The 137805-nt window shown below is 32.4% G+C and overlaps 24 protein-coding genes and 1 long non-coding RNA gene across 38 annotated transcripts in view; 16 read left to right on the top strand and 9 right to left on the bottom strand.

Annotated features, from left to right (window-relative positions):
* The window catches only part of LOC108564167 (lysoplasmalogenase-like protein TMEM86A), a 9007-nt gene extending 145 nt beyond the window's left edge, over positions 1 to 8862 (top strand). Inside the window, exons 1-6 of one of the 2 annotated variants that reach the window (XM_017923119.1) lie at positions 1 to 106; positions 294 to 451; positions 7802 to 7998; positions 8184 to 8296; positions 8430 to 8540; positions 8604 to 8862. The exon at positions 1 to 106 is cut by the window's left edge and continues 145 nt beyond it. In XM_017923119.1, the coding sequence (XP_017778608.1) occupies positions 95 to 106; positions 294 to 451; positions 7802 to 7998; positions 8184 to 8296; positions 8430 to 8540; positions 8604 to 8690 (678 nt within the window). In that variant the 5' untranslated portion in view covers positions 1 to 94 and the 3' untranslated portion in view covers positions 8691 to 8862. Of the gene's footprint in view, positions 107 to 293; positions 452 to 7801; positions 7999 to 8183; positions 8541 to 8603 lie in introns of both variants that reach the window. The other variant, XM_017923118.1, reaches the window with a different exon arrangement.
* Positions 8863 to 9060: 198 nt separating this feature from the next.
* On the bottom strand, positions 9061 to 19708 carry LOC108564166 (zinc/cadmium resistance protein). Of its 3 annotated transcripts, XM_017923117.1 has the most exons (7): positions 19549 to 19708; positions 19384 to 19464; positions 11571 to 11752; positions 11271 to 11493; positions 10656 to 11181; positions 9815 to 10037; positions 9061 to 9469 (listed from the first exon to the last, which is right to left on the bottom strand). In XM_017923117.1, exons 3-7 carry the CDS (start codon positions 11745 to 11747, stop codon positions 9269 to 9271), a joined length of 1350 nt encoding a protein of 449 aa, XP_017778606.1. In that variant the 5' UTR covers positions 11748 to 11752; positions 19384 to 19464; positions 19549 to 19708; the 3' UTR covers positions 9061 to 9268. The 3 variants fall into 3 exon arrangements, with proteins under 3 accessions (XP_017778606.1, XP_017778604.1, XP_017778605.1); XM_017923115.1 differs by having other exon boundaries at positions 19384 to 19708; XM_017923116.1 differs by lacking the exons at positions 19384 to 19464; positions 19549 to 19708 and adding an exon at positions 18436 to 18529.
* Positions 19709 to 20263: 555 nt separating this feature from the next.
* On the top strand, positions 20264 to 21336 carry LOC108564154 (mitochondrial inner membrane protease subunit 1). Its single transcript, XM_017923091.1, has 3 exons — positions 20264 to 20364; positions 20426 to 20682; positions 20913 to 21336. The coding sequence occupies exons 2-3, from the start codon at positions 20581 to 20583 to the stop codon at positions 21261 to 21263; spliced, it is 453 nt and encodes a 150-aa protein (XP_017778580.1). The 5' UTR covers positions 20264 to 20364; positions 20426 to 20580; the 3' UTR covers positions 21264 to 21336.
* A 670-nt stretch (positions 21337 to 22006) lies between these two features.
* LOC108564171 (beta-1,4-mannosyltransferase egh) lies at positions 22007 to 37260 on the top strand. The gene is made up of 2 exons (XM_017923123.1): positions 22007 to 23175; positions 35979 to 37260. Exons 1-2 carry the CDS (start codon positions 22372 to 22374, stop codon positions 36552 to 36554), a joined length of 1380 nt encoding a protein of 459 aa, XP_017778612.1. The 5' UTR covers positions 22007 to 22371; the 3' UTR covers positions 36555 to 37260.
* Positions 37261 to 44529: 7269 nt separating this feature from the next.
* LOC108564174 lies at positions 44530 to 51044 on the top strand. The gene is made up of 5 exons (XM_017923128.1): positions 44530 to 44902; positions 47108 to 47274; positions 47352 to 47455; positions 47508 to 47860; positions 47927 to 51044. The coding sequence occupies exons 2-5, from the start codon at positions 47118 to 47120 to the stop codon at positions 50817 to 50819; spliced, it is 3507 nt and encodes a 1168-aa protein (XP_017778617.1). The 5' UTR covers positions 44530 to 44902; positions 47108 to 47117; the 3' UTR covers positions 50820 to 51044.
* Positions 51045 to 51830: 786 nt separating this feature from the next.
* On the bottom strand, positions 51831 to 57161 carry LOC108564160 (DNA topoisomerase 3-beta-1). Of its 3 annotated transcripts, XM_017923099.1 has the most exons (12): positions 57095 to 57161; positions 56109 to 56177; positions 55647 to 56048; positions 55234 to 55582; positions 54977 to 55177; positions 54595 to 54919; positions 54267 to 54539; positions 53990 to 54207; positions 53878 to 53898; positions 53476 to 53700; positions 52989 to 53144; positions 51831 to 52912 (listed from the first exon to the last, which is right to left on the bottom strand). In XM_017923099.1, the coding sequence occupies exons 3-12, from the start codon at positions 55978 to 55980 to the stop codon at positions 52591 to 52593; spliced, it is 2424 nt and encodes an 807-aa protein (XP_017778588.1). In that variant the 5' UTR covers positions 55981 to 56048; positions 56109 to 56177; positions 57095 to 57161; the 3' UTR covers positions 51831 to 52590. The 3 variants fall into 3 exon arrangements, with proteins under 3 accessions (XP_017778588.1, XP_017778585.1, XP_017778586.1); XM_017923096.1 differs by lacking the exon at positions 57095 to 57161 and having other exon boundaries at positions 56109 to 56335; XM_017923097.1 differs by lacking the exons at positions 53878 to 53898; positions 57095 to 57161 and having other exon boundaries at positions 56109 to 56335.
* Positions 57162 to 57231: 70 nt separating this feature from the next.
* On the top strand, positions 57232 to 62034 carry LOC108564157 (probable cation-transporting ATPase 13A3). Its single transcript, XM_017923093.1, has 13 exons — positions 57232 to 57366; positions 57419 to 57875; positions 57937 to 58141; positions 58194 to 58407; positions 58464 to 58777; positions 58830 to 59018; positions 59083 to 59292; positions 59358 to 59477; positions 59528 to 60097; positions 60163 to 60357; positions 60928 to 61134; positions 61187 to 61747; positions 61805 to 62034. The coding sequence occupies exons 1-13, from the start codon at positions 57318 to 57320 to the stop codon at positions 61973 to 61975; spliced, it is 3462 nt and encodes a 1153-aa protein (XP_017778582.1). The 5' UTR covers positions 57232 to 57317; the 3' UTR covers positions 61976 to 62034.
* A 392-nt stretch (positions 62035 to 62426) lies between these two features.
* LOC108564143 lies at positions 62427 to 66415 on the top strand. Its single transcript, XM_017923080.1, has 17 exons — positions 62427 to 62515; positions 62573 to 62649; positions 62702 to 62769; positions 62827 to 63013; positions 63070 to 63315; positions 63368 to 63517; positions 63575 to 63712; positions 63765 to 63862; positions 63915 to 64149; positions 64215 to 64335; positions 64403 to 64711; positions 64780 to 64894; positions 64954 to 65498; positions 65549 to 65835; positions 65893 to 65990; positions 66045 to 66175; positions 66234 to 66415. Exons 2-17 carry the CDS (start codon positions 62575 to 62577, stop codon positions 66413 to 66415), a joined length of 2985 nt encoding a protein of 994 aa, XP_017778569.1. The 5' UTR covers positions 62427 to 62515; positions 62573 to 62574.
* LOC108564161 (serine/threonine-protein phosphatase PP1-gamma catalytic subunit B-like) lies at positions 66240 to 67637 on the bottom strand. The gene is made up of 5 exons (XM_017923100.1): positions 67548 to 67637; positions 67366 to 67491; positions 67079 to 67309; positions 66560 to 67023; positions 66240 to 66495 (listed from the first exon to the last, which is right to left on the bottom strand). Exons 1-5 carry the CDS (start codon positions 67588 to 67590, stop codon positions 66454 to 66456), a joined length of 906 nt encoding a protein of 301 aa, XP_017778589.1. The 5' UTR covers positions 67591 to 67637; the 3' UTR covers positions 66240 to 66453.
* Positions 67638 to 69536: 1899 nt separating this feature from the next.
* On the top strand, positions 69537 to 74265 carry LOC108564159 (protein transport protein Sec24A). 2 transcript variants are annotated; one of them, XM_017923094.1, is made up of 2 exons: positions 69537 to 69677; positions 70703 to 74265. In XM_017923094.1, the coding sequence occupies exon 2, from the start codon at positions 70713 to 70715 to the stop codon at positions 74067 to 74069; it is 3357 nt and encodes a 1118-aa protein (XP_017778583.1). In that variant the 5' UTR covers positions 69537 to 69677; positions 70703 to 70712; the 3' UTR covers positions 74070 to 74265. The 2 variants fall into 2 exon arrangements, with proteins under 2 accessions (XP_017778583.1, XP_017778584.1); XM_017923095.1 differs by having other exon boundaries at positions 69542 to 69583.
* Positions 74266 to 74806: 541 nt separating this feature from the next.
* Positions 74807 to 77627, bottom strand: LOC108564142. The gene is made up of 7 exons (XM_017923079.1): positions 77439 to 77627; positions 77105 to 77379; positions 76101 to 77050; positions 75724 to 76036; positions 75415 to 75621; positions 75206 to 75345; positions 74807 to 74834 (listed from the first exon to the last, which is right to left on the bottom strand). Exons 1-7 carry the CDS (start codon positions 77548 to 77550, stop codon positions 74807 to 74809), a joined length of 2025 nt encoding a protein of 674 aa, XP_017778568.1. The 5' UTR covers positions 77551 to 77627.
* A 1450-nt stretch (positions 77628 to 79077) lies between these two features.
* LOC108564151 (phosphoglycolate phosphatase 2-like) lies at positions 79078 to 80283 on the top strand. The gene is made up of 4 exons (XM_017923088.1): positions 79078 to 79268; positions 79331 to 79632; positions 79696 to 80045; positions 80100 to 80283. The coding sequence occupies exons 1-4, from the start codon at positions 79184 to 79186 to the stop codon at positions 80257 to 80259; spliced, it is 897 nt and encodes a 298-aa protein (XP_017778577.1). The 5' UTR covers positions 79078 to 79183; the 3' UTR covers positions 80260 to 80283.
* Positions 80284 to 84041: 3758 nt separating this feature from the next.
* Positions 84042 to 85348, top strand: LOC108564149 (4-nitrophenylphosphatase-like). Its single transcript, XM_017923085.1, has 4 exons — positions 84042 to 84214; positions 84277 to 84578; positions 84633 to 84982; positions 85042 to 85348. Exons 1-4 carry the CDS (start codon positions 84127 to 84129, stop codon positions 85199 to 85201), a joined length of 900 nt encoding a protein of 299 aa, XP_017778574.1. The 5' UTR covers positions 84042 to 84126; the 3' UTR covers positions 85202 to 85348.
* A 332-nt stretch (positions 85349 to 85680) lies between these two features.
* Positions 85681 to 87667, top strand: LOC108564156 (phosphoglycolate phosphatase 2-like). The gene is made up of 6 exons (XM_017923092.1): positions 85681 to 85737; positions 86457 to 86582; positions 86639 to 86940; positions 87001 to 87202; positions 87260 to 87401; positions 87459 to 87667. Exons 2-6 carry the CDS (start codon positions 86486 to 86488, stop codon positions 87625 to 87627), a joined length of 912 nt encoding a protein of 303 aa, XP_017778581.1. The 5' UTR covers positions 85681 to 85737; positions 86457 to 86485; the 3' UTR covers positions 87628 to 87667.
* Positions 87668 to 89771: 2104 nt separating this feature from the next.
* Positions 89772 to 90981, top strand: LOC108564170 (4-nitrophenylphosphatase-like). Its single transcript, XM_017923122.1, has 4 exons — positions 89772 to 89899; positions 89956 to 90257; positions 90315 to 90667; positions 90732 to 90981. Exons 1-4 carry the CDS (start codon positions 89809 to 89811, stop codon positions 90898 to 90900), a joined length of 915 nt encoding a protein of 304 aa, XP_017778611.1. The 5' UTR covers positions 89772 to 89808; the 3' UTR covers positions 90901 to 90981.
* Positions 90953 to 95935, bottom strand: LOC108564168 (glycine receptor subunit alpha-2). 2 transcript variants are annotated; one of them, XM_017923120.1, is made up of 9 exons: positions 95816 to 95935; positions 95635 to 95734; positions 93741 to 93885; positions 93453 to 93679; positions 93252 to 93334; positions 92064 to 92198; positions 91910 to 92010; positions 91675 to 91835; positions 90953 to 91615 (listed from the first exon to the last, which is right to left on the bottom strand). In XM_017923120.1, exons 1-9 carry the CDS (start codon positions 95832 to 95834, stop codon positions 91330 to 91332), a joined length of 1257 nt encoding a protein of 418 aa, XP_017778609.1. In that variant the 5' UTR covers positions 95835 to 95935; the 3' UTR covers positions 90953 to 91329. The 2 variants fall into 2 exon arrangements, with proteins under 2 accessions (XP_017778609.1, XP_017778610.1); XM_017923121.1 differs by lacking the exons at positions 95635 to 95734; positions 95816 to 95935 and adding an exon at positions 95441 to 95618.
* Positions 95936 to 97567: 1632 nt separating this feature from the next.
* On the bottom strand, positions 97568 to 101622 carry LOC108564172 (heparanase-like). 2 transcript variants are annotated; one of them, XM_017923124.1, is made up of 10 exons: positions 101284 to 101622; positions 101112 to 101208; positions 100546 to 100765; positions 100279 to 100475; positions 99760 to 99933; positions 99484 to 99706; positions 98265 to 98580; positions 98066 to 98204; positions 97835 to 97958; positions 97568 to 97784 (listed from the first exon to the last, which is right to left on the bottom strand). In XM_017923124.1, exons 2-10 carry the CDS (start codon positions 101200 to 101202, stop codon positions 97625 to 97627), a joined length of 1644 nt encoding a protein of 547 aa, XP_017778613.1. In that variant the 5' UTR covers positions 101203 to 101208; positions 101284 to 101622; the 3' UTR covers positions 97568 to 97624. The 2 variants fall into 2 exon arrangements, with proteins under 2 accessions (XP_017778613.1, XP_017778615.1); XM_017923126.1 differs by having other exon boundaries at positions 100546 to 100759.
* Positions 101623 to 101837: 215 nt separating this feature from the next.
* On the top strand, positions 101838 to 103311 carry LOC108564173 (pre-mRNA-splicing factor RBM22). Its single transcript, XM_017923127.1, has 3 exons — positions 101838 to 101953; positions 102012 to 102242; positions 102300 to 103311. The coding sequence occupies exons 1-3, from the start codon at positions 101900 to 101902 to the stop codon at positions 103293 to 103295; spliced, it is 1281 nt and encodes a 426-aa protein (XP_017778616.1). The 5' UTR covers positions 101838 to 101899; the 3' UTR covers positions 103296 to 103311.
* Positions 103312 to 103487: 176 nt separating this feature from the next.
* On the top strand, positions 103488 to 104465 carry LOC108564152 (programmed cell death protein 6-like). The gene is made up of 4 exons (XM_017923089.1): positions 103488 to 103632; positions 103698 to 103804; positions 103928 to 104196; positions 104254 to 104465. The coding sequence occupies exons 1-4, from the start codon at positions 103577 to 103579 to the stop codon at positions 104353 to 104355; spliced, it is 534 nt and encodes a 177-aa protein (XP_017778578.1). The 5' UTR covers positions 103488 to 103576; the 3' UTR covers positions 104356 to 104465.
* Positions 104466 to 105409: 944 nt separating this feature from the next.
* Positions 105410 to 107188, bottom strand: LOC108564165 (programmed cell death protein 6-like). 2 transcript variants are annotated; one of them, XM_017923113.1, is made up of 4 exons: positions 106979 to 107188; positions 105956 to 106062; positions 105619 to 105887; positions 105410 to 105566 (listed from the first exon to the last, which is right to left on the bottom strand). In XM_017923113.1, the coding sequence occupies exons 1-4, from the start codon at positions 107029 to 107031 to the stop codon at positions 105465 to 105467; spliced, it is 531 nt and encodes a 176-aa protein (XP_017778602.1). In that variant the 5' UTR covers positions 107032 to 107188; the 3' UTR covers positions 105410 to 105464. The 2 variants fall into 2 exon arrangements, with proteins under 2 accessions (XP_017778602.1, XP_017778603.1); XM_017923114.1 differs by lacking the exon at positions 106979 to 107188 and adding an exon at positions 106131 to 106208.
* Positions 106412 to 118294, top strand: LOC108564163 (anoctamin-1). Of its 5 annotated transcripts, none has more exons than XM_017923110.1 (10): positions 106412 to 106500; positions 112620 to 112868; positions 113130 to 113348; positions 113410 to 113555; positions 114933 to 115092; positions 115164 to 115784; positions 115850 to 116212; positions 116833 to 117067; positions 117128 to 117745; positions 117817 to 118294. In XM_017923110.1, the coding sequence occupies exons 2-10, from the start codon at positions 112635 to 112637 to the stop codon at positions 118026 to 118028; spliced, it is 2808 nt and encodes a 935-aa protein (XP_017778599.1). In that variant the 5' UTR covers positions 106412 to 106500; positions 112620 to 112634; the 3' UTR covers positions 118029 to 118294. The 5 variants fall into 5 exon arrangements, with proteins under 5 accessions (XP_017778599.1, XP_017778598.1, XP_017778597.1 ...); XM_017923109.1 differs by lacking the exon at positions 106412 to 106500 and adding an exon at positions 109741 to 109876; XM_017923108.1 differs by lacking the exon at positions 106412 to 106500 and adding an exon at positions 109741 to 109885.
* Positions 118295 to 118395: 101 nt separating this feature from the next.
* LOC108564153 (mediator of RNA polymerase II transcription subunit 15-like) lies at positions 118396 to 120279 on the bottom strand. Its single transcript, XM_017923090.1, has 3 exons — positions 119895 to 120279; positions 119626 to 119765; positions 118396 to 119565 (listed from the first exon to the last, which is right to left on the bottom strand). The coding sequence occupies exons 1-3, from the start codon at positions 119948 to 119950 to the stop codon at positions 119507 to 119509; spliced, it is 255 nt and encodes an 84-aa protein (XP_017778579.1). The 5' UTR covers positions 119951 to 120279; the 3' UTR covers positions 118396 to 119506.
* Positions 120280 to 124379: 4100 nt separating this feature from the next.
* Positions 124380 to 126542, top strand: LOC108564145 (mediator of RNA polymerase II transcription subunit 15). The gene is made up of 5 exons (XM_017923082.1): positions 124380 to 124625; positions 124710 to 124849; positions 124910 to 125686; positions 125746 to 126037; positions 126092 to 126542. Exons 1-5 carry the CDS (start codon positions 124570 to 124572, stop codon positions 126519 to 126521), a joined length of 1695 nt encoding a protein of 564 aa, XP_017778571.1. The 5' UTR covers positions 124380 to 124569; the 3' UTR covers positions 126522 to 126542.
* Positions 126543 to 129083: 2541 nt separating this feature from the next.
* On the top strand, positions 129084 to 129574 carry LOC108564155. Its single transcript, XR_001891125.1, has 2 exons — positions 129084 to 129126; positions 129180 to 129574. It is a non-coding gene; the product is annotated as an uncharacterized LOC108564155 (long non-coding RNA).
* Positions 129575 to 133716: 4142 nt separating this feature from the next.
* Positions 133717 to 134853, bottom strand: LOC108564141 (RNA-directed DNA polymerase from mobile element jockey-like). The gene has a single exon (XM_017923078.1). The coding sequence runs from the start codon at positions 134851 to 134853 to the stop codon at positions 133717 to 133719; it is 1137 nt and encodes a 378-aa protein (XP_017778567.1).
* Between the last annotated feature and the right edge of the window lie 2952 nt (positions 134854 to 137805).

The raw sequence follows: 137805 nt of genomic DNA, 5'->3' as shown, positions 1-137805 counted from the left end.
TCCTTTTTTAACATTTTTTTTATTTCTTTGTTTGATAAGTGCTTATTTTGAAATAAATTTATCCTGCCGATAGACGTGCATTTATTCTGCTACAATGATTACTGTGGTAAGTCCGAATTAACAGCAAATCACTATCTGCATCCGTTCGTTTATCGCGTTCACTTATTTTTTTGTTTGTTCCTTCTCGAGGTGAAATCGATCGCGAGAATCCCTGCGATTGAACTTCATTCTCTTTCATCGTTTTTTATTTCGTTGCTTTTAAGTGCAATAAAATATTGGATTAATTTTTGCAGATACTGAAACTGGTACCATTCTTCGCTGCCATCATCCTCTACTTCAGCGTGTTCATTCCTCACACAGAACCGACTTACTTGGCCGCACTTATCAAATGCCTTCCCATAATCACATTGATGATCTTCGTCGTCTGGTACTCAAAGTTTTCCAATGTTAGGTGAGTTTGCGAACGCTTTTCAGCCAGAAAAAAAGTGTCTGATAAACTTGAAATACGAGATTATTGCTTTTAACCACGGTCAACTTATAAATAGGACTACGATAAACTTTTTTTTCCAGCTACATGTGATTCATGTTAAAAAGAAAATAAGAGAAAGCCTGCGATTTATCCATCTTATGAACAACGCCTGTTTTATTATATTCAGAAAACTCAATTAGTTATTAAATTACAATTATTACGATTAACAAAGATCAATGATCAAGGTTTTTCAATGTAATTGATGTAAAATTTAGTTTTAATATGCCCATTAATATTTATCAAAACGACGAGGTAAAATTCTACACAATACGTATTCTCATTTCAACATCTAATTTTTAAATAATACACAGAACACGCTTCACAATTATATAACTAAACCCATGCGACTATTTATTTTTTCAATTTTAAACCGGTTTTCTAAATTTAATATTGCTATTTATAAATTCGTATTTATGAGATTGTAAGATTTTGGTGATTTGCACGTTTTTTTTTTCTTACAACCATCAGTTTCGTCTCTGAATATTTTAGTATACGTTGTTAAACAGAAACTATTAATTAAAAAGTTTTATTTATACAATTATGTGTTGCATAAATGCGATGATTTTGATCTACGTCGATGTGTTGATGTAAAAAAACAGATTTATGTATTTATAAATGTGTTTAGTATGTACAATATACATGCAAATTGAGTAGCAAAAAATGCATGTACATGAAAATAAGCGCACGGCATTGTGCTATGCCTAACAGGATAATTATGCCCTAGAAAAAAAAAACATGCATGAAGTATGTTTGCCACGTGCCATTAATTATCCCATTTCAAGCTGCACTTTTCATTCAATTAGTACTACTATTTATTAGATAAAAATATATTTGGAGATTCTTGAAGTTGGTAGATAAATTCATAATTTTATTCATCGCTAAATGCATTTAACTAATATTACCAACAGTTAATTAAGCGTTAGAAAGTGCTAAAAGATGTATTATTTTTCAACAAAATAATATATATTTTAAAAAAATGTGAATAATCCATAATAATAAAGGCAATAATGGGTTGTTAGATTTTTGTATAAGAATTATAATGAAAATTTAATCAAGATTCATAATTTTACATAGGAATTGCATTATAAGAGAAACTTTTATTTAGTTGAAATATTTAGAGCCAATCTCGATTCGACCGCTATTTAAAAATACTCTTTAAATTTAAATAAATTAATTTATTACACCTTTGTACATTTCCTTTTGACTTAGAGCTAAAATTGAAACTATAATATTATCTAATAAAACTAAAGTGCAAATGTACTTGTTTAAATTATGCAATAAAGATTTTTTGTATATATTCATAATATAATGTTATGTACCTTGTATAGTTGATGTAAGATTGTATAGTTTTGATGATTATTTTCAGATATATTTTTCATATGTTTCATTATACTCTCAAATATTAATATATACATGGTGGCTCAATTGAACTGCAACTTTTCAGAACGCTGTATTTTTTTTATTTCAAATTGGATTTTATTGAACCATAAGCAAAACATGTTGGAAAACATTTAAATTTTTCGAATTCATATAAAATTTTCGATATGGCCACCTTTAGCGCGAACTATGGCTCTGAGTTGGTCGACAAGGGAGTCGCACGCTACACGAAAGTGAACCTGCGGAATCTTCCTCCATTCACGGTATTTTTTAGTTATGACATTGACCTGTAAAATGCCTCATACCAAGAAGTCGAGTGGGTTTGCACTGTGTAATCGAAATGAAGTTTGGAGCGTTATCTCTCAGCCAATGTTGGTTTTCGCGTGCTTCGTGTGATGGTGCAGAATAGTGTGATGGTTTTGAAACGTCAATTATTTCTGATTGAAGTATTTGGTTACCCACGGCTACAGAGCACCTTCCAAAACTTTATCGTGATAGACATTCGCACGGTCCAAAAACAACAACGGAGAGCGACTATCGACCGTCACAGCCTCCAAAACTACCACAAACGGTGGTGCTTGACTACTTGTGGTCTTTTGAGTTCATTTTTGAGTATTCGATGCATGATTATTTTATCGTATGTTCAGCTGAGTAGCCATTTGTATTCCACTACGTCGCGGATTTAATCAATTTGAACCTTAACTTTCCGAACAACTTCTGCCACAGATGTAGTTATTTTCCGACCACCAAAATAGGATTTTGTAATACTACTAGCTTCGTTATAATGTGTTATGGTTCGAGACACAAACGATTTATTCATATTGAGGTGTTCAAGTGCTCTAACAATAGCCACTTTTGGTTTTCCGCTCCAATAAAGGTCTATCAAACTATTGCATTTGAATTCCATCACAAATATTTTTTTTCCCAATAAACTGAGATGCAAATGCTTCCGCCAGCTTGTAAATAATAAAATCAGATTTCATTAGGCGAAATATGGGCACAGCATTTTCAAAAGTTATAGCAGTTTTAATGCAGTTCAATTGCAGAATATTCGGATTATTAACCTATAGATAACATAAATGAACAAGGACATAGATTATATTTAATCGTTGAATATCACAATGTCGAAGATAAGTGATCGCTCTATCGAATTACAATACATTACTAAACTAAAAATATTTAGGCAATAAGTAGAATATGTTTTGGCCATAAGACAAAAACAGAAAAACAAAATACAGTAGATGGTGAGCGGAACGATTTCCCATCGGGATGTCGGCAGGTCGGATGTAAATATGTTGTACAACACCGGTCCCAAGATGCTTCCCTGTGGTACAGCTGTACCCAATCGAATCGGGCAATTTCAATTATTGTATTTACTATTTATCTCGTTTATGTATATATTTATTTTAGTAATTGCATATAATACTACGATAAATTCATTAATTAATAATCTATATTGATTGAATGATTTATTTAGATCTATATCGCAAACATTTTTGTTATGTAGATATCATTATTTATCAAAAGCTTTACGATTTGGTCATAATTGTAATAATGAATACAATTTTAAACGCATTCAGTGATTTATTTATTCTGGTTTGCAATAAAAAATGATTAAAAATGTATTTTTTCATTTTAAATATTATTCAAAAAAATATCTTAAATTCCAACAATACTACATCAATTATAACATTTTAATGTAAAATATTATTTTCCAAAATATCAAACAGTATTATTTTAGTACTGACATTATGTATTAGATTAACACCTCGATTTACAACACCAGTGTATTTTATGAATTACATTAATTGTTTTTATTTATTTACTATACAAAATAGATTTGAAAATAGAGTAGTAATGTTAATATAATATAACAGAAAAGAATAAACTAAATTATTTTATACAATCCTACGTAATGTCGATGCATATAAAACGTTTCTTTCAATTCTAGTTCTGTCTAAGTTTTTAAACAAATTTCTCAATTATATTATATTAAAGAAAATAATATCTATTTCATATTTATCATGATTTATAACTCTTCTACTATTACAAAAATCTGTATCAAAAACATTTGTGTATTGTAACAAATACTCCATATAATCGATAATTGTATAATGAACAAAACTAAATAATTACACGAAGAACAATGTAACAATTAGACAATCTGTATGATCGATGATGGCGGGGAGGTATTAGATTCGTAATCATTTTAACAGAATTAATGGCTTTTCATTTCCGTGCACTTCCTACATAACACATTTCGTGTTTTTTTTTCTATTCTTAGAACATAATCACATATTCATTGGACGTGCCGGATAAATAATTAATGCGGATAGTAAATCAATATGGCAAATGATCCATACTTTCGGGGTTACTACCGTGGATGGATTTGTGTATTTCTGGAATGGAATTTAGTGCGTTTTATATGTAACAACAAAATGAAATTAGTACAAAGACTTGTCATGTTACTGCATCTATAGATTCATTCTAAGTTTGGCTTTTTTCTAACCCTTTTTATATGCCTTGGCACTCTTGAACATATAGTACAACTTCTTCGGCACACTTAAATTATGATGATGTTTGAATTTGATTTGTACTTCTTTGGAAAATCATTTAATTAATATTCGATTTTTTTATATTTTCTTCGAACAACGCATTTTTGTCATAATAAATTCATCCAAATGGTCCCTTTCGTCCAAATGGATCATTGAAAATAATTAATATAATTATATTTGTAACAACAATTACATCAATGTAATACAAATATAATACTCAACAATAAGAATATGCATATTTGTTCTATTATATAGTTTTACATACAAATTAGTCTTTCTCAATGTAAACATATTATTTATAATATAACGAAACAAGAAGTAATTTTTAGTATTTTTGTGTAAAATTACTATTACATTTAATCGCACCGTTTCAATCTAAAATTGCACAAATCTTAATTCCGTGCATTAAAATAGTAGAAATAGTACATTCTTGGCTATCTTGATCTGAATACAATAGTGATTGATATTTAATGATCTGCCACGACAAAAAGTATTTTACTTTTTGCAATTGTACACTTTTAATCAATATTTTCTGTTTTATGGAATTTGAATTTAAATACATCAGATTCCAATTATAAAATTTTAGATTAGTTAGTTAATCAAAACTAGATAATTAACTTTATCTATAAATTATTTATATTATATTGTAAAGCAACATTCTAGATAAAAATATACAAATACATGTACAAAGAGCTAAATTCAAGTAAACAATATATTTTGAGGATATCTTTATCGCCACTTTATAATAATGCTTAGTCGATTTTAAGCAAACACTTCAGATCTAAATGAGCACTGAAGTGCTTTTTACACATAAAAAAATCTCAAATATTTCTATTTACATCATTTGTCGAAGTGTATATTCTATGTACGATCATCTACATTCAGGGCATAAAGTTCGCTAAGATGAATCTTAAATAAACACACAAGTAGTAACGAATGGAGTGGTCATTCGTTATCAGACTAGAAGGCCAGTTTAATAACAACAGTAATAACGCGTCGCATTTATTCTGCTCTGTAACCCAGCCAGCTCAGAAATAAATAAACTCGTTTTTTTCTTTTAATTCTACTCATTCATTTACTTTTTTTCGTGCACTGATAATAATATAAAACGTTACGTGTGTTTCACATTGAAACAAACAACAAATAAGTCCAAAATTATTACATGATTTATATGGAACATTAACAACATTTTTTTTGTATTTACTTGTGTACGGTACACTGGTTTATGTAATAAATAATATATATCGATGTTACAAAATTAATAATTAACTCTTTTTGGACAGGAGTTTCACCTGGTTATCGCTTGCAATTTTTTGTTTATACTGAGAAATTCCAACATTCTTTATATGAGAGATCATGTTGTATAGCTGTGATTGCAAGGATGTAACATTAAAATTGTATTGATTTCATTTTAGCAGTCTGTCATTTAATTGAAATATTACAATATTTCCTGTTATATAAGAATGTGTGTGGTATTAAAACTAACCATCCAAGAACTATAAATGTTCCTAAACTTTATAAACATGTAATATAATTTTAATGTAAATACAGCAATACCTCGCATCGATCAGTGCGGAATCACTATAATACGGCTGGAAAATTTCAAAACAAGCATGTGGTGCTCACTCCAGCCCGCTTATATGACGTCACCTACAAGCCCGTTACGGTTCGCCCCACTCCAACCCGCAGCTGGTATTCCGGGAAGGTCTGATAAGGGTACTACCTAGTTAGGGTATATAAGCTGCAACATATCTGTACCCGGTTTATTCTCTTATTTCCTGTCTTCTCTTCCGCTCCGCCTGTGTCTTAATAACTTGTAGGTTCCCTGTATTATCTTGTGAGTATTCTCTCGAGCATCGGACTCATTATACTGTAAGACCCCTTTGTATCACATCACAAATTCTATTTGTTTGTAGATAATTGATCTTTTTCCTTCTATACTTGTGCTTTCCAACCTATACTTAATCGGGACCTTTCTTTTTAGATTTTTTTGAAAATATTCACTGAATCAATTACCCGCACTATACGAGGTATTGCTGTATCATTTTTATTTATTTTTTTTTTATAAAAAGTTGAAGTTTTCTATATTGAGTCTGTGCATTAAGACAGAGCATTTGCTTTAATATCTCGACTAGAAAGTGTACATTATCTAGGTACTTGTGGTTAATGTAGTTTTTACTATTCGCAAGTGTAATGCAAATGTTTCTTAAGAACTTGAAGAAATTACCAAATTATGTACTAATATATAATTTAATTTGTAGTAACTCTGTTGTCTGACGGTACTTCATATTTATGTCACTATTTAAATTATAAACAGACGTGAAACAGACCTAAATACTTTAATGTAATCTTTATATTGTATACAAAATGATTTGTTTTGAAATGTAGGTACGTACATTCAAGTAATACTTGTCAATTCTGTACAGGTTATTTTTTTAAGTTATAAAATAATTCACTTATTAACGTTCTAAATTTAAAATATCACTTTTTTACATTTAAAATTTTGCTGAAATTTAATAAAAATTTATAGGAAACTTAATTTTAATCCAAAGAAACATTTTAGTTTCTTCATTTTAAATATGGTCGGGTAACAACGGGTTAAAAACTGATGCTTATTCATTCCATCAAACAGTTGATTTATATTTTCATGTTTTCAACATAATAAATTGTAATCGTTCCAATTATCAATCTAATGAATATAAAAATGTTTTAAAGAAAATTAATTGTAATTTCTTGATCTTATTCCTATACTTTTGTAGTCGAAAACTGTAGTATTTTAGTTCGTTTATGTCCGAAATACATCAGAATTATTCGTAAATTATTAATAATATACAAAAATTTATTGTACAAAAAAATACAAAGGGCTATTGACAAAGACTGCTGTCCACCCTGTTCGTAAATCACTTAACACAAAAATCTATTCTGGAAGATAAGTTTTTTACATTCGAGATCATTTAACTAATATCTAGGTAGACTATCAGTTTAATTTTTTTTAATTTTAAATTATTTCTTCTTTGGGAAGAAAGTTAGAGATTCTTTATGCTTTCCCAGAGTTCATAATTTGTGTTTATTTGCATTTATGTTCCTTCTTGTCCGGCCAATAAATTAATATTATTTCTTCTTAAAACATATTCTATACAAGAAATATGTATATTTCCATTAAATTAAAGGAAATACATGTACGTATCGATAGTATATGCCACCCCTACTTATTGTTTTAATTTCTTTCAACTGACTAAACATTAGATATGCTTTGGTTAAATTTGTAATATTCTTCTTGATAACTAATTTTTATAATTACTCCCGTTGAATTCGATCTAATTATTCACTTTTGTTTCAGAGTGCAAGCATACGGTAGACGGATATTCTTCGGTCTTTTATTCTCGTGTATCGGAGATTACTGCTTAATATGGCCAGACTATTTTCCACTCGGAATGCTGTCATTCGCAATCGGTCATATCAACTACATCACGGCGTTCGGATTTTCCACAAGAAATCTTCCAGTAGCTGTAGTCACATACACTATCACGGCATTGGGTAATATGAATAAAACAAAGTGTACACTCTGGCAGCATATTTAAGACGTTTGTAATACACCTTAAATATACGCTGGCATAGTGAACAAGAGGAATAATATTTAAATATCGTTTAATATTTAGGTGTTCATAAAATTTACAATTTATTAATTCTTACAATATAATAATAATCTTTGCTTTTTTTAGGTTGTTTATATTTAATGCCTGGCCTGACTGGTATTCTAATACCAGGTGTCCCAATATATTCGATCATCTTGAATACAATGATGTGGAGAGCTGTTTCTAGGATGAATAACGGGGTAATGATGATTGATTTAAAATATTTTACAAAACGGCAGAAACTAGCAAAGTCTAATCTTAAATCACACATATTAAAAACAATAGTTTTGTTAAATATAATAATAAACATGGGGCCTTCTTCTTCAATTTCAGAAACCGATCACTTCTACGAAAATATTGACTGCAATCGGGGCAGTGTGCTTCGTGGTATCCGATTTGATAATAGGATTGGATAGGTTCAAGTTCAAAATACCCTACGATCAGGTGAGTGGTTGTCGATTGGAATTCTAAATCTATTGTTAATGGAAAAATTGGTGTATTTTTTAGGAACTCATTATGAGCACGTATTACGTGGCACAATTCGGAATAGCCTTAAGTATACTGGACGAGGGTGCCAATGATAGGAACGACTGAACGCGCAAATATCTCCACATCAATTGTTATAAACAAAAAAAAAAAAACAATGCAAAACAAATAAAGAAAATAATATGTCTTCCTTGAAATCCATTTTACATTTACAACTTAAAATTCATACATATTAAAAATTATCGATTGCTATCATAATCACACACAATCCATAGATTGCGTAAATAGAAATACAAAAGAAAATTATAATTCTCGATTTATAATACTAAATTATTTTTCTTTGATTGTTCATCATAATCCTATATATTTAAAAATACATTTTGTACCTTAATCTGAAAAGTCACATAAACTTATAAATATATATATATATAAAAAAACATTCGGTAATGTTAAATATTTAAAAAAGACTAGATTTAAATATTTATGTTATTAATAATAAATAGACTTTTTTTAAATACAAAAACATAGTTTTGCATTTTGTTCCGCATGAAAACTGTTTGAGAACCGATGAAAGCAGCGGCCAAAAAGGCAGCACTGAAATTGGTAGCCTTTCCTATTATGTAGTCCGTTCGCTTCGTTTAACTTTAGGTTAATAATTTATAGTCATTCGCACGTTTCTGTCACAATCAATCACAGTCGTGTTCGAGATTGACGCTCATACATTTCGGGTTGCAGGTAGATTCGCTCTTGTGCGAAGAAGCACCTCCGATATTCAGTAGAGAGCCCTTCTCTACGTCGCTCGTCTCCAGGTTTCGGGAGCTTAAACTCGCACTACTCCGCTGTCTACACAAGTACATCGAATCTTCGTGTGTCGGCGATTCTTTCCCCTTCAAACGGCAAACAAAAAACACACAATTTTGTAATACACAACAAATAATCTTGTACTTTAATAAATACATTAAAAAAAATATTTATATAATAAAATAATAGTAAATAAAATATTTTAAAAGTATTAACACAAACAAAACACCTCACATATTTTTAATACACAAAAGAAGGGGTTGTCTTTTATTAAAAATGATTTCACACAATTAATAATTTCGTCGGTGGTTTTAGGTGACATACACAGGATCTACTAATATCGGTAGGGTGACGGGAGGTTGGAGATTGATTGAGGAAACATAAAATGGGTTAGTATTTTTTAGTGTCGATCAACAAATCTGTATGTGTACCTGTTTCGATGGGCCGCAGCATGTGTTCAAGACGCACGTATCGCTGCTGGTCTTCGGGCAATCAAGAACGCAATTCTCGCTCTGCTCGTTCTCCTCCGGATTCTCACGGCAATCGGTGAAATCTATGAATTCGGGTTGGATCGTTGTGGAGTGGATTCCCTCATTGTGGAAGAATTCCTTCACCTTCTCGGCTATTTTCATATATTCCGATAGGTTCCTACATCTAGAAACAAAAAGCAGATCATTTTAATTTTCTCTGTACTAAATCATTAGTTTTGAGGACGGAGATATTTCAGATAATGTTTTAACTTTCCTAAAGAAAAATGATAATAAAAATGTTTAAATAAATAATAGGTTACATATTGTTTCATTATTCTCAAGCCATTGCGAAACACAATAATGCGAATCAAAATGATGCTAAAGTCTTTCATATAGTATAAATCATACTATATTTGAGATATAATGCATACAATAGGATGGTCGATAACCTTGGGATGCATGTGATATATCACAAAGTAAATATTTTGATGTACAAGTGGAAATGCGTTATTTTGATCATAATAATAATTGATGACAATGATCAAGATTTATATGGGTTGTATATATCGTACTAAAAGCTTAAGTGAAATGAAAGATAATTTATATCTAAATATAATATGGTATAATTAAATTGATAGGTGATGATGCTGTCCTAATTGCATGAATTAATTTATAAATTGTAATCAGTAGTTGAAAGAAAATTAAAAAAAAACAATGCTTTTAGCAAATGTTTATAGGACAATTAAGCATGTTAATAATGTGATGCACTAGGTAAGCTAGAAGAGAAGATGAATTAAAGTACCTAATGTGCGCAGATGCGATGATCCTGTTTCCAGCCAGTTGCCAAATATGGAACTCGTGAATTGCCAAAACCCCATCAACTTTGGAGAGGAGACGCCTCTGGATGGCGTCGACCTGGATGTGAGTTGGCACCGTCTGCAGTAATATCAAAGCGGAGTCCCGCAACAAAGGCCACACCGAATTTAGAATAAGGATCACAAGGAGGATGCTCAGGGCTGGGTCAATGTAAAATTTATATTCCCAATCGGTCAGCCAAAAGACGACAGCCGAAATGATAACGATGACCGATCCCAAAGCGTCTGAAAGCACGTGCAGGAACACGCCACGCATATTCATTTCGCCAGCTGCGCTGCTCCCTCCGTGACTATGACCGTGTCCATGGCTGGATTTGGCTGTGGAAGGTTGCGGTGGCGGACTTGGAAATGTTTCGTCGTTCTCGTTATCGTCGGTCACTGCCAGCTGTGTCAGGCGATTTCTGCTCCTCGACAGACCATGTGAGTGAGAATGTCCATGGGCAGAACCATGATCTAAAAATAAATATGGATGATACTCGATAAATATAATAGTTTATATATTAGTGGATGTATAGTGGATACTTTATAAAAGATATATTTACCGTGAAACAGAAACAATCCAATAACGTTCACTAGCAAGCCTATCACCCCCACAACGACGAGTAACTGCGGATCGTGGATTTCCTCAAACTCTATGAACCTTTTAAAAGCTTCCACTGTTATCGAGAAGCATAGGGCCACTAAAAATACGGCATTCACCAATGCACCTAACACCTCCGCTCGAGCCCAGCCGAATGTATTTTTTGACCATTTCTTTGGAGACATCTACAGAAAAGAAAGAAGAAATAAAGTACAAATAAAATATTCAATATAAACTAGAGAAAACTTCCTGTGAGACTTACCTTAACCGATAAAAAGGCTACGACTAAAGCAGCAACATCGCTGAGCATGTGGAAACTGTCAGCAACCAAAGCCATGGAATTAGTCAAATACCCTACGATGATCTCGACGAAGAAAAACAACGTCGTCAGCCATAACATCGACAGCAGTCGGCACTTTTTTCCTGTTAATTTCCCCATGATCCCTGCAAACAACAAAATTAATTCGTGAACTCGCAAATAGTAACTAATAAAGAAAAATGATTGTACTAAAGATTGAAGTGGTTTTGAAGAGTACGGATGTTTACCGTCGTCTATCGCCAATGTTGATAATTATTTTCCTTTTATCTTTTCTGTTATTGTTGAAAAAAATATTGTTTTGTCGTTTACACAATTCATATGAAAAGTCGAAAAACATATCACAATCATCCAATTATCACAGTCGATGACTTATAATCATTAAAAGTAACTATAGAAAATTACGAAAATTTAACAAAATTTAGATACGGCTTTATTATTATTATTATCAAAGTCATTACTCAATCCAAGTTTTGATTCATTAATGCATAAAATAAACCAGTTCTTGTATAAATATAAAATTGTATCCATATAAGGAAATTATTTTATGTAATGTAAAAGTGCGAAAATAAATATACATGATACAGAACAAATTTGGTAATAAAAAAATCGATGGTTATGAAATATTCTCGTTCTTGAGTATTTAATATAATTTTTAATCGTAAAATTTAAAATGTATCATCGGCAGTTTACTAGTGATAACTACATACATACAATATAATCATTTCACTGTTATTATTTATTTATCTTCACTGTATTTCGATACTTTGCAATGGCAATCTAGATCTTCAAATATTTATTTAATGTATTGACCGCGTTTTTCGGTCCTATTTTTATTTATTTACTTTGTTTTCTCGAATCTATACAAATGAAGCGTATACATGTGTGTACATGAAATATTGGTCGAACACTAACAAATTATACACAGTTGCACTGTTTTATTGCTGCTTAAAATGTCTTTGCAAATGTACTTAACTAATAAAAAAAAACTAAATACCAATTATATAACATATAAAACTACTAGATTGTATAGTTGAAGTTTAAATTTAAATATATAGAATTGGCGCCATCTTACAGAAAAGAGGTGCAGTGAAAGTATGGAGTCAAAACAAACTAATCTCTATTATGTAAACAACATAATTTAATCTTTTTCTGTTTTATAATTATTTCCACTCAAAAATGTTTTTAACTTGACTGTTGCAATAAAATTGTTATTATTAAAAACAAATACAAATCAAAGAAAATTATTCTAAAAACTAATTTAATCTACACTGTATAGTTATGGGAAAAATCAACGATACAATCAATATTTAAAGTCTAGGTAAAAACATAAGCAAATATATCAAACAAAAAATAATTCTATCAAACAAAGCACAATAAAATTTTGTAAACAACGAAGTCTACCTTTAACCAAACTTAATTGTAAATGATAATTTACTGAAAGCTGAAATTTGTCGGCTTAACACTAATGATCAAAATATAATTGTTATTTTTTAATATCAGATGTGACTAGTATGTAACTATAATATATGCAAATTATCATTAGCATCTGTATGTCTCGATCGGATTGTGTATACAAATATAACATACAAAATAAAGACTCAATTAGCATAGGTTTAATCAATTCAATTTTGTTTAATATTTATGCTCGAATAGAAAAGTTTGATCACAAAGTTTAATTTGCAATAAATTATGCTAAAACTTTTAATTTAACTAAGAGATACATTTATTTTGAAACAAAGATTTTTTAGATATATGGAAAATTAATCTATTTTCTATTCTAAAATTCACAACGCATCTGCGCACTCCCCACGCATTCATTTGAAATGTAACGGCTTCTAAGTTGTTGAGACATCCGTCTATTATTTGAAAGTCATTTAAATGTTTTGTCTGTTGAATATTTATATAAAAGAAGAAAAAAACAAAACAATTTTCAACATTAAATTTGTAAACAGTATTAAGGAATATATACAGATGATGATGATAAAGCAAAAAGATAGTAGTCAGTATATTCGTGTATAGTGACTTAATTGTTATGTTATTATACACCAATTCATTAATAAAATCAATTAAAAACTTTCACTTAGTAGGAAACAAAATTTTGTATCACCCTGCTTCCAGCAATATTATATAATTTCATTATCTTTCACAATAAGTTCGGCCGAAAGAATGTCTAATTTCCGATGAGTAATTTAGTGATGTAATTTATTTGCTTTCAATTCACTCGTTCCGTTTTAATGCCCAGAGGCGGAAGCAGACAAAGAACAAGGACAATCGAAACGAGACGTTAAAGAACTCCTGACAACTGTTATCATAATTTCTCTTGCGTTTTTTTTTTCATTTTTAGATTCCTGAGCCGCATCAAATGCGATATCAATGAATTATAAAATTTCTAGACACAATGCAACGCAACATAGTTGCATTCTGAAGTGGATCAGATAAGAATCAACATAGGAATGCAATTTAATCCTTGGAGAAAACTAGAGAGTAATTCAATATCGATTAAATATAATGCAATAATTACAGAGGACACGCGACTTCTTATAATTGAAGATGCAATTTGACTTTCATTTGTATAATTCAACATTGTTATTATTACATTAATTGCAGCACCATTTCTCGTTATAAATAATTTCGATTGAGTCGCAATTTTATCAGTTGTTCTTAAACTCTCCTATTTGTAAAATTCAACTCAATAAAGTGATTATTGCTAGTATTCAATTGTGATACTAACAATAATTACTTTTTAGAGTTAAGGTTAAGCTGCAGGTTATGCTGTGAATTTGTGTAACAACCTCGGGCTTAATGTTAACCAGACCGAAAAACAGAACAACTCGAACAATGTGTAACAATATAAACCAAAAGAAGCTACATGTAAGAACATTTCAAAATTTCAGAAACTATAAATCTGAAAATAATCGTAGATATTTAAAAATTCAACGATATATATATTTTATTTTTAATTGTTGCAATTACTTATTAGGAAACAAGAAATATCTATTTTAAATCATAAAAAATAATTTAAATCTGATTCTTCAACAGAATTAGAAATTGATATTTGTTTAATAATTACAAAATGTGTAAAACACCAATATCCTTTGTTTTGTATATTATTTTCAATGACAATTATTATTCTTAGCCAATAAACATTAACTTTTTTAGTAATTAAACAAACTAAATATTACTATGTATATAATAGAACATTTATATACGTTTAGGAATTAAGCAAAAATATTTTTTGTGGCAAATACAACCATCTCAACAATTATTTAATATTCGATAGTAATAACAATACATTGTATCGAATTACACATTACTATCGAATATTAAACAATTGTTGAGATTGTTGTATTTGTCACAAACATAATAGTGACAATATAATAGTGAGTAAAAAATTATTAATATTGCATTATAATTTAATATAAAATAGTACTAATAAATAAAATACTATAAAATATTTCACAAGTTTTGTTTTATAAATTAAAAATGAGTAATATTAATAATAAAAAATGGTGCATCACAAATTTACAAACTTTCTAAAGTAGGAAATTGTTTATAAAATAATTAATCCACCGACATGTTAATCAACAAAAGCTTCGTATTGAGTCATATTATTTATAATCATCACACTTTAAATAATTTTCTATATAAATATAACGTCTAATCTGCATAAAATAGTTTGTTATTGTTATTGATTTTTGTACCATTTGTTTCTAATCTTCCATTATTTACCGTGTCACAGGTGCTCATACTAGTATAGATACAAGTCTTCCTACTATCCAATATTTAAACCAGAGAGTCGAAATTAACCGGAATTTTTAACTGAACCGTAACTGTAACCGGAACGAAAAATTGCTCAATTTCAAAACCGAAACCGGAACGAAATTTAAATTACGGTTAATTTCGGTATTAATAGAGTATATAAACAAACAATGTATCAGAGACATCCATGAAGTCTATTTGAATACTCCGAATTCTTTTTTAAAATAAACAAATACATTATAAACAAAACCATCAAGGCCGTATTTCACGGGAACGCTTAATCATCAATAAAAAATAGAGCCTCAATCACCACCAATCAACCACCGACTAAAAAGAGAAAATTTTAAGAAGAAAGGGCAAGCACAAGTCTTGCGCAACTAACATTAGAACAAACTCAAATTAAAGTGATTAAAAAGAATATTGCTGAAAACATGACTCAAGAAACATTACAAAGTGCATGTATTGAACTAGTCACAAATTAATTTTTATTTCTTTTATATTTTCAATTTTATAATTGAAAACAATACTAAACGAATTTTGTAAATAAAATTAAAATTGGACTCGATTTTAAATTTTAACTAACCAATTTAAATTGCTATTTTAAATTTAAATTTCAACCGGAACTGAACCGACATTTTTAGACGAACCGAAATCGTATCTGGAACGATAAACATTTACTTGGAACGTAACCGTAAGCCGGAACGAAATTAATTTCGGTTCGACTCTCTGATTTAAACTACAATTTAAAGTTATCTAGGCTAGTTTGATTATAGAATTAATTTATAAAATAATCAAGTTTATAAGTTAGTAACATATATCTGAAGCGTTTTTCGCATTTGATTTTAGGCCAGATATCATTTTTAATATCGCATCGAGTTAAAACTCATCTGAACTCGACTATAAATCATTTTTTTGTCGTATGTTATCACAAATAAAGTTTCCGATCAATCAGAGAGAGAGAAACTAAATAGGGTCAACTAATCGAAATGTACAAAACGAGTAAAACTAAACTTATGAACTGGTGAGAATGTAATAAAAATAAATATATTGAATGCAATAGATGAGAATACTTTTAGAATTTAACATCACAAAAGCTCGATGCGAACCTCGAACCGATACTACATAATTATTTCGTGGAAAAAAGAATTAATCACATAATAAAGAGCGCATAATCATACTAACAAATTTGTTCATTTATAGGGTATTAGTAATACGTATGGTATTTGTATTCAAAATAAAAACAATAATTAACAAACGAGCAAATTGGACGAATCATTAACATTTCTTTAATCATCAGTTAAATATACCGAACTATGTGAATTAAACGAAATGCACAGTAAATTATTAATTACCAGTCCTTATTTTTTCCGCATAGCTAAACGATAAGATAGAATGATGCGACACAAGCCATGATTTTATCTCAAATAAATGATTATAAAATTCAAATCAAGTATTACCCAGTTAAATATCTTGTTTCATGTGTGATATTATAAATATCCTTATATTTTCCATATACTAATATATATTACCAGTAAATAAAGAAACAGCATATTGGAGTGATGAATATAACTTTAAAGTTCTTTTATTATTCAATTCTATAATGAATACATTTTAAAACTTAACATTCGTAAGCTTTAAAATAGCTTACAAATGTTAACCAGCGTTTGTTGCGAATAGTACCCGGTGTCGGCAACCTTTGTCAATTTGGAATTAATATAATCATAGAACGGAGACGTTTCTCTATAGCAGAGGAAGTTTACTCGTCGATCGAGAGATTTTTGGACGATTGCGAATAGAAAAAAACTGATTATTTGGAACAAGACTGAATTTCAGTATATATTATATATATATATATAAAAAAGAAACAAAAATTGTAGGTAACATTTTATAATTAACATTGGGAATTTCGTTATCTCTTCAATTCATTTGGAATTATTATAAGAAATGGAAAAACCTAGGTTTATATGTGTGGATATAATTATGGTGATTCACTAAATTTCCAAGATAAAATTCTTCATATAAGTTCCCAGTAACACGGAAACAGATGATTGAAGTTTTATAAATATTCTGTGAGTTAAAAAAAAGAAGTAAGATTAACTTTCCTATTTTAATATGATATTTTATTGTATAATTTTTGTAATATAATGTAATTTTTCCAAATGTGGATAATTTTAACTCTTGAATTTCCCTTTCAAGCACAAGGACACTCGGTTAAGAACCCCAGGCCTAGATGGCCGTATATTCTTGTGTGATAAAATAGTAATTATTAAACTGAGTTGTATATAATTTCAGATTTGTAAATACAGTAATTAGTCGAGGACGCTTTTCTACGTAGAAATATATTAAATAGCAAATATATAAACATATAATATATTCACACAAAACCAATAAAGATTAGATACAATACATACAATATGAACATTAAAGTACAGTAATGTAGAAATGTTTTAACTTAGTTTCGCTTAATTTTTTTTTTCAATTCTACTTATAACAACAATATTAGTTACAAAGATTGATTAAAATAAGTACGTAGAAGAATAAATAAAATGAAAAACATAAATGCGAAATTCTCCGTGTTCACCTGAGCTTGAAACAACACAAAATCGTCGACAAGCAAACTGAATTAAGCAAGATTACCGTGAATAATAAAAGGAAAGCAATTTCTTCCACTCACGTAGAATAATGTGGAAAGAAAATTTAAACGGATACAACCAATTCTTTGCCACGGCCTTGAAATCTGTATACATCAGGTAATATTCAAACGGAACAGGTATTGTAAATATGCACCCGTAAACATACCCACTAGCAGCTTTTATCTTCCACGTTCGTCTATTTGAATGAAGTATTGTGCGTTTGAAATTATTTAACAAACAAATAAAATTTTAGAATAATACGCTTTAAATACAGCTTCATCGAAACAGATATCACAGGAAGCGAGTATACAATCATACATTATGTTGATACATTGGTTTAATGGAAACGAGAAGTTGAGATGAAGTTTTTGGAAATGCGAAAAGTTGATAATATAATAACATCTAGTAATGCTTACTGGTAAATTTAAATGCTTCAGGAATGCGCACAGAGGGAAGATTCAAAGCGGTCAACTCCACACTACCTCCTCGAATGATGATAGAACAATGCACCTATGTAATATGTTCGAAAGAATGAACAGAAATGCACGTTCGCGGCTGACGTAAGTAGTACGTTTGACTTATTTCACTAGGAAGGTCAAAACAAACAAATTCACAATTCCTTCTACATGGGCCCGACACAAACGCAAATATAATTCCATTCATGGGGGCCGTGTGCAAGATGTTCATGCAATAGTGGTGCCGTGCGCGTTCGTCGTCTTTCCTCCTTCTCGCTTACATAAAAATTTCAAGAATACGAAGTATACGTGTGATTAAACGCCGAAGGAGACCTTCGAAATACCTTTAGTATGTTTTCCCCGATGTGGTCAGAATGCGTGCATGTCAACTCGAAACAATTCAACAGTCGAAATGCGAACGGAATTATCAAGCAGATCCCGCTTTTGCAATATCACTTAAAAGTTGTAAAGAGACTTATTGTCCATATCTATCGAGCTTACGATGCAGCAAATGTATTGTTTCGTTAGAATTATATAAGTACATGCTATTGGTAATTTCTCTATAAACCGCACATTGTTGCGATATATACAAAAAAAAAATGATAAGATAAAGGAGCAGAAATCTAAATCTCATGTGAAGTGTGAGTTCTAATCCCATCAAATGAATTACTTGTTAAGGTTTCATTGAACTACATTTGAATCGATATATAAAAGGGGCACGAACCTATTCATGTTCTTTCATTTTGAAATATGCTTAAAATATAATGAAACAAAGTGGGGCTAAAGTAGCCGCAGCAACGACGCTGTCTCATGCATTTACTGCTACCCTTTTATGAATCAGCTGAGCTGACATTGGCTTTGTTAGTCTATAAATAGTTACCACTCTGAATAAAAGGAAAATAAACTCACCTCGCTCACAACTTCAACCGAAGTTTCCAATAAACAAGAATAATTCCTAGAAGCGCCGATGAGACAAAGTTTTCCTAGATACTACTTGATGTGTTATATGAAATGTATATTAAATAAAAATATATAAAACGAGAACCGAAGGAAATTTCTTTTGATCTACTGTACGTTTGCTAGCTATTCCCATACATCTTCTTTGTTGGTTCTATTCAAGTCTCGCTCTGCACCAATTTTGCACTAACTAATCACTTCTTGACCTTACGTCCCCAAAGAAATGCAAGGCTCAACTGGACGGGCGACTCAAACGTTGTAGCATCACAAAGAACTCAATGACAATTCACTGACAGCCGCAAGCGCACTGCGTTGCCGTATTTCCTATTAAGAACATGTCTCTAAATATCAGTACTTAGGGCGACTGTAGCTGACCGTAGCCGTGTGGCTATAGTCGTCTGTATCACGAAAATCCGATACGAACAGTCTTTTGTTCGATCCTCATAAATCAACAACAATTCGTGGGGGTCGATAAACCCTAAAAGTGCCAAAGATATTTATATCAATAATAAATTGATATAAATCTCTTTATATTAAAAAAAAATTATATTATTACTTATCTTGAAAAGTGCGTATTCAGTATTTGTTAATGTTAATAATTATACCATTATTATTATAATATATAAGTATAAATACTTAAAATAAATGAATTGAACAAAATGAATACAATTAAATATATTTGAACAAAATACATACTACTTAATAGAATACATACATACTACTTAATAAAATATGTTCAATTAAACTTGAAAAGAAGTTTAATTGAACATATTTTATTATATTGGAAAGAATATAATGTTTTCAAAGAAATATTATTGTATATTTGGCAACACTGTCTTTGTAAAATTGTCTGGGATCATATCATGTTGGTTATAGTCTTACTCGACATTTAGCGGTTTGGTGAATCCAGTAACTGTTAGTTTACATTAGCAAGTAAACATAATTTATTATCATTTTAGATCTAAATGAGGGCTATAAAATATATTTGTTGTAGAAAGTGATTAAATAACGTGCAGAGCAGTGTAGCCAACAGTGAGATGAAGTGAACCGTTGTGCGCATGGTGTCGAATTCAGTAACAATTATCGATTTAAATTGTCGATGAAAGTCGCTGCTCCTTTACGATCGGTCTGTTTCCAAAGATTACCATAATGAACAGGGTGTTTTCAAAATTGATGAGCACCCTCGGCTACACGGTCCAATACTATTGCATTGCGCATTGTACATTCCAGTACGTTGCAAACATTGTAGTGGTATGTCTGGCTAATATTCCCGCCACCTATAAAACAGAAGCAGCTACTGGCCATAAAACTTAATGTTAATATAGGCCACACACTGTGCAATAAATATTTACTCCTTTTATCTGTACAAATAACTAATGTGCTTGTATTATTGACATTATTATAAAGCAATCACTAACAATGGATTTTATATTGATGTATCGAATGTATTTATTAGTTTATCTTATTTATTTCCGTTTTAGTGCACCGGACCTTCGATGGAACCCACAATATATACGGACGATATTTTAATTACCGAACGTCTCACGTTAAATTATCGAAATTTGCAGCGAGGTGATATTATTATTGCGAGATGTCCCAGCAGTCCTAGGGATCAGATTTGCAAGAGAATCACAGGGTTACCTGGTGATCGTATGATCACGGAACTCGGTCGATCATCGATCGTTCCCAGAGGACACGTTTGGATCGAGGGTGATAATAGATCGAATTCTTCTGATTCCAGGAGCTATGGACCTATTCCTCAGGGTTTAATTAAAAGCCGAGCGGTGTGCAAAGTGTGGCCACCACAAGAAATATGTTCATTTACTGAATAGTTCTGCATTAGTAATATTTGTAAAATGTATATGCGTAAATAATAATAATCATAATAAAAGGAAAGTATATTTATCTACCTTTCTAAAGTTTTCTTAAATATATAAATCGTTAATATTGGATAATTTATTATTATAAATATGATTTAGTTTTTTTATTTATTACATAATACCTTATTACAATACTAACAAGTTATACTAATTACTTGAATTAAAGTATTAAGCTAAACTAATTTAATCTAAGAAATATTACTGAAGATGAATAGATTAAGAGTCCACAAATTATATAATACAAAAGTATATAATACACTAATATTTATTAGTACACATGCAAACAAATGACATATTGACCGCTTTGATGTATCGTTTTTTTGTGTTTATACTAGGAACAAATATCTGTACTTGAATCTATAAAATATAATGTAGGTTTTGTAAGTAAACACATTAACCCAAATAGAAAAAAAAACATATTTGTTATTTGTAAAGCTACTGCGTTTTCTTTTTGTTAGAAATGTCAACAAAGCATTCTACAATAGTAGACTACTATGTGTCTATGTTTACTTAGGCGAAAGCCGGATAGATGGAGGTGAATTGTAGTGGTCAGTCCATGCCGCAGCAATACTGGAGTATGTGGTTAAATGATAATACATAAAGATATCGTTTATCCAGTATTATATAAGCTGCTGAAGATTGTCTTGTATATATATACTTTGAAGGATTCAATAAAATGGCAAATATATTATTTGAATGTGTCTCTCGGAATTTGCTGACCAATGCGCTGGCGTAGATCGTGAAAGCAGTTCGTTTTCTGCGGACGCAGCTTGAGAGTCGAGACTACCGAAAAGCAGCGCCGGTAGTTGTGTAGAAGAAGGTGAGGTGGATGCAGCGGCGCACAGTGCAATGGATCTGTCGTGAAAGCCGGCTAAGAATTAGCATCAAATGAATTGAATGAGCGAAAATGTGCTTGTGATAAGGACGTACAGAATTATAATTAAGTAGAAGAGGAATGTGCAAGTGATTGGAGAAGAACAAGGGCCTTTGGGAACGTTTAATTTGATTTTCGGGGCGAGGTTTCAGGGGGTTTCGAGCCAACCGACAACAAGTAACAAACATGTTGAGCAGCAAAACGAAGCATTATTTGCATGTGGGCTTGCTGATTACTGTGATCGCGGTCTTCGAACTCTTCTCCGGCGGAGTAAAGGTGTGGAACGACGAGACACTAGAGATCAACCCCTGGGTTCGCTATGGCTACACATGGACAGTTGTTTTGTACTTGCTGAGGCTCGTTACTTTTCTGCCATTGCCCCAAGTTCTCTTCAATTTCGCCGGACTGATCTTCTACAATGCGTTCCCCGATAAAGTCGTTCTGAAAGGAAGCCCTATATTGGCGCCCTTTATATGCATTAGGGTCGTCACCAGGGGTGACTATCCCCAACTGGTGAAGATGAACGTTCAACGAAACATGAACAAGTGCATAGACTCTGGTTTAGAAAACTTCTTAATCGAAGTGGTCACGGATAAAGCCATCGGGTTGGAGCAACATCGGAGGATCAGGGAAATTGTTGTCCCGCCTTCCTACAGGACAAAATCAGGCGCACTGTTCAAGGCGCGCGCCCTGCAATATTGTTTGGAGGAAAACGTAAACATTTTAGCCGACTCTGATTGGATCGTCCACCTGGACGAGGAGACACTGTTGACCGAAAACTCGGTTCGTGGTATCCTCAATTTCGTCATGGATGGTAAACATCAGTTTGGTCAGGGCCTCATCACCTACGCTAACGAGGAGGTCGTCAACTGGGTTACAACTCTAGCTGACAGTTTCCGCGTCGCCGACGACATGGGCAAAATGCGTCTGCAATTCTATATGTTCCACAAACCATTATTTAGTTGGAAAGGATCGTACGTTGTTACACAGGTATACATACTTAAGTATATTCCTCCACCTTACACTATTGTCTTTTTCACAAATATTTACTTAGAGTAGATTGCGGTGTTATGTATATTTATATTGTGATAAGGGCACACTATTCAAGAACCGTGCTCTGCTCTCATTAAAGTTTTGTGATGTTAAACAATACGGGTATTCACATTATTTAAATATTGCATAATTTAGAGATTGGAAGAAAAAGTATGTTGAATTTGTACATTTTCTGTTATTCGAATTAAAAGCAATTGATTTTTAGGAAGTCAACCTTGGGATCTTTGTCATCATTTAAATAAAAATAGATTCGCACAACGACGAAACGTGTTTTGATATAAATGTTCCAAAAATAAGCATGTACGCTTAATGCCCGTGTCATTAACCACTTGACATTGAAATGTCTCCTTTATTAATATTGTAAAAATAATAATAATAATATGCAGATGAAACACGTTTTACGGAAATGCAAATGCATTGAGGATGCATCGTGAAACTTTCTAAGCGTCCAGCCGATGGCGAAAACATATGCAATTCTGAGAAACTTTAGTTGCTCCATTTTGTTAAAAAATATTCCCAAGGTCGACTAGAAGAGTATTCGAAGAGACGAGCAATTTGCGATGGGCAACTAGTGCACTTACTCACTAACCGCTCACTAACTCGGCTTGCATCCGCTGTTACATATTTTGCAATCAACAGAATTTTAAAGGAAAAACAACAACACCTTCGACCTTAATATATAATATATTTATCCTCTGCGCGCGTAATCGCATGTTTTGTGAGGATGGCATTATTCGAGCGCGATAATTATAATTAACTGCTGTGTAATAATTGAATGACGATCGGTGGGCAGCTTTTCAAAATGAATTAACGTCGAAGTCACGTGGAAAAGTCCAGAATTGAAACACGATACATTTACAGTGTTTGTATTAGGCGATCAATTCAACCAATTGACTGTGTATATTATATAAGCATATATGTAATATGTACATACACATATACGCAATTCTAGTTACAAATAAAACCATGAATTGTAGAAAATCAAGTTCATATATAACTATATTTTTTTTTAGTTTCAAGGTGAAAGCAATTCAGTATCCCTTTGCTTTATATTATTTAATTTCTTGATTTATAATAATGTCACGTAAAATGGAGCATTATTTTAATAACGAACCTTTTTAATAATACATAGTTTACAATATAATTATTATTGTATCTTTTAATATAGAGAATACTTAATTTAATAATTAATTAATAAATTGCATTAATCTTGTTCAGTATTTTATATTTGATTTGTTTTAAACGAGAGACATGGGTCAAATTACTCTTATAAGGTGACCTGTGTGTGACACAAACATAAATGTTATGTCAATATTTAAGAGATTGATGTTATATATAGTAATAATTTTCTTTTTCGATTAGCCATTCAATTATGAGTGATTAGGATATATTTACGTAGCTCTATACCGATTAGTAAACATATTTTAGTATAATTGACCCAACTCAATATTCTTATAGGTTTATTTTTTACGTTTTAATTTCACTAAATTACTAATTTACTTTATAGTGTTATTATTTTAGCAAAACAATCACAAATACTTGCTTGAAGCAGATTGTGAAAAAATCATTATATTATAAATATCTGAATGATGATCATCAGTTACTTAAAAGTTTACGAATAAAATTAAGCAAACTCTTGTGGGTGTCCAATTACAAATTTGAGACAAATGAAATAGCTCTCTAGTAGAACGTAGATGAATTGATAGAGTAACAAGTCTTAACACTTCCCACATGTATAATTCCCAAAGAAACCCCACAGCTAATGCAGATACAATGACTATTTTAAATAAGTCAATTTAACTAATTCTATAGATTTGTTAATAAGGTTTCTGAAAGCTGCTTATCTGTTTTGCCATTAGAATATGCATTAATATTTCATACTAACGGAAAAAACATGATAGGAGATAACCCTAAAAAAGAAATTGTGTGTTCTAATAATACTATCAAAATTAAAAATTCGCAGTTAATTTGTGTGATAGTATTTCAGGTTTATAACAAATCATTTTTTTCTCCGTTTTATTAAATTGTGATTAAACCATTTGGTTTTTCAAGTACTGCAATACCTCGCATAAACCGGCTTCAGTAGAGTCCTATTTGAAAATTTGAAAACATAATAAATTTGAATAGAAAAAACAAATTAAAATATGAGTTATATTATTATTTTATACATAAATAATCTTTTTTTTTTTCTTTAAAGTCATTTTATTCCTGTTTCAAACAGTCTGGGATATTGGTTAAACCGAATATCCGGACTATGCAAGGTATTGCAGTATTAATCTTATCTATGTATCTTGCATAATGCGCCGAGTAAAAGGTTTCATAGCGTAGTCTATATAATACAACCCCTCACGACACCAGCAACTGCAGATGTTAAAATGACGTCATGCAGACTAACCCCTGCTACACTGCTTTTCACCATTGTTATTTTAACCTTTAAAGTATCGAATTTCCCTCGGAGATTATATGTTTTTATGAATATAGTTCAAATGAATACTGTATTTGTAAAATCTTTCTAGATATGTGCTTCACGGAAATAAGAAAATTGAAAAAGGAATTGTAATGAATTTCATATGGGCCTCTTACTATTAATGGAATAATCAAATGGAATTACACGTAATCGTACGTTAAATGAAAATAATCAATACATTCACATTGAATAATTATATGGTTTCTTAAAATAGACGTATATCCTAATATTTATATATTTTTTATTAAAATGTTAATTCAAAACAATTACTAAAACTTACTAAACTAGCGAAGTTAAAAAACTATTAATTATAAAATTATATTTTTTTTTGTTATTAAATTATATACGTTGGTTGACTGGTACATTTTGATTTAATGTTTTTGATTACATGATTATATAGTTTCAATATTGAAATACAGATATATTGGATCCATTAAGAATTTAATCGGCATCAATTATTTGTGTGCTTCAATCAATATGTTGTTAGATTGAATGTTTTTTCATAATACCGCAATAATTAAGCAGCGTGCATTTCTTATCATTTGCTTGTTTAGTCTTTCTGAGATATGTATTTCTCAATTTGTGATTTCAATATGTGATCAAAAATTTAGTTAACTTTCAGATGTTAGAAAAATATTAATATTTTAATATTTGAAGTTTTCACATTTTCAAAAAGTATCTAAAAAAATGGAGTAAACATAAAAATAGTAACAAAGTAAAACTTTATGTTAAGAATGAATTTCATTTTATGAATCTCTATAATAAATACAGCTAGATCCAGTCTGTATACATTCATGATCCTATTTATTAGGTTTTTATGTTTCAATTTTTTTATAAAGTAATAGAGAGTTAATAATTGGTAGGAAGGATACAAAATTCCTATATCTATTTAAAAATCGTTATTTTTTTCTTTTCTTATGATTATAATTATTTTCATCGCTATGTATTGTATTCAAATGGTATATTCATTATTAAATACGTAATTTGTACCTGACACATTGAATCAATTAGAATTGTACGTCATAAACTATTAAATAATTTATCTCATTGATTTAATTTAAAAAATATTATAATACGTAAGAACATAACTTCCTTATTTTCGTGCCTGAGTTTCGATTAATTCGGATTCACTATAGTCCGGTTTGAAAGTTCCAAAACAATCAAAATTAAATTCGAAAAAAAAAATAGTACACAACATTTTTTTTTAAACATAAACGATCTTTTATCCCTCTATTCATTAAAAGCTCTTTTTGTGTTAATTATTTTTATACGGTTTAAAGTCTTGGATTAGTTGGGTTTCAAGCAGTGCGGCGCCCTTAATACATCATTTTTCGCGGCGCCCCAAGTCAAAACATTGATCTATCTAAGGGTGAACTTTATGTTAATAGTAGTTTTTCTTCGATATTGCACAGTCATGGCACCTCGGGGCGCCGCGGCACTCAGTTTGGCATTATGCGAGGTATTGCACTATTTCATTCTAAAATAAATTGAAGATTATAATAAAAGCATAACACGTATTTACACTTTACATATTTGCAAAACGTACTTTCTTTTCTTGGCGAATGCAGAAATAAATAGGATATTCAAGTTCATTTTGAACACATGACACATACTACGTAGCAATAGTGATAAATTCTTTTTTTAATTGACGAGCATATTTCAATAAATTAGAACTGCAATGGATAGGCAATTGCGTGAAAGAGAAACAACAATTATATTAGAAGTAAAGTTATTCGAAAGTTAATAGAGTTTTCTCTGTACGAAATCAAAGCATGTGTTTTATTAATTGCAAAATGTCCTTTCGGTACAAGTGAGATGTTTAAACAAATATAGATCTTTGGTCGAAATATGTTTTTTTTTTATATAAATCTTTTTTTTATTTGAATAATAACAGTCACTTGGCTCCAAGTTTAAAGTAAAGTTATAACGAAAACAAACCAAGCATGCATCACAAAATAGAGTTAATTGCCGACGTGTCCAATAATTGTGGCTAATTATGGAATTATTTTTTTTTTCTGTTTAATCGTTGCACCGTGAACGCGTATGCAAAGTCATTGCGTTTTCTTTGTTCCTGTTTTCCGTTTCAATATTACTTTTAAATCGAATGATATAACATAAAAAATAGAGAAGCAATACGGACTAATTTTAAAAGAAGTATTTCGTTTTGCGAAGGAAATTGATTCGTTTTGCGGGGCATTGTTGGCGCATTGCGGCATGCACGAGTTATCCCACCACCTGCTAGATAGAAAATGCTATAAATAAGCCCCAAGGCCCGAAGTGTTTATTTAAAGGCTACCGTTGTAGATTCCTTGACAAAGAAAACGATGGACGATGGATAAATAGGTAGAGATGGTGTGACGGATGACCAAAGTCTCTCGGCAATTAGCTCGGGTGCAATCGCAATATAGATTGGTTTATTTTTAAGCAAACCGGAAGGAAACGCGCCGGATGCGAATTCTTGCTGTCAGTTAACGCGTGACGTACATAATTAGTGCTTCCTGTTTTAATTTTCAAAAGGCCAACGCACGCACCTTTTTACAACAATATCAATGATTTTATTTGTTTATTATTAATTGCACTTTCCTGCGTCATATTTTATAAAATTATTGTCGTGCAATATTCCAATATTCGAATGAATTCATTTCCAGTAGATTTTAAGATTGCAAATATTTCTATTTATGTTGTGCAGATCACCATAGTTCTCGGAAGTATTGCCGTATACAATCATAGTTCTGTTTCATACTTATTTAAACTATGTTTTTTAAAGTTATTTTGTTGACATTTATAGGGTTATTGTAATATCAATTTTTCAATTATAATCACTTTTTTTCAAACAATTACAATCAGTTTTCTATCAATTAACTATTTTCTTTTAACTCTTATTGTCTTGGTCATGATCAGAATTTTTTCGAACAGTTCCAATCAGATTTATATTCTATAATTATTTTAATTATGTTTTTTACTAAGACGTTTGATAATAATTATTCTAATAGTAATACATCTGTTTTCTGTGGGCTCACATAATTCTTCAATCAAAATCACTACTTTCTTTCGATCTTTTATCATCTGTTTTGCAATGATTTTAACTTTGTCGTTTGAACAATAAATTTTCTAATATTTTCAAATTATAATCACTATTTTTTTGGAACATTGACAAACAGATTTTGTTTTATATTGATTTTAAGTAACATTTATTTTCTTGACATTTATAAGGTCACTATATTATATATTTTCAAAATAGAATCAATATTTTCTTTTTCGAACTCTGAGTTTAAAAAAAATGATATGTTAAAATAAAATACAGTGGAATCTCGCTTAACGAGCGTAATCCGTTCAATACTCTCACTCGATAAGCGAAACAATTTTCCCATACAAATTAATGTAAAATAAGATAATGCCTAAAAAAACTCAAGAAAAAATATGTATAACGTTTATTCAAAGAAAATTAAATATACATTAGTAAAGGAGCATGAATTATCTTCTCTTTTCTTTATCCCGGAATGAACCATCTTGGAATACGAATACGATTTGCAGAAACAAAAAAAAAATCTAAATAGTTAATTTACTATTTATAATACATACATAATTCTGTTTAATTCTCGGTCTGCAAGGTTTTTTAAACTTTGCACTCAAAAAAGACACATAAGTTTACAAAATGATGTTGCAGGTGCATAATCCGGGACTTTTCTTCTCCTCGTCACTCGTTATGAGAAAAGTAGCTCGTTAAGCGCCCAGTTGACCGTCGCCGAGTTGTCGCGTACCCATAATAATACTTACTTTTTTATTTTCATCTAAATTTCTATAAAATATTTTACCCACATTTTGACAATCACTACATTACACAATAGTTGCAACATTTACATATATATCACGAAACTAAATTTAATTTTAATTAACTTTCAGAAAGTGTTTCGAAAATTTATGATTATTGATTCCTACAAGAGTGGTTATGAAAATATTATTATTAGCAATAACTAAACAATTTTCTTATCATTTAATTAGACAAATAGATCCAACGTTGTATTTACTTACTTAGAGCACTTAATATACAATTATTGGTTCACTTCATTAAACTATAGCAATATCAGATCGAAGATAACATAATGAATTTTATTAACTTCATTTATTGATTGGTGACGGATACTAATATTACAAATTAATTAATATTAGCAATTTTAATTAACAAATGACTCGATTAACTGTTTTCAAATTGAAACAAATTGCGATATTTTAAAAGCAATATTTGAAACATCGAGTGATGTTATGATAAAAAATTACACTAAGTTTAATTTGACTAATGGATCTAATGTTTTAATTACTTACGTTTAGTACACTTAATATATAATTATTTGATTACATTTATTAAATTACAGCATTATCAGCCTTCAAAGATGAATTATTGAATATTTCTTAATTAATTTCTGTATTTTTACTCGTATAGTGAAATACGTTTTTCCATATAAACCACTGTACATTCCGTTAATCCGTTCCATGCCAGAGAAAAAAATATAACTTGGTCTTGATTTTTCATGATTTTGCTTTTCATATCTATGGTTATTTTTATTCTTTAGCTTTTTATTTGGAGACATGTTATTTAATTTTGCACAAAAAAATCAAAAATAACATGTCTGAACACAAGTTTCAAAATTCTGTGATCACAAACAACACTGTTTTCCAATTTACACACATATTCTCACAATCCGCACAATCCGGGACTTCTCTTCTCATCGTCACTCGTTATGCGAAACGTTGCTCGTTAAGCGAGTCATTTTTCATACAATTAATTTTGCTCGTTAAGCGAAATGCTCGTTATGCGAGGTGCTCGTTAAGCGAGGTTCCACTGTACAACGTTTTGTTCTAAAACTTTGATTTAGATATATACTAGAATGTTTTCTAAAACTATGAAAACATTTAAAGGAAAACTAAGAACAATGCTAGGTTCTGTCCAAGTAATAAACAATTCCCACGATAATTTCCAGAAATAAGATTAAAATGAAAAACATCGTTGCGCAAGTGTTGTTATGCAGTTCGCAGAATTTTGAATACGAAAGCAAGTAAATTTATTAGTAACCTGATACATAACTGCTATTAATAATAAAAAAATATTAACTTATTTTAGACTTTATTAAATTAGTAATTTTTATGCTTTTTAAAACCTATAAGTTGGATTTAAAACACAGTATTTTATCGCATTTTGTACTTTGATGACCTCGGAACTTTTAAAATACAAAATAACTTGGCTTGGCTTATTTATAGGAGGAATATGCTTACAAATTCCATGCAGATAAAGAAAAAGTAGTGAGTCTTATCAGCATAACATTGACATTGCTTTCGCATATTTCATACTTGATAATAGTGAAATAATGAGAAGAATGAATCACTTGTTGTTTCATATTGTCATAAAATTCCAATTGAAAACTATTTTACAACAAATGACAAACATATTTGTAATGCGTAAATATATATTTTTTTATATATTACATAACAGCAAGAATATTAAAATATTAACAATAATCATAAGTGTAGGTAGCCTATGTATGTAACAAATGTATTGCAAATAAGTTACTTTAATAAGATAAGATACAATAAGTAAACTTATAATAAAGCAAGAAAAGAAGAAACATTAATTGGGAGAAAAATATATATAGCATCATTCATAGTCCGGTTTGAAAATTTTGAAATAAACTAAATTTTAATTGAGAGCAACATTAAAATAAATTCTCAAAATTCCCACAGAAAGAGGTGTTCCGTGAAAACCTAGAATGAAATAATTAATAAATACATATTGAATTCTCATTTTTTTTAATTTTATTGATTGTATGACGTATTATCACCTACCCTACAAAATAAACAAGGTTCCCTGAATTTCAGGATTTACTCCTTTGGGGCAGATTATTTATGCCGGTTTAAAGTCAGTTAAAGCAGTATTTTTAAATCGATATGCTGCGAAAATTTCTTTAATAAAAAAAATCCGTAAATGTTATTACTCGCTTTTTATTTCATTTTAAGTGGATGGTAGACAATAATCCTATGCATGATAAAAGTTATATGTTTAAATTGTTGTTTACTTATGAGCTGTTTTTTGTATATTGAGCTAATTTTGCGTTTATTTTCGATGTATAATTGCTTGTTGATAATATTATATAATAACTCTTCAAATAACATGTATTCAATAATTCCGATACGAGTTGTTATAACCTTTGTTTCGTGAGCGAAATTAAAATCACATTAGAAATGAAATTGAACGTGTAAACTATACGTTAACTGGTAAAACTACACATTTTGTTATAATTAGCTTGATAACCTACATATTTTTTTTTACTTCTACAGCCGTGGAAAAAAGAACGGTGACTTCCCATTGCCTATAGTTTTCACTATTCGTTAACATTCCTGGCATGCTGATAAGGGTGCCATTATCTGCACGGTGCTCTGTTCAGAAGCCCAACCTAAAAACAGCCACTGCTTTAATATGATATTTAAAGTAATACGCTCATAAGGTGGAAAGCATTTTATTAATGGCTGGTAAATATTCGTTACATTTTCTCGTTCGGGGTTAAAAATCAATAACCTATTTATCCCTTCAACATGCAAAAGACGCATAACAGCTTCTCGACTGCAGCTACATCTATTGGTCAAAGAAGAAATTAGAATTTGAAATGTTATCAATTTGTATTATTTTCAATTAAAAAATTAGTTGTTTTATAGTAATTACAATTTGTGATACTTATGAATAAATAAATGAGACAATAAAAACATTATAGTTTGTCCTTTAAAATATATTCTATAAGTTTAGAAACAACTTTATTATCCCAAATATATCGGCAATAAAAATGATTACGTCTCTGCTGTCACATGTTTAAAATATGATTTAATAATTTTTAAAGATTATATGTATAAAATTTCACTAATTAATCTACTTAGTAATATTAATAATAAACGTAATTTATATATACATACATTCATAAGAACTATGGATCGTAATCTTTCCGCCCTTAATTATACAATTATCTCGGAAGACATATCTAGCAACATATTATTCTCATGTGAATAATTTATTAAAATTCAATTTTTATTTAAAAATGTGTTGGAAATTGTGTTTATGGGTAATATTTTGCAAAGTTTATCCTTTGCATACTTTTATTAAACTCATTTTACATTTTGTTTTTCATTTCTAGCAAAATCTATTACAGTCATACCTCGATTAGCAAAGATAAATAAACAGTCATACAACTTACATAAAGAGTGAAATCACAGAACAATTGCTTAAACTGATTTATTGCATCAGTGTTCAATGTAATAAATCCACATAACAATTATTTGTAAAACATCAACCGTTTCACTAAAAACATAAAAGGTTTACAATATCATTTAAGCATTTTTAAACTTTGGTTATATACTTTTTTTTGGTAAAAACTTGCATATTTTTTTGCGTTTCTAACAAGGTTTTCTAAATCTTCCACTGAAAAGCCATCGTCGTCTACATTCAATAAATATCTAACATTTCCTCTTAATCGACATTTTTGATCGGGTGATTGTCGCTTTGTTATCAGAGGTAATTTTAAGGTAATAGGTATCATTGTGTATTCTTATTTAAATATTGTTTTGAATGATATAATATTTATGCAGTTAATACCGTTTTGTATGTCTACTATGTTTATTATTATTATTTATGCATTTTGTTTTATGAAAAAAGTGTTTGCAATTAGTTATAATATAAAATAATGTTATTATTCCAGTTGGCGATGAGTCAAATAACATAATAATATGGTTAATGCATGTCTATGTATTAACCACATCCTTCTAATTTAATACAATATAATTGTTTGTTTAAATGTTGATTTTAATAACAAATTTGCAGTTGTTCTTGTTTAACATTTAGCAATATTTTTCTTATCTTTGAGATTGTTTTGCAAAGCTCTAACACTACAATCTAAATTATACTTGGCTATCTGTAACTTACTTCCTACATTATGTTGTCAAGCAGTTTTCGATATACTGTTTTCATTCAAGTTCGTATAATAACTATTTATATTTATTACACATATAACAAACATAGCAACTTATTACAATTATTTGTTCACCTGAATGTAGTCTATAGTAATGATGAATAGTATCATTTTGCTACATAAAAAGTGTTGTATCATAGCGAACGTGAAGTTCATCGATTCGGATTCTTTCATTCTGATACGCCATTATTTTTAGCCATTCCTAAATTAAGTTTGTGTTGTCCTGGTGCATAAACGAGAGTACATTTTCATAGGTCGTTTCATCGATGAATGCAACGGCCATTGTTTTCTCAACTAATGAAATCCTTAATATTATAACTTTTCTAATTTAATTTTCGCCGCAATGTAAAAATTAATTAAACTGTCAGATATACTGTTGAAAGATATTCAATTAAATCTTTTTAAAATATTGTTAATAAAAATTGAATGTAACGTAGTTGGAATAAATAGCATTAGAACGTATAGCATTTAAGTGCATTTCTTTACAAACACACAAATTGGTGTGTCATTCGATTAGTATAGTTTATACGTCAAAAGTTAGTATCCACTTCAAATGCATAAATATTTATTTAGCTTAATACAAACTTGCAAATCTTTAACACTAATTACTATGACCTCATTCGTGCATGCAAATATTAGTATTTTTAAAGTGTATACTGTTCATCAAAAAAAGATTTATTTTTAGTTGCTGTTTGTCTTCAAATTAAATTGTTATTTATTGTTTGTAAGTATAAATATAGTAGAAATTAAAATCGGAAGAAATATATTTTTTTTATTTTATTAGGTCATTATAAATTAGGTCACTTGTTATGCAAAACGTTGCTCGTTATGCGAATCATTTTTCTTATAATTGTATTCTAAATACAGTGGGATCTCGCTTAACGAGCACCTCCATAACTAGCATTTCGCTTAACAATCAAAATGAATTGTAAGAAAAATGACTCGCTTAACAAGCGACTTTTCGCATAACGAGTGACGATGAGAAGAGAAGTCCCGGATTGCGCACCTACACCTCATTTTTAAATCTTGTGTATTATGTGTATTTTTGAATCTGTTTTACTACTGTACGAGTAAAAATCCGGACATTTTGCGAGATTCTGCTGTATGTATATTAAATGGATGTAATTAAATTGTTACCTTAAATGCAAACTTCTTTAGTTCTAAAAATAATAATAATACAGTAACCACAATTGTTTATTATTATTATTTAAATTATAATATAGTATTGAAATTATTATCCTTCAATATTTCAAATGGACATACAAATAATGTGTTTGTTTATTGTATATTTTATTGAAATGACGTCATTTTTAATATACATCGAAATTTATGGTTTGTATCTTATTAGTAAATACTTGCGATTTAACGCTGACATCTAGAACTTAATACGTGACGATTCGGTTTATTTTTATGTATGATTTTTCTTCAGATGATTTCTAAAAAAAAATATTTTAATTCCTTTTCTTTTGAAGCTCTACTCCCTTCACTTATTCGTAAGTCTTATTTTTTAATTAAGTCTTCGATGACAGATTTGATTATCTTAGTGTAAATACAGTTGAAATTTCAGAGTAGTAATATACGTTTATATATAATATCAACTGATCATTTTTTACTGAAAACTGATTATTTAATAAGACTGTTTTTATAATACGTAAACATCAGCAGCGGAACTTTTTTTTTTGTAAAAAGCCAAGTAATATCCGTGATACGGATTACTCGATTTTAATGTGAGTTGTTACTAGAGGGTAAAATTTTCAATAATTCAAAAAATAACAAAAGCTAAGAGCTCAAATTTCAGACCCTGTTCGTGTACATTTGTATGGAGATTACTTGATTTTTTTTTTTCAATGACCAAAGTATTGTCAAAAAAAAACGTATATTAATCACCTCAAGTTAATAAAAAATACATTTTAAATTTGCATTTGTACAACATAAATACATATATCACATTTCAGTTTGTTTTTGGCCTTAAATGTTATTTAGTTTATCTTAACGAAAAATATAATATTAGCAATACGAGAAAATTGCGAAAATGAAGTGTTTTTGGTTTTTGGTCCCTTTTGTTTCTATTGTCACAAGACGCCACTGATATATTGAATCCAATACTTTTTTGTACTAATAATTTTTTAATTCATTACATTTTTGGCACTGAATCTGTATCTTTCAAAAAATTAGTGAAATATATGTAAATTAATAGAGTTAAGACTGCTGTCAAAATTCCTTTATATATTAAATAATATTTAAATATTTGTTTATTAATTTTTCAGTTAGCGGCCGAAAAGGCGGTGTCCTTTGATAACGGTTTGGATGGATCAGTGGCGGAGGACTGTTATTTCGCGATGCGAGCTCACAAGGAGGGCTACAGTTTCAATTTCATCGAGGGCGAGATGTGGGAGAAGTCGCCGTTCACGCTGTTCGATTTCATACAGCAGCGAAAACGCTGGCTGCAGGGAATTCTTCTGGTCGTCCATTCGAAATCCCTGCCCGCAAGAAAAAAGATTCTACTGGCCATTTCGTGCTACTCGTGGGTGACCCTGCCGTTGTGCACGTCGAATCTCATCCTGGCCGCCCTCTGTCCAATACCTTGTCCACCTTTGATCGACTTCATTTGCGCGTTCATCTGCTCGGTCAACATCTACATGTACATTTTCGGTGTGGTCAAATCGTTCACCGTCTACAGGTTCGGGCTGTTCAGGTTCATGCTGTGCATCTGCGGCGCTCTTCTCACCATGCCCTTCAACATCATCATCGAGAATATCGCCGTAATTTGGGGAGTCGTCGGCAAGAAGCACAAATTTTACATAGTCAATAAGAACATTGCTCGGCAAACCATCCAAGTGTAAAAATCCAATTTAATCAAATGATGCACTATCTGAATTTCCAAAGAATTAAATAACAACAACAACAACAAAAAAACGTGTTGATTGTTTCCCCCTCCCCCCTTTCGTTAGAGATCCTTGCACTGAGATTTGCGCTAATTCACACGGAATCTTCGACATTTCATTTAAATGTTCGTTTCGATTATTATTATTTTTTCTTACACTACTATCATTATGTAACTTATTTTATTTAAACTTACTTTCGTAAATTTCCTTAATCGTTTTCACCTGGAGATACGACGACTATCTTGAGAATGACGCAAGGCACTTACAACAGTTACTACTTCGAGGGCACATATAGTTTTTAAGCAAAAAACAATTGATGAATAAATTTTGTATCCGTTTTTTTGCTAAGCGTATTATACACAACAAGAAAAACTAAAACAAAACCTTCCAGTTTATATTCAACATTATGGCCCCCCTCCACCCACAAATAAAAGAACATTACACTTTTTTTTTCACAGACGAAAAATATCTGAATCAATAATACATGAACAATGGTTATTGCTCCATTAGTTTTATTTGTTTTTCTTTATATATAATTTTTTGTTTGTTTGTGAATAAACTATAAAACCCGCTTACATTTCTATTAATATTCATTATTATCATTATGTTAGATGTGTATATGCTTCATATTGAGGCTGGAGGCTTCGTGTTCAATTTAGCTATTAAATAAAAAAATATAAATATATTATATGAAAAAAAAAAGACATATTGGTTTAGATTAAACTACTATATGAATTTGTTTGAAACAATACTATGTAATAGACCTTTATTAATTTATTATTATGCGATTGCAAAGAGAATGTACAAATTACTATATCAAAAAGAAAGGTATTACGTTACATTTTATCGGAAGATTTAATGAAGATGAACAAATCTATATACTATATAAGAAAATATTGAAATAAAGAAGACGGCAATTGTGATAACTTTGTTTTTGTTTTACCCTTTTACCCAAAAACAAATGAAGCATGTACATTCGAGCTACAAAGCAGGAGGCAACGATTTATTTTTCGATTTTATGATAAATTATTAAGTCTGGAGTACTAAAGGTTAAGTATGCTAATAAAAGGAAATTATTTAGTTAACATATACTCTGTTTTAGGTGCAGCGAAGGAATTGAATATTACCCAATGATGTCAAATATCTATTTTTGTAATGTATTTTACAGTTAAAAAACATTAATTAAAATTAGAAAAATATAAAATTTTTGTTTTTGTTTTGGGAAATTGTATAACTCGTGGAGCCCACTATAATCGTTGGAATATTTCCATCGCAGATATTATATTCGGTGATAAAGGAACAGGTAGAAAATGCTGCTAATATTTCCGGTAACCTTAGCCAAAGAAATACTATAAAGTGATACCGTAGATATATTTTATTCATGCGATCTTCCATCATTAGAAGGATATTATAGTATGTTTACAATTCGTAACTTTCTTAGAACTTCCGACGCTCCTTACAACACACCTTCAACATCACTGTCATCAGCAGTATGACTAGCCTGGGACATCATATCCTCGACATCTGAATAACATCCTACATCCACAATACTTGTGTCTGCATCTCTTCTGGACATCCCAACAATAAAGATCTTTAAGGCGCTGATCGTTCCTGCAACGTTCATCAGGAACCATCCACGATGCGCATCTCCAATGAACCTCAACACCTACGAAACTCTTTAAACTTAATAAGAATAATATTTTACATACTTTGGAAATCCTGTTATAAATAATATCTTTTAATCAGTTACGTCACGTTGATTTGCCAAATATTATTAAATTCCAAAGATTAGATTTGGTGTTATTCGAAATTGTCCGAAAACATTGATAGTTCTTTGAAAGAAGTTAGTAAGAAATGCTTAAATAGAGTTTGTCTCAAAGTATGGTCAGAAATGAATATATTCAAATGGCTTAATTAATATGAAACTCTAATTTAGAAACTCTAGTTAGCAACGAAAACAAAGAAAATGACGAAATTAAATGATATTGAAAACATTATTTTTAAGTGAAAACAATCAACTAACTTTAGACTCATATTTTAAAATCTGATATCACTTTATTTGTAAGTTGATTATTGATTTAATAAAAATATGTTAAAAAAAGCTTTTTATTGCCTTTACGAAGGAATGCATCTACATTCTGGCCATAGTAATTTTATCTGCGAAAAGGAAGTTTCGATTAGCGAACTAATTTCGTGGAACGCATCCCATTCGTTAAACCAGGTATAGATGAAACTATATTAGTATCGCAACACTTGATCAGGTCCAAAAATACCTGAGTTTTCAAGAATGTAATCTTTAGAAATAAGACTTTGTCGGAAACACACTTTCGGTAATCAACAAGTACTCGATCAATTTACCGATTACTACCGAGGTACCAGTGTATTAAAAAACATAACAGTTATTACTTTTTGTAGTTTTAGTTAGTGTTCATAAAAGTTCCCAATAATACTATAAGTTCTTAAGATTCTTAATTATATAGATTATTAAGACAATTAAATATAAATCATAAATAAATATAATTAGTTGTTAAGTAATATACTTGAGGAAAATGTTCGTCTAATAAAAGATCTTAGTTACAACTGCCCACATAATCTATATTGGATGGAATTCAATTAATTACTAAACTAATTTAAAACCCCCTTTGGGTTTAACAGCAACCACAAATTTTTGTTGGTTTTTTGGGAATCGAACTAACAACCATAGCCACATGGCTACGGCTGCCATAACTTAAAATCGATTTGAACCTATTGTATTAAAATGCATATCGCACATCTAAACAAATAATTGTAGTTTAAATGCCTGGAATTGAACATGTTAAATAGAAGTGTGAACAAGCTAATCATTATTTACTCCAAGAAATATATCGATAAGAATTATTTAATTTGATATTAGTACATTATAATATGCTGAATGTTTAAATTGGATACATTTAACTTAAATGGACTATGGAACTAAGTGCATTAAAATTTGATATAAAAGATATTGAAGCACGAAAATACTCCTTACTTATTTATTAATTATAAGAACTAAACATTTTATAATAATCTATGCACCGGATGGCAATATATCCATATTTTAAAAGTTAAATTACTAATTAATTGTAACAAATACAAAATTCAAAATTAAATACAGTCTTATCCTTACATATTTTTCTACTTAAAATATAAACTACCTAGGTGGTTCCCTTTATTGTTCATCTCTGTGATTTTTATGAAAATAGACTTATCGTGATCGAGATTTAGTACTAACAATCCTAGATATCATCTTTATTTCATTCACGTGAATACTTAGAATTAGTACCTGTTTTAATGAAGTTTACAATGAAAATGACAATATTTTTAATTATGTAAACGAGATAAAAATACTTGCAACATTTTATTCCATTTGCAAGATTTCCAGCAACTTGTTATTACTATTGGAAAAAAAATCCACCAATAAAATTGTTAATCGATGCAGGATCCATGTCACGCTTTATAAAAACATTATTAATTCAATATTCTTGTCCCCATTTCATATTTTATAACCCAGTAAAAGTACAGAGCTGTACAGCGGAATCCGAAATAATAGAAACATTGCGCGTATTCGAGCATTTAAAGAATTCAAATTTAAAAATAAACTAATTACTTATAATATTTCATTTCACGGATTCAAATATAGGAAGATAGATATATTAAAACAATAACATAAAATTGAGTGTTTAGAATTTTTCCGCATTAATCGATAGATGTTAATATTGTTATTTTTTTTTGTATATTTTATTTACAATCAAACTCTAAAAAGTAGGTTTCTAAAAGTAGTCATTAAATTCAAAGAAGCGACGTTAAAATACAAGAAACCGAGTGGAACAGTGTTTTCCAAACTTTCGACATCTGTGTACCCCTCGTCAAAAAAATCCATATACTTTAATTACCATCAAAATATATTTATTTTTTCCATTTTTAGTACATAAACTAAATAATAATAAACAAAAAATTTATTCATAATAAAATATAAATAAAAAGTAAATTATAAATAATATTCATTATAATCAATGAGAATTTCATTTGTTTATGTTGAAACGACAGATCATCATAATTTGGTTCCCTAGTTGGTAATTTTAATTTGAGATGAGGTTTCACATCCAAGAGCTTGTTTCTTGTTTTTTACTTAATGTCTACAAATACTGAAAAAGCAACTTCAGATATGAATTTGTAAAAAGCAAAATGTATTTCAGGACTTTCACTGTTATAACTGGATACACATGTTGCAGTTCCAACCAGAATGACATTAAAATATACTCCTTTAGTTTATTTTTTAAGAATTCGTCTGAAGCTAATTCCAACAATTGCTCTTCTTCCACATTCAATAAACCTTCTGGAATGTATGTAATATTAATGTTGAATGGTTATCTTATCCATTCAGAATTTTTGTATAAATCAGGAAAACAGTTTTGCTCACATGCTGTGTTATAGATTTCAAAGTATAGGAAAACGAGTCCACTTCTCCACTAGCAACTCTCTTTTGCCACAAATTTAATTTTGCTATGATAGCGTTGTCTTTATCTTGAACGTGAAACAATAAAATTTATTTGCCTTGCAACGATAAGTTGAGACAATTTCAAACAGAGAATATATCTGCTAAGTGTGCCAATTTACAGAACTATTTTCAGTCACGTAAACAATTTCTCAGATCAAATTAAGAAAAACTGGAAGTTCATGTTTAAGTTCAAATAATCGATTTAGAATTTTTCGTCGTGATAGCCAACGAACAAGAAGTTGAGTATGACTACTTCCCATTTCTTCACATATTAGTGCATTCGAAGGATGGCCTTTAATGTAGTTTCACGCTTTTATCCAGAACTTTTTGTAGATCAGCGGCCATCTTACGTCTTACCAAAGCCTCTTTGTGTATGCAACAATGTGTGGATATGACATTCCAGTGGACTCATCGACTTATAATTTTCTAGATTTCGGGCGTGTAAAAAAAATCCGTACCACGTACCCTCATCAAACTCTTCCCGTACTCCCGTGGAACGCGTACCACACTTTCTGAATCACTGGAGTAAAGCAATACCTCGCATAGTGCGGCTTCGATCAATATGCACTATAGTAAGGTTTGAAACTAAATTCTAATTGAGTAAATTAATGAAAATAGTACACAAAAAATATATTTTTCTAGATAAATGACCATTTTTTTCCCTCTATACATTCAAGTATTTTTATGTGCTGTTTGTTTTTATACGTTTTTAAAGTTCTCAATTAATGCGGTTTCAAATAGTGACGAAACCAATTGTGTAAAAGATTACACAATGCCGTATCAATTCATCTGCATTTAAATGAAACATAGTGAGTCATAAATTTTCATTAATTGTGCGGAAATCAATTGATGAGTAGACATTTTAAATATTCTTATATTTATAATAATTTGTAGGATTATTTGATTTATAATTAAGAATTGTTTTGATATGTGCAAGTATGTAGTATGTTCGGAATTCATGAGTTGAACAATAAACAGCGGCCAGATAATTCGCAGTATGGCATGCATGATATTTGGCCATGAATTTAGGACACGTTACATTGCAGTTATGACTCCATTCAGTGTGGGTGTTCAAATACCTAACTAATAATGGGTATGTCATTTAATTTTTTTTTATGTCATGTAATTTTCTTCACAATCTGTTCATCAATGTGAACCTTGAGTAAATTTAAGATCGCGGTTGACATTAGGTAGGTAATCTTTCCCGGTGGATAGTTACCATTATGATGATTTTTTTAAATTTTGATTTATAGGTTGGCTGTCGTCTTGTAGGCTAACTTCAGTAGTATATTGATGCTCTGCGATTCCACTATTTCCTTTCACTGTGAATCTGCTGCTATTCTTAACACTGTCATTGTCCATCGACTTGGTTGAGGGTCCATATGCTGAACCTCACTCATTTCACTGTCCATCTGTGATGAACAATGACCCTATTGATGCAAGCACCGAGAGGCCTCACAAAGGACCTGACTTGACCAGGATTTGAACCTGCGCCCACTGGCTCGTGGGTAGGGCGACTTAACCATTCGGTTATTAGTTGCCCCCTTTAATAAATAAAACAATATTGATTATGCACGAAGAAACTCATCAAAAAGACCAATAAAGGTTTTGTTATTGTGAATATTTAATAAAAAATAATTCTAAAAAAAAATTAGTACAACATATTATTTTTATACAAAAATATTTTTTCCCTTGTACAGTCAAGTCTCTTTTTATGCTCTACATCGCATAATGGAGACTGAAAAATTAAGTCTCTATTATGCGATGTATTTATGTATATATACATATACAGTGGAAAATCGCTTAACGAGTTCGAAAATGTCCGGATTTTTACCCGTATAATGAAATACTCGTATAGTGAAACATATTCAAAAATACACATAATATGTGTATACAAGTTTTAAAAATGATGTAACAGGCGCGCAATCCGGTACTTATCTTCTCATCGTCACTCGTTAAGCGAGTCATTTTTCTTATAATTCATTTTGCTTGTTAAGCGAAATACTCGTTAAGCGAGGTTCTACTGTATATTAATAATTTAGTTTCTAATTTCGAGAGTTTGATCATAACTTAAAACTGGACAATTGCAAATCCAAATCCAAACAAAAAGTCGTCGTCTGCTTAAATTTAAATAAAATGCATTTGTTATGAATGTATGTATCCTAAAATCCGATAAGAAGGTGTCTAAGTACTAAACACCGAAAGGGTGGCAGTAATAAAATACGTTAGACACTTTTCTCTCCAAATCAAATGGTCATAATGTTAATGGATCATATCAACTATTGGATTTCATATGAGGGCAATTCACCTACCAGTGAATAGTAATATCCCTTCTATATTTATTATTGATTTATTGTTATAAAATATTCCTTATGTATGTATGATTATATTTAAAATATTCAATTATTGAAATTAGATACAGTGAACAATTGTATTGCGAGTAACTTTGTGGTTTATTTTTGTTATTGTGTTTATATAATGTTTGTTGCAATAAATAATCCTACAAGTAATCACGGACCTATTAGTTCATATGACTCCACTCATATTGGGTTTGAGATTCGAACTCATTCGATCTTTGTGAGCATGTAATTTAAATGTGTAAGATTATAGTTATGAATGAATTCATAATTCGCAAGGTAGTTGAAGAATGCTCTCGATTGCTTATTAGTTAAAAATATGACGATCCTCGTTGAGTCGATACTTTTGTAGAAAAATACCCGTTGGTCCTCAACCCTGAATACGGGGGTGGCGGCTATTTCGGCGATAGTTTCGGTATAAATAGATGCCCGGAGTGGTTGGTAAAGTGGGAATTTATTGTTATCAGACTGGAGCAGTGCGCGGTTTGTTTTTACATAAAGTAATGATCCAATTTCTATTTTCGACCGCTATAAATAAAAGGCTTCGTCTTCGGCGGCGACGGTGGTTGCATCAAAATTCAACGCACCCCTACCACACGACACCCACCCGAAAACGTCGGTTGCCCAGACAACCCATTCACGTCCCCGTCTGACGTCATGCGTCCATTCGCTGAAAATCACTGCAATTTCTCGGAAAAACAACTTGATGACGCTTGCGTTCTATCTGCCCTCTTATTGGCCTCGTTGTACATGACGACAAACACCCACATTTTCGTATAATCGATACCCATCTTCAATGATAAATTATTCCGTACATCGAAATAAACGTACGCGCCGCATCAACGGATAATACACACATCTACGTACGCATTCGGAGAAGGAAATCGTAAATTTGAAGAGCACAACACTATTAGAAATTCATTATGAAAAAAAAATCCCTAAAGGATAGTCGAAATTGAATGTAAGGGTTTCAGCAAATCATATTAAAATCATTAAAGATGTTTCTTTTGTTTGGGTCAAATGCAAGAGAGGAATGAGAGTAGTCATAATAATAATAAAAAAAGATAATTGTGAAAAGGAAAAAAAAGAAAAGGTAATTAGGTGGTTGGATAGTGCGCGTCGCGACGCCGCTGTTTAGGGGCGCATGCTTATGACGTCAAACGTTTTCCACCATCAGTCTGACGAGGTACAAGACTCAGAACGGTTTCCCGATACCGAAATTCGCGTAAAAACCGAAGAAGAAACTACATTCGCATTCAGTCACACACACACACTACACACACATATACACACACGTATATATATATGTACACACATTCATCAGTACAGACGGTTCCCGGATAATTTTCGAATATCTTCGAACATCATTAATAATGCCTGTGATAAAAGTAGACTTCGCCGAAAATCGGAATAACAAACAAACGAATCGCTAGGTAAGAAAGTATGAACAATTTCCAATATTGCTTAGATATTGAGCAGTGTGTGCCTGCAGCTACAATTATAACCACTTAGAAATAATTATGCTTAGTGTGATGCATTAAATAGATAGGTAGGATTCTATTTTTTATTAATAATTGTTGGTCGGGGATGGTCGAATGTGGGTAAGTTGGTTTCCATGATATTCGAATGTGGGTGTCGGAAATGCCACCCTCCCGCTGGATGCGTGCTTGAATCGAGCCTCGATTTTGTGAATGAACGTATGGCCTGAAAACGACGACCGGATCTGTGCAAAATGTGGGTGAAAGAAGAGACAATATAAGAGATGGAGAAATTGTACAGATCAATACGTATGCTGCTGGAGAAACGGGTACAGCATTCGAGGGCAATCACTAACTGCTAACAAAAATCTATTAAATTTTAAAATATCACAACCACCATATCTATTTCATATCATCCGCGCATACTGATTATACTAATACACAACGAATAATTAAAATGCAATTACTGCATAGCCTTAGAGATGGATGACATACGCATACAGCGTTTTCATCTAATACGTTTTCTATTTCGGTTTGTTTAATATTATTTAATGTAGTACACTAGACTTCTGTGCGTATTATTATGTGAATGTCGTTCGCCCTGCCGCTCGATGTAAATTTTATCTGAAATTAATTGATTACAGCACAATTGATTTATTCAACTATCGCAGCTTCTAAATTGTGCCATTCCAGGGCAATGATCCCACACAAAATGCTATAGGTCAGGTACAAGTACAACCCCAAATTCAATTGCATTAAATATATTGAATTCCGAAATTATATCATATTTACTTATTAAAAAATAATTATTTCTATTTTTTTTCCTTTATTATGAAAGTCACTACTAAGATGACTAATAAACAAGAAAAAAATGCCTTTCTTGCGTGTTTTACATACTCACCAGCCACCATATTAGAAATCTTAATAATAATAATGTTTAATGCATCAGTAGTACAAAAAACATACACAGAAATAAAAAATAAAATAAATATATATAATTTCAAAAATAGAGAACTGATACAAAGGTACAAATCTTATTATATATTTATTGTGTATTTTTCATAAATTATTCTTCTAATTTTTATAAATTATAAAAAAAATAGTTTAAATTTAGACCCGGGGTCGGTACTCTTTTTTGAGTATTTTACAAATAAAATCTGTTAAAAAAAAAGGGAGCCGCATGAAGTACTGACCGATAGAAGAATCAATAGAATTTTTAATAACGAAAAGTACATAAAATTATATTAATTATAGTTTTCTTTGTCGTTTTTTTTTTCTCTGTACAAAAAAGTCTCTTTTTGTGCTATTTATTTTTATGCGGTTTTAAATCATTCGATTAGTATATTGCTGTATACACTTATAATAAATTATACGAAATTTATCATTTCAGACAAATGTTTAAGATTGTGAAATTTTATAATCGTTTTGAGCGTATCTCCTCTTTTATGGCTTTAGTTATATTTCTCAAAATTGAATATGCTAGTTAAAACTTACTTTTCGAATTCCTGGTATATACCAAGTTTATTTTCATTCAGAATTTGATAGTTTGTTGATGGTATTTTTAGATCGTTGAGAGTGTATAGATTTCATTCTGAATATCATCAGTCGAACGTGCCATTGCTATACTTTCACTAATTATTTTAATGAACTTTAATTAACAATTATTAGATTAATATTAAAATTATATAAATTTAATGTATATTAGTTATATTCGGATAAATGAACTTCCTAATAAAGTATAATATCTACAATTATTATAAAATATCCCGATCTAGTGAAATGATATTGCTCCAGATAATTTTAGTATATTGTAAACATAAACTAAATTATGTAATCAAGTCCATTTCTGAATTTCAATTTATTAAAAATTCTCTGAAATTATGAATTACTTTAATTTATTATTAAATATCAGAATTATATTCAGTCTTATTAATATGATATTATTTCTTTAATTTCTAATCAATTTGGATAAAAAGTGTTACAATAGAAGTAGAAAGATTTCCTAAGAAACTTACGACTTTGCGTTTTATGATAAAGCACGGCGCACAAATAAATTCTCCGGTCGAATCAGGCAATAAGCAGCATCTGTTCCTTGCAGCATCTTTTTTTCTCTCACGGCTCCCTACATATACATGATATGAGTATATTTTCTTATTATAGGAAAAGAACAATGTCAAATGAAAAGCTGGCTAGGAGCGTAGCTTTGGAACAGGCCTACGTACACGACGTTTACGAACAATTCTACGATAACCCCAGAAGCAGACCATGGCCGAGAGTGCAAGAGTTCATAGATGGCCTAGAACCCGGTTCCATCGTATGCGATGTCGGTAAGAAAGAACAAGTACTATGAACTTGTGCTATTTGATGGTAACGACTAGATGGTAATTGATTGAATGCATTGCAGGGTGCGGAAACGGAAAATACTTAAGTTCTAATACGTCTCTATACAGTATGGGCGGTGATAAATGTAAAAAATTAACAGAAGTAGCTAGAGAAAAAGACAATGAAGTAAGTTGCCCATAACTTCAATGTAAATGAAAACTAAATAGAAGTGTTGCAGGTGATGGTTTTAGATAATTTAGCTTTGCCGTTTCGCGATGAGAGTATGGACGCAGTACTTTCTATAGCAGTAGTTCATCATTTTTCAACGACCGAGAGAAGGGTGTGCGCTTTGAGGGAGTTGGCGCGCGTCTTAAGAATTGGCGGTAGATTAATCATTTCTGTTTGGGCCATGGAACAGAATCACCGGAAGTTCGAATCGCAAGACGTGTTAGTTCCTTGGCATCGACACCATAAGCTCAGCTCTCCGTCGCTTGAATTGACATCAACCACCAACACCTCAGAGGACGACTGCCACTTACCCTACCATGCTTACTCACAAATTTCCGATAGCGATTCAAACAAATCTAACAGGTAAACACATTATTTACTCTAAATTATGAATATTACTGACACAATGTATTTATTAATTTTCCGAAGAACAAAAAAACGCGGAAAGACGAGAAGCAGAGGACGTTCCATAGATCCAAGAGTCAGCAATTCTCCAAGTAGTTCCAGCCTATCAAGCCCTAACGAGACTTGTTACAGTTTTGTGCGACGAGCAATCCAAAAACTTGCCGGCGGCAGAAGAGCCGTTCACAAACCTTGGTTTTTGGATACCTGGACTAACTGTACAAAAGACCCACCATTGCCAAAACAATATGATGCTGACGGATGCGAATGTTGCGATTGTGAAAGTGCCCACGATTTGCCGATAGAGTTACGACGCGTGGACGATAATGAATTACCGCAAAGACGAAAAACACTTCCTTCGTCAACGTTAACGAACGACTTATACAATTTGAAATCGAAAAGCATGACAAACATGTCTGCCGTGGAGAACAATAATATTATTAGATCAAACTCGAGCATTCCCAGCATTCAAGAATCACTGGAATCGAACCAAAGCAGCAGAACACAATCAACTAAAAACTTAAGCAAACCTAAACTCGTGAAACAGAAAAAATCGATTTGCGAGGATGATGCTGATCCCATCCTAGCTGAACAGAAAGACTTACCGCCCGTACTTCCCGACGTTAGGATAGAAACAAACAGATATGCCCGAGGAAGTGTATTGAAGCAACGCTCACTGAATGAAGAACTTATGTCCACGGAGCGGTTGCAGGAAAAAGAAAAGCTGCGTCGCAATATACATAAGCAAGCATCGCTTAATGAAGATTTAATATTTCAAAGGAATTATTCATTTGAAAACTTGCGGGACAGCTTGTTTTCAACATCCACCGCCAAGAGGTTACAATTAATTAAAACGGGATTCACGAACAAAATAAGGAATACTAACATCGACAGGGTTACAGGTGCATCATTGAAAAACGGATTCGTAAGAATGTTTCAAAATTGGAAGAGCTCGGATATGATTTCACCTACAATACCGGAAGACGAAAGCATAGTGACAACGACGAAACCCCCCGAAACTGAGAGACGACATTCCAAGGAAGACGGCTCGGACTCTTCAAAAGACAGCAGCTTGCAAAGCGACACCAGCGTTGACTCGGAAGACAGTTTCGCTTCAGTTATTTTCGTTCCTAAATCAAATCCCATGTCTCCTACATTATCTCCAGGCCCCACATCACCTAGAGTCAACTCATCCGTCCCGAATTCGCCGAGAATTAAGCAATCATCCTGCCCAACGAGTCCCAGAATCAAGCAAATGCCCCTCAGTATATACCCACTGACAAAGCAGTTGAGCTCTCCGAAACCGAGCAACGTGTCTAAGTTCGAAACACTATCGCCAACCGAATACAAGTTGGGAAATCAGAAGAAACATACAGTACAAAAAATACAATCGTTAGCCCAAAAGTATGCTGTGGTACCTATCCCAAAATTCAAACCAACAATCCAACCTGCGCAAACCGTAATCCCAGAAGTAACAACTACCGTAACAACAAATAACAACAACAACATTATCATTGCGAGTAACAGAAAAAGTGATGACGAGAAGAAACTGAATAAAATCAAGGAATTGCTGAAGTCAAAGCCCGGCTTCGGAATGCGCGTTAGCAGCAAACATAATTATCCAATTGTACGTCACTCCTCAATTAATAACGGTATCGCAAAACCATTGCCCAAATTACTTTCTTTGGAGCTTTTCAACCCGGAAACGGATGATAAGGATAGCGATTCAAGCGCAGTTTCGTCCCCTGATTCAGCTGATAGCGTAATTAGCGTGAACTCTGAGACAAAACGAAAGTTTACGTTCCCAGATATTGGCGAGAAAGATGATAAATCCATGACCCTTCTTCAAGCTGCTGCAGATGTCGCCAAATCACTGGATAATGCCGTGGACAGGGTGATTAAATCGAGCCCGAGAGCGAAACGACAGGATATTAAAGTGTTCGAAGTACAGTCGGTCATGGAGAGGCAGTACACGACCGAAACGATGCCGTTGCTGCTGAACGAAGAAGAAGAAACCAACTGGAACGACGAGTGTCACAAACATTTAACGGATTTCGCGGACAAGCTGAGCGAGAAATTGTTGCGTGAAATCGACCAGTATCAAGAGAAGGTAAAGCGGAAGGAGGCCGGCATATCATCATCTTTGGAACATATCGATGACCCTTACATACATCGCCTAAGCGAAGAGCTGCAAGACCTGTCCAAGCTAAGCGCAGAAATCCAGAAACAAAACGAGTATTTGGCACAACTCAGCGCATGTGATAAACAGTACGGCAATTGTGCGAAGTGTAATCAAGTAAACTGTTCGTGTAGTAAACAAAAATCGCGTAAAAACAATAACAATAATATTAAAGTGCCACTTATCGATGTGAACGAAAGTACCGACGAGGCGGAGAGTAACAACTTAGCGGACAAACTGAGCAAAAACGGTGCGTCCGTGGATTCCGGTGATTCAGAGAGAGGAAGTACCCCCAATTCGACGTCCCTCCACTTCGGACATTCCATTGAATCGAACGAGGGCTTCTCTGATAAGGGCAGCACCGACAAGGACACAAATTCGGTCAGCAGGTACAGCGATGGAGGCAGCACCGCCTCATTGGCATCCTGTCCGGAGTGGAAGACAATTAAGACCAAGCTAAGTGTCGATCAGCCTCACTCTTTTGACGAGAAGTCCGAGCTGCTGGGCGACAAGGATAAGAGCAACCTGATTCCTTCGCTTAGTGACACCTCGCAAGAGTCTCTGCCATCCGACAATGTAGGCGGAGAGATTACCTATCACAGATATTATCATGTATTTAGGGAAGGTGAATTGGACCAACTCATAGAGAAATACGTAGAGAATTTACATATTATTTCATCATACTATGACCACACCAGTTGGTGTGTTGTAGCAGAAAAAGTGCAGGTATGGACCATCTGACCTGTTTTTCGTAGAAAAAACGAACCCTGTCTGAATAGCACAACTCAGATTGTACATAGTGTTATTTATATACATACTGATACAACATGCAAAAAATAATACCTATTCATACCATCCAGATAAGAGCATAGACGCAATTCTCAATAATAATAATTAATAAATTCGCAAATAGTTCGTAAAATGCAAGCAATTTGCTTTTACTTTACTAAATTTAAATATAGTAGCCTGCAGTATTAACAAACAAGAAATAATCATAATTTCTTTTCAATAAATAAAATGATGAAACGTATATTTGATATTGTTGTTTATGAAAAAAATCAAGAGAAATTTTCAAAAACTTCTAACTTCGAGTAAATTGGAAAGAAAATTAAAATAAAAACAACAGCTTGCGTGAAATATGCATAAACATTTCTTTTTCTTCATATAAAAAGACAAACTAATAAGATATTGATGACTAGATTAGCTTTAAGCCCTCTAATAAAATAATGGCAGAAAAAATAATTTTCTTATATGTTCAATTGCCTAATAATAACGAATTCAAGCTTAATTTTTTAATCAGTATAATTTTTAGAAAACCAATAATAGTACTGATCTATTTTTACTACTTCTAATTTGAACCATTTACAGATTTGCAATTTTTCGCATATAAATAAAAAAAACTTATGAATGAATACTCTTTGTTATTTTCGAAAAATTGTAAATCTTGTACGGGACAGTCCGAAATGTCAAAGGTTATTTATATATTCTAAAATGATTCTGATCTTTCATTTTTTGGATTGTGCCGTGCATTGTAGATACTTGAGCTGACAAATAATAAACATTTAAAGTAAATATATCTTGTACATAGTATAAAGTAAAAACTTGGAATAGTAACGAAAAAGAAAATAATTGAGCGGACATAAATTATATTTAATAAAAATGACACTAATTATATTAAATAAAAGAATGATTTTCTACTGAATTTATGATTTTGTTACAGTTTCGGATGCTAATTTCCCTTTATTAACATAAAATATCGCTAAAAAAAAATCACGGTGAACCATATTAAGTATACAAAATTATAGCAAGACATTAAATCGAATCATTATGAGTTTTCATCATAATATTGATTTACTTATATATATATTTTTTGTACATATGTTTAAGGTTAAACTGTAATTTATGAATTAACCAAATGTGTCGAGTTAATGTCTTGCTATTTTTGTAGCGGTGGTTCAGAAAAATGAGCGGCCTATAATGATTACTTTGCAAAGGCACTGAAATTTGTTCTTGCAAAATTAATTACTTATATATTGAAAATTTTATTTAACGAGTGAATGTGGTTCACGTAGTCATCATTTCAGAAAATTTTAATCGATTTCTAATGAATTACCAAATCGAAACGTCGATTAGATAATTGGGAGGCGTGGCATGGTTGAGACGGAGGAAAAAATAGTATATATATTATAGTATAAAGAAAAAACCGAACTTTGTGCCTGTCTTGATTGTTAAAATTCAAGATCTTTTTGATACTAATCTAGCGTTCAACGAAGTTCTGCGTGTTTCAAACTATCAATAAAAACAAAATATGTTATGTATATTTAAAGCAAGATATTTTTGGGATGGAAGAAATATATGGTCGATACGGTGTGACGAGCAAAGAAAAAAACCAAATGCATTTACATTCAAAACTTGTTGTGTTCATATGAAATGAAAATATATATACTCGAAACTCACTCGTGTGCTTGTTTTCTTTTTGTAAATCTCTTTATTATCCATTTGTGTATCTGTTTTAAACAAAGTATGCAGCGAGTTGGGCCATTTTGTCCTTTGGCTGTCTACCTCTGCCCCGTCCGCCACGTCCTCTGCCGCCTGCTTTTCCGCCCCTAAAGATTCGACCTTTCGGCCGACTGGCAATAGCTTTGTGCTTGTCCACAAGCTTATTAAACTCAGGTAAGCAGAAGATGCAACCGGACATCTCCATGGCTTGATTCGGAAACTTGGACTTCTCTGCAACATACTTCACAGTAACCAGCTGTGTTCCGCACTCGCAAACTTCATCATCGATCATAATCTTCTGGGCGTCCTCGAATAAATGTATTATAATGTCGCATCTGAAATGGAAGAAGCGCGTTACAAAAAGGAACAAAAAAAATGTAAACTGGCAAAAGTGGAAACACGAGACTATACTTATTGCAACCCAGTTTCCACTTGGGAGAGCTCGAAGGATCTAAAACAAGAACTCCGAATTCGCACTCAATGCAACTGCAAATTCCATTAGCGTTCAAACCGTGTGGACAAGTTGGATGTGTGCACGCGTTACAACCGCTTCCTTTCTTCATATCCCTGAAACAAAATATCTTTTATGTCTTTTTCACTCTGAAACTTTGAAAGCTTCAATAAAACAATTACAAAGAAAAAATCAATGGAGCGAAAATAAAAAAATATTTTTATACAAAAATAATCGTTTTCGCTTATGGTATCATTTCTTTTTATTTTATTCAGTTCCTTGATTAGTCCTGTTTCAAATAGTACGGAATATTGGAGTAACCGATAAACCGTATTATACTGTACTATTTCAATGAATCCCAGTTTGAAAATGATATACAATCAACGTTCTATCCACTCCACACATAAACCAAAATAATATTGTAAGTATTGTAAATATCTCATATACCTAAATGGCGAATTGTTATAACAGTAAGGGCAGAACGGAAAACTCTTCCCTTTGTTCCCCATACTCCAAGATAGTAATTCGAAATCATCCAACGGGCATTTCAATTCCTTGTACAAATTGACCTTGCCATTTTGTGGCAGAGAATACGTTTCGTCGCACTGCGGACAATGCAACCTCTGCGGCTTCGCCTGAATGAACTTCAGATATCTTCTACACTTTCCGCACCTGCAAAGTAAAAATTAAAACGCATTTAAAATCTGGCAAGTGGCGAGGAATACTAGTAAATTGAAATGCAAGCATTAATAATTCAGTTAATGATGCAAAAATTAAAAATAAATAGAAAAATAAATGATAGATAATAGAAGTTTGGGTTTGGGTTACACAATTAACATTTAATTTTACCTGCTGAAAAGGTAATCAGGCCTAGAAAAAGATCAACAAACAAAATTTCAAAATTCGAAATGAAAGTCATTATTGATTATTGTTATGCGCGGATTTTTTTTAGAATAATTACCGTGAAAATGCTCTGCCCGAAGCGCTCAACGGTGAAAAGGAAACTTCGAACAGCTGATCCATGCCATCTATGTTCTTGACGAAATATTGAAATTTCAATTTAAATATATCCACGGTATGCTTTAGAACTGCCTGGAAATCCGCCCTGCCTAAAGCGATGAGATTCAACTGTTCTTCAACCGCTGATCGCATAGTTGGTAGAACCAATTGGGCGTCAATCTAAATGAACAAATGAAAATATGTAATTTAATTGCTTTTATTATCAATATGGTGCTCACCTTTTGATAGCCGTGGACCAAAACAATGCCAAGCGTTGTAGGAACAAGTTTCCTACCACCAGTAACATTCACATAATTCCTTTGACAAATGTTATTTATGTGAACTGGGATTGATGCATCAGTGCCGATTCCGTGCTTCTCCATTAAAGTAATCAATTCAGACTCCGTTAAATAATCCGGTGGACAAGTTTGATGCTCAGTGAGTTTACAATCGGTAATCGCCACATTTTCATTAGTTTTGAAATTAGGAACGATTTCATTTTTACCGAAAGCCTAAAAACAACGATTTTGAGCTGATAAGCAAGGCTTAAAAATGCAATTATAAAACCTGCCAAGTCATGATTTTCGTGTATCCTGGATCTATAAGGCTTTTACCAGTAACCGAGAAGGTTTCTCCATTCACATCGAAAGTGGAAGTTGTACTCATGTATTTGCAATCCTTAGATACAGTACCAATGAAATGTCGAGCGATGTAGTCATATAATTTCCAGGAATCAGCATCCAATTCGTGCCTGCTTGCTAATTTCATTGGTGTAATTGGAGGATGGTCACCAGCGTCGTGTCCGCTTTTAGGCCGATTCATACCGTTCGCTAGAATTTCGGACACCTCCGTTCCCCATTCAGAACTGTTCTGTTGTTGCTTCAATACACTCCTACAAATTAATATAAATAAATAATTATAGATTAATAATAATTTTCAAATTAATTACATGAGATCGAAGTTTTCTGGATATTTAGTAGTTTCTGTACGCGGATAACTTATGTAGCCTTGAATATAGAGCTTTTCTGCAATTTGCATAGCATGGTGAGGACTCATCCCTAATCCCGAACTTGCAACGCGCATTAATTCAACAGTGTTCAAAGCAACTGGACGCACTTTACTCTTCTCCTTACTGATCACGCTTAATACTCTACAATGAATTATAAATAAATATTATCATTCACATTACAATCAATTAGAATATACTTTGCTGTTTTCTCAGATTTGCAAATGTTCAAAAACAAGTTCGCAACTTCCTTATCAAAACTCCTAACTCTTTGCCAATCTAAATTTATATCTTGTCCGTCGGACGTTTTTACGTTCACTTGAACAATCCAGTATGGTTCCGATTTGAACGTTTGTATTTGATCATGTCTTTGCACACAGAAACCCAAAGTTGGAGTTTGACAGGGTCCATATGATATCAAAGATGCATCCAAGTCACCATACTTTCCCTGAAAATACTTGGTTTGATAGCGAGTAAAAGCGCAGCCAATTCGCAAATCCAATTCCTGTCTAGCATCAACGCTTTTTGCCTCATTTTCATTTGGAACTCCTATTGACAAAATAATAAGATTATTTCAATTATGCTTCCAGTTAAATATAATCAAAAAAGGTACCTAAATTATTGAATGCTGCTTTAATATCTTTCTCAGTGATAGCTGAAAACTTAGCCCTATATGTCACATTATTGGAATAGACATTTATAGAATTGGCGACTGCATTCATAACTTCAAAGCAGATGTTTTCTCCTTCCTTGTCACAATCCAACCACAGAACTAAGGTATCACATCCCTTGGCTTCTTGACTCAAAAAGTATGGCATTTTTAGTTTAGGTGTAGCCTCTTTCTTCTCAGTTGGACACATGAAAAGCTCAACCGGATCCACTCTATCCCAATTGTTATACTTTGAATTAAAATCTAAAGACATAACATGTCCACACACTGATGTCATCTTAAACTTTGCTTGGCTACTCTTAAATGTACCAATCCACTCATGCACTGAACAAGATCCATTTAATCCTGAAAGACGATTAACATATTTCATCTCCTTTAGTTATTAGTTACAACAACTTTACTTACCTTTTCTAGATGTATTCTTGTTATTACTTAGAATTTGAGCTAAGGAAGAAGCCAAAGAAGGCTTCTCTGCTACCATAAGAATAGTTCTCATTTTATTTGATTAATTTTTAACCTCAAATTAATGCATACAACCCACGGATTTATTATAAGTTAAGAATGAAATATCGTTAAGAAGCATTAGAACACAATTATAAATAGATTTTTCCGTAATTGGTAAATATACTTTTGAATATATTTGGGTAAGTGTAAAACAAATCACCAGAGATGTTTTTGGTTAAACTTGGTTTAATTCAATCAATCAATAAAATATTAGTAAAATAATTATTTAATCGTTTACTTTAATTGAAACGAATTTATAACACTATTTCACTATACTAATATATTTTATACTTAGTAGTTTTTGTAAGAAATTACATATTATTAGTTGCCTATATTTGACAAACAAGTTTATAAAGAAGTATTTGGAACTACCGTAATATATGTGAATATATGAACTATTTATATTATTGTTAAGATACTACTAATTGTTCGAATTTCGTGTTTTTCTGTCATTAAATATGCATTATCAATGAAATATCGTATAGTCAAATGATTATTAATCTTGAAAATACAATAAAACATATGAACTACATTTTAAATATATGAACTATTGGTATCAATTGGTATGTCAAATATTAACACTGCTTATGCTTACAACTGCTTATCACATGCTGCTTATTTCTGAGTGGTTCTGAGTAAAGCGAGATAATTTTTTTTAATTGATTTTGATAAATCGTAATCGTATTTATTCAAATTGGATTAAGTCGTGTGCATGTTCATGTTTTCTTGTATAATGCGTTCATCAATGACAAGTGTCAATGCAGTCAATGTATTCATTTAGCACTAATAATAATGTTAATTATCATAAATCGTCATAAAAATTATATTAACATTTAGATTGGACCCGTCCTAAATAATAATCGTAATATTTATACGATCTTTCTTACCAGTCTATTTGCATTTCACTGCCATAAAACATTTCTACTCTTTTTTTTTATCAAGTTACTCCCACCATTGATAAAACTACTAATAACATCCTCTCTTTGTCTCCACAATGTGCTTAACAGCCTTCAATTAGTTTGTTTTTGATGAAGTTCTAAATATTTTGATAGATAATTTTCTTTTGCTGTGCATAAGGAATAATTTCATTACACAATCAATGTATCTCATATGCTTATGACACAAATTTTAAATATGTCCAGTTATAATAGGAACTCAGGTAAGCAAAACTAATTCTTTAAACTATTTACTTAACAATGGAAACTTTTTAGAATATGAACCAATTGGGGAGTCGACATACCAATATTTGCGAAATCCTGCTCAGGATAATGCATCTTTCATTATAGTCGGCTTTAAAAAAGACCAACAATGTGCATTGCTATACTATGTTCTTAATGTCTTTCTGGTAGGAATTCCATATGCAATGCTCACATGGTTTCCAGCATACAAGAAGATTGTATACAAAAAAAGCCCACTGATATATGCAGACATTATATTAATTAATGACAATTTTGGCAATTATAAATGGGTTGATGTTATTGTTGAGAGTACAGATTTACCAGATAAGGGTGTTGCAGATTTGAAAATTTTTAATTATCAGTTCAGCAAATACATTTGGCACCTAGAGAAAGGTTGTTTTGTAATTCTAGAAGAATTTATGCCCAAAATGACTTTAGAAGAGATTTTGGAATACTCCCATGGACTTTTAGAAAATGAACAGGCTAAACTGTAAGTTGTATATTTAAATTTAAACAGAATTTTCAGAAATCATAATTTGTTATTACTGTAGATTAAAATTGTATGGATTTAATACAATTGAAGTACAAGTTAAATCCTATTATAGACTATTCATCGAAGAAGTCTTCCATCCATTTTATATATTTCAAGCATTTTCTGTGATCCTATGGTTTTTTGATGATTATATGATATATGCTGGATGTGTTCTTGTTCTTACAATATTTTCAATTGTCACTGCCCTTCTGCAAAATCGCAAGGTATTCATTTAAAATTAACATATCATTTAATTGTATTAATATTTTTTTTTAGCAAAGTTTGGCTCTTCATAATTTGGTTCAAACATCAAACAGCAGCCAAGTGGAAATATTACGGCGCCAATTGATTTCAAATACGCCAACTTCAATTGACAGTAAGAACTTGGTACCTGGTGAACTTTTGGTAATTCCAAGATCGGGCTGCATCATGCCTTGCGACGCTGTTCTATTAACGGGGAATTGCATTGTCAATGAAAGCGTGCTTACTGGTGAGCATATCTTTTAGTAATCCATTGATTACATTAAATATTTGAATATTTTGCAGGGGAATGTGTCCCGGTATTGAAAACACCGCCAAATGCAAGCAGTGATGTTTATAACATTAATACTCATAAAGCGCATACACTATATTCAGGAACTTGTGTTGTGCAAGGCAGATTTTATGGAGAAGAGCATATACTAGCAAGAGTTGTCAAAACCGGATTTGATACTACGAAAGGCTCTTTAGTGAAAAGCATAATGTTTCCAAGTCCCGTGGATTTTAAATTTTACAAGGACAGTCTGAAATTCGTTTTCTGTCTATTCTTCATCGCTTCGTTTGGAATGGTTTACTGCCTGTATGTCTACATACAAAGAAATGTAAAGTATTTTATTAAGATAACTATACATAATGATGATCAGAAAATTTTAGGCCGATTTAAGGGAAGCAATTATAAGAGCTTTAGATATAATCACCATTGTTGTTCCTCCGGCTTTACCTGCTGCCATGACGGTCGGTATTGTTTACAGCCAACATAGGCTTAAGAAGTTAGGCATTTTTTGCATAAGTCCATCAAGAATTAATATTTCTGGTAAATTAAAATTAGCTTGTTTTGATAAGGTAAGTTATTAACGACAAATGGAATAGACTTATACTTAATTGCTTTTAAATCAACATATTTCAGACCGGTACATTAACACACGATGGCTTAGAACTATACTCGATACTTGCGTGTTACAATAAAAGGTTCGACGATGCGACCACCGATGTTCTAATGTTAGACAATAATAGTCCCTTTATACAAGCTATGGCTACTTGCCATTCCTTAACGAGAATCGATGGTAGACTGAACGGAGATCCTTTGGATCTAAACATGTTTGAGAACACAAAATGGGTAATAAATACGTTTTGAAAAATTTTGTAACAATACTTATAATTAACACGATTCTCATATCTTAGGAACTAGAAGAGCCAGGAAACGAGGAAACTAATTATGACATGCTGGCTCCAACAATAGTTAAACCTATTCAAAAGTATATTAGTCATTCGAAGTTGAACAACCTTGGTGGAGACATGGAAGTAAGTTTATTTAAAATTTACTCATATCACTTTATAACATTTCGTTTTAGATACCTTACGAAATTGGTATTATCCGACAATTTCAATTTTCGTCGACATTGCAGAGAATGTCTGTAATTTGTCGTGTACTGGGCTCGCCGAACATGTTGATATTTACTAAAGGCGCTCCCGAGAAAGTAAAAACCATGTGTAAAGAAGAAACCGTACCCCCAGATTTTAACTGCCAATTGGCTCAATTCACCGCACAAGGATTCCGTGTCATAGCAGTGGCGTACAAACAGTTACCGAACAAATTCAAGTGGAAGCAGGCTCAGAAAGTCAACAGGGAAACGATAGAATGCGATCTGAACTTTCTTGGTTTCATCGTCATGCAGAACACTCTGAAACCAGAAACCACACCTGTTATTCAAACACTCCAAGCAGCCAACGTGCGAACCGTGATGATAACTGGGGACAATGTGATGACGGCGATATGCGTTGCTCGGGAATGCGGTATGGTTAAAATTAATGATAATGTGATCCTGCTGCAAGTTCAACAAGGAGAAGGCATTCCCATTATATCGCTAGAACGCATTGGTAATACAAATAGTTCGAATCATGTTATTAGTTTCGATGAAGACGTATGTACGCTTTCACTGTTAGAACTACTTTTGTCAAGACACATAATTTCTGTTTTACATTATAGCATTACCACTTTGCACTGGATGGAGAAGTTTGGAGCACACTGAGAACTCATTATCCTGATATATTGCCTAAACTTCTTTTGCGAACTACAGTCTTTGCAAGATTTCAACCGGACCAGAAAACACAATTGATAAGTGCACTTCAGAGTTTGGATTATATTGTTTCAATGGTCGGCGACGGTGCAAATGATTGTGGAGTAATTATATTATGATATATTGGTTGAAGTAAAAAGTTCTGAGCGTTTTGTCCCATATATCGAGCTTATTCGTGAGACCAGCTGAGTAATCTTCAGTTCCTGGGCAATGGAATAAGTGCCGGTCCAACTCCACGATTTCCATTATTATATCAACATTTTTGATGATTGGCCTGCCATAAATGTCTATATTACCAGAACGTTGGAACAACGCTTTGTTGTTGCATTTTGTATTGGGTCCATAAATAACACTTTTTATTTTTTTGGCCGCCTGCTCCGATTTTTCCCTTGGTCGTAGTGGTACAGAAGAGTGTATCGAATTTTCTCTTTTTTTGTCTCCATTTTGGAATGCTCTAACATACAACTGGATTCACTAAACACAAAACTATCAAATAACTTTTTTTAAAGTTATGTCTCCTTTAAGTCGCAGTTTAGAATGATAAGATGCAACGTATGCATCGTGAGATATGGCTCACTAAAACAATGTAACGTAAAACGCTCAGAACTTTTTACTTCACGTATTATATGTATACATTATTCTAGATGATTATATTAATATGTTTTTTTTTTCAGGCACTAAAAGCAGCGCATATTGGTATTTCCCTGTCTCAAGCTGAAGCCAGTGTTGCAGCTCCATTCACATCTTCTATCGATAATATTTCTTGTTTGATTCATTTGATACTCGAAGGTCGATGTGCTTTAGTTACAAGTTTTGCTGTCTTCAAATATATGGCACTTTATAGTTTAATTCAATTCTTTACTATCATTATTTTATATAAGGTACTAAACAAGTTTACTTTCAGGCAATAATAATAAATATATATTTTTTTAGAACAATTCTATTTTGGGGGATCAACAATTTCTGTTTATAGATTTGATTATAACAACCAGTTTAGCTGTGACAATTGGAAGGCAGGGCCCATCGAATCGCCTTGTTGCCAAAAGGCCAATGGGTTCTCTGATTGCCGGTTCAAATTTGATCCCGTTAGTTTTTCAGATTGTAGCCTGCGCACTGACACAATATCTAGCATTTTATTATTTAACAGTACAAGAATGGTACAAACCCAACCAACAAGAAAAAGACGAGATCGTACTTTGTTGGGAGAACACAGTGCTTTTCACGGTGTCCTGCTACCAATATGTAGTTCTAGCATTGATGTACTCCAAAGGCAAACCATATAGGGAAGTGTTGATTAACAACTTTTGGCTTTTGTTTTGTTCGTTGACGTTAATATCTTTTACGACATACCTGGGGATTTATCCAGCCAAATTTGTGGCAAATTTCTTCGAAATAATTTATCTGCCTTTAAACCAGTCAAGTTTACAGAGAACCTTTAAAGATACGTTAATGTTGTTTCCTTTAGCGCATTTGTGCATTGCTATGTTCATAGAGGTAAGATATTCAATTAGTATTGTTATTATTTACTATTATCTCTTGTTACATTTTTAGTTCGGTATAGCCGAAAGTAAATGGCTAAAGAAAGTCGTCCATTGCATCCAAAGAAAGACCCAACCAAAGAATCATTATAAAAAGTTGGCACAGGAAGCCGATTTCAGCAGTTGGTTCCGTTTTGAAAATGAAACTAGTTACATAAATATCACGATGAACGACGAAAGATGACACGAATTTTATTGTATAATTAATCAAGTCAATATTGTAACCAGTATTTTTATAAATAAATTTACTCAATTTAGCAATTTATGTTTTTCATTTTCAATACTTGTTTTTTTTTCATGACATCACTGATATAAAATGGAAAATCGAAATATAAGTAATTATGTATGTTCAAACGTATTTAACAAAATAGGGTGACCTTTTTTTTGTTGTCACTTTACAATATGCCAAATGGGAATATAAATCCGGAACGTTGAGCAACGCTATTTGCAATTCCAATTATTCTCAATTTCAATGCAATCATTACATTCATATATTTTGTAATATATCTCTATGTAATATGAAATTGTCAGGATTAGTTGGTAATAATGGAATGAAAACAGGAAATGTAAATATGTTTAAATGCATATACATTCATTTCATTCGAATTATTTCAAAATTTATTGTGTACAGCCATTGTCGATATAGCAACAGAAATAGTTACAAACAGACGTTGCATACATATTACATTAATGATTATTTTTTTGTCGAGGACAGGGTGACTATGTAAGTAGAACATTCTGTTCTGTTTATAATAAAATACTGAATGTTTTTTTGCTACAGAAATGGGGTCGTTTCATCTGCTCACCAATTTTAGTCTCAATTATTTTTTTATAATTCAAATGTATATTCTTGGACAGGTAATTATTACAATTTTTCTCAAATACATGAGCAAATTTGATTTTCTCGTAGGATATTTGTACAAACATGACGACTGAAAGCACGCCCAAACTTATAAATACAAGTACTACAACTTTAAGGTTTCGGACTACAACTATAAAATTAAATCAATTTAAATATATCGATATCCATTACAGATTGATTAATTCTGACTCGCAAAACTACAATTTTATTTGGTACGTGAAGCCTAAACGCAAAGTGCAATGCAAGAATGTGCAAAGATGCAACATTATGGCGTGGGAGGGTGCACGGAAATTGCAAAAGTTCCTTAGCAATTATAAAGTGGACACCGCAAATCCTCACATAGTAATAGATAATGAAATGGTAATATTCGTGTTACTATTTATAATATTAAAAACATACGCTTATTATTATTGCAGATGATGTCCGGTGTGGAATATACTTTAAATTTAACTATATATAATGGGTCGTATCTAAGTAATAAAGAATTTATTTTACCAATGAATGAAACCGAGACTGAAAATACGAATGTAGAACAATCTATACAATCCAAAATATTCGGTATTATAAGACTGGTAGGCTTAAACGAAACGTTTGCAGATGCAGAATATTCGATAAGGGCAGAAGTAGTACTATGCGCAACTGAAGATTTAATAGAATATTCCGTAATAAGACCTCAACTATACCAAACACGTGTATTATTTTATACGATTGTAGATTCAATGGGAATTGCTGGATAAGTCTGGAAATTCGTTAAAAAAAATATTATTCACTGGGAATACTTTAAGGCTCGAAGCATACACGTTTCAAGCACCTGGAGAGTACATAATAAATTGTACTTTAGTGTCAAATAATAATTTATTAAATGTAAGCATTCCAGTTAAAGGATTGATACTAATATAAAAAAAAAAACATGAATTCCAGGCTAACCACATTGTTCGTGTATTGAGTCAAGGGTTAATGCTCAAGTTGAACACAAAAAGTTTACTAATTGGCACTGACGAGTCCATAAAACTCATTGCATTTGTAAACGACCTGGATCACAAAAAGCCTACATTTAACGTAATTCAAGTTATGATTACAATTCATTTTAAAACGTTTCTTTTCATTCCAGTTAGAATGGTTTTGCAATTATAACGACGAGCCATGCAATTATTTCGAAGTAAACACTGCAGTTATGGAACTTGACGATGGTTTTTTAGAACCCGGAAGGTATATTTCAAATAATTCTAATATAGAAGAACCTTTTAATTACTTATCGTAGATACGATTTAACTATTCATGTTTCTAATGAAAATTCGGAGAAAAATGAGACTTGTCGAGTTATAATTTCTGACGATGTAAATAGAACGTTGGAGCTTAACGAAATTAAGGATATAATAAATCCTACAGAAGTCCTTGAAATTGTTGCGAAAATTTCTAAGTTAATAACTGGTTGCTTAGTAAGCTGGGAATCTCTAACAGAAGATACATATGAATCACTAGATTTGGAGGCAATGGTCAGTATTTGATTGTGGCGAAAAGAAAATTAAAACAAATAATTGAATTGTATTATTTTTATAAGCCCGACTTCGAAGGTGTGATAAATGTGACAGTCAAAGATGACGCATTTCTTGATGAATTGGTTGAATTTAGCAACGATACAATCGATAAAGAATATTCATTAATTATTCCTCCAAAAACAGGTTTGCAACGTTCTTTTTTCGATCTTTCATTCTTGTATATAATCATAATATTTCTTTAAATGTTCAGACAGTTGGGAGGGTTTGAAAGAAAACGCAAGCTATTTGTTTAGATTAAATGTTAGTTGTCCTACTTCGATCGCCAATGAGTTTGATTTGGTTCAAGCTGAATTCGAGATAACCACTGATTGGCTTCCTAAGGTGAAATCTTTTACTGTTCAACCAGATACCGGTGAAGCCTTGAAAACAATGTTCAAGTTTTCAGCTAAAACCGAACAACCTAATTTATTTTTGTCATTCGGATACCATCTAAACAATTTCAGTTATTATTTCCATACTGTTGGAGGCGTCGATGCTGAAACGTTTTTACCATTTTCAGGTAAATATTGACGCACAAATATATATTTTTAATAATCAACATGAAATATATATTGCATTAATTTGTAGAAACTGGAATACATAGTATTTTAAAAGCATGCAATTCTCGTAAAACTTGTTCCGTGATAGATGGACCTATAATTCAAGTAAGGAAACCGGATATCATTGCGGAAGCAGACCTGACGTAATAAAACATTATTAATATAATAATTTTAATCATTAACATATTCATGTAATTTAAAGCAAATTTAAATCAGGTTTCTCACAATCTTTATCTGACGGCGATTACAAAGATGCTTTCATATCGGCTACAAATTACTTGACAACAATTAAATCTTTTGACAATGACTTATTGGTTAAGGATATAGAGTCATTTACCACGGATTCGATAGATGCGGAAATTAATTTGCTCATTGAGAAAGAAAATCTGGAGAAGTCGATTGGAAATACGCTAATTAAAGAAGTAAAAGATTTCTCCAGAATCGTCAAATTACCTGAAAACGTATTGCTTAGCCTTGTTAAGTTGCGTGGTAAACTGGCCGACGAAATGCACGCTAAAATCGTGACTGACTATGAATCGTACAACCTGAGATTATCAAGCAATTCGATCACGAAAGACATAGACTTTGAAAATTTTAAAGAATACTTGGAAGTGTCCGAGTTAGTTATAACAAATTCCAAAGATAATTCGATTATATCCAATGAGAAAAATAATCTATTGAATAATATTGAAAAGTTTTCGGCTCAACTTTGTGCCTTTGTATATAAAGGACAAAAGATCAATATTGGTGAGACTGAATGCAAATTATTATTTAATTATAAAAAAAATATATTTTAGAATTAAAAACATTTACTTTTATAATGGAAAAGCTGACCAGGAATTACTTTAAAAACTACGTAGCCGTTCCGAAAGAGAACAATGTTTCCAAAAACTTCATGAGGATAACTTTCAACCAGAACTGGTTCTCAGAAGTATACGGTCAGAAGTTTTGTGTAGGAAAAGGTATATTTAATGATTATTTAAATAAAAAAGGAATCGTGTATCTGGTTAACATTTACAATTACATTGGAAACGTCCCTCTACAGAATGCAGTTATTATGTTGAGCTCGCAACCGAAACAAATTGTATGTTGTTAATCAAATTGTTTTAATAATCGAAAATTTAATATAATAATTTTCCAGTGTTCCGTTTATACAAATCACATGTGGGAAAACTGTAGTCATATCCACTTTAATGGAAAAGAGCATTTTTGCGATTGCCGCAATCTTGGTTATTACAGGCAAGGAAAAAGTAATTGCATCTCTTTTATAATATAAATGTTTATTTGTATCAGATTAAAAACAATAGAGGATAAAAATGATGAAATTGTTGAAGCGAGATCAACCTTGAGACACGAATTTGACATCCGGACGACGGCAAAATCGCCAGAGCTAATACTTAAAGCTGTTTCTGCTTTAGATAATGGTGAGATAACTGAAAATGGCTTTGATTTATTATTTAAGACTATTAATGTTATTCATAGGCGACAAAATATCGTTGGCCGTGATTGCGACATCCGTTTTCGGAATGGTAATCCTGGCGATCTTCGGTGTCATTTACAACAGGGTTAAAAGGAAGCGAACCGTGGAAACCGTAGATGTCTTGCAGTTTCCCAGATATGCGGATGTATATCGTGAGGATATTTTAGATTCAAATTTTAATTGATCTGTTTTAATTATTAAATGTGAAACGTTAATATACAATTATTTCAATATATTTCCCACTCCACTCCTGGGCGTTAGAATCTGTAATTTTGTTTTTTTTTTCTTAAGCATACGCTTTCGAAGTATTTACTTTAAATTGGTTTACCTTAAAGGAGCAGCAGAGATTCTCGTCAATTGTCATTAAGGCTGCAGCGTTATCAAATTCGCCGCAATAATTCGGAGCCGAGAATATTGTTATGAGTTTGCGATTGCCGAAAAACTCGTAGCCATCTTCTACGACTTGATGGCCTCTGCACATGAGATCAAAATCGTGCTTCTTTAAGAAATTCTCGAGTACGTCGATTCCGAACAGGTAAGAGACACCACGATCGTTCTCAGCCCACCCATTCACCGATTTCGTAGGATCGGACCAGAGAAGATCGCAAGCCAAGCCGTTCAAAGGATCCGGTAAAGGTCTTTTGATCTGATTTATTTGTGCCAAGTGTTTTAGATCTGGACTTAAACCACCGTGACAACAGAAAACTTTGTCATCGATTACGGCGGCGAATGGTAAACAATCAAAAACGTCTGTGAATGTTTTGAAGAGCTTTGTGCCGTATCTTCTTTTACCTTCAAAATAAACTTCATTATATAAAGTCTCTTCTAACAAAATCAGTGCGTGTACATTCGTCGTAGAAACCGTAGATTTTGCATATGGCTCCGCACTCATGGTTGCCTCGCAGAAGGAAAAAGTTCTCTGGATACTTGACTTTGTAGGCAAACAGCAGAGAAATAGTTTCCAGCGAGTTTTTACCTCTGTCCACGTAATCGCCTAAGAACAGATAGTTAACGTGTGGGGGATAGCCGCCGCCCTCGAATATTTTTAACAGGTCGTGAAATTGGCCGTGGATATCGCCTGAAATCTCCTACATATTATTAAAACAGTTTGATGATTTACCAAGCACTACTGACCGGCTATTACGATCGGTGTCTCCAATTCAAGCAAATTAGGCTGGGACATAAGGATTTCCCGCACTTTCAGACACAATAATCTCATATCATTTTCATCCAGTTTCACTTTCTTGTTTGTTCCTTTCACTAAAAAAAATATTTAAAAAATATCATAAATGAACTACGTTCCTATACAAACCCACCTTGCAACAGTTGATTTATCAAATTATCTACATTTAATGACATTTTCGCATCAAAAAAGGATTTTTAACTATCACTAAATATACACACTCGAAGTAAATTCGTAAATGATTCTAGGCCATCAAACAATATTAAAATACGTAGTAATCTTATCGCCTTTGTATGATTGAAACGATAAGTTATCGAACGATTTTATTTAATTTTTCTTTTGATAATAGTTATACCAATTGCGCCTGCTTACAACTGCTTAAATGTTGCAAAAGTATGTAAAATACAATATATACAAATAAATATATATTAAAAACATTTTCGATATTGTCGGGATGTTGATACAGTCAGGATTATGGTTGTCGGGATTTCGATACAGTCGGGATTTCGAACGTCGGGATTTCGATACAGTCGGGATTTCAAACGTCGGGAATTTGATTGACGTTATTTCGGTTGTTGGGCTTGCGATTGCCTCCGCGGTTAACCCGAACCACGGAAAATTCAGTCCCGAATAATCCCAAGGTGTTTCCCAAGGGAATGCGATTCGTTTCGATGAGATTTGTCCACTCAGCATCTGATGATGATAACCTGTATTTATTCATATATAAAAAGGTATTATAATTAAGTAGGTGATTGATTTGATTTTTAGATTTTTCTTTATTGTATAAAAATTTGGTGCCTCCGGCTATTTACAGTGTATGTCATCCTGTCGTGTCCCAGGGATGGAATTCTGGACACAGCGGAATATCGTTTGGTGTAGTCGTTGTGGAGTCTCAGTTGTTGGGAATTAAATAATTCAATTGGTTTAAAGCAAGTTTATTACAATTGGTACTCTTCGGGTCCTTTCCAAGACAATGTAGTTTAATCGACAGATTGACTAAGATTAATTCGAAATACTTATTCTACTTACAAAGCTAATTCTTATTAATTGGGAGTTGTGATCGGGAGTAGGGCTTGATTATATTGATGACTAAGCGTTCCCACGGGAATCGGCCTTGGTGGTTTTGTTTATATGAATAAGATGATCGATTACGATTGTACATGTAACGATCTTTATGTGTTTGTAATAAGGACTTGAATTCGGTATAAATGTATAGGAGTATCGATGGTTATGTTTACGCTTGGTCCCCTTTGTTTATATTAAAGTGTATCGAACTGGAATCACGGTATAGATTCCTTTATACTTATGTTTATATAATAATGCGACTAAGAGACGCCTTGGATGTCTCTAGTTCGTTAATACACTATACTAATAATAACAATTACAATAATAATGGTTGGACACAACAATCCATTCTTGGCCAAGGCCGTACAAGATCGTTTCCTTTTTCAAAATAAAAAAATATATATCAAGGTTTTGTTGTATGTTAGTTGAATTAGTAAGTTTTGGGGAAAATTTGGTAAAATTCAGTATTGAAAAAAACCCTCTTCGATTAAGTAGGTCATTGCTCCCGTCGGTATGTATTTCTAATGGTTGTACACAACAACCTCGCATAGTACGGTTTCCGCCAATATCTTAGACTATTTGAAACTAATCGAGGAAAAAAATAAACCGCACAAAAATAGACTTGATTGTATAAAGGGAAAAGATCATTTATGTATAAACAAAATGTGTGTTAATTCTTCATTTTATTTTGCCAATTATCAATTTAATTTGTTTTGAAATTTTCTTTTGTAAGATTTTATTTCACTAAATATAAATAAATATAAATTTAAATGTGTATCAAGCGATAGAATTTTAATTTCCAAAGAAATTGCTTTATTTTAGTACATTTTCTCTCTATTATGTATTTGCATTTTCAGTGCAAGTACTTCTTCTTCTTCTTCGAAAAATGTATTTCTAAAGCAAGAACTTTGCCTCCTTTATCAGCATTCTGACGCCGCTAAGCATCGCTTTTATTGCAAAATCAAGTATTTGATGAGAATAAACGTAAATCAATGTGAATTATTTTCTTTAACGAAGAAATATTTTTTGTAGGATTGGCTAACCTGATTCGCACAGGTGGCGCTGCTTTAGTAGCCACGTAAGATTGACAGCTCACAGTGACAAGTAATTAATGCCTTTTATTTAGAAAATATAATTTTCAATAGTTCTTTAATATGTACTAACGTTTAATCAAGGGATATAATTTATTAACGTCGAGGTAAGCATTGTTTGAAATTATCACACTTCAATATTATTATGTTGTAGAGAAAATATGTATTTATTCTTAATATTATTTATTTTAACAAAGTTCAAAGGTTTCCTTTTTAATTTGTATTTAATAATTGACTGGTTTAATTGCATATGAAACATTTAATTACATTTTTACTAGTTGAGAATACTGGTCTTGTGTTAAGCTATTTTTTGGATGTGTAAATAAATGCAGTAGTCTTGGCTGAATATAGGGGTGGTTTATCAATAATTGATGATACATATTTGAGGGTTTTATTAAGTGATTAACCTTGACATCATTATACTGCACATGTCTGTGTATTAAGTATTAATAAAATAACAATATTCAATACGTACAAGTAGCATAATTTGAATCAGTTTCGAAGATTGAGTGCTTAAAGAAGGAGCCAACATGATAACACATCTAGTTTACTAGTATGTATTGAAATTTAGATCATTCATTGTTAAGCTTATTTCTAATAAGATAAGATAATATTTTTTATTTAGAAATACATCATAGTATGATTCCTACTAAAATGTAGTCCATTAAAATTAAAGTTTTATCAATTTTTATAATTTGTTTTTATTAAATATCACCATATGGTATATATTCAATTTTCAAACATTTCTTAATAATAAATACTAATTCTCAACTGTAATAATCAATTGTTTAAATATGTTTTTAAATTTTAGGCCAATGTCAAGTTTTATTAGTGATATAATAAGATTTTTTATGTTTCAAAATAAAAGCAAACTGTTGATCTCATTATATTAGTGTAATAACATTAAAATTGGCAGAAAGACCTATGCTGAATACACGTTTTATTTTTATATAAATATTATTATTATAATTCAAATAAATTCAACAAGATATTTGATAGTAATATTAGAATAAGAATATTCATAATATTGTTGATATACATGTCTTTTATAGTATTACAGTGTGGTGTCATATACATATGATTGTAGTGATTAAGGTATTGGATTTCTATTAATGTGTTTATTTGCTTTTAGCGAGTCCATAATGTCTCAGTCAAACATGATGAATCAGAATAATATGCCGAACGGGATGCCTCCCCACATGAATGGAATCGATTCGTCGCATTCTTCCCGAGATTCGTCGCCAACCGTGAGGTACCCGTACATGACGCAAGGTCCAATGGCACCTCACAGGCCTATACCGGCGAACCAATTGCCGCCGACGTCGAAGACGATAAACCAGCTGAGTCAAAACTATTCGAATCTGCAAATAAACAATCAATTGACGCCGCGGACGAGTCCGAAAATGTTTAGTACATCAACGCCCAATGAGCAAGTAAAGGATAACCAGTCGCAGCCGGCCATTGACCGGAACAAGAGTCAGCAGAGTCAAGGCGGCGTCTTATCCCCAATTGGATTTAATCACTCGGCGACGAGTCACTTTTCGAATGTCGCACTGAACGGAAACTCTGTTTCTAATTTGGGGCAGACTAGTCAAAGGTTCAATGTGCCATCGAACTTCGGCGGGACTCAGCTTCCACACCAAAATTCTTTGCCGAGCAACGCGGTAGCGCCGCCTCCACGACCCCCCTTGCAACAGACCTTATCGCAACCACGACTCATGGCATACAACAACGGACCTGTTCCAACTTCAACATCCAGTCCTCAGCACGCGGTACCGCAAAATCACATGACTCAAAGACCATTGATGAATCAACCAAATAGGATGCCTAATTTCAACCTACAACCATCGGTTCCAGTGCAGTCTCCGGCGACGAGAATGCCTACCCAGATGAGGATGCCAAATAGTATGCAACAGTATCCAAATATGCATCAGCAACAACATCACCAGCAGCAGCAACAGAGATATCCTACTCCTCAGCAGTATACTAACCAATTACAAGCGAGTGATCAACTTCCGAACGTGACTTCGAATTCAGTGCACCAGAATTCCACTCCAGCGCAAGATATTCCCATTCGGGCGAATCTACACTCAAACCGATATCCGACTCAACCTCAATATAACCAGAGCCATCAGCAGCAACAATATACACAGCAGACCATTCCCCTTCAACAACAACAACAGCAGAAATTGCAGCAAAATTTTTACCAGCAATCGTCGCAGAACGTTGTTCAATCTGGGTTTAACAAGTTGTGGGGTGTTGAAAATTTCGATCTGTTGCAGACACCAAACATTTTGCCTAAAACGAAAGTGGAAGTTCCAAGAATAACTTTGGGAAACGAGCTGCTGGATCATGCTAACTGTAAGCCAGATATTTTTCGCTGCACGATGACGAAAATACCGGAGAATAATTCGTTGCTGCAAAAGTCGCGTCTACCATTGGGAGTTTTGATTCATCCTTTCAAAGATTTAAATCACTTGCCTGTAATCCAATGCAATACGATAGTTCGCTGCAGATCGTGTAGGACTTATATTAATCCATATGTATATTTCATAGATAGTAAGAAGTGGAAATGTAACTTGTGCTATAGAATCAACGAATTGCCTGAGGAATTTCAATACGATCCTGTGACAAAAACGTACGGCGATCCATCGAGGCGGCCCGAGGTGAAGACGAGCACGATAGAATACATTGCACCCTCTGAATACATGCTGAGGCCTCCGCAGGCCGCTATCTATTTATTTTTGCTGGATATTTCGAGAGCAGCTATCGAGAGTGGGTATCTGCATACCGTCTGTTCGGTGTTGCAGTCCGAGCTGAACAATCTACCAGGAGATACGCGAACTCAAGTTGGTTTTATTGCATACGACACAGCGTTGCACTTTTTCTCTTTTGCTGACGGCTTGAGTCAACCGCACGAGATGACAGTCCTGGATATTGATGACGTGTTTCTACCATGCCCCGATAATTTGTTGGTGAATTTACAAGACTGCATGGAATTAGTAACTGACTTGCTCGCCCAATTACCAAATAGATATAATAATTCGTTTGAGACAGGATCTGCCCTCGGAGCAGCACTTCAGGCCTCCTATAAAATGATGGCTAGTACCGGAGGCAGAGTCACCGTTTTCCAAGCGACTTTGCCGACAATAGGACCTGGGGCTTTGATCTCCAGAGAGGATCCTAGCCAAAGAGCAGGGTCAGATGTACAGCACCTGAATCCCGCCAATGATTTCTACAAGCGATTGGCGTTAGAATGCAGCGGCCAGCAGATTGCTGTCGATATATTCTTCGCCAATTCTCAGTACGTGGATATTGCTACAATTTCAGGAATCTGCAAATTCAGTGGAGGTTGCATGTATCATTTTCCATTATTCAAGGCGAGTCGGCAGTCGCAAAACGAGTCGTTTGAAAAATGTTTGAGGAGATATTTGACTAGAAAAATTGGTTTTGAAGCAGTGATGCGAATACGTTGCTCCAGAGGTTTGACTATACATACTTTTCATGGTAATTTCTTTGTGCGATCAACTGATTTACTCTCATTACCTAACATAAATCCGGATGCTGGCTTCGGTATGCAGGTGTCAATTGAGGAGAGTCTGTCAGACGTGAAGAGTATATGCTTTCAGGCAGCTCTACTGTACACCTCCAGTAAAGGTGAAAGGAGGATTCGCGTACATACAATGTGCTTGCCCGTGGTAAATAACTTGACGGAAATTATAAATTCTGCAGATCAGCAATGTATAATTGGTTTGTTGAGCAAAATGGCTGTAGATAGATCGGTGCAGTCAAATCTATCGGATGCGAGAGAAGCGTTCATAAATGTGGCTATCGACATATTGACCAGTTACAAAGCATCGCAGAATATGGGCGCGACCAGTGGTCTTATGGTCCCAAATTGCTTGAGGTTATTGCCTCTTTATATTTCTGCGCTGTTGAAGAGCATTGCATTCAGGTCTGGAGTGTCTACACGCTTGGATGATAGAGTGAAAGCCATGTGCGACATGAAGACTAGTCCGCTTCCCAATCTTATCCAACAAATTTACCCAGATCTGTACCCGGTCCATAATTTACATGATCAGAATGTAATTGAAAATGAAGATAAGGAACTAGTTCCGATGCCTCCAATCCTGCAACTGTCGGCGAGGAACATCGATTCGAATGGGGCTTACCTGATGGACATGGGCACCCATATGGTTATTATTGTGTGCTCCGCAGTCTCGTCCATGTTCCTTAACCACGTACTTGGCGTATCCGACTACAATTCCATAAGTGATGAAATGTACGAGCTCCCATCGCTCGACAATGAGCACAATCAACGACTACATTTGTTAATAAACTATTTGAACGACGAGAAACCGATGAACGCGACGCTGCAAATAATGCGCGATAGCAGTCCGAACAGAAACATGTTCTTTGAAAAATTACTAGAAGACAGAATAGAGACTGCCCTTTCGTACCACGAGTTCTTGCAACATCTGAAAACCCAAGTGAAGTAGGACTATGATGAATAGATTCGATAATGAAAATATTATTGCTCAATATTCTCGTTATATATTCTCTTATACGTTATTTATAGCATTTACTTAGATGCAATAATTATTTGCAATAATATTTTTATTTATCGCATGAGTGTGTATAGAAGAAAGAAAAACTTTATTATATTATTCATTGGAGAGAATTTCTTTGCCATACCCAGTGAAAAAAAAAATGAATATTATATAATCTTTTTTTTTTTTTCATTGAAATATTTACATTGAATTGTAAATATGTTATTAATAATATTATTACTACCATTGTTTGTTTATATGATCAGAAAAGGAAAACATCAATAATTATTGTATTTTTGAAATATGTGTAGAAACATTATAAGTCATTAATCAGAATTTATTTCATCTTGTTTCTTCTCCTTTGGTTAGGTATTATATATATTTATATAAAAATATTATTTAAGTATTTATCCAATTTTTCGTCTGTTTTAATTAGAAATATATGTATATTATCCTTTGTGTTTTCATTTTCAAATTTTAATCACCTTCCAACAAATAAATCAATTTTTAGTATATTTGATTATTTATATACCCAAACATCAGTCGAATTGAATCAATATATTGATATAAATATGAAAAAAAACACACACACACACAAATTACACACATAAAGTATACCTAAGTATTATATAGAATGCAGATGTTTACTTATGAAATTGTTTTATTCTGTTTCATATGTGATGCTACTACAATAATTGTCCACCATTTATGTGTCTAAAACGTAAACTTTAAATATGAATCATCGAGTATTAATAGTTAACAGTAGCTGATTATGAACTATTAAACATGATCTAGTATGAATACTACAGAACCAAATATGCAATAGACGAACAAAACAATAACCGAAAAAGAAAAATTATTATATTTACATAAGGTTAATTCATTGAAATTTTGAAAAAATTAGGGTAAAAAATTATAATATAAAAAATATGGTAAGTCCAAAATCAGTATTATTATAATTACATAAATTTTGACTTTATTTAATTAATACATATTTTCAACTAAATGCATTTTTTATATTTTAAACTTAATGATACTTGAAAAGATTTTTTTTATTGTTATTTCATTTTTAATCTAAATAAAACTGTATCAATTTGATAAATTCTGCTCCCGACTCGTCCGTCTTCTTCATAATTTTTTTCTTTTTCATTGCTGATTTTGGTTTGAATTCATCTTCTTTCGATTTGCTTGTAGGCATTATAGACATCCGCACGGCACCACTTACCTGCATAATAACGTAAATATTAAATGATATCTCTGTAACATTAATCATTAAAAATAACGTATAACTCACTTTCTTATTCTTGGAATCGTCGAATCTGACGCCCGGCATCACCGACATCCTGCGGGACACAGGCATTGCGGCCATTTGCCTGAAGAGATGCTCGACTTCACCCTTCAAATTAGCACCGGCCATCATATCGACTATTTGCTTCTCGCGTTTCTCGTAAACCTTTGAACTTGTATCGTCGAAGGAGAATTTCTCAACCACATCCATCGTCTAAAAATATTATAATACTTAAAGTATTGAAATAGTAAAATCTCGGTTCAGATAGCATAAATGCAAATCAAAACTTGTTTTTCAATGAAATATAAAATTAACCTTATGTAAATATTCCAACAAATTTTCGTTTTCCATTTCAGTGGCAATGTCGATAGCCTGATTCAGTTCCTGCTTTGCATCCGTTTTATTTCTCAATTGCATATTGATGCGAACAATTAACAAAGTCGCATTGATGAACCAAGTTTTTTCGCCACATTCTTTAGCCTCTGCGATACATTTCCTTGCATACACTCTCCCCAATTCGTACTGTCTAATCTCCGTATAATACCTGGACAGATCGTGATACAGCCATGCCAACTCTTGAGCGTCTCTCGCATTCCGTACTCGATTTTCGGCAATGCTAATTTGCTTGCTGTTAAAATACAATACATTATCATTTATTATTCAAAAAGACATACTTCAATATTAATCCATACTTCCAATCAATAAAATCTCGTTTGCATTCCCTCAAAACTGAGTCCTTAGAAACTTGTTTACTCAACGGATAGCCAAGCATGTTGAAAATTCTCTTCTCCTGGTCTCCTTCGCATTGATTCTTATTTAAGCGTTTCAGTTCCAAGTGTGCTCTACATACTAGCTGATATATGTTCATCACAAACTCCTGACGATTCGGGAAATACCGTTTCTCTTTCGTTTCGCATAACAATTTTAACTTTTCCGCAGTTTCCAACGCATCCCTGGTTTGCTTGTTCTCTATGCAAGATTCGATTTTGCTCAATAAGGCATTTGCCTCCAAAATGACCGCTTTCCGTACCCGTTCGTCTTCTTTAATCTGACGCGCCAATAAAGTGGCCGATAGAAGTGTAGTCTCCTGGAATTTTATAAAGTAGAAAGGCCTTCGAATTCGCAGCAATTCCTGTTTATAGGATAGCGTTTTGAATCCGTGCTTAGCAATCAAAATTATTTTGCGAGTACTCGATTTGTTTGGGTTCTTTACTCCCGGATCGTCTTTCAGATTCTTCAAAAAAATCTTGTCCAAGTACATGGATTCTAAATATTTGGAAGCCATGTAATTCTCAATGTTCGATGTGTAATCCTGTAGAGGTCTGTAAGGAAACTTCGGACCGGGCGGAATTATGTCCATTTCTTCTTTTAAACTGTAAAGGCTGTCAAAAATTTTCAACTCCAAGTCTGAAACATTCAGAAGACCTCGTTTCTTTTTCAATGGGACCAAAGCTTCCATATGTTTTTCTTCGGTCTCTTTCTTCTTCTTCTTCTTTTTCTTCTTTTTGCGTTTTGTGCGCAGTTCGAACGGTTTCTGCGATTCCTTGGCTTTCTTCCAAGCCAACTTTCTTATGATTTTAAAGTGATCCCTCAGCGGTCTTCCAGCCCTCTGCCCTAGACAGTTTTCTATAGCTTCATTGCACTGCAATCAATATTTATGTCTACAACTATATTGGATTAAATGTTGCGGAAATACATGCATAACGCCCATAGCAAAATTGTCCGGCTTTTTACGTATCGGCAGACAGCGAAGATTTTCCACAAGACCATCTTCGAAATTACATATCAAATATGTGTAGAGAGACTTTAAAGCTTCGGCTACTAAATTCCCTTCCTCGATATCGAGTGCTTTATTGATATCTTCCATCGCCCCTTCATACTGGACGGATTTTGCTCGAGTTATCGATCGTCCAATCAACGCTCTTTTGTCCATCGGAGCCTTTTCCACTGCCTGATCAAAATATCGACAAGCTAAAAGACTTTTATTATACTTTACATTTTTATTTATTTTTTCTTAAGATATTCATCACCTCGTTCATACTGCTCTTTGCGTGATGTTATGTAATATCCTAATTCACGGTACCAAGTCTCCGCACCGTACACCTCCGGTATCTTCTGTTCTGCCATCGCCGCTGCCGCCATATTTAAAATCGAAATTTAATTTGGGTCCTAAATGCATACACTAAAAATTGAAAAGTATCCCAAGTCCGATTATTAAACTTATGACACCCCTATCATGTGTCTTTGATTTTATTATATATTTTGATGTTTTAGGTTGTGTTGTTACCTAATACATCGATACTCGATTATACATATTTATACAGACACATACACATAATTGTAATTTAAAAAAAAGTGAAATCTAGTATAACTTTAATCATGAATTTTATATAAATATATTTAGATACATAAAAAACTTATTAAAATCATTAATATCTGTTGCCAGAAAAGTTAATCTGATAAAATTAAGAACTTTTCAAATAAATACCATATTTTTCTGTATTTACTAATAAGAACAAATATAAAAAGAATTTAAGAATTTAACATCAATATCAGTAAAACATTCAAATCAATTACATGCTTAAGGAAAACTTTAGATATTTATTATCGATAAAAAACCGAATAAACATATTAACATTTTTCAGTAGCAAGTACTTCATTATCTGATCGCGGATGACATTAAATGGATAAACTTTCCTGGTGGATATTTACCATATTTATAATTATAAAAAGTTCTTAATTTAAAGTTTTTTACATTTAGAATATATAATTACTACTGTAAAATGTTTATAGGTATCCGGAAAATTTATCGATTTAATATCAATCGTGATAAAATTTACTTAAGAATAAATTGTAAATATACTAAGATAATACAACAACAACGTAGTTTGTGTAACTATTATAAATATTCCATGTTTCTGTGTTTTTGTATGATTATTGTGTGTAGTATTTAAAAATCGAAATAAATTGGCCGATTTCACTGCATACCTAGAAAAAAAGGAAATTTTATAAGTAAATAATCAAATGTCAAATATTTCATTTCAGAGTATTAAATTTTGTTTTACTTTTTACATAAATAATTCCTCATTCACCATCATTTAGTTTATTTTCCAAAAATATGTTAACCATAGCAAATATCATATTTAAATATGTAATTATTAACACAATAGTGAAAGATTTATCTCTGACAAATAATATTTTGGTCATGATTATATAAATGCGTTTCATTTTTATTATATATTTAACGGTATATGTTTAGCAGTTTTTATAAATATTATTATTTATTATAAGCGCAAAATACCTATAGTCAAATTTAACATATTAGTTATATTATTAGTATTTATTTATTAAAAATAGTGATTGTGAAAGAAAAAATACTGTATATAGAAATGTCTTAATAAATAACTTGACAATTGTAAATAATGACAATAGCAGTATTTAAAGACTGCAATCTTCAAATGTCATTGGAAATTATTTACGAAGTGATTTACATAAGATAATCTTCAGCAATTCAAGTCAATATAGAATCAAATATCATGTACAAGTGTGATTGTGTGTTGTGTACATGCGGCAGGGACATGCAGTGTAAACATTTTGAGATCGCGCAGGATCATTTGTAATTGTATCACTTTAAATATTCCACGGCAAAAGTTTTCCCTCCAATTGTCGAACATATTTATATGAACGGTCGTCCACGACTCAACCATTCGCAACAGTAAACTTACCCAACATACACTCTCTTCCATTCGTCCACTAAACTTACCTAATCTACAAAATGGCAAGAAATTTGGTCCAAGCATCTGGTGTCGAAATCGCCAAATTCATCAACTCGTTTGACAACATTTTATTTGATTGCGATGGTAAAGTATATGATTAATAATATTGAATTGCAATGCTAATTTTATTTTCTTTACTGGTTCAGGTGTTATCTTGCTTGGCGAAGATCTGATACCCGGTGCTAAAGAGTCCATTAATTGCATGAAAGAGATGGGCAAAGAGATTAAGCTCATCACGAATAACTCTTTCCGCACAACCAGAGAGTGGGACGATATCTTTGAGGACGTTGATTTGGACTTCACTAGCGACGACGTCATCTTTCCCACCAAAGCTGTGATCAATTACCTTAAAGGTAAAAACTTTAATAGGAAAGTTTTCGTTTTGGGTCAACCTGCTATCGTCGAGGAACTAAATAATTTTAATATCGAGGTTTACGATTACAAAGACGTAAGAAAAGCACTTCATTAATTAATATATGTACTCAAATTAAGTTATTCTTTATTGAATTAGTGCGGATATTTGAATCACATCACCGATCTGGAGGAGCACATACAGGATGATCTGAATGTTGGCGCCGTGGTTGTTGATTTGGATTTCAATCTTACGTATCCGAAGTTGATGAAAGCGGCGATGATTTTAAAAAGGCCAGATGTTCACTTTATATTCTGCGCCACCGATAAGACTGCACCTTTTGGCGAAAATTACAAGATCATTGGGTCGTATTTCATCGGTGAAACGTTGGAAATGATCACTGGAAGGAAACCGGTGATCCTAGGCAAACCCAGCATTACCTACAACAACTTCGTTAAGAAGAACTACAAGAAAATAGACCCTGCCCGCACATTATTTGTTGGAGACTCGTAAGTTATTTCACATCATGTTGAAAATCAATTATACTTCCACTTTTTTTTCAGGTTAATGACTGATATGCTGTTCGCCACAAAATGCGGTTACCAGAAACTGCTTGTATTGACTGGGACGACTGATTATGATGGCATGATGAACTGCTCGAAAGAAATCAAACCAAAATATTATTTGGAAAGCTTAGGGGATTTGTATAAACTCATCAACTGAACTCAATTTAAACAGTATTTGCCATGGACTCTATTTATTTATGTATTACATATTATTTTTGTATGTATTTTTGGATAATCGTTTTATAAATAAAAATAAACTGAATAAAATAAACAAATATTTTTTGTAAAAAAAAAACAGACTGCAAACAATTACATAATATTTGCAGTGTTTGATACACAATTGATTTACAATAGGTAGGTTTAAACATTTCTAAACTATAAATAAATTATAAATCTTTATTCGATTTGAAAGTTCTCAATTAGTCCGGATTCAAACAATCCTCAATGTAGTCTGAACCGATTGGCCGGATTATGCGAGGTATACAAATATTAAACATTTTAATTACATTTTTAATTTAATTTAGTTTAGTTAAAAAATATATATAATTTATTTGTCAAACCAATATAATTATAAATCATGCATTCTCAATAAATTATTAAGGAACATATAATAAAAATATTTATTGAATCATTTTATTTACAATAAGAATGAGAATTGAAAGCAGATTTTTCTGTCAATTAAAATAATAATTCATTAAATTATTGTATATAGGAAAATGTTATTAAATGGGATTATAAATAAGACTAATTGCACCAAATATGAATTTAATGGATTATTAAAAAATAATTAAGTTCAATATATTTTGTAATTGAAGTGCTACATAATACATTAAGTTCAATTTATTGATTTCTGATAAACAGATTTTAAATGTTACATTTTAATCACATTTAAATTAATGTTGATGCCACAAGAAGCTTCGAAATAATTGTATGTTAATTTGTCCCAATTGGGAACAAACGAATATCGATTTAAATCTTTCTATCCATATTTGATTAATGATATTCTAATAATTTAGTATTATTATTTACTTAAATACCGAGATCAAATTATATGGAAAATTTCTTTGTTATTATATCTATTTTTATTGTTGTCAGTATTCAGTTTCATGTTCACAGTTTCTTGCATATAGAAAACTTTCCATTCACATTAACAGTTTTTTTTTGTGCCTTTGTGTACATGCGTCTTCCACGTGAGTTTATTGAGATATATGTAGGGGTTGCAGCGCAGTGGAAAGTTTTAGGGATTTTATGTTTGGATTGGTTGGGTCGGTAATTTTCCATGCTACATTATAAATTCTTTGAATTGTTGAAAACAGTACGACAAATTCACTAATTAATGTTTTTTATCGTCACTTTATTGTTATTGACTAATTTTTATTAATAATATTAATAACAAGTTAAAGACATATGTAATAAAGTACTAAAAGTATTTAAAACTAGTTTTTAATTTGTATCTCTATTATTATGATTAATATAATAATAATATTTAATAAATTACAAAAAAAACTTTAATACAATAATAAAAATAAAAAGTCATTTGGTGCAAATTGCATTGACGTGAGTTATAGATTAATTAAAAGCATATACTATTGTTTTGTTATTATCTAAATATTTTTAAATTCGCAGATTAATTTAATATTATTTATAATTCTTAAATAATAATTTTACTATTTAGTGAAATAGTAACTTGTACTAATTATTAGTTCAGAAAATATTCCACATGTTAGTTATCAAAGGAATTATTTGAAAATCTTATATGCAGAGAATTATTTCTAATCGATATTTAACTTGTTAAATGCTTTCATAAATATATAATTATAATGTTTTCTAAATACATAATAAAAGTAATTAATAAAAGTAATTAATTTATTATATATTTAGAATACATAATTAATTATAATTATTAAAAGTTCGTCTTTTAACAAAATCTTATGGAGAGGATCTAATGGAAAATTTTCGTGAGATATAGAAGAAGGGGGAATTCACCCTTGTCAACGCATATAAAAGGGATACCTCTTCTAATAAGAATTCTGTCTTCGTCAGTCCTCACGTGAATGCTGGTGATATTAAGGTAAGAAACTATTTTTTTATTATTATTTTAAACTTGTTAGTGCATATACAATTATTCAAATAATTAATTAAATTATTTCAATAAAAAAATATATATGTAAATTGTGTGTAAATATTCTTAAAAATATTTAAAAACAACAAAAAAAAACAGTTGAATGAAAAATATCTGTACATCTTTTGATAAACCGAAATGTTCCCAAACTAAGTAGACATTAAAGTTTTAGTGTAATTACTAAAACTTGTTTTAAGAAAATTTTCTGTAATCTAATTTTCAAATATTTATTTTGTAAACATGGAAAATAATAATCACCAGGCCACGGTATTCTCATCTTCAAGTTAAAAATTATTTGCAGGTTTTGATGTAATTGGGTAACCTCGTATTAATATTAGTGCAAATAGATTTTGATTGGATTGTTTAGGTTTTTTCTGTCTGCCATCATCGTTGCTTGTAATTGAAATTGGCCTCAATGATGTTATTAAATAATTTTAAAATATTCCACGATTTACTTGCAGACACATACAAACACACACACACATACACACGTAATCCAATAGCGAATTCTGAATAGAATTGTTTACTATGGTCAGTGCATGTGCAGATAACTTGCTTCAATTTGATCATCATCCATTGTATAATGGAAACATTAAATTGTGTTCGTTACATAATCGATTTTTGTACTTCTATTATTTTTTGTTTACGTATCAATCTGATAAGATATTGATCGATTATTTAGAAAAATATATACCGACAATTAATTGGCGATCAGAATGGCAAATTGAAGTACGTTATGGAACGTTATCTCTCTAAAATACTTCTAATCAATTTCATAATAAATTAAAATCATAGAATTTTCATGGAATTAATTGTTGTGATTTTATCGAAGATAACTTTTCGAATTAAAAACAAACATGTAAAATGACTACAATTTGTTCCAATTGAATAAATCTTATTATATTAATAATACATGTAATTTGTTATGATACTTTTCTCAGAAAGAACACGTAATAATTACTTTTGAATATATTTTGTATGTAAAATATTTGAAATGCAAATTACATAGTTAATTTGGTTGTACAATTTAACCAAATTTTCAATTGTATTAAAATCAATAAATGTTTCCAAATTATTGAAATGTTATCAATTTTTGTAAACTTTTATTTATTTTCTTTTGATGGATACTAATTTAAATTCGGTTATTTAATTTTATTATTTATTTTCTTAATATTTTGGATTTAACTTTTGTTTGTTTCTGATTATCCTGTACAATAAAAAATATTAATTATTATTAGATTTTTTTTTAAATTTGGTATTAAATTGGCAGAATTCATATATTTGTCTATTTTTGTTATTTTTTCATATTTGGATATAATTTCCCTTTGTTTATAATTTAAAAGTTACTAATAAGTGTAAAAATAAATATATTTTTACAACAATTTATAATATTTAAAAATCAATTTAGTCAATTTTAATAAAAAGTATAAATAATTTAATCTTTGAAGTAACATTCAAGAAAATCCACGAGTGTAAACAATGTTATTGTTATTTATATAAAGTATTTATAAAAAGAGAAAGAAAACATTTCCATTTGGAAAATATTGAATGCGCGTGCAGAGAGAGGTAAATAAACGTGCGGTTATCGCGGATACTCCTAGCTTGTAAACAAATATTGACGCATAATTGTAACGAATATGTGAATGTTTCGAATTATCGGTGTGTGGGGAATCTCCTCCAGCTGCGGAGACCGATACTTTCCACTACAGTACAAATCGGTGGACCCGCTCAATTGATATCAATTTAAAAATTCCACTATTAAAACTCCCGCCCGTTTTCTTTTGAATGCAGCAAATAAAATAGAGCCGCAGGTCCCGTTTACCATACACTTCATCTCTTGAAGCTAAACCAAGATCATCTAAGCAATAGCTATACCAACCAACCACTACTTTAACAATCGCAATGGCTCCAAAGAATTTAGCCGAAGTTCCCGCTGAAGAAGTCGCAGCTTTCGTCAAGTCCTTCGATAATATCTTATTCGACTGCGATGGTAAAATAATTGAAATTAGTTAGTATTATTGTAATTGAAAATATTGTTTTTTTTTGTATTAGGCGTACTTCTATTGGGTGAAGATATAATTCCGGGTGTTAAGGATTCCGTCAACTCGATGAAGGAGATGGGTAAAGAAATCAAGCTAATCACTAACAACTCTTTCCGCACAACGAGGGAATGGAACGAGATCTTTGAAGACGTCGAACTGGAATTCACCAGCCACGATGTCATTTTCCCTACCAAAGCGGTTATTCACTACCTGCAAGCCAAGAAATTTAACAAGAAAGCCTTCGTCCTTGGTCAACCGGCGATGGTCGAGGAATTGAAAGAATACGGAATCGGCGTGTACGACTACAAAGATGTAAGTATAATTCTTTAATAAATCGATGCAAATATGTAATCGCTGCTATTTCAGTGTCCCAAATTGAAACACGTTTCGGATTTGGAAGATTACATCGGCGATGATTTAAGTATTGGAGCGGTAATAGTTGATTTGGATTTTAACTTGACCTATCCGAAGCTGATGAAAGCGGCGACAATCTTAAAGAGACCCGACGTCCATTTCATCTTCTGCGCCACAGACAAGACTGCACCGTTCGGCGAAAACTATAAAATTATCGGCTCGTACTTTATCGGAGAAACGTTGGAGATGATTACCGGAAGGAAACCTGTGATCTTGGGCAAACCTAGCGTCACTTATAACAACTTCGTGAAGAAGAACTACAAGAAAATCGATCCAGCCCGTACCTTGTTCGTTGGCGACTCGTAAGTCTTATTAGCACCATAATTGACCAAATTTCATAACAAGACATTTTCTTTTTCAGTTTGATGACTGACATGCTTTTCGCTACAAAGTGCAATTACCAAAAGCTTCTTGTTCTTACGGGGACGACGAGTTACGAGACAATGATGAGTTGCAGCAAAGAAGTCTCGCCCAAGTATTATTTGAGGAGCTTAGGAGATCTCCATAAATTGTTGAACTGAAAATTTCCCGCCCACAACAATTAAGTGTATATAAGTCTATTTTATATCTTGTAATTTATATATTTTTATATGCGTATGTACTAAATAGTGTGACTGACACGTGATAATCTTATAGTTCTATGCAATAAATATAAACTGAAAACGTGATACACGTATCTGCTTTGTTAACATTCCTTTTTGAACAAATAACATTTACAGACAAAGTTCTGTATAAACATAGATTATATGTTCGTCACCTGCTAAAACGTGACTCAACATGCAATATAAATAAAATAAACAATATCTTCATTAGCCTTGCATATGTTATATATAGTAGGGTTGGCCAATTTACTGCATTTTATAACATTTTCCAAAACTATAATTATATATTTGATGCTTAGTTTACGTGTTAGTATTTGAAATTAGTTTATTTTAATACTTTCCAGCCCAGTGATTTCAAATGTAATCATAAATTTTTAAATTCAATTTTGTCTTTTGACGATTAAAACTGTTGGAACCAACAGTTGGGAATATTCAATAATGAAAAAAAAAAACTGGTAAGATGTTTTTTCTGATTAAGAAAGTGCTTTTTATAAAGATTTGAATAAAACAATTTTTTTTAAATTTGGACTGGAAAGGGTTAAAATATAGAAATCAAATATTCAGTAGCCCATTGTAACAAATCAATTTGGTTTTAATTTTCTTATTATGTTATTTTGTTGAGTTTCTTATTGGTAATTGTTTCAATAAATGTTATTATTATTACTATTTTGGATATAATTTTGAAGATCACACTTACAAGGCTACAAGTTTATAACTTAAATGTAGGACTACATTAAATAATGATAAAAGAACATTAATAATTGAAAATGTCTGAATCACAACAATATTTCTATTTACTTACAATATTGACATTTTTGTGAAATCTATTTATAATTATGGAATTACTTTTTATTTAAACAAATAAAATTAAAAATATTAATTAATTAACAATTTGGCTAAAGAGCTATCGACCAAGGTTTTTCCGCTCCTAAATAAAATCATTTGCAGGATTTAAATATTATTGCATGTTTAAACACTTTATATTTAGAAATAATTTAGATAAGATTCTTAAATTAAAAAGGAGCAGTATATTTAATAAAACGAGATGAATGATGCGTTGCAGAACTAAAATTTGTTAATCTAGTTTGTTTTGAGATTTCATTTACACATAAAAAGATATTTCTCAGGTGATGAATATAATCGCACATATAAATATATGCTCGCTCTTTTTTAGTCACAATACAAGTTCACATCATCCGCAAAATGGTTATAACCAAACCAAAAGATTTAGCGAATGCTAGCCAAGATGAAGTTAAGACGTTCATCGAGTCATTTGATAATATCTACTTCGATTGTGATGGTAAGCTCATGGAATAACCATTGCATAATTTGATTTTATTAATTTTTTTTAATTAGGTGTGTTGATGCATGGTGTTAATTTGATACCTGGCGTGTCTGACACGGTCAAAATTTTACGCGATTTAAATAAAAATATGAAAATAATTACTAACAACACGTTTCGCTCGAGTGCTCAATGGAACGAGCTGTTAATGCAGAATAGGATGAACTTCTGCTACGATGATATCGTTTCTCCCACCAAAGTTGTGATTGATTACTTAAAAAAGTTGAATTTCAATAAAAAAATCTACGTGCTGGGAACGAAGATATTCAAGGAAGCGCTCATCGAGGCCGGCTTTGATATTCTGGAATTCGATGGAGTAAATTTTTGGAGTAAGAAGAGTTGGCTATGAAACTATTCTCAAATTATTAAATTGCAGGAAATGATCTTTGATATCGATGCATGTTTGGATAACATCACGGACAATTTGGATGTCGGTGCGGTTATAGTGGAATTCGATTTCAACCTCAACTACTCTAAGCTACTGAAGGCCACTATGCTACTCAATCGACACGATGTTCACTTCCTGTGCTGCGGCTTGGATAAGAAGTACTACATCAAGAACAAGATGAACGTCTTAGGTGGCGCATGACAAAAATATTTTGTTGGTTTGTGCAACTTTTGATTGCCGTTTTCAGGTTCGTTTTATTGCATCAATGGCTTGGAAACAGTAACTAATAGAAAACCGTTGGTATGCGGTAAACCGGGGCCGCTGCTTCAAAGCTTTCTTGCTAGTAACATTGGATTCGACCCAGCACGCACTTTGTTTGTCGGAGATTCGTAAGACATTCAACGCTCGAAATTTCCCCTTGAAAACTATATAAATACTCATTTTAGTATGGACAGTGACATAAAATTCGCTCAGTTCTGCGGATTCCAGCAGCTCCTTGTTTTTACTGGCATCACGAAAACAAGTGATCTGGAGAAAGGTTTTTACAGCGAGTTGCCTAAATATTGCATGGACTCTTTAGGCCATTTACACAAACTCATTGAAAGTATAAAGTGAGTTTATTTGAAAACTATTTAAATATTTCATATTTGTTATATCTACCAAATAATATATTTTTAATCTTATAATAAGTTATTAATTTAATATTTTATCTACATACATGTACAATAAGTCTAATATATATATAGTTATGTAGTAAATAAATATTACTTCACGAATACATTTTAAAATACAATTTTTGCACAAAGTGGTACTTTTTTTTAATAAATTTATTATTTACAATCGTTATACGGCCGTTCTTTATACGGCATTTCGCTATAACGACCTTTTTTAATTAAAGCATTTTTTTCGATTTACGGCTCAAAATGTTTCGTTAACCCTTTGAGGACCAGGGGTTAGCAGCACTAACCATTTATTAAAAAATCTATTCTATATTTGCCTACGGGCTTTCTTAAAGAACCAGAGTATTTATTAATTTACATTTATTACAACAATGGCATGTAAGTAATAATATTAGCTCTAATTAGTCTTATCCAATTAATTATTTTGTTGAATTGCATTGTATAACGTAGAAATCTAGCTTTTTTTTGTTATGGTTAGTACTGTTAACCACTAGGATTTAAAGTATTTTTTTTAGGGTTTAAAAATAAATTGAGCAAATTTATCAAATAAAAATGCAGCAAGACGAGTTTGAAAGATTGCTAGACGATATTCCAAGTTGCGTCGAATCGCAAATTCTGATATAAATAATGTAATGGAGGATGAAGTCGCACCTATTATTTCGAATAATACAAATCTGTTCGACATCGAAAATATGGAAATTATTTTCGATGAATCCAATTAGGTAGTTGATATTTGCAGAAGACCTCATACAAGATATTGTTTTCCAAACAAATTTATATGCGCTACAAAAATCCGGAGGTAGTAACAACTTTGTACCAACAACAACATAAAAATATTTAGTGGAGTTAATCTGATAATGAGTCTGATGAAGATGCCAAGTTCTAAGGACTGTTGGTCCTCTAAAGAGGAAATAAGAGATTATTTTATTAGCTCCGCCAGACAGATTAAAATGGCTCAGTTTTATATATTATCTTCCTAGTGGTTAGTATAGGTAACCATATCCTGCAGGATAAACGTTTTTTTTGTTTAAAATTTGATAAATCTTCCTTTATTTGTAATAATAATCATATACATACATTTTATATGAGCAGAAAACATAAATCGTCGTAGATAACTTGAGTAAATCTGATATATATTTATAAAAACATCCGGGTAATCAGTTCCGCCAATATCCTGTACTTGACTAATCGAAGAATTTATATACATTTCGCTTAACGAGCAAAATGAATTGTGAAAATAATGACTCGCTTAACGAGCGACGTTTCGCATAACAAGTAACGATGAGAATAGAAGTCCCGAATTTCGGGACATCATTTGTACATCATTTTTAAAACTTGTTTACACATATTATGTGTATTTTTGACTATGTTACACTATACGAGTAAAAATCCAGAAATTTTGGAACGGTTAAGCGAGGTTCCACTGTATATATAGTAACAAGTAAGTTTTCCGTTGCTGTATTATGCTTCATCATTTACATATCTTATATATTATTAGAAAAATAAACATTGTAATTTTATTTTTTCATAAAGTAGTCGCTGATATCAAGCGACTTTTACTTCAACAAATAAGTAAATTTAATTATTTGTGATACTAGTAACAATACACTCATTAACAAATTAGAGAATTGTTCAAAATCGATTAAACTAACAAATAAATAATTATAAAATATCAATTTTAATGTAGTGATTTATACGTAAACGTCAATGTAAAAACCTAGCAATAAAAGTTAATCCTAGGCTTAACGATGAGACATGCCGTATTTTCTACTATGAATAATGGTTAATTTTCGAACCTCGCTCATATCGATCGTCGCTGTTGTGAATATTTATATTTACAAATGAAGAAACAAATGATTTACTACTTCTCTACTCTAGTAAAACAATTACTTTGCAAATTTTGAAACGTAAATAGACCTCAGAATAATAACAAAAGGAATATATTATTAGTGAGAGCAAAAAAAAATCAAAGCGAACGATAATTCCGATAAGATTGTAGCTTCCTCTCTCCGATAATCGATAAATTAACATCACAAACACCTTCATTCACATACGCATACATATATAGTGACAGAGAGTAGAGACAAGTTCACTGTAGTGCACTGGAATAATCACAATGTCGACACCGAAAGATTTAAGCCAAATACCAGCGGATGAACTGAAGCAGTTTGTAGATTCGTTCGACGATGTGTTTTGCGACTGTGATGGTAATTATAAATGGAAAATAATTATTAATATTATGATGCGTTATTTGCATTTTTAGGCGTCATTTTTATTCTGATGAAAGTGTTCGATGGCGTGCCAGATACTATTTCGACCCTAAAGAGTTTGGGCAAAAGCATACGTTATGTGACGAATAACTCCAGCATGCTGCGCGACGATTTTGCTAAAAAACTTCAAAAGCAGGGAATCGAGTGCGAAAAGGACGACATTATTAACCCGTGCAGAGCAATCATCGATCATCTGAAAGCCGCCAATTTCGAAAAGAAAGTGTACATGATCAGTTTGCCAAGTTTGCGCCAGGAATTCGAAGAGTCGGGTATCAAAATTGCTAATAAATATGGGGTATTTTAAATCGCTCTAATCTCTGTTTGCCATTTAACTCAGCTGAAACAATTTTAGGCCGAATTATGCGAGGTCAATGCTACGTCGTTTCTGCAATGCATACAGGAGTACGATAATGATGTGGGAGCCGTTGTCGTGTGCTTCGACTTCAACATGACTTACTTGAATTTGAACAGAGCTTTGAGATACATAACTAACCCGGACGTGAAGTTTCTTGCCACCGGTTATGACCAGAGGATCATCTTCAGTCCAAATCAATTTTGCATGGGACCGGCATTCTTCCACGACCTACTTCAGAGCGCTTCCGGAAGGACGCCTATATGGCTAGGAAAACCCCGAGATGATTTTGTCGAGTACATTAAGAATCAACCTAAATGTAATCCCGAAAGAACCTTATTTATCGGCGACAGGTAAAATTAAATTAAAAACAATATCGTGTACTTTACATTAATCTTTATATTGTTTGAGTTACAGTTTAGAACAGGACATGGGTTTCGCACATAAATTAGGTTTCACCAAATTGCTCGTATTGACCGGCAACACTACTCTTGAAGATTTGAAGAACTGTGATAAGGAAATGCTGCCAGATTATTACATCAGCAGCATGGCAGAACTTGGAAAATTACTTAAAAATAATTTCTAATGCGCATTCTTATTGCATTACTCTAAACTAGTCCTATTATTTTATTCTATTGATATAATTTATATCCTTTGAACAACAAACTACCAGAAACCTTGGCGGAAACCAAGCAAAATAGCTTGGCTTAGCAATATTTTTCACACATACTATTTTTTTTAATATTTTGAAAATATATATATTATCTTGCTAATTTTAATGTTGCAGCATTGGTTTTTAAATTGATTTATATTTAATTATTTTTTAATCGTCAAAGTACTTCATACTATCTCTCATTTATAGTCAAGATTATAATCAGATACCTATGCTATTTAAAGCAAATTCTAATGTAATTATTACATAGCAACAAAGGATTTATTTATATCTTGATTTAGATTCAGGCAATACATAATTGCATATGATTGAAGTTAACACCCATATGAAAGAGTTAAAGATTCAAATATACTCGGCGAAGAGAATCCAGTAAGTAACGTTCAGCAAAGCGAATAGAAAAGGAAAGAACACCCGGGAAAACCGATCAATGTTGATAGCCCTATTTCTAGCTTTTTGCGCTGGACTCGGCGATGGTGGTACTTTTTTAGCGGCAGTCAGCAAGAGGCTGTTCTCCTTAGCAACTTCAAAAATGGGATCCTTCTTTGGAGGCGCCGGAGGTTTCGGTGCATCCGAATCACCTAGCACGATATTCACCAAACAATACTCCATCAACGCCATGAATACGAATCTATGAATCAAACGAAGGATTAAAAGTTTACTCCGTTTTTCAAAGCAATCACCGCTTACATTGTACAAGTGGACATGAATGCATCCACTGCTTTTAGATACGAAACCGGTGGGAGGGCTGCCTGACTTTTCGCATGTTGAGTGGAAAGGGTTAAAAGAGATGTAACTCCAAGTGTGACTCGAGCCGGTGCAGCCTCAGGTTTTATCCAGAATGATACCCACTGAAATGCGAAAAAATAAATACAATGCAAAAGTAAATCTAAAGATAAATTTAATTGTAAGAATGTGCACTTACGGACATAATTACAATGAGGCATGTGGGGATATAGGTGTGAAAGAGATAATAGCCCAATCTTCTTTTCAGCACGAAAATAACTTCGAGGCAGGTAAAGTTTCCTAAACAGAAATGATTTTGTATCGATGACTGTAGCATCAAGAGAATTCCATACCTGTCGAGTAGACCTGAGTACAGTCAGCTGTGTAATTTTTTACAAGAGCTAACTGCGGCAATTCAATGTTTTCATCCACAACTAACGGCACATCCGGATCCCATTGAAAGATCATGTCATCTGTGGTATGGGATACTGAACCAAATTTAATATTAATATAAAACACTCATCATCACATACGTACATATTCGATATAAGGATTTTTTCTACATTGTTATTTATTCTATTAGAATATTAAAATGTAACTGCTATAATAAATATTGGGTGAAGTAAAAAGTTCTGAGCGTTTTTTCTCTCTATTTCGAATTTTCGGATTTAGATCAATTGTGCACCATTTTCTTCGATAACTTTTGTCCATTTTGAAGGCAATTTCATAATTCCGCGATTGAAGAAGTCCTCATTTTCACAAGCCTCTCTTGAGGCCATTTTTTTTGCCATCAAGAAATTTTTGTAAATTATTGAAAAGGTGATAATCGCTTGGTGCCAGGTCTGGGCTATACGACGGACGCTCCCATCCAAGCTCTCAAAGCTTCTGGCGCGTCTTTAAAGATGTATGCAGCCTGGCGTTGTCTTGATGGAACACAACACCTTACCTATTGGCTAACTCTGGACGCTTCTCGCTGCAATCTGTTCAGTTGTTGATAGTATATGTCCGAATTGATTAACTAAACACAAAACTGTCAAAGAACTTTTGTCGCTCTTACTGCAACTTAAGCAGTATAGAGTGACAAGATGCAACGTATACATCGTATGACTCACTAAAAACGCTCAAAACTATTTACGTCAGCCAATATTATTATTCATTCAACAGTAAATAACAGCAAATAAAGCTGCAATAATATTAATTGTTCAACCGTCGTTTTTATAATTTATGTCTCAAATTTATATCGGAAAACTTGAGAAGATAAATAAATATGTAATTACGCAACCAATTTCAAATACTTACTACCAATGTTTAAATTTATTGCAGTTATATCTTCTATATATTAAAAAACATGCATTTATAGTAGTTACAGTACATATCAATCTTACAAATTAGTCAAAATATTAATCAGACATTTTTATGTTTTTGTATAATATAATTTCAGCAACTTCACTCAAATGATAAAGCATAATAGTGGTTTTTATAAGCGAAATTACAACTTCTATTAAAAATCTGTTCATGCGTAAATATTGCTTAAAACTTACGACTTTCCATTTGTAATTTACATTCTTGAGTATCGTGAGGATAAATCATAAAATTCATAACGCAAGAAAGTCGCAGCGTTAATCTGAAACATTTAAATAATGTATATGAATTATATTTTTTCTATGTTACAATCGCTTACAAATTCAAAACTATTTAAAATAATCATTAACTATATTAATTATTGAATGAAAATATCTTACTTGACCATATATAATATAGTTTTATCTTTGTATAACCATAAGTAGTGATTAGGAATGGTCATCGTTTGAAAAGTCACGGATTTTGCATTCTTGAAGAAGGAATCCGGTCTCCACATGCTTTTCAGCCAATCTACCTCGAGCAGTCGATACTCCGAAGTCATGTTTTCCGGAAGTCTCAACCTATGGTCCTTCCAAGTTTGCGCAAAAAATATATCAGCCGCATAAGTCTGGCGATAAGGAGGGCATAATTAGTAACTGTTGATATTATTTAACTATTGTAAAAAATACCATCGATCCTTCATCTATGCTATCCAAACCCATAACTGTTACGTGAAAGTAGACAATGGTGGGATTTCCATCCTTCTTGGGTGGTCGCATTTTATCATATTGCGATGGATCCTCCGGGAATATATCTTTGATCGCGAGACCGGTCCTGCATTTTAAATAAAAAGAAATTCTTGCATTTTTCCGGTTGTAGATCACAAAAATACATGAAGATACAATACTGTTAATACACCTACCGTTTAGGACGTAGATAATAATCCAGAAAGCAGAATGTTCTAGTTATTGAAATTCAATGTCGTGAGTTTTATATTGAATGTCAAAATAGGTATAGTTAAAAAAAAAACGTAAAGTGTTATACAATTTTAGTGAGAAACCAAAACAAATGTATACTAAAAAATAAGAAAACGCTATAGAATTCACGTACAATGAAGTGGGATTTCTTATACAAGTAAACTAGATTTTTAAAGTTATTTTTGGTAGAATTTAACAATTTATAGTATAAGTTATAATATAATAAGTAAAGCAAGTGCAATAAATATCTAAAAAACAATAAAAATAATATCTACTGAAGTTCAATATCTTCAATTCAATTCTACCTATAAAAAATAGACATATATTGCAAATTATGTTAAAAAAAACTATTGTTATATAATAAAGAATAAAAAGCAGATTAAATTATATCGTCGGAGCTATTCTACCTTAATATTTATTGAAATAATATCAAATACAAAAAGTGAACACAAATAAAATATGTAGTAAAATTCAGGATTCTTGTAATTATTCACGACTATTACAACGCCCTAAATTTTTATTGCTATTGAATGGTGAGATCTATTGTAAATAGCGTATTGCAATAGTTATCATTAATTACAAGAATCCTTATAAATTTTACTACATATTTTATTTGTGTTCACTTTTTGTATTTGATATTATTTCAATAAATATTAAGGTAGAATAGCTCCGATGATATAATTTAAACAGGTACCCGACAACTCGGCGACGGTCAACTGGGCATCTGCCAACTGGGCGACGAATACTCAAAAAATATATGTAATAAACTCACTTAATTTAATTATTATAATAATAGTAATGACAATTTAATGTAATGACATTTAAAATAAATTCTCGGGCGAATTTGCCAGATTATTTATTATTTATTTATAATATTATTGTATTTGTTTTGACTCATAAAAATTAACAATAAAAAATATTCTATGATAAAATTAGTTTATTAATTGTTATTATTTATTATTAATAACAATATATTTATTATAATGTATAAGTCTATTTGGTGCTAAAAGAAACTTTTATTTTCTTATAAAATTTTAATAATTATTATTGCATAATGAAGTATAACAGTTTTATAGTGTAAAAAACATCAAACGAATTGTTTAACGTTTGCCAATATTTTTAAATCGATTCAAACGTAACCCCTTAAATATAACGATATATGAAAAATGGACTTATAGTCAAAAATAATGGTTCATATATTATTATAATAATTATTATAAGTGAGTTTCTTAAAAATACTATTTTGAGTATCCGTCGCCCACTTATCCGTCGCCCACTTATCCGTCGCCGAGTTATCGCGTACCCAATAATTTAAGCTATAAAGTTTTTTCTTAACCGATATTTATAAGAAAAGAATAAATTGTGTGGAAAGAAAGTGTACAAAATAATGTCAAGGCTCAAAAGATACTAACTTCCGATCAAAACTGTGTCACAGCATCCCTTGTATAGAAGACTTAAAATTATAATCGCGCCCCCATTATCGCGCAAAACAGTGCATGAAAAAAAAATCAAATGACAGGAATACATCAAACGAAATAAATTCAGCCGTAATACGCGAAAAGCATTTGTCGTTACATTATAATACTATATTTTAACTTTAACTTACTGGAATTGTTGATAAGCGTGAGCGATATGAATTAAAGCTAAAGTAAGTAGCAGCACAAATTCACAATGTTTCGTTTTGTTAAGTCCGGTGTGGCGAATCCCTGCGAACAATGTACACATGTTTACATGAAGGTATTAGATTTAACATAAACGGTTGAATAATTTCATACACTGGGACTTGCCTTCATTACTAGAAGTCATGTCTTCATCGCTCAAAATCGCAGCATTCACTGCGAACCGCCGCACCGCATAGCCTCCTTATGACTTCGTCCAACCCTCCACCTTCGTACATCTGTCCAATAAGAGATATCAGATCTGAAGGGCAAACACAGAAGGACGGAACAACGATAGTATTTCTGAATCCTGAAAATACACTATATGTGGAGAACAATATAGAAATGTCTCTCCTTTAATTCATTAAAATAAATCTTAATTACTTGAATTGTTTTTCAATGTTTGTTTATTGATACAATTAAGAAAATCGTATTTGAAAAATAAAACAATGAAAATTAAAACAATATTTATATTGGCCCATTTAGGACTAGTGCTATCGCCTCAAGTCTTTCCACCCGCAAACCAAGCAAATGATTTTACAAATTTTATTTAATTGTTTGTAATTGTTCGAAAATACAAATAATGTTTAAGCAAAAAAAATACTGATTTAGGAACCGAAATTCTAATCGAATAATACCTCGGTTTATTATTTGTTTTGTTTTGTTTTTTGGTGTAAAATCGAATTTCTACTGCAGTGATTTTCAACTGGTGCATAGTAAGATGATCCCAGGTGCATGGCCAAAATATGTAATTAAATTATTTTCCAAAGAAGTTCGAATTAAACCGCGGAATAATAATTTAATGAATATCAATGTTATTATAATACATTGTAAATTACACTAACCAAAACTTTATTGGAAATGCTAAAAACAAACAATGATTCATTATTAATATGTTATAGTTGTAAAAAATGCTTCTTTTATTGGTTTTTTATATCATCGATTAGAAGGTAATTCATGCTTGGATCTTGAGACAGACATTTATAACAATTATTATTATCACTCTAGAATTTTGATGCAAATAATATTGACACTTGAATTAGGGTATTGCACTTCACAAACAGATAAATTAACTTGAAACAAATCAAGGTGCACTGTGCGTGAAGAATTCAAAATGTTAAAAAAATCGCATATTATTTTTTTTTTACAAATGTTATAAATATTCCTATCGCTTGTTAAATCATTTAAGAATTTAAGGTTTTATTGCAAAACAAATCAATATATAATATTTTCTGTTATCTATGTGGGAAGAGAACGAATAACAATATCAGTTATTTCCAAATTAAATTATAGGAAAAGTATATTGTTACTTAAAATATAATAATTTTGCAACGTTATTATAAAAATACCTCGAATTATTTAATCGTAAGGACATAATCACAATTTCTCTATATATAAAAGTGGGATACTGATAAAGTGCTATGGGAATAGATGCTTTAGCTGTTAGCGAGTCCTCGAGCACGATTCTAGTGCCAGCAGATTTGAAGTGCTAAGATCGCGATTTTTCAAGTACACTAGTATACAAAGACGTCACCGTTCGACCCCCTTTACGGGCCGCCAAACAACACCCACACCATACATTCAACAACATCATTACACATAACGAAATGCCGAATTTTAAGGTACGTAAAACTTCCAAGAGTAGGAATAACAAGCATAGCAAAAACAGTTCATTATAAATTTTCAACAGTATGAAAGAATTCATTGAAACGCATGATAAATTTACGTAGTTCGATGTTTCATTTTATATGAATGAAAGCGATGATTAAGTTTATCGGTGTTTCATTTTATTATTTTTCACAAAATATTTTATATTTGACAATGTATTGCTCGGGTCTAACTTGAGATTTATTAATAAATTCAAATAAACACAGAACTGGAACTATCTTTATTTCAAGCAATTAAAAATTTTGTAGAAATACAATTCAATAAACGTTCTCACAATATGCATGCTTCGAAATGGTTGCTCTCCACAATCCAAAAACCTAATGAATACGGAGGCAGAACGATCATATTAGACGTGGAAACGACGGGAACGAAATCGGGCAGTTCATAATTCGACTTCAGCACCAGCAATTCATCGTTCAAATAAACGGTTCTAAAATATTAGCAAAATGATGCTGCGAAAATCAATATTTGAGAAATCACCTTGACAGTATGGAAACGTGAGTTTGAATTATGAAAGCATGTATTCTATATTTTTCTAATAACTTGTATTCTTGCTGTTGAATTCGAATTATCGCCTCGGAATTTCTCATATTCATTCCAAAAACTGAACAAATTAAATATATGTATTAGACTCTAATATAATTAGACACTTTATATATTTTGGCGGCTCCAATAAGAATAAATCATTGAACACCTTTCAATTAAAGATACCTGTTACAGCTGGTCCTTCGACGTACCTATTCTTGGGCGTACAGTGGCAATAGAATCTAACCTCCGGTGGAGCCACTAAATTACATTTAATAACCTCTTCATCCACCAAGCGCTTATAAAGAACGCTTATCCACCAATCCTAAAGTTATGTATAATTAAAACAACATTTTTATACATCTTATATATAGTTTGCCCTTACTGGATTTGGAACGTACATATCACTGATCAATGCGTAATGTCCCTTAAAGAAGGACTGTCTAATAACGACTTCTATGCCCATTCTTGCCGACAAACCCAGCTTGTCCAACCATATAAACGTGGATACATATCTATCGGAAAAACCGGGCGCTCCTCCACCATACGCCGATGACGTTTCGCCCAACCATAGTGGTATGTAATCCATATCAAGCTTCTTCACAGCATCCTTTACTAATAAAATTTCTGATTTTAACAAATCAAAGATCTCGGGATTTACGAAATAGTATAAGTAGGCATCTCTACCATTAAAATAATATCTGAAATATAAATACACATATGATATTATGGCCGATTATTATATATAGGAACAACATATGAGCCGTTTTTTATAAATTTAACAAGTTTATAGTGTTAAAAAGATCACCCGAATTGATTAAATTAATTCAAACGCAAATATCTCGATGTACGAAAGATTGAACACATAGTTCTCGGAAAGAAGTCACTAACAAATCTTTAAATAGAGTTCGGCACAAAAGTTATACTAGAAGAAGAAAATATGATCCAAAAATTATAAATACAGTTACCCAAACGATTCAATCAATAGGAATCGAAAATGTCTACGAAGTGGATGTTGCAGTTGCGGATTAAGCACTTGAGAGGCACTAGTAGTAATTTTATTGTGAGGCCCTCTCTAAATATTTCCAATTCAAATGTTTTTTTAGTTAACAAATGTATCCCCTGAAAAAAATGTGAGAGCGAGGGCTAACACGTTACTGTGACGCCCCTTGATTTGAGAGGCCTTAGGCGCGTACCTTTTCGCTAATCCGCGACTGGGATGTTGGTAATTTATTGAAGACAGAAGATGAAGGTTTTTCAGCGAAAGTTTGGAAAACCTTGTAAGAAAACGAACAGAAAGAAAACTAAAACAAAATTAAAGAAGTTCCTACCCGAAAAATTCAAAAAGTTCTATTTTTTAGTGAAAATTATTCTGATTTAGGACGAAGTGTTATTATTAAGCGATCAATGTTAATTACAATAACTCCATATAGAGAGAAAATCACAAACAATAAACTTTAGACTCATATTTTGAAATGTGATTTCACTTTGTATAGAGTGGGTCAACTTTGACTGTTATATTGAAACTGTTTGCCATGCAAAATTCAAATTGCCTAAAAATATGCTGATAAATTCGGGGACCCCCGATTATAATAGTTACTTACTGGTGCCAGGTGATAGCGTTCAATCTAATTTGTTGGTGTATGAGGAACTCTTTCAGATAATCAATAACTTGCTTGGATCTTGGTCGAGTAATATCAGGTCCAACGATTAGTGATCTTTCATAACGAGGATATTTTTTCAGGACCATTTGTAAATGCTTAAAATCGTACGCTAGTTGAGTAGCATTAAGTTCCACATCAAATACGTGTTTGAAGGAATTGGGCTCTGAAACATGCCCATTACCACATTTCTTAAGATAATAAAGCATTGAATACTACCGTTCCCTAATTCCCAAATTAAATCGTATTTATTTTCATCTGAAAACTTTATTAACTTTTCAGCATTGGCGCTATCCCATGTCCCGTTAGCGTGGCGCAGTAAACAATTCAAATCGAAAAGCACCGTTTGTCCTGTCTTGTTTGCCAAATCGTTCAATTGGGTCCATTGTTTACCTTCAAAAATAGTAATAATATATAGCACGTCCAGAAAAATCATCAATTTATTATACCATAATATCTACCTTCAATATTAATTAGAAGAATATTTTAAATAAATGTTTATACAAAAAATAAAAGGGATTACTTTTTCCGATTTGTCTTTGTACAACTTTCAACTATCATACTTTCAACTATTCAGCCGGTTTATTAGATCATGAAATTTATTTAGTTTTAAAAACTACTTTAAGATAAATAAATGTGAATATCAAAAATAAAATATAATAATAACTTAAGTGTGAGAAAAAAAGAGTTGAAGACACAAAAATAAGGTACTTAATAAATCAAATGTTATATATATACCTGACATATTAAAATTTTGTTTAAGAACGTTACAAAACTTTCCGTCATACGAGCATTCCCCATTGTCAAGGAAAGAATTAATTATTTTAATATTATGGTCTTCGCTGCTATTGAAAATTAATCGATCGGCCATCGTTCCACCAATGCGTAAATATCCGCCTCGAAAAGGATGCATCAGAGCTATAATTCGGTAATCACTGCGACATAAAAGAAAATTATATGCGGAAATTTAACAAAAAACAAATAAAATATGTAACAGATAATTACGTTGGATCAAACCCTTGAAAGTTATCAGCTATTAGAGATGAATCTAAAGCAATACTTAAAAAATGTTTGTCCACTATTAGCAGCGGCCTTTTCGCATCGATCACAATTATATTGACTTCTGTTTGGAATGGTTGAAATATATAAAGCAATATTATCAGAAGAATAGTGAGCACCAAACCCACTACAAATTTTGAGATCCATTTGTCGGAGAAATCTGTAACTAAGTAAAATTGATAATTATATTACATCAATACATTTTATATATTTTAATGAAGTTGAATATATAATATTATAAGACATGAAAAATGTTTCCATAGTGTCTTTTTAGGAAAACATTGTAAATTATTGTGCATACTAAAGCAAAATTGCATTCAACCTTCAATAACAATTTATATAATAGTGTATTCTATATCTAATTAATGTTTCGCTTATATTTTATTATTTTTTGATAAAAAGCAATTTACAAAATTTATAAGTTTCCTATGTAAACCCCAAATGTAATATTTTATACACAGTAAATAAGTATTGCCTCTTCAATTTATCTTATTTCTTATGTTTACACTTACAAAATTTGCATGTTAATTTCCTGTAGCATCTATTATTGCGCCATCCTCCCTCAACCGACAACCTCGGATTAAGATTGGCACTTCGATGCATTATTCCCTATATTGAAAAGAAAGATTTCACAAAAAGAAATTATTAAACATATTTGACAAATTGCTGACAAATTTTTCTAACCTTTCAATTGTTTTGTTTATAAACTATGATTGAATTAAAATAAAAATATAAACATCTAAAAGAAAATTAATGAACTATGCCCTTCTTTGAATATGGTTAATTTATAATGATAAATACAACCAGTTATGTCCAATTACGCCAGAAAAAATCAACTTAAATATATATAATAATCATTTTACTCAAATGCGACCATTTGCGACTGGAGATTGGCGTCAACATGACGCGGAGGATTTGCTTAATGCAGATTAATGTATCCCATGTACCATGATGTATCTAGATGTTTCTGGCAGTAGCAGGCAGGGCTTTTCCAAGAGGATAGCAGGATATCAGTTCTTTTTTTGCAATAAAAAAATCATATTAATTTATTCAAGTAAAGAAATAGATTACTTAAATTACAGAATGCTAATGAAATGAGAAATAATAAAAAAATATAATAATATTTCGGGAGTACATCATTTTTGTGTAAATTTACAGATTTTATTAAAATGTAGTTGTTATGTTGGTAATCATGGCTGTCATATAACTCATGTATGTTTAATCATATTTTTTGACAAAGCAAGTAGCATCTTTAGTTGTTTTTTTGTAAGTTTTATAACTTCTTGAATATTTAGTTATAATGGCGACATCAAAAACAACGAATACGTATAATCGGCAGAATTGGGAAGATGCGGTAAGTTAATAAATTGATAATATTTTCATGTTTTAGTTTTAACCTAATTTATGTTTAGGATTTTCCAATCTTGTGTCAAACCTGTCTTGGTGACAATCCATACATTCGTATGACTAAGGAAAAATATGGCAAAGAGTGTAAAATTTGTGCTAGGCCATTCACAGTTTTCCGATGGTGTCCAGGGGCAAGGATGAGGTTCAAGAAAACAGAAGTATGTCAGACATGTAGTAAGCTGAAAAATGTTTGCCAAACTTGTTTATTGGATTTGGAATATGGTCTTCCTATTCAAGTAAGTAAATTTTAGTTACAATAAAAATCATTTATTAATTACACATTTGTAATTTAGGTACGAGATGCAGCATTAAAGATGAAAGATGATGTGCCTAAGAGTGATGTGAATAAGGAATATTATATACAAAATATGGAAAAGGAATTAGCAATGGGTGATGCTGGAGCTATCTCTGGTAGTAAAGTGAATGAGCCTAATGAAATTCTAATGAGACTTGCAAGAACAGCTCCTTATTACAAAAGGAATAGGCCACATGTGTGTTCATTTTGGGTGAAAGGAGAATGCAGAAGAGGGGAAGAATGTCCTTATCGACATGAAAAGCCCACTGATCCTGATGATCCACTTGCTGATCAAAATATTAAGGACAGGTATTATGGTGTTAATGATCCTGTGGCTGACAAATTGCTTAAGAGAGCTGCAGCAATGCCTGCTTTGCCACCACCAGATGACAGAAGTATTACGACATTATATATTGGTAACATTGGCTCTCTATTGGAACAAGATTTAAGAGATCATTTCTATCAGTATGGTGAGATTAGATCTTTAAGTGTAGTGGCAAAGCAACAATGTGCCTTCGTACAGTACACGACTCGACTGGCTGCAGAAAATGCGGCGGAGAAAACATTCAACAAATTGATTCTTGGTGGACGTCGTTTAACTATTAAGTGGGGACGTTCACAGGGTCGATCTGGAACTTCTGTAGTAAATCAAACTGCAGAAACTTATGAACCTGTGCCTGGATTACCTGGAACGCTGCCAGAACTAAGTAATAACTTCTTCAACTTAGAGCCTGGACACATTCCGCTGCCTAATATGCCTCCACCGCCTTCTCTATTAGTGCCTCCAATGTACCCACCGCCGCCGCTACCTCAGTTTTTCTTCAACACTCGTCTGCCGACTTTCCCACCGCCAGACTTAGCTGCGGTTAGACCAGCTACTAGCACTAGTGCTATTGAAAATGTTGCAATTGTCAACAAAAATAACGTTCATTATCCTAGCCAGGATCCATCTAGATTAGGAGCAACGCAGTTACATGCAGATTGTCAAGAATAACTGTAATATTTTTATACTAATGGTATATAAATCAATAAATAATTTCATTTTTAATTCTGCTTATTTATTTATACAACTATACTAACAATACAATATATTTTTATAATAGATAAACTTGCAATTTAAAATTCCTATAATTAAATGATTCACTGTACACGTCACAACGATATAGACTAAAATTACAATTGTGCAATTTGGCCAGTCTATACAACGCCTTGTCTGAATACACACAGCCAGACATCTGCAATTAGTTATATTTCAGGTGTTAATTAATAATAAAAATGGCTTTTTCGTCGCAGATGCCAGATAGAAACTTTCTTTGGAGTGTTTTTCAAAGGTAAGATGTTAATTTACTATATTTTATAAAAAAAATACATTATTTCTATTTTCATTACAATTTAGGGTGGATAGAGATCGAAGTGGTTTCATAAATGCTGATGAACTTGGTTGTGCCCTGTCCAATGGTTCATGGAGTCCTTTCAACCCAGAAACAGTCCGTCTTATGATTGGTATTTATTACATTAATAGCATAATCATACTTATCAACTTATGAAAAAAAGGCTTTATTGAAATGCTGATAATATATAGATTATAATTTAAAAAAATAATATCATAATAGAATATTATTTTAGGTATGTTCGATAGACAAAACAAAGGACAAGTGAGTTTTGAGGATTTTGGTGCACTTTGGAAATATGTAACAGACTGGCAAAACTGTTTTCGCACTTTTGATAGGGACAATTCTGGAAATATTGATAAGAATGAACTAAAACATGCTCTGACCACTTTTGGTTACAGACTTTCTGATGGTCTCGTTGACACAATGTTAAGGAAGTTTGATAGGCATGGAAATGGAACCATATTATTTGATGATTTTATCCAATGTTGCATCATCTTATATGTAAGATTCATGGTATTAATATTCCTTATAACATTTACTATATTTTTTGTATTTTAGACATTAACATCTGCATTTAGACAACATGATACAGACTCGGATGGTGTTATCACAATACACTATGAACAATTTCTCAATATGGTATTTAGCTTGAAAATATAAGTGCTATGATTGATGGAAAAAAATTGCTTCAACGTTTCTACTTCTAACATTTGTGTCAAATTTAATATTGATAAATCTGTACATATATCTATAACCATAGATATATATTTATATATAACTTCAAATACATATATATATCTTTAATTGAATATATTTTTTACTCTGGTGTTACTACTGAATCATATTTATTACTTAAAAAATACTTACTATTATTTTACTACTATTTTACTTTAAAGAAATTGCTGATAATATATTTTAATAACGAAAATTAATTTTAATAAAGAACATTATACTATTAGACGATCTCTTCTTGGTCATTAGATAGTTAGTAGTACGTGTGTATGTAACTAGAAGCATAATAAATTCGAGTATGTAGATAAAGGCAACCAGCTATTATTGCATCCCTGCTGTTCACAGGCTTTAAATATAGTTTATTACAAAAACCAATTTCCTGTTACAGTCATTTTTTAAAATACTGTTTATATTGCTATTTACACTATCATATTTCAACATGGAAATTTTGTTGTCCTACTTTAAAGCATCTTACGAGTATTTAAATAAGATACGAGACGTTTTGTTTACATTTTATATAAAAATATACGACAAAAATATATTGTATATATTTACCAATTTTATATTACGGTTTTTTTTTTTACTAAAAGAAACAAAGATCTATAAATAACTGTCAAATTTAAAAACTTAGGAAATATAAATTTCATAGGCGGTAGCTGGCGAAATTGTGCTTGACACAAGCTAAGTGGAGGGAGTGGAGGTTTATAAAAGAAGAAGAAGATAAATTTCATACCCATTAGTCTTTTTAAAATAATATTAATACGGTAATAATAACATGGGCATAGTATGGGAAATCGGTCCTGCCAATATCGCTCAATTAAAATTTAGTTTACTTGAACTATAGTTTCACTTGAACAGCATAGTTCGTTCTTCTTCGTCTCCTGAATCTCCCTACTGCTACGTGCAATTCGTACATTAAAATCACCGAAGTAAATTAAATTTAAAAAAGAAAACAGAAATAGGAACGTAATAAAAAATAAAATTGGTTTCGGAAGATAATATATTTAAGGAAATATGTTTATTTGAAATAAATTCGTTTAAAGTTTCATATTCATTACCATATTCAAGAATTGTTCATATTGAATGGTAATCACACCATCTCCGTCAGCATCGTGTTGTCTGAAGGCAGAAGTGAGGGTCTACAAAAATACATATTATTGGAAATCTGTTACAATCGCATGGTAGACTTACATGTAAGACAATGCAACATTGAATGAAATCGTCGAATAATATAGTTCCGTTACCCTGTCTATCAAACTTTCGGACCATGGTTTCAACCAAACTCTCGGACAATCTATAGCCGAAGGTGGTTAAAGCCGTCTGAAGCTCGTTTTTATCAATATTCCCTGAATTATCGCGATCGAAAGAACGAAAGCAATTCTGCCAATCGGTGACGTATTTCCATAATGCTGCGAAATCATCAAAGTTCACCTGCCCCTGGTTCTGCTTATCAAACATTCCTAGTAAAAGAAATAACAAATTACAATAATAAATCATTTTTCAAGGTAGAGGTAGATGACGAAATTACCAATCATTAAACGGACCGTTTCGGGATTGAATGGACTCCAGGTACCATTCGATAAGGCCATGCCCAGTTCATCAGCATTGATTAGGCCACTCCTATCCCTGTCCACTCTTCAGTGAATATAAAAAAAAACAAATTACTTATTGCCGTGCCTTATGGACGTTCAGTATGAATTTACCACCATGTGTACTCAGCAACATTACTATTAATGATATTTAACACAGCAACATTTAATTTTGTACTTTCGCATTAGCAAGTTTATTACCTGCAATTCTATTTTTAGTTGGGTTTCCAGAGAAACACGCTGACAGTGCGGGTTTCTGTTTATCCACTTAGTTTAGTCTGGTTTAGTCATATTATTAAACACACAAATAAACAATGCTGCATGTTAGACTCGTTTTATAAAAGATAGTTTTACATTTAATTGCAAGTTGAAAATTCTGCCCATACTAAAATCCATGTTATAATTTTTCAAGTTTTATGCTACAAGTGTCAAATAATTGTGCCAAAATGTTTACTTTGATATTAATTAGGAATAATGGAACTATGTAAGTATATTTTAATTATTAGTTAATGAATAGCTTAAACAGTAGTTAGCAATGTTACACATTATTTCTAAAACATTATCAAGGACAACATGCATTACTTGCAAATATAGTTTTTGGTTAAAAGTATATATGTTAATACAGTCAAATTGCATTTGTAAATAATTGTAATACTGATAGATTTAAAATGACATCATGATCATATATATTCCAACAATTTCAAAGAAAAATTACGCAAGAAGAAACAATCTGCAATAATATTAATGTAATTAAAATAAGAATCTTAAATAAATGATCAAATATTGGCGTGAAATAAAATGAAGAAAAAATAAAACAATGAAGTAGTCCGCAAATTGGAAATATATAATTACAAAAAAATATATATAAATAATGTGATTGTCATTTGATTGAAGCGTAAGTCAGATGACTGATTAGAGCTTTATAAATACCCATAAAGGTTTATTAGAATACAATTAATTACCCATTGAACACGTCGAAAAGAAAATTTCTGTCGGGGTTCGCTACGTATGCCATCGTCGTTCAACCAACTTCTGTATACTAATTAAAGTAAAAGAACCTGTGGAAATCCCAATTCCAATAACCGTTCCGTAGATGGGCTGGGTTCGTAAATAAAGTATTATTCGGACTGATTACGTTGCTTCACTGGTTGTATACATTCCACATGCTGAATTTGACATGTAACAACAAACGCAATGCTTCTTACTCTAACAAGTTGTTTTTTCCAATACTTGTTACAAAAATTACTAATAAACATTTATTATATCCCCTCATATTTTTTTTGGCTATTTATCATTTGTTTACTGTTAGATAATTTATTAAATCATAAAGTTTTGTGTTTTAAAGGTCATAGGGCGCCATCTCTCCAACTAAGCTACTTGTACGGTTTTCATATTTTTTGTATTATGCTTTCGGACCTATTTATATCTCCAATTGATGCTTATCGGTACTCATACTTTCATTTGATTTTTGTATTACATGTACAAGTTTCGAACTCGCAACCATTGTGCGACTTGGATAACGACGTACGGTTCGCAGACCAATTTACTATCGCTGTTCTGGTTGCCGATCACTTACTTTTGTATATTATAGGCAATCTAACATACAGTTTTTATTGAAAAATAAAACTGTCGACATATAGCGTTCTTAAAAATAATACTAGGAAATTAAAAAAAATTCCAAATAATATACAGGGAGTGGCAGAGAAATGGACGATTTATAAAAAAATAAAGAATTTTATATTCATATACTCTTTATTATTATCTCGCCTATATGATTATATAATTATTTTAATCTGTAAATATCTTAAAGTTAGTCAAATTACAAGATTTTTTGTTCGTAACATTAAACATATTAAAAATATCAAATACAATTAATGAATCTAGATATTCTATCTACAAATTTGCAAAATTCAAACGAACAAACCTTTTTTTATTTGTCTAACACAAGATTAAATAAAAAGGCGTGACCCGCATTTTTCTAAATTTACATCATTCAATTGTCAATTTCAAAATAAATTATTATTTTAATCTGGTAGTCAATCAAGCCCGTATCCTGTATTCAGCCAGTACATTATATAACACCTACATTGTATTTATTTGTTTCACATAGTCCGGTTTTGATCAGTCCTGATTCACTATAGTAATGTTTGAAAATTTCAAAACAAACTAAATTTTAATTCAGCAAAATAAAATAGTCCACAATATTATTTTTTTAATACAAAAATGATAGTTTTTCTCCATTTACTAAATTATACTCCGGTTTGAAACACTCCGGGATATTGGTGGAACTGATTACTCGGACTATGCGAGGTATATTCATATTTTCAATAATACTATTCTATTAGGGTCTGTGCATAATCATTTTTCGCAGTTTCATATACTCAATTGAACTTGTAATTTTTATTTATGTTCTAAATGTAATTGTTTTGTTATCGTAGACCGGAGGAAATGATCGAGAGTAACAAGTTTGAATATATCATACAAGATGACATAAATTCCATGATTAAAAAATATCGATAAATAAACAATAAATGGGGAAAACTATTTATGACGGTTATTTGATTTTTTTATTAATATTCTTGTTATTTGCACTTTAGAGCACGTGTTCTAATTGGGAAATACCGTTTGACATGTAATATTATTTTCGGCAATTTCTATTTTTTTTAAGGGTTCATGTAATTTGTAAATAATTTAAATTGTAAATTTACGCGCAATACTCATTTGCAAATTAAATAGTCTTTAAAGAAAACAAAATGTAGTTATGAATGTTCATGTTACTGTAGTCAGGTCATGATGTTTTCATATTGACTATACTTTATGGAATTGTTATTATATGTTCGTTCCGAGACTTTAATTTGTTAATTTGGTTTTAATTTCATTATAAATGAAATTAAAAAATATCCGATAACTAGTAGCAAGCACTGATATATTTATCTTACTGCATTGCAGCGTTTTTCTTATAGATTTTCTCGAACACATATATTGTTTTTAATAGTACAATTATAAAAGATTATTAAATTTAAAGTATTTATATAATTCGCTTTACGTAAGAAATATATATGATCATTAAAATAAATATTTCTGATTATCGAACAACCGTTTATAGATTGAGATTGCGAAACGCCCTTATTAAAAAGAATGTTAAAATACGAAAAGTAAATTATGTATGCAATAATACGAGTAACAATGTTCTGTAATAAACAATGTTATAATTCCACATATAAATTGAGGTATTATAAATAATTAATTATTAAGAAGAACCACTTCACAAATTGGGATACGACAAAATTAAGTATGCGTTGAATTTCTTTCGAAATATTACGTGACATGCAATTGATATTGATTGATTGTCCGTCCGACCAATATTATTTCCTATGGAACATCTCGATTCTGTTATGAGTATACATTTGTATAGCTTCCTGTTCATCAAGAAAACAAATATTTTACATGTACTTTTTATGCAATTATTAATTATTTGTATCTGTATCGCGAAATAAACAATCTATTAATTGAACGAAGCACAATAACATTTTGTTGTAAATCCAATTCATTTACCATATTTTTTCCATTTCTGTTGGTTGCAATGCCTTCACGAATGAAGGCAAAGAAACGAGTGAAAAGTTATTAACATCATGTACTCTATAATAATATATTTAACTCATTACGTCATGCGGGAAAGGAGCGAGCATGCGCCTCTTGGAAGTGTACCATTCAAAAATTGAACTCTGTGTGTATTCTCCAGTGAGAGAACGAGTGTAGTGAAGAGAGGGCGATGTGCGTGTACTGGTTGTGATGTGTGGTAGCAGTTAGTAATAAATAAATAAAAGTGTCGGAGATAGTGATAGGGTTGGTCACCGGAGGTAGTACAGGTGGACAAGAATTTTAGCGCATCCCATTAATCACCACTTAACACCTCAAAACGTCTGCAAGATTCGCATTGCACTACTATATCACATACCGCATAAATATCGTAAAAGATTCCGTATTCCACAAAATGGTACTTACACTATTTAGTAGTATTTCTTTCTATTTTGCTTTACGTCTGAGTATATGAGAAATGAGAGAAACAAAGAGAAAGAGAGAGAAAAACAGAAAAAATAAATTGCAAAACAAACGGATGAAGCCTTGAACTGACATTCTCTTCTCGGTTTAATATGAAATATCCTCATTCAATTACAGCGTGTACCCGTTTTCGACCCAGTTTACCTTCGAACAATTAAAGTATTTTATTAATAAATCTATAATTAATATAACTCATGTTATCATCCCGACATTGAACTCCGCGTGCACTTAATGTGCACATCCGCTGTTATTTCGACAATGATCATATCGCAATGTAATGATTCACATGATTCTTTTTGAAATCGGTGGCATATTGCAATCTCGAGGTTCTTTTAAATTTATTTAATAATTCGAGAAATGTTCGGTATATTATTTTAAGTAGGTCAATTAGCATAAAACGGTTTTCGTACAAAATAATACAAAAGTGTAGCTGATAAGAGAAGTAGAGAATATATATCTATAAATAAGGAATACATTAACGTTTTCGTAATATTATTTCATATCTATAAATAGCACAGTACGGTAATGAAGTCTAATTTCAATCATTTCAATTGATTTATAATTTATGCGCATAAGTTACAATTATTATTATTTCAAGTTAAAGAAAACACTTTAATTATTTCAATTTAAATTTAACCTTAATAAAATTTTGAATAATTACTAAATAAGTAATGGTAAACATCATGAAAATAAAATTATTCCAACGATGCTGCTTATTATTTGCATGTTGAGGTTAATTTATATAAAAAATTAAATGTTTGATAACATCATAGCAATTTAATAATCCGTTTACGTTTAAAATTAAATAGGTAACATGAATAAGAAAAATCTAATTTTTATAAATATTATAACTATTTTTTTAGTAAAGTAGTCACGCAAAAAATAATAATAAATGATAACATTTTCTGTTAGTGATACTTGTCATCATAGAAAATTATGTTCGTTCTATATGAGTGCAATGTTGTAATTCCGAGTTGACACGCGTTAACTTTTTGTTTGACCTCAGCTGAAATCTATACCCACGATTTACACATTTATTAAATTAAAATTGTTTATTTGTATTATAAATAAGTAAAATAAAAAAGATAGTATACGCAATTATTACATACAGTCTCTTTTTGAGCAGTTTATTTTTATACCATTTTAAAGTCTTCGATTAGTGCGGTTTTAAACAGTACTTAAGTTATTTCATATATATTTTGTATAAGAGATAAAATGTAGAGCCTTGAGTATATTTTGGTGAAACAAGTCAAGGTCTACTACTCGGAGTCAAATTTGAATAAATTGTGGATCTCTGATGAAACAACGATGATGTAATTGAGAAAATAATATTTTTTTGTGAAATCAGTGAAAATTCCATCTATACAGACTATAATTATTTAAAAAGAAAGTGTTAAATATTTTCTTATTAATTTAGCAGCAGTTGTTACTTTTAAAATTATTTCAACGCGAATTTACGAAATTATATTAAAATTCGATGAATATCAAATCTTCAACAAGTAAATAATATCAATGATTGTAGCGAAAATTCATCTTATCATGAAATGCAACTTTATACGTATACACACGTATTATCACGTTGATATTTGCTACCGAAGTTTGTGTCCGTGAGAACATCCTGTCGCTTTGGAATTTCTTTTCGTTTCATTATAACTTGGTATGTTTTATAAAATTAGTCTACCGATCGCAATTTTTATCAAAAAAGGAAGCTTATACGATTATAACAATAACATAATACGTACAAGTAAAATGTATAGAAGTGATCATTAATTCCATTACAAAATTATTCCATACATAAAACCATTGACCTAGCGCAAGTAGGTTTTACGTCTATTATAAAATATTTTGTGAATGTTTTAACATTATGTAAAAATCTAGCAAACATCAATTTTCGAGTATATAATTAATAATTTTAAATGAAAACGAGTTACTAGAGTTTATTATCACACTCATTCATAACAAACAATAGTTGAAAATAAAACGTAATAAAATCAGAGATCCTGTATATATTTTGTATTATCATTACAAATGGAGCATATTCTCGACACTATCACGTTTTTTTACATTTCAATGTATTGTAGTTCATAATCTATATCGCACATAGTAATAATGTCAAAGTTTATCGCAAAAAAAAAGGTTGGTTCAGACCGAATTTAGAGCAATTACGTTGCAAATTATAACGTGAATTAGATGAGATGTAAGATTATTATGTTAATTGATTGATTAATTAGGTTTATAAACTATATTACCAACAATGATTGTAACTTACCTTTATACGACGTCTACGTTACGAAAAAAGATGCAGAGTGGATGAAAAGTTTAAATTTATAGATATTTTTAGACCAACGAGTAACAAAAGTAATATTAATATTTGATTGCTCGAAGGAAATTATTTGAACTTAATATATAGTTTCGAATGTATGCAGATAACGCTAAAATATGTATACAAAAAAAATAATGTTTCCAATTACCACTAGTTCGTTAAACAGAAATGTATACCACTAACAATGTTATTTCTCTTTTTATTTTCTCGGTATCCAGGCGAAATAATCAAAAATGGAAGATGACGATGACGAATTTTATGATACAATATCGGTCAATTCCCAGCTCGTAGGAGACAACAGGCGACGAAGAAGTTACTTAAGTCTCTCTAGGAACACCGTATACTATTCAGCATTCGATTTGAACATGGAACTCGAACCACTCCAGGAGAACTCCAACAGCGATTTGCAGCTGCCGCGACCAAAGGTCCCTAAAAAACCTACAACATACGCGGAGTGGAGAGAAAGGGTATCATCGCAAGAAATTGGCCAACTGAAAATCTACCAAATTTGCATGCCTCTAAGAACAATTAAAAAAAAAGAATACTTACTCTCCACTCTAATATTCAATCACACATGTATCCATAATCACTCACGGTATGGCTATCGCAATCGCCTTAATTTGATCTTTCACGCATGAAGAAAATGTGCATATAAATAACAAACTTCTAAATTTGTTTCGATTTGTTTATTATCAGTTCGCCTATAATGTTATTAAATTCCTTCGCAGACCTGGAGGAACGCAAAAGACAATGTATCTGTGGACTTCGTTCTAGCCTACGAAAATGATTGCGACAAGCGGAGGTTGTTCGAACAGAATCTCGCCGACGTCGGTTTCATCCTACAGACGGAAGAAGTGCAGAAAATCAAATTCATACTCATCCATGTGCCGCAGCACGTTCTCTACCAATACGCAGAAATCCTGAAACTCAGAATGCCTTTGAAAATTGTAAAATAATCCTGCTACTGCAAATCGGTGTTCGATTATCTGGTTAATTTTCGGTTTTCAGAACTTCGAACAAAGGGATAACAATAATTTCTTAGCTACAAGTATCAACAAGTTTCTTCATTGGTCAAGAATTAAACTGGACAAGACGTTGTTCCCTCCGAAGAATTACACGCTCACTGCGGAATTCAGTCGGGATAAAATATACTTGTAAGTAACTTTCAACTACCTTACTAGAATGATACACATTACAATGTATTTCATTCAACAACACAGGATGTGTTAAGTAAAGGTATATATTTGTAAGATTTTGTTTTATTTTTACAATTAAAATTATAAATGCATTTTAAAGTCAAGAGTTGTCTTATATAATATTTAAATGATTTGCGAATGGCAACAAAAAACTTTATAAAGCAAAATCATAGAGACTTTATTAAATTTACTTTTTGATTTTAGTCATTGCGTCACTATTTTTGCATTATTGAAAATGATTATGATTTTTTTAATAATAATTACAAAATGAATTGGTTCTATGCCTAATGAACTATCATCCGAAGTCTTTCTTTATATTATGCTGAAATTGTGACTAAATATGTTTTTGTGTCAAACTAAAGTAATGTTCAATTTCAATGTAATTCCATCATAAAATAATTTATCGCATTATCATAAGATATGTGCTTTCTCTCAAAATGTATTATTGAATCACTTTTTCAGATACATTTATTCATCTTATAAAGTTATTATATCATAATAATTTAATATTCTCATAATTTGATATAAAACATCATACTTTTACAAACCATGAAATTACTTTTTTTAAGCAAAAATAAACATCTTTAAATATATTTAAATACATAAATGCTCGACATTATTATTTTAATTTTTCAGTAAACAATGTAAATAAATATGACCATTTGTGGAATGTTTTTACATTGGAATTGATTGAAATTGAAAATAATTCTACTGTTATTTTAACTCATTTTATGTCGAACATTATTTTTGTCACAATTATAGTAGATATAAACAAATAATTTTAAATAGTTTTACATATGATATGATTAATGTTTGATAGATTATAATAGTTAAGTTATTTTTCAAATAGATATGGACTTAAAATTAAATACGTTTACAACAAAACATCAATGTTATAAAATATCGCAAGTAATGTCTTTTAATATAATGATTTAATGAAATTGTGCAACGTTTGCAGTTTAGTTATTTATCATAATTATTTAAAAAATTCCCTTATCGAAAAAGTGAATACAAAATATGATATATTTATAAATGTCCGAAGTTCAAACACATGCCTATCCTTGTGCAATTCATTATTTTTTTTCTTAACATTATTAAAAAGTTAATATATAAATATGCAAATTACATTTAATTGCAATAAATAGATGTTTATCAAAAAATATATTTATTTGATAATAAATTTCTAGGACATTAATTGATGTTTTTCTGAATTCCAATGCAATAACAAAATTTGGTGTTTTAATTTGGAAATAAATAAACAATAATTCAAAATATTATTTAAAAATATGAATTCATAATAAATAGTTTATTGATAAATGTGTTATTCTGTTTTAGATTTGATGAAAACAGTCCAGACTATTTTAATTTACAAACAAGGATCACTGTGATATCCTATATTTTAGAAAGGGAAAAGTTTGGTGACAAGGAACAGGAAAAAGGGATTAAAAAGTTGTTAGCAGAGAATATATACAAAGCAGCGTATCCTTTGCACGATGTAAGATAGACCAAATCAGAGGATATCATCCGATATTTTTTAAATTTTAATAACATGAATTTATATTTTAGGGTGACTTGAAGAATGTGAATTGTATAAGAAGAAGGCTATTAGACGAGTGGGCATCGGTGTCAAAAGGAATAAAGTATCAGCCGATCGATGACATCAAGGACTATTTCGGCGTCAAGATAGCATTGTACTTTACTTGGTTAGGCTTTTACACCCACATGCTAATCCCTGCCTCGATCTTCGGTCTGCTATGCTTTTTATTCGGCATATTGACAATGAATCGGGATCAACTCAGCATCGACATCTGCACCCAGAACATAACGATGTGTCCGCTCTGCGATAAAATATGTCCGTTCTGGCAATTGAAGGATGCATGTTTATTCTCAAAGATCACATATCTGGTGGATAATCCAGTGACGGTGGTATTTGCTGTCATGATGTCCGTCTGGAGTGCATTATATCTGGAGATGTGGAAACGCTACAGCGCTGAAATAACGCATCGTTGGGGTCTGACCGGTTTCGATCTGCTGGCTGAGCCGCCCAGACCAGAGTTCCTTACTCGCCTGGCCAATGCCAAAAAGGAAAAAATCAATGTAGTCACTTTACTTAAAGAGCCGGTAGTGCCTTATTGGAGGGTCAAAGTACCCTCAATACTATTCAGTTTTACAGTTGTTATACTTTCGGTAATATTTAAAATTCATCGGAGGCTGCTGTATATTGCAGAACTTAACTGTATTCCTTTCCGTAGATGACAGCAGCTATCGCCGTCGTTTTCGCAATAGTTATGTACCGGATGTCTCTCCTCACATCGTCCGCTTTGTATGGTGACAAATCGAGTTACAGGATTTATGTTGTTCCAGTGACTGGCGGAGTCATAAATTTGATCTGCATTTTCATACTCAACTATTTCTATAATATGTTAGCCGAATATCTGACCGAGACGGAACTTCATCGAACGCAAACCGAGCACGAGGATAGTCTGACGCTCAAAATCTATTTGTTTCAATTCGTCAACTACTATACCTGCCTATTTTACATTGCATTCCTGAAGGGGAAGTTTGTTGGATATCCCGCCAAATATAATAGAATATTCGGTGCGCGACAAGAAGAGGTAAGGGATTCAAATACTCATTTTTATAAAATACTCATATTTATAAGAAAGTCGGTAACGAAATGGAAATGTTTCGTTACCGACTTGAAATAACGCTAATACCTCGCGGCTTTGATCAGTTTAGTTCAGTTTGAAAATTTCAAAACAAACTAAATTTTAAAAAAATATGTACCAAATCCTTTGGGATATTAACAGAACCGATTTCCCGTTCTATGCCATTTATGTTGTACATCTATTAATAGTACAAATATTAATAGAATATTTCTACGTGCCTTTATAGATGCTTATAAAGGAATAAATACACTATTTCTATAGGTTTGGTAATCTATAAGGACAGTGTATATATAACGCAAACGACCGCATAGATACTATATTATGTTAACCTTCGGCCTCTATTATCCACTTATAGCAACAAATTTACACACGTTTAAATTATAATTAAATAAAAACTATTTATATGCTGCGATACATATATACAAAAATATGAGGTGCAAATATGATAGCAATCTTTTTAAGCTCATCTCGTTTCATAGGCTTTTCATAACTTGTATATTTGTATCCTTTATTATTTCATATTATCTAACTTTATATAAAATAATCTAATATCTATATTTTTATAGTGCCAACCTGGTGGATGCTTAATGGAACTGACTATACAATTAACTATAATAATGATTGGCAAACAGGCTTTCCATAGTGTATTTGAAATAATTAAGCCGCTAGCAATAAAAATGTACAATAAATTCAAGTTCAAAATTAAACCTGAGGAGGTGTGCACGCAGAACCAATGGACGGAAGACTACAAACTTCTGGAATTGGAACCCAACGGTCTATTCCAAGAATATTTGGAAATGGGTAAACTATTTTAAATGTCGCTCTCACAGACTTTACCAATAACCTCTATTATTATTGCAGTGCTGCAATATGGATTCGTGACCATTTTTGTGACGGCGTTCCCATTGGCGCCGCTCTTCGCGTTAATAAATAACATTTTCGAAATGCGATTAGATGGGAAAAAGATGTTGAAATACTTTAGGAAGCCTGTGCCAAAGCGTGTAAAAGACATTGGCGTATGGTATCCCATCATGAATACTATAGGACGCATCTCCGTCGTTACAAACGCATTTATTATTGCCTTCTCATCGCAGTTCATTCCGAAACTGGTCTACTCGATGAAATGGAACCATGACCGCACGGAAAATGGATTCTTACACTTCACGCTGACCGAATTCAATACGTCGGACTTTCAAGTGGCTGCCGCCCCGCTTAAAAATCCCAACAATGTTCAAATATGCAGCTTCGCTGAATATAGGAACGACTATGATCACGAATACAAATATAAGAGGCCCATTGAATACTGGCATATCACTGCTGCTCGCCTCGCGTTCATTGTGGTGTACCAGAATCTGGTAGGTTTCATAATAACCGCTATCCAATGGGCCATACCAGACATTCCAAATAAACTGAGAGACAGAATTAAGAGGGAAGCTTATCAAATCAACGAGAGCATCATTAGGGAAGAAAAACGAAGACGTATGTGAATGTAGTATTCAAATATTAATGGTGCATTTACTAATATAGTTTTGATTAAATTATGTTTTCAGATTTAACAACGCAAGCGAGTCGAGCGAAAATGAATTTTGTCGATGAGATTAACAGAGAGGACCAAAACGGCTCATTGCATCAACGTTTGAATCGCGTGAATAGTATTAGTAATAATACATCGGACCAAGTCAGTGGTAGTGCTTCAAGTCCGAGTGCCAATAGCAATTCAAGCTCTGAAGGCTCCACTGACCAAAGCGAATCAAACTCATAAACATACGTGATAAAAAAAAAATATATATATACATTAAAAGTTACTGCACACTTTGATATTTTATAACTGTTTAACTTGCCATTTATATATTTACAAGAAAAAAGATTGTATTTTAGTACTATTTTGTAAGCGAAATGGGTGGTTAATAACTTCTTTTTTAATATTTTTGTTTTACTTAGGTGCTTGTTTTTGAAATTCTGTACTACCTCATTGACATTTTCATAAAATAATTCTATTACATCAAAAATATACAAATATGTTAATCATTTTATATTTATTATTTATATAATATATGTGTATAACAATGGTTTTTTTTTTTGTAATAGTTCAAAAAAATTGATTATAATTGTTCTTACGAAAACTTTTTTACTGTCCACTTGATATGAAATTGAACAATTCATAATATTAAAAGCAATTTCATATACAAAGTAACGAAGGTACTATGCAATTTAAATTTGATAGTATACAATTTGTACCGAAAATCAAATAAACATAATGATTTTGTTACGATGACCATATTCCTATACATATTTTAATAACCGATGATCAACACAGCACAAATATGGAACTTCATTTTTTCATCTACATGATTTCAAAATTTAACTGCCTAGCTCCGATTACTAATGTCTGCAGTCGGATGTGTAGTCTTCCGAGACTCACCACATTCCAACTGTACTGAAACGCAGAGTCCCGGTTTGATCATCGTCTTTATGTGTTTTAGTCCTCTGTTGTGATATACATTTGCATATGATCACTAGGCGGTAGTTGCCGAAATTATGCTTTACACAAGCTAAGTGAAGGCAGGCAGGTTTAAAAGAAGAAGAAGGGTCTTTGATGGTATATTGTAATATTATTGATTATGGTAATATTTGTAGCATACACTATTTTAAGTTGTTGGTTTTCAATGAAATTATGTCTTACTTCCACCGTCCGAAAATTGGTATACATTAAGAAAAGTTAACGAAAGCAATAACTTTTTTATTTATATTTCTTAATAAATAATTTGACGTTACTTTAAAAAAAAATCCGTTCCACGTGGATTTTTTTACAATAATGAAAATCGCGTAAATTTAGTCTGTAATCTAAAAAGTATGGTAAAAAGGTTGTCAACCGTTGTTAACTTCGTCTGATTCTAACGTCTGAATATTAAAATAATGCATTATTTTACGCAAGTATAATGAGTTTTTGTAAAACGTTCACGGCAAAAAATGGGCTACGTTATTTATTTATATTTTCTGTCCGCATAAATTCAGGGACGCCTGTATTTTATCGTATCTAGAACTATTTATGTTGGGATGAAATATGACTACTTTAATCTACTGATTAACTTCTAATTCTATTCTTGCGATAATAAACACATAAAAATATAAGAAGTTGAATAAATGCGATATTAAATTATTTGTACTCTCTTGTTCAAAAAATCAAAGCATCTTGCTTTAAATACTGATGTTCATCAATATTTTTCATTAAAAACTTCCTCACAATATTCTTGAAGTGTTAATGTCACTTGAAGATGGAGGCTTTTCATATTTGGAACCTACATCAAATTACAAAAATTAGTATATAAATATAATAACAAAACTTCAATAGTACTTACTCAATTCTATTAAATTGATTAATAATTTTCTCACAGATTTCAAGTATTCCTCTATAGTTTTAGCCCTCTTAATCATACTATTTTCCAAATCTGTGGTTCTTCCCATACATCTAATGCCATATTGAGCTAAAGTTTTGTCACTGTAAAATAATTGAAACTTAACAAGTAAAAATAAGAACAATGTTTCTTGTAACAATGTTAAATAAATAATTATTTTAAATTACTAAGGCATTCCCAAACACAAAATATTATATAAGTAGTATACGTACATTTCCGAAACAATTTCCTTCTGTAATTCAGGAGTTTTCCAATTATCTTCAGACATATTCTCTACTATTTTTTGTTGATTTCCAAAACTGGGCACACGTCTTATTTGCGAACTGCTCCTCCGTAACTACTGACACTTTTTTTATGTTTTAAACTATTAAATCTTTGACTAATTTCTATGACAACAAAAAAACACACTGAATTTAATTGACTGTAGCAGGACCAAAACAGACCAAAGCTTATCGAAAATTTGATGTTTTCGCATGGGGAAAAACAATAAAAATGTTTACATTTGTCACTAGTTGCGCCTCGTTAAGAGATGTCTGGTCCCCTGCTACAGACCACTACAGACGCTTCAACATGACAAAGTTATAGGAAAAGTTTGTTATAATTTCACTGCGGCGGCGCAGCTCATTCCGAAGCGCCAAAACTATATGCGCCGCGCTTGCCCATTCTCATAAATTAAAGGTAAATATTGTAGAACTGACTCACTTCTTGGCACAGCTGAGCGAGGCGCCACTAGTGACAAATGTAAACAAATCAATAAGCTTTGGTCCTGCTACAGTCAGTCAGTCAGTGTTCAGTGGTTCACTGTATTTTTGATTGTCAGAACAACCAGTCAAATATTTTAAGGTTCAAACTTTGTAATATATTTGAAAGTTTGGTTAATAAATATCATAATTTTAATTTGTATACAGGTTCCCTATATGAAAAGCCTCCAACTTCAAGTGACATTAACACTTCAAGAATATTGTGAGAAACTTCCAAATGAAGATTATGTGCAGAAAATCATGAAGAAAATATTGAAATGGAGCAAGACGTTTTGAATTTCAAACAAGAAAATACACATATTTTATAATTTCCACTTCCATCTGTAACATTCCCTGAAAACACTGTTCGACATATCTAGAAAATAATCTATAACATTACTAAACTGTTGTGCAGAAGAGTGTACCCTAACTATAAGATAAATAAAAGTGATTTTTTACTGTTTCAAAACTTTTTCCTTTCTCTTGTATACATTTTTCTTGGATACTCTAAGAAAACTTCCACCCAACTGTACTGCTACAGAATTCGAGAAATTCCCACTTTTGTGTGCGTTTCAAATTATAGAGAATGGTAATAGTGTCAATAGAGTTTAGCAGTTTTGGTTATTGTTGGCAATTACTCGAAATTTTAAGGATAACAAATAAAGGGAGAAGAGTACATCTTGGATGGACCAAAAGGAAATTAACAAGGATTACATTATTATTTTTCAGTGTATTTATTTGAAATATTGGGTGAAGTAAAAAGTTCTAAAGTTTCTCTTTATTTCGACGATGAAATTAACAAAGTTAGAATTTTCGGATTTTGATCAAATATGCGGCGTTTTGTTCGATAACTTTTGTCCATTTTGAAGGCAATTTTATAATTTTGCGAATGAAGAAATCCTTGTCTCTATTGGTAAAAAAACTTGATCAGCTCATTTTCATGATCAGCCTCTCTTGAGGTTTTTATCATCAAGAAAATTTTGCAAATGCTTGAAAAGGTGATAATTGCTTGGTGCCAGTTCTGGGCTATACGGCGGGTGCGATATAACCTCCCATCCAAGCTCGCGTCTTTAAGGATATGTTCGGCCTGGCGATGTCTTGATGTAACACTATTGGCCAATTCCGGTCGCTTCTAGTCGAGCGCCTGCTTCAATTTGGTCAGTTGTTGGCAGTATAGGTCCGAATTGAGTGATTGGCCCCAAACACACAGCAAAAACTTCTTAGTTGTTAACCCGGGCTTGGAGATTGTTCTGGCCGGCTCACCGCGGTTAGACTACAATCTTTTTCGCCTGTTGTTCTCGTATGTGACCCATTTTTTATCCGCTTCAAAAATGGGTAGATTCTGCTACGTTTCAGCTAATAATCGCAGGCATCAATTCGCTCCAAAAGGTTCTTTTGCTTCAATTCGTGTGGCACCCATACATCAACAAACTCGATGTATTTGAGACCAGTCTTAAGTGCTCGCATGCCGGTCTGACTCGACGATTTCCAAGATTATATCAACATTTTCGATGATTGGCCTACCAGAGCGTGTTTCATTTTCGACGTCCATATTACCAGAACGGAAGATATGGCTCACTAAAGCCATCTAACAAAAAACGCTCAGAACTTTTTTTTACACACACTTACCTGTATATATATGTACATTGATTCACAATGTAAGGTTTTTTTTTTCAAATCTCATTGTACAATCCAAACTATTAGTATATAATTGCCATAAGTACAATTGAAGACTCAAGGCTTTTAAAAGATTAATTAATGCGTTTTGTCTTGCGTCAATAATTGTCCTTTATAAAAATATCAAAATATCTTGTATTGAATAAGGAGTACGCACATTGGACTATGGATACCAAAGTAGTATGTTATATTTTTGTGATCCATGCGCAAAAAAAGTCGTACGTCTATTGCTAATTTTCTTTACAGCATTCTGCAACTGGCTTTTAAAAAACCTTGCACATTTTCATTTAACTTAATAGCTAAAAAATATAATCTATTGTCGTGTCCCAGGGATGGAATTGTGGGCACTGTCTGGTGTTGTTGTTGTAAAGTCTCAATTTAATTAAATTCATTTGGTTTTACATAACTTTATTCGTTACTTGGTCTTCTGCTGAGACTATATTCGTCTTTAAAGGTTTTACTGAGACTATGCTTGTCTTAGGTTTTTATGAGACTGATTCTAAATACTAATTCTACTTACAAACTTAATTCTTATTAATGGGGGAAAAGGGGATGAGAGTAGGGCTTGTATATATTGATAATTAAGCGTTCCCACGGGAATCGGCATTGGTAGTTTTGACAAAATCTTATGCATTTGTTTATATGAAAAATATTATTGATTACGATTGTAAGTGTAATGATTATTATGTGTTTATGGACTTGAATTCGTGGTAAAGGTATAGGAGTATCGATGGGAATGTTTATGCTTGGTCCCCTTTGTTTATATTAAGTGTATCCAATCGGGATCGCGGTGGAGATTTCTTTATGCTGATGTATATGTTTATATAATAATGCGACTAAGAGACGTTGTGGATGTTTCTAATTCGTTAATACACAATAATGGACACAACAATATGTTAAAGCGAATAATTAAAATAATATTACTTTTGATTCAAATATACATGGTACACCGGACATCAGTTTTATTTTAGTCATGTTGTGCGCGCATCACGTATTCTTAAAAATACATTAATCCCTGATTTCTCTCATTTACGGTCTTGGTGATCTTCAATGAGCGCTCCGGTATACCTTGTATCATGAATATTACTTGCTTATTGTTATTACATTTCTCGAAACATCTGCTGAAGACTACCGAACACTAACTGCAATAACACTATCTGACGCTATAATAAAAGTTTTATAATATAAGGACCCCTGCGATAGAATAAATTCTAGCCTAAAGATTTATTCAAGAATAAACTTATTTAAGAACTAGTTATTATTTTTTATTTTATGGATACATTTTCACATTCAATATTTTACAACTAATAATATGCTAAGATTGAACCAAAAAGTAATCTACCATAAATTATTATTGAATACTTATAAATTGAACTTATAATGTAAAGAATTTGTTATTAATATCAGAGAGTCGAACCGAAATTAATTTCGTTCCGGTTTGCGGATATGTTCCAAGAAAATGTTTATCGTCCAGATTCGGTTTCGGTTCGTCTAAAAATTTCGGTTCAGTTTCGATTGAAATTAAAATTTAAAATCGAAAAAAAAAAACAATTCAAATTGGTCAGTTAAAATTTAAAATCGAGTTTGTTCTAATGTTAGTTACGCAAGACTTGTGCTTGTCCTTTCTTCTTCAAATTTTCTCTTTTTAATCGGTGATTGATTGGTGGTGATTGAGGCTTTATTTATATTGATTAAGCGTTCCCACGGAATTCGGCATTGATGGTTTTGTTTATAATGTATTCAAAGAGACTTCATCGATGTTTCTTACCGACCAGCACATGATTATATAAAGAGCATACATGAAAGAAAGCAATTAAATATTAATTTAATGAAAAAAAAATTAACCGAAATTAACCGTAATTAAAATTTCGTTCTGGTTTTTTCAATTGAGCAATTTTTCGTTCCGGTTATAGTTACGGTTCAGTTAAAAATTCCGGTTAATTTCGGTTTACGGTTGTCGACTCTGCTTAATTTGTTAATAAAAACCCATTGGAGTTTTTCTAAAAAAAACTAAGTGTTGCAGTAGACCTAAGATTTAAATATGGCGCCACCACAGCACTATCGCCATTCAAATGTAGAGGGTTTTTCTAGGATGGTAATTTTTATGAAGTAAGGTAGATAAAATATTCAATAATATAATATAATAGAGTATTTATACTTTATATTATGTAATAATGTATTTGTAATTTACCGAAAAAGTTTATGCTGACTCTGATTTCAGCCGCCTTTGACGGGTTGGTAGTACCCTAAATATATTTTATGTATTGGCTAACCTGTAAAATGACTGACACACTTTTCGAGAATTTTATTTAACTATCAGTTGCTATCAGTCAGTCAGTTTAGTCGGGTTATTGTTTTCAGAGTGTTTTGGTTGTGTTTGGACAAATATTTAATTGTATAAAGATTATCACAAGTTTGTTTGTTGATACGAGTCTCCAGCTTTAGAAAACTACATAAATTAGTAGACAATATGTCGGACGATAACTGGAAAGCACCCGTATTTCGGCAGAATGTTGTTTCAAAGATGTATGTATACTACTTTAGCTTTATGTGTTAATATTTTTAGTTGTTGAATTTAAATATATTTTATGATATAATTTTGTTCTACAGTGATGAGGCCATTAGGCAGTCTGGTATGGCAACTACACGAAACAGTTCAGAGATGGAAAATCATGTATTTCAGAAGGCCAAAACTAAAGAGGAATATTTGGGGTTTGTGGCTCGTCTAATACTGCATGTCCGAGAAATGAGTAAGCTCTCTGAAAGTATAACCAAACTTTTACAATCTAATTTTTATAATTTTAATTCAGATTCGAAGAAGGTGGCTGGTGTGAATCAAAGTGGGGGACAGGGGGTTCAGGATCCTATAAATGCATTACAGAATTTAGCTAGTCAAGGTACTCGTAATAATATGATGGGAATGAATGGACCTCAAGGAGGTCCTCAGGGTCCACAAATGCAACAGATGCAGGCAATGCCTGCTAATTCTCAAATGATACAAAATATGAATAGGGGTCCAAATCAAGTAATGGGTAGACAATTAATAGGAAATGTACAAAATCATGTAATAAATGCAAATATGGGTCAAATGCCTGGACAAATTCAGAACAGTATGCCAATGCAAGCAGGGATACAGAATCAAATGGGGAATCCGATGCAAGCTGGAATTGGAATTCCCAATCAAATGCAAGGTCAAGTAATTCAACAGATGCATAGAAAACCAGAGATGAATATGATGAACGCACCGAACACGGGATTTCCAAGAAATCCAACACCGAATCCATTCCATACTCAGAGTCCTACCCAATCAGTGCAATCCCCAGCTGGTTTAAATGGACCAACCAGCAATCAAATGGTTGCATCGCCTGCGTTAGCTCCTTCTCCAGGTTCACAGATGTTGATGAACCAACAGAGACCTGTTAATATGGCTCCAAGTCCATCAAGTTCTTTAAATACACCTGGACAACCAACACCAAGTCCTGTTTGCATGCAAGATGAAATGGCCTACAGGGACAAAATTCGGCAGCTTAGCAAATACATTGAGCCCCTCACTAAAATGATTCAAAGGACGAGCAATGATGGAGAACGTAAGTTTGACTTTCAAATAATACTTGATTTTGTATTTCTAAATTAAATAATATTTCAGTTGAGAAAACCAGCAAAATGAAGAAATTACTGGAGATTTTATCTAATCCACAAAAGCGGATGCCGCTGGAGACATTAATAAAATGTGAAGTGGTTTTGGAAAAGTTAGACTTTAAAAGAAGTGATGGTAGTGTCCCTCCACCTGCTGGAGCAGGTGTTACTTTGAAAGAGAACCCTGCTTTCAATCCATTATTGGAAGCAATCAATAATAGTTTGCAGTCATCAATGATTAATCATACATTATATCGTAGTTTTGGCCCTACACTAAATGCGTTATTTTGTCCAGAAATTAGGTAATAATAATTATTTTATGTGCATATTTCAGCGTTATTAATAATTTTTTTTAGGTTGATTCCTCCTTTAAAAAGGAAGCGTGTTGAAGAACCAACTGGCGAGATTCCTGCGTTGCTACAAGGTGAAATCGCTAGGCTGAACCAGAGATTTAAGGTTTCGATAGATCCGAATCAGCAGCCTGGCTCTGAAATTACGCATCTAAACTGTTGGTTGGATGACAGAAGTTTACCCTGTGTTCCGCCAATTTCTCTAACAATACCTGCCGATTATCCGTACAATTCACCAAAATGTCACATGGCAGCACATGAGTATAACGCTACGCAATTTTTATCAGAGGTGCAAACGGCTTTGCTGGCAAGGATAAAAAAACTGCCCAGATTTTTTTCCGTATCGCAATTGCTTGATACGTGGGAAATGAGCGTTCGTAAGGCTTCCACTCCGATACAAGTTCCAAGAAACAATGCAATGCCCATAGCATTATGAAATATATACAAATTTATTTATAAGCAGCACTTTGTATTTACTATTAGATTATCAAAATATGAACTAAATTTATGAATAATGTTAATGAACATGTACGTAGAAAGTTTTGTCTGAATTAAGCAATCCATCAGTAATATACGCCTGAAGTCTGCTATACTCTACAAAAAAACTTTTAACCTTTGGTACAAATATTCAGTAATCGGAGCAAGGGACCAAAGACGCTGCCCACCACGCGTCTTTGGTGCCCTCGCAAATTTGAAAATCGAGTGGCGCCTCTTTCAGTGGTCTTCTGTTGGGAATATACGTGCTACGGACCACTGTTATGACGAACCACCAATAGAGGGCGCTCCAATGAGAAGCGCTGTTAGGAATATGCGGAACCGTCAACAGAGCGCTGTCGGGATTTCGATAGACGGTCTTTCGGTTGTCGGGCTTGCGATATAGACCCAAAATATCACCTTTAAATTTAATAAATGTGGAGAATGTGGATGCCACAGCCATCGGGATTTCGGTTGTCGGGCTTGCGATTACCACCGGATATTTTACATATATAATTTACTTGTATATTATCTAATATTACTATTTATTGCAAATTATACAATTACATAAATAATTACAGTCTTCTCTGTAAATTTAACCAACTAAATGTTCATTTATTTTATTACAAGCACATATATTAGTTAATAAAAAATAGAAATAACAATTTTGCAGTTCACTACTCACTAAATCTGAAAATAATGTATTAAAATAAATAAAAATTACTAATATATTCTTACCCTTACATTCGTTATTTCCTGATTAGCTAATATTTAAATATTTCATATGTCTCTACAAATTAATTTATCCATTTTGCAGAAGAAATAACATAATGAATCAAATATGGTTTTCACAAGTACTTGGGTAAGTGGGTATTGAACCTACTCAATCCAGAGTGAGGATCGAAAAAGGATATTTTGTTGCCATAGGGCCTACTCAAATCAATCCCTGTAATGGCTAACGGAAAGTGATCTGAAGCATATTGGAGAGGTGCAGTATTTTCAGTACAATGTCTGTATTTTTGGATATACATCCTGGAACTGGACAAGTGTATCTCATTTCTGAATAGTTATATACATTTTAAATATACACTTACTGGAGTTTACTTGTAGTTTAGATTATTTAAATCCTAAATGAAATTCTAAATAGCCTAAAACAAATTAGTTAAATTTATCCCACCTTATAGTCCTCACAAATGTTCCTTCAATCAGACTGGAAAGCTAAAATAAATTAATTAAATATATCCAATAGCACAAGGATTTTATCACTATCCTACTAATTTAACAATACTGACTAATTAATAGACTAATCACTAGTAATATAAGTCTTAAGAAAGACTAAAATGTTTAATAATAATTAAACTTATTTGGATCAGAACAAACTCGGTTAAAAGTAGTCAAGCAGTTGTGGTTTCCTAATGTAAATAGTGCGAAAACGTTAAAGCAATAAAAACTATTTGAAAGGATAAAGTAAATATAGGTAAAATATATGCGAAAGTATTTTATTGTTTTAAATATCAAAATATTTGGCGATATTATATTTGCTGGTACTTGTGGCGCCGCGTTATGTGCTCTCCATGCACTAAGGAACGCCACCGCAGTGGCTATACAACAGATTTCTCATACGATTTGGTCCCCCTGGCCCAGAGCAAACAAAACTCACTAGAACAGAACGTGGCATATCAGGTTAGAACAGAACGTCATATAAGAGAACAGGACAAAAGAGCGACAAAATAGAACAGTTTTAAAAGAGAACAGCAATAAACCAGAATAGTACTAATCAGAATCAGAAAGGTACTAATAGAGAACAGTCTTAAAACAGGACATCGGAAAAAAATATTGTTTAAAATTCCAATAAATAAATGATGAAACTTAAATTTATAATTAATTATAAATTTATTTTATAATACATCTATTATCATGGATGGCAAAGTGAATGTGTTAAAATTCTTAAGAATTCAGAACGAGGAAAATAAATATTTTTCTCCATGATTTGTTTATCTTTATGCACCATTATGTGTGTGATAAGTTGCATACTTCCACTCTTTACAGTAGTTATAAGAGAAGCCGCTAAGTGAATTACAATAGTTCGTATTATTGGTTTTTACTTTACCGACTTTACATTTAACCTATTGTTTTGAAACAAGTAAACAGAATTTCACATAACCTTTATTATGGCTGATAAAATAATACAAAATAGATTAAAATATTTAAGTATATTATCTACTATCCAACCTAATAATGTTCTGAAATCATATTATTTGTAAGTATTATAGTTTTGTATACATTCCATAATTATATATATTTAATCCTTCGTAATCATTTGCAGATCAAAATGTTTTAAAGTTAGCACTGCAGAGCATATAAAAATAGAATCAAAGTTTTCTAACACAAGCAGAAAATGTGAACTATGTTTAGTTCCCTATTCGCATCCAACTTGTTACATCAACACTGAACCTAAAATATCCAAATTTGCATTAAAGATGTTAAAGAAAAAATCTGTTAAAACAAAATTTCAAAACAAGTATTTGAAGAATTTAAAGAAAAGTAAACAAAATGTAAATACTTTGGTATGTATGAATTATTACAAATTGAATAACATGATTCATAATTATATTTTTAGGAAATTATTTGCAGCAACTGCAACATGAGCAACAAAAAAATAATTGAAAAACCAAACAAAATAAGCTCAAACAAAGTTAAACTTATTGAGAAGAAAACTAAATCGAAAAAGAAAGACAAATTTTGTGGATTGAATCCAGACCTTGTTATTGCAGTTAAAGGTAATTCTGCAAGTAAAAATGCAAGTTTAAAGAAGATCAATCCAATTAAGAAAGAAGACACTACTCAATTGATTCCCAAGAAAACAATTACTTCAAGTAAAAAAAAAGTAGCAGCACAGCAAAAGAATTTGACAAAATTGAAGAATCGTTTGGGTAATGCCCTGAGTAGTCAACCAAGCAGTAACATTGGTTTAAAAAGTTTTTTAAAACAAATTAAATGATATTATTTCCTATATATTCAGTTGTTTTATTTTAATTACAAAGTTAATTTACTTGTACATTCTTCTTGTGTACATCGATACAATTGTAGACTTAGACTTTTTTTAGACTTAAAAAATACTTTATTATATTGCTAAGATACAGTTACAGTGGTAGTTATTATAAGGGTGTGGCATATGTGCGAGCTTGGGCTTATTTAACCAGAAACATATTAATGTATACAAGGTGATGGTTTTTATAAAAAAGAAAAAAAAGTTTTATGTTTATGGGTTTTAATGCTAGCTGGTAAAGATAATGGTTGGGGTTGTCAGGGTTTGGTGGGCGGTGTTTTGGTAGACGGAAGTTTGGGTCTGGGTGGAGGAACATTGGTTTGATGGTGTTTGGGAAGTGGGTTATGTCGATGTCGTCATCAGGGGGTGCGTTGTGGTCGAGGACTGCCAGTGGGAAGGGGATTTTGGGTTTGTGGTGATTCAGGGAGAAAGTTTTGGCGGCATGTCGGCCTTGGAGTTTATGGATGAAATCGGGGATTTTGGGAAGCGAGGCTAGGTCGTGAAGGTGCGCGCTGGGGTGAAGTGTAGTTTGAGGATTTTGTTTGTTTGAGGATAACATATCGATACAATTGTATGAACATTTCGAAATTTATAAATATATTTTTAATTAAACCTATATAAATTATATTAGTCCAAGAGCTTTTATATCAAGCAGCGCGTTGTTATTCGAGTGTGCAAGCGCAATTTTTGAATCCGTTTTATGCCAGGTACAATTTTCTGTCAAAAATTTGAGAGCAACACTTGACTTAACGAAGAACTATGGATCAAATGGTACCGGGCCGCCCAAGGAACATTAAATTATTTCCATTTTATTTTAACTCACTAGAATCTAGTAAGAGAAATCATTTTATATTCATTTTTTGGTGTAACTGTCCCCGCTCCCCTCAGCTGGCCACGGTAAAATTATCAAACGTTGACCGGTCCGCGGCGATAAAAAGGTTGAGGAGCACTGTATTAGATTATCCTTCCATCAAAGGTCTTTTACAACACCCATAACACGATGGTTTGTTATTTGTTCCCATTTACCTCAATTGACCAAATGTATTTTCAAATTATGCAAATTTAAGAATCCATCTATGTAGTAGTAAAATTTCGTAGTAGAGGTGTCTGTTTAATTACTTTGTTATCCTTGTTAACAAATCTCATTCCATTCATAGCTTCTTTGGCTTCATACCATTTTATAGTAATTGATTTGATTAAATTTTTATCATTATCTTTTAATATTCCTAGATTTAAACTGTCAAACAAGTCATTTAAAACCCCACATAGCACAGATGTACCCATTTAATTTGCTGAAAAGTGTCTTCCATTTGCACAAAATATGTTTCCTAAAATCATAATTTCCATTGCTGCACTTACTGACTGATTAAATAGTTGCACTGCTTTGGAAACTTTCATCTTTGGTATTTTTTTCAGGAAATACATGCCTTGCAGTAAGTTTGTGCATTTGGCTTAGGTTCCTCATGTTCTTTTAGTTATAATTTATTAATTTCGTTCCGATTTACGTTTTTTTTTGTTTTTTTTGCTTCCGCAGGAGCCTCTTTCATTTAGCTGCGTCCTGTCGATGCATTACGCTAATCACATTCTGTATTGTAGTGGTTAGTTTAGAGGATAGGTGGAGTACGAATCGGGGTCCCGGCGATTCTGAAAAGATGTTGGGGGACCTCGGAATGGTTGTTAGTGATGTTTGGTTGTTATTTTATAAAGAAGTATCCGTAGTCAATACAAAATTGGCCAAAGCCTTAAAAATTTCAGGACGATTTTCCACCAAAAGAGTCTATGGAGGTAGGCAACTGTACGTTCATAGAAGAGATGGAGGACATTAGAATTCTTGTTGAAGCTGCATTGTTTGGACAACCAAACAGGACGTGGTTGACTGTTCCTGTCTCTCCACAGGAACAGAGATCGGTGTTGGCCAGTCCAACTCTATGAAGGTGGATTTGAGCGAGGGTGTGTCCAGAACGGAGCCTGCCAATTGATGACACTTCTTGAAGATGCCCGCACTCACGAACCATGGTTTCACTCCGATCACTTTGTTCAACTGATGGTAATACTTCCCTTTTGTTGCACATTCACTGTCAAACTTCCTTTGTCACTCTGCCAATGCGAGCCGCCTGTGATCGAAGAAGAAGTCTGTGTGAGGGATCTTGATTTCCAAGGGGTAGTCGATGGAGTGGCCTTCATTTGCGGCCTCGTCCGCCTGCTCATTTCCCGTGATTCCCTGGTGACACGCAACCCAGCACAGTTCCAGCCGAATTCCACCGGCAGCTAGTCTATTCAGGGAGTTCCTGGCTTCTACTACCCAAGGATTGGTCTTTATTTTGATTTGATCACTGAAAGTACTGCTGATGGAGGAGAGAGTCTGAGAATATTGCGACGTTTCTAGCACCATGTATGACGGAGGCGATGTTCACTGCTCTGCAGATTGCGTATAATTTCGCTGTGAAGATGGAGCAGGAAGATGGCAATCTTCCGCACTCGCAGATGTTGGACGCTGGAATGGCTATTCCGTATGAGACGGATTTCGGAGAGTTGCGTATTGAGCCGTTTGTATAGATCCTCAGAAATCCGTCGTAGTGAGACTCCACGAACTCAGCAAACATTCTGTCGTACGAGTTTCCAAACTCATCCCTTTTTTTGGAGAATTTCCGGGAGGAGACTCGCAGTGGCAGAACTGGAGGATGCATGTACAGTCGATCAAATGCAGAACTGTCTACGGAAGGTCTCAAGTCCTCTATCTCCTCCTACACTTGATCATCTATGGCACTCCCTTCCTTCTCCAATAAGGCTTGCTGGAAAAAACCTCAGCAGCGGCAGTTACTGACGGTATGACGACGGATGACTCCCCAATGGCCATGTTCCTTAGAAGCAGTCGCTTCGTAAGCATACGTCGTCGAATGCTGAGGGGCATTACTCCGGCCTCCGCATGAAGAACATTGATGGGCGTCGACCTCATTGCTCCCATGCATATGCGAAGAGCTTGATTCTGAATGCGATCGAGGATTCTGAGCGTACACTTAGCACAATGAGAGTAAATAAAGCAGGCGTAATCCAGCCTGGACAGTATGAAAGCCTTAAACAGGGTCAGCAACAAGGTCACATGGGATCGCAGCCCCAGTCTCTTCCAGACACCGCTTTCAAGATGTTAAGACCATGGAAACATGACTGAGATATCTGTCTGGCTTGAGACTTCCTAGAAAGCTTGTTATCCAAAGTCACGCCCAGAAACCTAAACTCATTCACAATCTCGATAGCCGATCCGTTGATTGCTGTGCTGGTGATCGTTTCCTTGTGAGGATCATGGCTTTCATTTTAGCCGGAACTGCTTCCATATGTCTGTCTCCCAGGAAACTAGAGATATTGTCAAGTGCTGTGTTCATGGTTTCCTCCAACTCGTCACTGTCTGCTCCCGCACAACAGATGGCCAAGTCATCCGCGTATGCTAAGACTTCCACGCCCTCCGGAAGGATGTCGTTGATGGCATGAATGTAAAGATTAAAAAGAAGAGTGCTTAATGGACTGCCCTGTGGTAGACCTATATACGAACATCTGGAATCGGAGTCGGGGTTGGAGCCTGAGATGTAAAGGCATTTGTCTTTGGAAAGCTGGATCAAGCAGTTGACGTATTGTGCAGGAATTCCAATGCTTTCCAGAGTATTCCTCAAGATGGTCGGAGATACATTATCAAACGCGGACTTAATGTCAATGAAGCATAACAGCATGGTATGATTTCTGGACAGAGTTTCGTGTATCTTAGCGAGCAGAGCACAGATGTTGTCGTTGGTGCCGTGGCCTTTCCTGAATCCCGAGAAAGATGTTGGAAGAATGGAACGAGACTCGACGAACCTCTCCAATCTAGTTTTTATCATTACCTCCAGGCATTTTTTTACCGAGGATAGCAGCGCAATCGGTCTGTAGCTGGCTCCTCAGCATAGCCGCAGTTACCAGGTCAGTTCCCGGTGCTGAATCCTTGGCACGACTCAAAGCAGCAGTCAGCTCTCCGAAATCAAATGGCCTGGTCATCTCAGCATCAACGCTTGGAGAAGCGGACATGAGAAAGTGTTCCGGAACTCGAGCAGAGTCGAGAGCTAATTTCCTGAGGAATTCCTCATTCCTTGTTCGCATCTCTGTTCAGAGGAGTTGTCTTCCTATTGTGGTGATTGAACGCCCTCACTTTCTTCCAAACGTAAGAAATCGGAGAATCCCTGCTTAGTGTCTCACAAAAGGCTCTGAAGTGAGCTCTCTTTTTGGACTTCAACAATTTCTTTGTTTCAGCTATCGCTCTTTTGGCAGCTATTAAATGCGTCATTCTCCCGGTGTTGTGAAAGACTTTCAGTAGTCTTCTGCGTTTGGCAACAGCCATTGAACATTCGTCGTCCCGCCAAGGGCAAGATGGAAGTTGCCTGGTTGCTGGATTGGATTTTGAATTGGCTTTGGCCGCCTCGACGACGACAGATGTCAGAGTGCCCAGATCCATATCTGGGTTGTTGTTGAACTCCTGCTCCAATTCAGCACTGTACTTCTCCCAGCGAATCCTTTTAGAGTTGATCCTAGTGGACGATGAAGGCTGTAGGGAACGAATGACTTGTTGACGAGGAGGACTGGACTCGCATAGTATGGGGTAGTGGTCGCTACCGAAGGTGTCTTGCCAGGTGCTGGAAGTCAGATTGAGCGCCGCTTCTGGCGATGCAAGCAACAGGTCCAAGATGGAAGGAGAACCCTGTTTGAGTCTGGTTGGTCGCATGTCGTTCAGCATGACTAGTCCATGCGCATGTATGGCTGCCATCAGCTCCCTGCCGTTGGTGTTGTTTGTGGCATGACCCCAGTGCAAGTGGTGAGCGTTCAGATCACCCATCAGGATGAATGGCCGCTCAGCATTTGAAAGAAGACGATCCCAGGCATCCCGTCTCATGTATACATTTGGAGGGATGTATGCAGATATTATGAGCAGGCCGTCAATTTTGGTTTGTGCGAATTGCGCATTCGTAGGATGTTTGAAGCTGGGTATGGAGATGGAGGAAGCAATCGAGGACTTCACCAGCAACGAGACTCCGCCCTTACCATCTTCGCGTCTGTTGTGAAGAGCTTTATAATTGGGAACAGAGCATCTAACACCTGGACGTAGCCAGGTTTCATTTAATAAAACGACATCAATGTCGTTTGTGTCACATATTCTGTTTAAGTCTGATTGGTTGGAATGGATGGATTTGATGTTCCAACTAAGGACTGTCACTTTCGGATCCATTTTCGCTACTTGTGTGAGTCAGGTCTTAACGAGAGAATCAATTTATGGTACTGAGTTCTTGTGAAACCGAGAGCGACTTTTTTTTAATTTTGTGAAGCAGGACTTCTAATAGGGCAATCGCTTCCTCATCGGAGTCAACAGCTTCATCCGCAGAGTCTGCAGGGATGTGCCTGGAGGGGTGTTCATATACAGGAGATGTTTTTCTTTCAGAAGAATTGTTTTGTCTCGACCTCGGAGATTTCTTTTTGTGTAAATTGTTTGATTGTTCTGTATTTTGTTGACTTGAGCGGTTATTTCTATGTGCCGGTATAGATTTAGTGAAATTTCTTTTACTTTGAGGAGGAGGGGAGGAAGTAACTGAAGCATACGATCTTTTGGTAAAAACTGAAGGGTTGTTAGTGCGTGGAACCTCTTGCTCCTCGTTTGTAGCTGGAAAATCTCTGATATTAATGTTTTATCTTCTCGGGCGTTTTGTTCTCTCGCTTCGTAAAAAGACCATTTATTCCTAACCATTCTTTTATTGTCTTCTGCCTTCTATATTCTCGACACTCCCTGTCTTTGAGTCTCACATTCTGCTCATTGGTCAGGTGGTCTCCACCGCAGTACTCGCAGGTTGGAGAGTTTTTGTTTATGCAAGATTCCAATGAGTGCTGTCCGGAGCAAGCGGGACAACATATAACTTTTGCAGATTTTTTTTGTATGACCGTATCTGAGGCAGCCGAAGCATTGTATGACTCTGGGGATGTATGGATCAACGTGTCTGTGATTGAAAAATAGGGTGACTGAATTAGGTATCTGGCGACCTCTAAATGTTATGATAAGCGGGCCTGTTGGAACGTAAATTGGTTCTCCTTGCTGGTTAGTGGATCGTCTCTTAATTCTTTCGACGCGCATGACCTCCATGACCTTCTTTCTGTCGTCGCACACGATGTGTTCCTTGACAGTTTCCTCAGTCATGCAATTGTCGATGTTTCTTATGATGCCTTTGCAGGAGATGATGCGTGCCGGAATGAAAGTTTTTATTTTAGCTTCACTGCAGAAGGTTGAGGTGAGAAACGAACTAGCTGCAGTACGGTTGTTAAAGAATATGGCAGCCCTGTTTTTGTCTCTGCTTTCCCCTCTTGAGACTACTCTTTTATATGATCTACTAAGTTTATATCCTAAGAAGACAGAGCTTAGTCGGTTGGTGTGAGGATCGGTGGGTTCAGCCATGACAATGAATGGGCCTTCATCCTGTTCAGAGAACATGTTAATGCTGGGGGGATGTCTTGATGTTCACTAATTTTCCTAAAACATTCCTAGTTTCATCTTCAATGACTACGAGTTCGCCATCCTTGGTTTTCCCTGAGTTTAGGAAATTAATAATCTCTGCTTTGAGATCTGATGAAACTGATAAATTGTCTAATTTAGATTTGTCTGTGCCACTTTCTAGATTCATGTTTATTAAACTAAGGAGTTCTCTGAAATTTGACAATCGGACAGAAGTGTCCGATTGCCCATTAGCATTGTATTCCCCCATTGTGGGGGAAAGGAGGAGGGGGAGAGCGGAACCCCGCTAGATTGAGACAGGGTGGTCTCTCGTAAGGAAATAACAACTTTTACACTAACTAATAACAATACTAACTAAACTTTTTTTGAACTTAACCTGAAAATTGAAGTACGACCGAACTTACTCGTTCGAGCACCGGCGCTCGAGTCCCGATTTACGGTTACGTTGAATTTATATTAAAACCGTGGCTGTCGTAATTGTGTCAGTGTGACACATGCTAAGTGTAGTGTGGGAACGTCACTATGGAGAGAGGCTGTTGGTTGGTTGGTTGGACCAAAGTGAATATGGTTTTTCGAGGACAGTTGGTACGATTCATGCACCACGGTAGGAGAGAAGAAGATATTTCGGATGAAATCGGAACCTTTCAAATTTTTATTTTGCGAGAAACAAAATTTGATGAATTATATTGTTCTCCAAATCAAGGATAGGTTGAGTCTCTTGGAAAGTATTGGGTCAGAGGTCTCGCTGTGCTGGATACCGGGACATGCTGGGATCCCTGAGAACGAAAGGGCGGATGCGTTGGCGAGTGAGGGTCATATGGCCAATATCACGGACCTACTTGTTCCGTTCTCGGATATCAGTGAAATAATTAACAAGGAAGAAAGGGAAAAATGGCAGTACCTATATGAAGTGAGGTCCGAGAACAAGGGAAAGTATTATTTCGAGGGCAATCCGAGAGTGGGAATGATACCATGGTTTCAAGAGTTAAAGTTCACTAAGAAATCTGACATATCAGCTCTGTGCAGATTATGAACGGGCCATAACAGATATGCAGCTTATCTTTTTAGGATGAATTTGGTGGATTCACCGCACTGTGACTGTGGGATGATATCCACCACTAATCACATTCTTTTGAATGTGAAAGTGCTGCTACAAACGTGCTCATAAGTGGACTAATCACTCAAAAAGTTTACCTTCCAACATCATTAGACGTCCTGTTAAGGATAAAGGATAGCAAGATATATAGACTGATTTTAAATTTTATCAAAAACTCTGGATGTGTTGTTTGAATATTTATTATATATGTGTTTATTCTATTGTCTTTTTTGTGCTTTGTTACCCATTATTATACTTTTTTAACACTTTTTACGTACCTTATATATGTATTAAAAGTAATATTATTTTAACTATTTGCGTTAACATACAGTTTTTTTTATTAGGATGGTTGTGGTATGTTGCGTCCAAGGATGTAAAACAAAAGATGTGGATGGAACAAAGATGAGAAGTTTCCCTGCAGTTGATACACCAGTGTTTCAGCAATGGAGAATTGCAACAATTAATGTTGAACTAAGAAATATGGACGATAATGATATCAAGAAAAAGAATCTTCATTTTAGTAATAACTATAAAAAAAAGACCTTACTTCTTTTGTTATGATATACCTATGATAACTGAAAATATTA

The sequence above is a fragment of the Nicrophorus vespilloides genome, unplaced genomic scaffold (assembly GCF_001412225.1).
Source record: "Nicrophorus vespilloides isolate i.1.1-1 unplaced genomic scaffold, Nicve_v1.0, whole genome shotgun sequence".
Classification (NCBI taxonomy): Eukaryota; Metazoa; Arthropoda; class Insecta; order Coleoptera; family Silphidae; genus Nicrophorus; species Nicrophorus vespilloides.
Note: the sequence above shows the minus strand (reverse complement) of the source record. Positions and strands in the feature narration are given on the sequence as shown.

Excerpts from the sequence above, each read along its gene's own strand:
- LOC108564156 (XM_017923092.1), top strand. The coding sequence starts at position 86,486 with ATGGTTATAACCAAACCAAAAGATTTAGCGAATGCTAGCCAAGATGAA. Across the intron at positions 86,583-86,638 it reads TATCTACTTCGATTGTGATG|GTGTGTTGATGCATGGTGTT; the intron begins GTAAGCTCATGG and ends TTTTTTAATTAG. Across the intron at positions 87,203-87,259 it reads GAACAAGATGAACGTCTTAG|GTTCGTTTTATTGCATCAAT; the intron begins GTGGCGCATGAC and ends TGCCGTTTTCAG.
- LOC108564141 (XM_017923078.1), bottom strand. The coding sequence starts at position 134,853 with ATGGATCCGAAAGTGACAGTCCTTAGTTGGAACATCAAATCCATCCAT.
- LOC108564173 (XM_017923127.1), top strand. The coding sequence starts at position 101,900 with ATGGCGACATCAAAAACAACGAATACGTATAATCGGCAGAATTGGGAA. Across the intron at positions 101,954-102,011 it reads GGCAGAATTGGGAAGATGCG|GATTTTCCAATCTTGTGTCA; the intron begins GTAAGTTAATAA and ends ATTTATGTTTAG. Across the intron at positions 102,243-102,299 it reads AATATGGTCTTCCTATTCAA|GTACGAGATGCAGCATTAAA; the intron begins GTAAGTAAATTT and ends TTTGTAATTTAG.
- LOC108564151 (XM_017923088.1), top strand. The coding sequence starts at position 79,184 with ATGGCAAGAAATTTGGTCCAAGCATCTGGTGTCGAAATCGCCAAATTC. Across the intron at positions 79,633-79,695 it reads AGGTTTACGATTACAAAGAC|TGCGGATATTTGAATCACAT; the intron begins GTAAGAAAAGCA and ends TTATTGAATTAG. Across the intron at positions 80,046-80,099 it reads ACATTATTTGTTGGAGACTC|GTTAATGACTGATATGCTGT; the intron begins GTAAGTTATTTC and ends CTTTTTTTTCAG.
- LOC108564170 (XM_017923122.1), top strand. The coding sequence starts at position 89,809 with ATGTCGACACCGAAAGATTTAAGCCAAATACCAGCGGATGAACTGAAG. Across the intron at positions 89,900-89,955 it reads TGTGTTTTGCGACTGTGATG|GCGTCATTTTTATTCTGATG; the intron begins GTAATTATAAAT and ends TTGCATTTTTAG. Across the intron at positions 90,258-90,314 it reads AAATTGCTAATAAATATGGG|GCCGAATTATGCGAGGTCAA; the intron begins GTATTTTAAATC and ends AAACAATTTTAG.
- LOC108564157 (XM_017923093.1), top strand. The coding sequence starts at position 57,318 with ATGCTTATGACACAAATTTTAAATATGTCCAGTTATAATAGGAACTCA. Across the intron at positions 58,142-58,193 it reads CCCTTCTGCAAAATCGCAAG|CAAAGTTTGGCTCTTCATAA; the intron begins GTATTCATTTAA and ends ATTTTTTTTTAG. Across the intron at positions 61,748-61,804 it reads GCATTGCTATGTTCATAGAG|TTCGGTATAGCCGAAAGTAA; the intron begins GTAAGATATTCA and ends TTACATTTTTAG.
- LOC108564152 (XM_017923089.1), top strand. The coding sequence starts at position 103,577 with ATGGCTTTTTCGTCGCAGATGCCAGATAGAAACTTTCTTTGGAGTGTT. Across the intron at positions 103,805-103,927 it reads AACAGTCCGTCTTATGATTG|GTATGTTCGATAGACAAAAC; the intron begins GTATTTATTACA and ends ATATTATTTTAG. Across the intron at positions 104,197-104,253 it reads AATGTTGCATCATCTTATAT|ACATTAACATCTGCATTTAG; the intron begins GTAAGATTCATG and ends TTTGTATTTTAG.
- LOC108564149 (XM_017923085.1), top strand. The coding sequence starts at position 84,127 with ATGGCTCCAAAGAATTTAGCCGAAGTTCCCGCTGAAGAAGTCGCAGCT. Across the intron at positions 84,215-84,276 it reads TATCTTATTCGACTGCGATG|GCGTACTTCTATTGGGTGAA; the intron begins GTAAAATAATTG and ends TTTTTGTATTAG. Across the intron at positions 84,983-85,041 it reads ACCTTGTTCGTTGGCGACTC|TTTGATGACTGACATGCTTT; the intron begins GTAAGTCTTATT and ends TTTCTTTTTCAG.
- LOC108564161 (XM_017923100.1), bottom strand. The coding sequence starts at position 67,590 with ATGTCATTAAATGTAGATAATTTGATAAATCAACTGTTGCAAG. Across the intron at positions 67,310-67,365 it reads GACACCGATCGTAATAGCCG|GCGATATCCACGGCCAATTT; the intron begins GTCAGTAGTGCT and ends AGGAGATTTCAG. Across the intron at positions 67,024-67,078 it reads CTACGGTTTCTACGACGAAT|GTAAAAGAAGATACGGCACA; the intron begins GTACACGCACTG and ends TTTATTTTGAAG.
- LOC108564171 (XM_017923123.1), top strand. The coding sequence starts at position 22,372 with ATGTTGAGCAGCAAAACGAAGCATTATTTGCATGTGGGCTTGCTGATT. Across the intron at positions 23,176-35,978 it reads GATCGTACGTTGTTACACAG|TTAGCGGCCGAAAAGGCGGT; the intron begins GTATACATACTT and ends TTAATTTTTCAG.
- LOC108564143 (XM_017923080.1), top strand. The coding sequence starts at position 62,575 with ATGGGGTCGTTTCATCTGCTCACCAATTTTAGTCTCAATTATTTTTTT. Across the intron at positions 63,863-63,914 it reads GGTTTTTTAGAACCCGGAAG|ATACGATTTAACTATTCATG; the intron begins GTATATTTCAAA and ends TACTTATCGTAG. Across the intron at positions 65,991-66,044 it reads CGCAATCTTGGTTATTACAG|ATTAAAAACAATAGAGGATA; the intron begins GCAAGGAAAAAG and ends TATTTGTATCAG.
- LOC108564142 (XM_017923079.1), bottom strand. The coding sequence starts at position 77,550 with ATGGCGGCAGCGGCGATGGCAGAACAGAAGATACCGGAGGTGTACGGT. Across the intron at positions 75,622-75,723 it reads TGTTGGAATATTTACATAAG|ACGATGGATGTGGTTGAGAA; the intron begins GTTAATTTTATA and ends TAATATTTTTAG. Across the intron at positions 75,346-75,414 it reads ACGATTCCAAGAATAAGAAA|GTAAGTGGTGCCGTGCGGAT; the intron begins GTGAGTTATACG and ends GTTATTATGCAG.
- LOC108564172 (XM_017923124.1), bottom strand. The coding sequence starts at position 101,202 with ATGCATCGAAGTGCCAATCTTAATCCGAGGTTGTCGGTTGAGGGAGGA. Across the intron at positions 99,934-100,278 it reads ACAAAATTTTAATATGTCAG|GTAAACAATGGACCCAATTG; the intron begins GTATATATATAA and ends CTATTTTTGAAG. Across the intron at positions 98,205-98,264 it reads ATATGTACGTTCCAAATCCA|GATTGGTGGATAAGCGTTCT; the intron begins GTAAGGGCAAAC and ends ACATAACTTTAG.
- LOC108564166 (XM_017923115.1), bottom strand. The coding sequence starts at position 11,747 with ATGGGGAAATTAACAGGAAAAAAGTGCCGACTGCTGTCGATGTTATGG. Across the intron at positions 11,494-11,570 it reads TAGCCTTTTTATCGGTTAAG|ATGTCTCCAAAGAAATGGTC; the intron begins GTAAGTCTCACA and ends TCTTTTCTGTAG. Across the intron at positions 10,038-10,655 it reads ATCGCATCTGCGCACATTAG|ATGTAGGAACCTATCGGAAT; the intron begins GTACTTTAATTC and ends TTTTGTTTCTAG.
- LOC108564145 (XM_017923082.1), top strand. The coding sequence starts at position 124,570 with ATGTCGGACGATAACTGGAAAGCACCCGTATTTCGGCAGAATGTTGTT. Across the intron at positions 124,850-124,909 it reads ACTGCATGTCCGAGAAATGA|ATTCGAAGAAGGTGGCTGGT; the intron begins GTAAGCTCTCTG and ends ATTTTAATTCAG. Across the intron at positions 126,038-126,091 it reads TTATTTTGTCCAGAAATTAG|GTTGATTCCTCCTTTAAAAA; the intron begins GTAATAATAATT and ends AATTTTTTTTAG.
- LOC108564154 (XM_017923091.1), top strand. The coding sequence starts at position 20,581 with ATGAACAGGGTGTTTTCAAAATTGATGAGCACCCTCGGCTACACGGTC. Across the intron at positions 20,683-20,912 it reads ACGTTGCAAACATTGTAGTG|TGCACCGGACCTTCGATGGA; the intron begins GTATGTCTGGCT and ends TTTCCGTTTTAG.
- LOC108564160 (XM_017923096.1), bottom strand. The coding sequence starts at position 56,199 with ATGAGAACTATTCTTATGGTAGCAGAGAAGCCTTCTTTGGCTTCTTCC. Across the intron at positions 54,920-54,976 it reads CCAGAAAACTTCGATCTCAT|GAGTGTATTGAAGCAACAAC; the intron begins GTAATTAATTTG and ends ATTAATTTGTAG. Across the intron at positions 54,208-54,266 it reads TGGTCCACGGCTATCAAAAG|ATTGACGCCCAATTGGTTCT; the intron begins GTGAGCACCATA and ends TTGTTCATTTAG.
- LOC108564163 (XM_017923110.1), top strand. The coding sequence starts at position 112,635 with ATGGAAGATGACGATGACGAATTTTATGATACAATATCGGTCAATTCC. Across the intron at positions 112,869-113,129 it reads ACGCGGAGTGGAGAGAAAGG|ACCTGGAGGAACGCAAAAGA; the intron begins GTATCATCGCAA and ends ATTCCTTCGCAG. Across the intron at positions 117,068-117,127 it reads CCAAGAATATTTGGAAATGG|TGCTGCAATATGGATTCGTG; the intron begins GTAAACTATTTT and ends TTATTATTGCAG.
- LOC108564174 (XM_017923128.1), top strand. The coding sequence starts at position 47,118 with ATGTCAAATGAAAAGCTGGCTAGGAGCGTAGCTTTGGAACAGGCCTAC. Across the intron at positions 47,275-47,351 it reads TTCCATCGTATGCGATGTCG|GGTGCGGAAACGGAAAATAC; the intron begins GTAAGAAAGAAC and ends AATGCATTGCAG. Across the intron at positions 47,456-47,507 it reads CTAGAGAAAAAGACAATGAA|GTGATGGTTTTAGATAATTT; the intron begins GTAAGTTGCCCA and ends GAAGTGTTGCAG.
- LOC108564159 (XM_017923094.1), top strand. The coding sequence starts at position 70,713 with ATGTCTCAGTCAAACATGATGAATCAGAATAATATGCCGAACGGGATG.
- LOC108564168 (XM_017923120.1), bottom strand. Across the intron at positions 93,335-93,452 it reads ACTATATTATATATGGTCAA|ATTAACGCTGCGACTTTCTT; the intron begins GTAAGATATTTT and ends TAAATGTTTCAG. Across the intron at positions 91,836-91,909 it reads GCCTCATTGTAATTATGTCC|TGGGTATCATTCTGGATAAA; the intron begins GTAAGTGCACAT and ends TTCGCATTTCAG.
- LOC108564165 (XM_017923113.1), bottom strand. The coding sequence starts at position 107,031 with ATGGCATACGTAGCGAACCCCGACAGAAATTTTCTTTTCGACGTGTTC. Across the intron at positions 106,063-106,978 it reads CTTTTCGACGTGTTCAATGG|AGTGGACAGGGATAGGAGTG; the intron begins GTAATTAATTGT and ends TATTCACTGAAG. Across the intron at positions 105,888-105,955 it reads AACGGTCCGTTTAATGATTG|GAATGTTTGATAAGCAGAAC; the intron begins GTAATTTCGTCA and ends TTCTTTTACTAG.
- LOC108564153 (XM_017923090.1), bottom strand. The coding sequence starts at position 119,950 with ATGTCTGAAGATAATTGGAAAACTCCTGAATTACAGAAGGAAATTGTT. Across the intron at positions 119,766-119,894 it reads AAGGAAATTGTTTCGGAAAT|TGACAAAACTTTAGCTCAAT; the intron begins GTACGTATACTA and ends ATTATTTTACAG. Across the intron at positions 119,566-119,625 it reads AATCAATTTAATAGAATTGA|GTTCCAAATATGAAAAGCCT; the intron begins GTAAGTACTATT and ends AATTTGATGTAG.